We start from the raw sequence: 144179 nt of genomic DNA, 5'->3' as shown, positions 1-144179 counted from the left end.
CTTTCCTCCCTTTAAACTCAGGAAAATAATATAACCATCTTTCATTTCCTCAGACAAAGCAGTTTAATAAATTAATGATGTGTCCTCCATGACATCAAATTTAAAGTAGTTGGCAGTACCTAAAGATGTAATTTCAACCCGCCGTGACAAGGCTAATGGGTGATGCCTTGCTGGAGTTCAATAACTATATCTGTGATGCTTAGCTGGCCAGGGCATACCATGACTTTTATAATTATGCCCTTTGAAAGCAAATCAGACTATTGTTCAACTTAGAAAGTCTACAAAAAGCGTATCTTGCCACTGTAATAGTGATCACTGTGATAGTGATCAATGGCATCTTCGTAATAATTTCGTTTATTTATTTTTGGCTGTGCTGGGTCTTCCTTGCTGCCAGGGCTTTCTCCCTCATCTCAGTGAGTGGGGCGTCTCTCCAGTTGTGGTGCGCAGGCATCTCAGTGTGGTAGCTTCCCTTATTGCCCAGCTCAGGCACCAGGGCGCTCAGGCTTCAGCAGCTGTGGCACGGGGACTCAACAGCTGCAGCTCTGGGCTCTAGGGCCCAGGCTCAACAGGTGTGGGGCATGGACTTAGATGCTCCGAGGCATGAGGGATCTTTCCAGATCAAGGATCAAGCCCAGGTCTCCTGCACTGACATGTGGATTCTTTACCACCGAGCTGCCTGGGAAGCCCTGATCAACTGCATTTTAGAAACAATATCCAACAAACAAATTAAATGACCAACTTATGTGTTATTACTCTAAAAACTGGAGACCAGGCTTCAGGGCATGAATATGCATGTCTCTGCATCAATTTTTTTTTAATATTTAAAATCTTCCATGAAAAAGTCCTTAATGGAATTTTTTTCCTATTCTTTCATTTCAAATCCTCTCTATAATTCACGATTACCATTTAGATAATTGAGCTATATGCTAACTTCTAACACAGGACCACCTTCTTTCTGAGACAAATACAGATTTATACAAGATTTGGATATGTTTTAATTAAAGTCTTTTTATATGTTTATGATTTATTTAAAATTTTCAAACACTAATGGTAGTAAAGCTAACCATAAAAAAAAACAACCTTACATATATATTTTATAGTATTTCCCTTCAAATCTTATCTTGTCACTCTGTAAATATAGGATCTTTTCATGTGAATTCGTGGTCAAACCTCAGAAGGTCATGATCACTCTGAATATTTGGAGCAATGAGCACATTTTTCAACAAAAGAGTCCCTAATTTTTCGTCAGTTCAAACAATATCAGTGAACTAGAAATGTGAAGGTAACAATTTGGGGGTCAAAGGAGAGGGGGCTTTATTTTTATTTGTTCTATAGTGACATTTCTCTGACTGCCCAGAATTATAAATTTGTCCATTTTATAATTTTACTGTAATTCATATTCAAGGACAAACTGTGTAACCAGACTTTTGTGTACTCAGTAGCTTCCTATCATGTATGATAGTCTTTCAGATAAGATGACTTCGTGTTTTTACAACTCTTTCTTTATGAATGTAAAATTGTTTACTTATATTTATCTATATTTACACGAATGTTTCTAATTAACCAAGACTTTTGGTTATTACCATATTCAATACACATGAATTAGAATCATAGCATTTTACAAAGGCAAGAAGTTTAATAGATATTGGTTTTTATCTTCCAGGCAAAGGATGAATATTGCTCATATCACCCTTAAAAGATGATCAGTTTTCAGCCTCTATCTAGATGTTTCTAGTGACAAGGAACTCTCTACATGATAAGCTGATCCAATTCATTTTTGATAGCTCTAGTTATTAGGAAGTTACGAATCCACATTAAGGAATCTGAATTTCATCCTAAGACTGAAAGGAAACCACTAAAAGGATTTATGCTTTAAAGTATGCACTAAAGTGCAAAGAATAAAGTAGAGCTTTTTTTTAAAAAAAATCAGCTAAGAGGCTGTTACAGATACTCAGGTATAATTTTTTGATGGTGATCTAGACAAGGCTAGCATAGAAACAAAAAATTTACAGTTTTTTAGGTGATTAAAAAAACAACATTTAGTACTTGTCTGCATTTAGAGGGAAAGAGAGTTGAAAGAATGACAGGTTTCTAAATGGAGAGTGAAAATTTTAAAGAAATAAAATCTCAAAAAGATGAACAGTTTTGAAAATAATGTTGACTTTATGGTGGCTCGAAGGCACTATGAAGCTCATATAAGAAACCCAGACTCAAAACATACATTTTCAGAATCTTCAGAGTAAAAATGTAAATGAAGTCATAAAAGTGGATGAGATTGCAATTCAATAATAAAAGAACAAACAACCTAGCTCCTAAAAGGGCCAAAAATGTGAACAGACATTTCTCCAAAGATGAAATTTGTTGTTTAGTCGTCAAGTCACGTGCAACTCTTTTGCGACCCCATGGACTGCAGCCCACCAGGCTCCTCTGTCGATGGGATTTCCCAGACAAGAATACTAGGGTGGGTTTCCATTTCCTTCTCCAGGAGATCTTCCCAACCCAGGAATCAAACTCACATGTCTTCTGCACTGACAGGTGAATTGTTAACCACTGAGTCACTGCTGCTGCTGCTGCTAAGTCACTTCAGTCGTGCCCGACTCTGTGCAACCCCATGGACCGCAGCCCACCAGGCTCCCCTGTCCCTGGGATTCTCCAGGCAAGAGGACTAGAGTGGGGTGCCACTGCCTTCTCCGACTGAGTCACTAGGCAACCCCAAAGATGAAAGATGAAATACAAACAACCAATAAGCATGTGAAAAGATGTCCAATATCATTTGCCATCAGAGAAAAAACATTAAAATGACAAAGAGATACCATTTCACACTTACTAGCATGGCTATAGTGCTTCTTAGGTGGCGCAGTGGTAAAGAATACACAGGAGACTCAGAGATTTGGGTTCCATCTCTGGATCGAGAAGATCTCCTGGAGTAGGAAATGGCAACCCACTCCAGTATCTTTGCCTGGAAATTTCATGGACAAATGAGCCTGGGGGCTACAGTCCCTAGGGTCGCAAAGAGTCAGACACACTGAGTAACTGAACGCACAGCACAGCATGGTTATAGTAAAAAAAAAAAAGATAACAATTGTTGGCAAGAATATGGAGGCATCGAATCTCTTGTACACTGCAGGTGAGGCCATGTAACCTCTTTGGAAAACCATTTGGCAATTTCTCAAAAAGTCAAACATAGATTTGCTATATGGTCTAGTGATTCCACTCCTAGATATATATCCAAGAGGAAAAAAATATATGTCCACACAAAAACTTACACATAAAGGTTCATAGCAGCATTATTCATAACAGCCAAAAAGTAGAAAAAGCCTAATATCCATTAGTTGATGAATAAATAAGATGTGGCATCACAAGACAATAAAATATTATTCAGCATAAGAAAGGAATAAAGTACTGACACATGCTACAAATAGTTGAATGTTGAAAACACTATGCTGAGTGAACGGAGATCCAAAGGACCATATATTATATGGTTCCATTTACATGGAATGCCCAGAATTTGCAAATTTTTAGAAGTAGAAAGTAGCTTAATAGTTGGATATGGGGAGGAGTGGGGGAAATGAGGAGTGACCAACTGTCTATGGGTACTGAGTTTCTTTGGAAAATGATAAAATTGCTTTGAAATTAAAGATGGTGATGCTTTCTAACACCATACACAAAAATAAACTCAAAATGGATTAAAGATCTAAATGTAAGACCAGAAACTGTAAAACTCCTAGAGGAGAACATAGGCAAAACACTATCCAACATGAATCACAGCAGGATCCTCTATGACCCACCTCCCAGAATATTGGAAATAAAAGCAAAAATAAACAAATAGGACCTAATGAAACTTAAAAGCTTTTGCACAACAAAGGAAACTATAAGCAAGGTGAAAAGACAGCCCTCAGATTGGGAGAAAATAATAGCAAATGAAGCAACAGACAAAGGATTAGTCTCAAAAATATACAACCAACTCCTAAAGCTCAAGTCCAGAAAAATAAATGACCCAATCAAAAAATGGGCCAAAGAACTAAACAGACACTTCTCCAAAGAAGACATACAGATGGCTAACAATCACATGCAAAGATGCTCAACATCACTCATTATCAGAGAAATGCAAATCAAAACCACAATGAGGTACATTACACGCCAGTCAGGATGACTGCTATCCAAAAGTCTACAAGCAATAAATGCTGGAGAAGGTGTGGAGAAAAGGGAACTCTCTTACACTGCTGGTGGGAATGCAAACTAGTACAGCCACTATGGAGAACAGTGTGGAGATTTCTTAAAAAACTGAAAATAGAACTGCCATATGACCCAGAAATACCACTTCTGGGCATACACACTGAGGAAACCAGATCTGAAAGAGACACGTGCACCCCAACGTTCATCGCAGCACTGTTTATAATAGCCAGGATATGGAAGCCCATCAGCAGACGAATGGATAAGGAAGCTGTGGTACATATACACCATGGAATATTACTCAGCCATTAAAAAGAATTCATTTGAATCAGTTCTAATGAGATGGATGAAACTGGAGCCCATTATACATAGTGAAGTAAGCCAGAAAGATAAAGACCAATACAGCATACTAACACTTATATGGAATTTAGAAAGATGGTAATGATAACCCTATATGCAAAACAGAAAAAGAGACACAGAAGTACAGAACAGACTTTTGGACTCTGTGGGAGAAGGCAAGGGTGGGATGTTTCGAGAGAACAGCATGTATATTATCTAAAGTGAAACAGATCACCAGCCCAGGGGGGATGCATGAGTCAAGTGCTCGGGCCTGGTGGGCTGGGAAGACCCAGAGGAATTGGGTGGAGAGGGAGGTGGGAGGGGGGATCGGGATGGGGAATACATGTAACTCCATGGCTGATTCATGTCAATGTATGACAAAAACTCACTGCAATATTGTGAAGTAATTAGCCTCCAACTAATAAAAATAAATGAAAAAAAAAAAAACTACAACAAGGTATCACCTTCCACCAGTCAGAATGGCTATCATCAAAAATCTACAAACAATAAATGCAGGAGAGGGCATGGATAAAAAGCAACAGTCCTATGCATTGTTTTAGGGAGTAGAAATTGGTAACAGCCAAATGGAAAATAGTGTGGAGATTCCTTTAAAATAAAAACAAAAAACCTAAAAATAGAGCTACTACATGATGTTCCAATCCCACTCCTAGGCCTGTATGAGGAGAAAAGGTATAATGTGAAAAGACACATCCACCCCAAATTTCATGCACTATTGACAACAGCAAAAGATGAAAGCAAGAAAAATATCTATTGACAGTTGGATGAATAAAGAAGATGTCGTACATATTTGCAATGGAGTATTACTCAGCAACTTAAAAAGAATGAAATAACACCTTTTCCAGCAATGTGGATGAACCTGGACATGATCATACCAAGTGAAAAAAGTCAGACAGAAAAGGACAACTATCCAGTGATATCACTTATGCTTGGAGTAAAAAATGATGTAAATGAACTCATTTACAAAACAGAAACAAACTCACAGACTTAGAAAACAAACTTACAGTTTCCAGAGGGTTAAAGTGGGATGCAAGGAGGGATAAACTAGAGGTTGAGATGATCTTGTACTCTGTAATATATTTAAACTACATAGTCAACAAGAACCTACTCTATAGCACAGGGAACGCTACTCAATATTCTGTACTAAAGAATATGGGGAAAGAAGCTAAAAGAGAACAAACATACGTAACTGAGTCGCTCTGCTGCATACCCAGAACTGAAACAACACTGTGAGTCCGTCATGCAGGTGTGCTCAGTCGCTCGGTTGTGTCCGACTCTTCTCACCCACTTAGACTGTAGCCTGCTAGACGCCTCTGTCCATCGGATTCTCCAGGAAAGAATACCAGACTGGGATGCCATTTCCTCTTCTAGCAGATCTTCCCAACCCAGGAATTTAACCCGCACTGGCAAGCAGATTCTTTACCACTGAGCGACCTGGGAAGCCCCAAGTCAACTATACTCCAATATAAATTTTTAAAATTTAATTTTAAAAAATATACTGGTGTGATATTGTAAAAAAATAAAATAAAATAAAGATGGTGATGGCTACACCATGCTATGAATATACTAAAAACTAGTGAGCTCTGCACTTTCAGTGGATGAATTCTATAATCTGTGAATTATATATCAATTTTTTAAGTGGATGAAATTGATCATAGAAAAATGTACCAAGGAAAACAACAGGAAAGCCTAGACCGACCCCTGAAGAGCAAAGATGTGTCAGAAATGGGAGAAGAGGAGCCCACAGTGGAAACCAGGCAGAGGAAATTGAAACGTCAAGGGGAAAGGTTGCTGTCAGGAGTGTGCCGAAATCAACTCCTAGAGTGTGATAGTCACTGAATCATGCTGTACTCTTTGTGACCCCATGGACTGTAGCCCACCAGATGCCTCTGTCTGTGGAATTCTCCAGGCAAGAATACTGAAGTGGGCTGCCATTCCCTTCTCCAGGCGATCTTTCCAACCCAGGGATCGAACCTGGGTCTCCCACATGGCAGGCAGATTCTTACCATGTGAACCACTCCTGGGAAAGCAATTGCTAAACGCTAAAGAAAGGTAGGCATATTTAAGGCCACGGTGGAAGTATTTACAGCAAAGAAGCTCAACACTACAAATCAGGGCTTTCCTTTTCAAAAAGTCGGTTTATCAGCACACCATATGCTTTCACTTAAGGGTGCTTGCTGAAGTACCAAGTATAATTTCAAATCATTTTACACATGCTTTTACATGAGTCCTCACACCTACCCTAAGAGCTGGGTCCTGTTATTATTCTTAACTATGAGAAAACTGGGGCTTTCCAGGTGGCTCAGACAGTAAAGAATCTGCCTGCATTGCAGGAGACGTGGGTTCATTCCCTGGGTTGGAAAGATCCCCTGGAGAAGGGAATGGCTATCCACACTAGTATTCTTGCCTGGAGAATTCCATGGACAGAGGAACCTGGCGGGTTGCAGTCCATGGAGTGGGAAGGAGTTGGACACGACTGAGCAACTAAGGGTCATGAGGAAACTGAATCCCAAAGATGCTGAGTGGCTTCCCAAGGTCATGCAGCTAATCAGTGTCAGAACTGAGACCAGACAGCCTGTCTTCAGAAGCCTGAAACACACAGACAACAGTCTCCAGTGCCAAGGGATGACACCGCTTCCAGAAAAGGGTTATCATCAGCAGTGCCAAATGCTTCTGAAAGGTCAAATAATTAAATAAAAACTCAAAAGTGTTCACTGGACTTAGCAAAAAATGAGTCATCAGTGACCTTGGCGAGAACACGTTCAGTGGCCTGAAAAGATGTCTATTTCTGTGAAATGAGAAACAACAAAGGATTTTTAAAAATCATTTGGCCTCTTCATTGACGTCCTTCAGTAACTGCTGGAGCTGTTCATATTCTCTAGTTGGAGAGAAGACTTGGGACGAGAACAAGAGCAGCAGGAAGCCCATGGCAATACCAGGGAAATCACCATTACTGGAAAAAACCTGAAATGAATAGACACAAAAACAGTCTACAAACTTAGTTTTCATGACCAATGCACTTGTCATAAGGAACCAGCAAATATTAAAGACACAGGTAAGCAATTTGAACACACATTTAAACCCATAGTCATGTCTTGAAAGTGAAACAAATTACCATACATTTATGAAAACATTTTATCCACTATCTTTTAAAAAAACAGCTCTATGTGTGTCAGTAGATACACAGATAGATATGTTTAATTTACTCCTTCTTTAAAAGAAAAAAATTTATTAATTCTTGTTTTTAATGTGTCCCTGGCCCCTTGCATCATAACAGCAGTCCCCAACTTTTTGGGCACCAGGAATGGATTTCATGGAAGACAATTTTTCCACGAAGCAAGGAGTGAAGGGATGGTTTGGGAATGATCCAAGTGCATCACATTTATTGTGCACTTTATTTCTATTATTATTACATCAGATCCACCTCAGATCATCAGGCATTAGATCTCAGAAGTTGGGGACCCCTGTCATATACAGTTTTGTCCCAATTTAAATTAAAATTTCCATATATCAATAATATTAACCACTGATGAAAGAAAAACATGATGATATCTATGAAAATATATAAAATTAATTGCGTTGGAGTTATATATTTTGTATATATATAGTGATTTAGTTGCTAAGTCATGTCTAACTCTTAAGACCCCATGGACTGTAGCCCACCAGGCCCCTCTGTCCATGGGGTTTTTAAAGGCAAATATACTGGAATGAGTTGCCATTTCCTTCTCCATGGAATCTTCTTGACCCAGAAATTGAACCTGGGTCTCCTGCATTGCAGGTGGTCTCCTTCATTGCATACAGACTCTTTACTGACTAAGTCACCAGGGAAGCTATATAAATACATATATCTATGTTAACAGTGATGGTGAAACAGAGAAATCGTAGGCTTTTAGAACCATGATAGGCAAAACTTTAAATATTACTTATGTGGCACTTACAAGTCCATCAGCAGCCTTCAAAATTTTCATTCTCTTTGGGCCAGTAATACCACTGTTGAAAATATATTCAAGAGGAATTAATCTGATATACCAAAAATAAATTTTTGGCGTAAAAAAAAATTGTAAAAATTTTCAGAAACACAAATATGCTAGATATTCTCATTTGACCCACAAGAGATTGCCCCTTTCTTTCAAGCCTGCTTTATATAATGAGAGGCTGAGCTGTTTAGATTGCATTTGCTTTGGCCTTCAGTTAGATCTGGCCAGTGGCAGACGCAGGCAGGGGAATAATCAGGATCTGGGAAAAGAGTAAAAGTGAGATCTTTTCTACTGAGACACTCTGCTTTTTGGACCCCCAGGGTTAGTGGGTTTGCTGTGCCCCTCTACCCACAGCCCTGTCAGCAGAGAAGCAGCTCACTCCACACACGTGCTCTCTCCAGGTCCCTTTCCCTCCCATCTATATTGTGGCTGGCTTCCGGGTGTTACATCACTTGTACCACTGTACAAAAAAGGAGGCAAGTGCTGGTAATTATTTTGTGCAGAGAAAAAAGAATTTAAAATATTTGGCAAAGCAGCTTTATCTTTATTTCCAATAGATTTGCTCTGATTTTTCTTCTTTAGCCCATTAGATTTTAGAATATTCTTTGGCTAGAGACATAATATAAGACAATATGTTTTGTTGTTTTTTGTTTTAAGAAGACAGTCATTACATTGAACGATTTGTTTTCTTTTCTGTTGCATACCACTTCTGTGATTATACTGTTATTTCTTGGTTTTGATATCTTTGGACAGAAAAATAAATACACATTATTTTAAATTAATTTTTCCTTGTCTTTGAAGCTCAGTCTATAAATGTGTTATTAAAACAGAAATTACTTGTTTTTCATCACTTAAATACTTGAAAACTGAAATTAATAACATATAAGGTGAATTAAATTTTTCTGAACAGATTTCTTTTTTATGTGAAAGCTTTTCATATAGGAAATCTGAAGTTAGTATCATACTTAACAGTGAAATACTGAGTAATTTCTCCCTAAGATAGAAATATGACAAGAATGTTGACTCTTTCTACCTCCATTCAACATTATGCTGGTTGACATAACCCTTCCAGTAAGGCAAGAAAGAGACATAAATTCAAGAAAATGAGAAAAGAGGAAATAAAACTGTCTTTACTTTCAAATTGTTTATTGTTTGCATAAAAAGTTATAAAGAATATAAAAAATAACTATTAGAATTAATGTCCTAACACAGCAAAGCTACAAGGTTAATTTACAAAAGTCAGCAAAAATGTCCTGTTTCTGCATAAAGTGGTATCAATTTTACACTGAAGAAACTGTTATCAAGCCCCAAGCCTTATTATTGGGTGGCTATTATATTCATATTCACATCATTTCACATATGAACAATTATTCACATATAAACAATAATCCATTACCAATTAGGCTTGAGTTTTAAAATAAATGGAGAGGCAAGAAAAACTGAGAGATAAGGTTGCTGGGTCCAGACTGCAATTGTTTCTTGCAGAGATGTAATCAGACACCACCTCTCAGAAGTATTTACAAAATTTTTTCTTCTTCAGAGTTTTTAAAGTATACTTTAAGAAGCCTATGATATCTATTCCCAATTCTCACTTCTATACAACAAAGCAGGAAATAGAATTCTATTCTCCAAGAGATAAGCTATCCTACGCTACAGATCTTAATAAGTTGCACTTCATAATTTACCTTAGTATTGTTAACAGCACCTTTACATCTATCTTACCCACACACATCACATGGTTCTATTTTACTGGTCATGGTGTTGTATTTTGTACTCTATTTTGGCCCTATTTAGGTGAGGCACATTTCCAACTGATTTCTTATTGAGAGGAACTGCAGCTTCCCTTTGGAGTTTTCTGAACCATTTTATTTCCATTTTCTCATCCTGCAAATTGCTGTTCTTTTCAAGAGCTCATGGAAGTCTTAGCTCTTCTGGGAGCCTTGGATTTAAAGGTCAGAGATTTACCCCCTGGCTAAACTGAACAGGAAGTGAGGAGATAGAATTGACCCAGATAGGATCTGACCTGAATTTGATCCTCACAGGCTGGCAATTTATGTTTGTCCCCCCAACTTTGCTTTCTCCTGAGTTTTCCGTTTATCTAAAAACAACTTTCTGGGGCCTAAACTATTAAACACCAAATGGGCTTATGACTATGCTCAGAGGCATTTAGTAAATGTTCATAGAATACAGCCTATTCAGCAAATGATCATGGAAATTCCAACTTCTTATACCAATGGAAATTCTAACTCTTGACAAATAACTGCTTGAGAAATAACACCTGAGATTCTTTTTTTCTTTTTCCCAATTATTTTTATTAGTTGGAGGCTAATTACTTTAAAATATTGTAGTGGTTTTTGCCATACATTGACATGAATCAGCCATGGATCTACATGTGTTCCCCATCCCGATCCCCCCTCCCCCCTCCCTCCCCATCCCATCCCTCTGGGTCATCCCAGTGCACCAGCCCCGAGCACTTCTCTCATGCATCCAACCTGGGCTGGTGATCTGTTTCACACTTGATAGTATACATGTTTCGATGCTGTTCTCTCAGATCATCCCACCCTCGCCTTCTCCCACAGAGTCTAAAAGTCTGTTCTATACATCTGTGTCTCTTTTTCTGTCTTGCATATAGGGTTATCGTTACCATCTTTCTAAATTCCATGTATATGCGTTAGTATACTGTATTGAACACCTGAGATTCTAACCCTTGAGAAATAACTGTTTTAAAAGGAAACTCTTAAAAGCCAAGAAGAAATTAAATCTTGTATTAAATTTTAAATGTTTAATATTTAAAAATATTTCTTGTCCATTACAATGTCTATAATGCCTCCTCAACAAGAAATAGGTTGGGAACATAAGATGACCTGATGATCTCAGTTATCTTTTAGTCTCAAAGTTTTATGAATACATAATACTCATCATTTTAATTAAGCCTACATTATCACCTCTTTTGATTCTAATCATGAATAAACATATTTCACAGTGTACCATAGAATGTAGGACAAATTTTAATATGCTATTTATAAGTATACACATATATATATGAATTGCACTTTATTTCTCTACTTTTAAATTCTTTGGTGTTAACATTACTTCTTTTTCTAACTTAAGGACTGTTTGGTAACTGTCAACAAAACTCAGTGAATAAAGTTTAAGCAAAAGAAGAAATGTAAGAATGTCTCTTGGACTTCCCCAGTGGCTCAGTTATAAAGAATCTGCCTGCCAAAACAATTTTAAAAAAAGAATCTGCCTGCCAATGTAGGAGACATAGGTTCAGCCCCTGGTCCAGGAAGATCCCACACACCAAGGAGCCCTGAACCACAACTATTGAGCCTGTGAACCATAGCGACTGAGCCCAAGCACCGCGGCTGCTGAAAGCTGCACACCCTAGACCCCGGCTCTGCACCAAGAGAAGCCACGATGAGGAGCCTGTGCACTGCACCTGGAGAGTAGCCCCCACTCGCCGCAACTAAAGAAAAAGCCCTCACAGCAACAAAGGCTCAATACAGCCAAAAAAATAAATAATAAAATAAATAAATAAAATTTTTTTAAAAAAGAATGTCTTGTAAAATTCAAGGGTAAATTTCAACAGTCAAATCTCAAAAAGAACTGGAACTAGGGACTGAAAGTCAATAAATAAGGTTATCTGCACCTTCTCTTCTTTGAGTGAAGAAAGTGACCGAAAGTCGCTCAATCGTGTCTGACACTTTGCGACCCCATGGACTATACAGTCCATGGAATTCTCCAGGCCAGAATGCTGGAGTGGATAGCCTTTCCCTTCTCCAAGGTGGTAGAAATAAAAGGGAAAATGGGGTGGGGGGAAGATTGTGAAAAATAAGTCGAAAATTCCTTTTTATGCCAACTAAATGTTTATCCTCTAAACCAGCGTTTCTCAACCTCAGCAACACTGTCATTTTGAGTTCAGCAATCCTTTGTTGTAGGGTTTGTTCTGTACATCGTAAGATGCTTCATAACATCTTACATCCTGGGACTTTACAGTAGATGCCAGCAGTATCCTCACTCACCCATTCCTCCCCATCCACGTGATAACCAAAAATGTCTCAAGACACTACCAAGTGTCCCATTGGAGGAAAAATGCCCCTGCTTGAGAACCACTGCTCTAAAGTTACCCTAATAGCACTTTTAAGTAAATTATAAATAATTTAAATATAATCATATATATGTACATATGTAAGATTGCATATGGGGTTGGTTAAAGCATTAGTCACTCAGTCATGTCTGACGCTTTGCGACTGCATGGACTATAGTCCACCAGGCTCCTCTGTCCATGGAATTCTCCAGGCAAGAATAGTAGAGTGGGTAGCCATTCCCTTCTCCAGGGGAACTTCCCGATCCAGGGATCGAACCTGGGTCTCCTGCACTGCAGGTAGACTCTTTATCAGCTGAGCCACTAGGGAAGCCCCAAAGTTACCTTATTTAAATGTAATCATATATATGTGCTCATGTAAGCATGCATATATGTATTAGATTTATCTCAGAGAACATTAGGTCAGTAGATCTTAATTAACTAAAAGAGCAGTTGTCAAAATTTTCCCTCAAATTATATTCTATTTACTTGTTTGTTTGCTTATTATTTATTGGCATCTCTCCCTTCTATAATTAGATACCCAAATTCCGTGTCCTATAGAAAATCACAAAAAGAAATTCTATTACAATCAATAAACAGCTGAATTCTCACCTTGTCTAGATCAACTCTAATATGAAAGTAAATTACACATAAACAGACAAAATATTTTAACTGGTTTTGGTCAATAGCACCAGTTTTTTACCAGCACCTTAGTAAAAGTGTTTTAAAAATTACTAAAAGTTGAAAGATTTCACATCATGTACTATGAAACTTTGATTGTAATTGTTTCAGGTAGTGAATTGAAAGCTAAAGTATTTGTGAGTTGGGACATGGGGAGCCAAAGGCATGATTAATCAGCTGCTGAATCATACATACAAGTTTCTCTTTCCAGGAAAAGGCAATAAATAAAAGCTAAAGGAATAAAACAATGCCTTCATAAATATCGTGCATGTTCTCTCAGTTCTGTTCTCTTTCCCCATGAATCGTAAAAGTTGTTTTCAGATTGTGTGAACATAATCACACCCTTTAGACTAAGAGATGGATAAGAACACAGAAAAAATATTTCAGCAACTCTGGAGAAAAAAATCCAAAAATCTAGGGTTCTGCCCCCTGCCCAGGAGGCTGGCAAACCTCCAGGGGAAAAAAAAAAAAAAAGAGGTAGTAAATTGCAAGAAGCAATTGCTTTTATAAAATTTGTGCTGGAGTTGACCCTGTTCCATACCTCCCCCACATCTCTGCCCACTCTGTGTCTAACTCCAATTTGTGATTGAATCCTGCTGTTTATTTCAGCTTGGAAATTTCCAGCATCAATTTCTTGGTTGACCTGCTTCTCCAGTCTTCAGCCCATAACTTTGCCTCTGAGCTCTATTATCTCAAGCAATGAGACTACACTGAAATAGGGAAGAATGGCCTACCCTGGAAGGTGAACATTGAAAATTACAATACAGGGTGATGAGTCTTATTGAAAGAAAATTATAAGGGTCTTTTGAATTGAACTATGCCCCCTAAAAAGATATATTGAAGTTCTAACCCCTAGTCTCGTGAATGCCACTGTATTTGGAAATAGGGTCTTTGCAGATGTAATCAAATTAAGTTGAAGTCATTCAGGTGGGCCCTAATCCATTATAATAGGTATCCTTATACGAAACACTGTATGAATGCAGAGACACAGAGGGGAAGCCATGTGATGACAGAGGCAGAAGTTAGAGTGATGCAGTTATAAGCCAAGGAATGCCAACTATGCAGGCCACTTCCAGAAGCCAGAAAGAAACAAGAAAGGATTCTATCTAGTCTAGAGGGAGCGTGGCCCTGCTGACATCTTGACTTTATACCTCTAGCCTCCAGAACTGAAAAGAAAACAATTTCTGTTGTTTTAAGTCACCCAATTTGTGGTACATTTTTTATGGCAGCTCTAGGAAACTGATCATAGAGCAGTGGGAGTGAATCCAATCTGAAATTCAGGCAAAATTTGCAAAGAATTTGTATTTAAGCTAAAATCTGAAGGATGAGTAAGAATCTATTAGGAAAGAAGAGGAGGGGGGACACTTCAGACAAAGAGAATGGTAGGTACAAGATGGAAATAAATGGACAAGTTTAGAGAATTAAGACGTATTTAGAGAACTGAGTCAGTAGCAGTTGAGGATTAACCAGACATGTAAATGGAGAAAAGGGAAGAGGACTTACTGACAAGTCCAAACTTTCTGCTAAGACAGTGGGTGGTAGTGCATTCACTAAGAACCCAAAAGGGGCAGCGCGATGTCCTACTGCCTTTGAGGCGTCCATAAGGCTGTTAGCCAAACTGGGCTCTGGAAAGGGGGCTAGGTTGGACATGCAGACTTGGGATTCATTAGTCTATAGCTGAGAATTGATGCTATGGAATAGGATAAAGTAGACTAGAAAGAAGACATAAAATGAGTAGAAAAGATAGGAACATCCCTGGCAGTGCAGTGGTTAAGACTTGGCCTTTCAACGCAGGGAGTGTGGGTTCAATGCCTGGTCAGGGATGCAAGATCCCATATACCTTGTGGCCAAAAAGAGAGAGAAAAAAAAAAAAAAAAACCTGAAACAGAAGCAATATTATAACAAATTCAATAAAGGCTTTTTTAAAAAATGAGAAGAAAAGAAGACCAAGAATAGACTCAGAAAACACCAAATTTTAATGGCAATCAAATAAAGATGGACCTGTGAAAAAGAACTAATAGTGGATAGTCACAGGGTTAAGGGGAGAATAGGTTAGAAAGTGATGTCCTAGAAAACAAAAGAGCATTTCCATAATGATTCATAGCATCAAATAAGTAAGATCAAGATTGTCAAAGTCACTAAAACCATCAAACTGCCAGAGAGAGGCAGAGTGGAGGCTAAGATTCAGTGGATTAAGGAAAGAATAGGGAGGATAAATGAAATGCACTAATTCATTTTAAAAACTTGGGAGGGAAAAGAAGGCTACCGATGGAGCTGGGCTCAAGAGAGATGCAGATTGATGTACACTTTTTTTAAAAATTTTATTTTATTAGTTGGAGGCCAATTACTTCACAATGATGTACATTTTTAACATAAAAGAGACTGCAGAATCCCTGCTAGGAGGAAGGAGGGAACATTACTGATGGAGCTTCAGTGATGCAGGTGATAGAAGAGAAAAGTGATGGTTTGGGGAGGAAAGTTTCAGAGAAGAGAGAGTTTAGATTTTAGACCATATACAGTGGAGAATCATCACATCCTCTGAGATAAGAAGAGAGGAGATGAGGGGTAAGGGAGTTTTAAGTGAAGGTTTCTGATTTATAATAGGGAGAAAAGTTGACTGGGAGAGTTCTAGCTTGATGGCCTTAGTTTTCTCTGTTGAGAGTAGAAGGAACAGGGATTGGAAAGCTGAAAAGAGAGGTTAAAGTTGGTAATGACAGCTCTCTGTAGAATCAAAGAGGTCATCGAAGTTGACCTCTATACCTTTTTTTATTCATTTATTTTTATTAGTTGGAGGCTAATTGCTTTACAATATTGTAGTGGTTTTTGCCATACATTGACATGAATCAGCCATCTATAACTTTATTGAATTTATTTTTCATAAAAAATATGAGAATTTGAAAAAAAAATATGAGAATTTGAGAGCAAGTAGTTTTAAAAGCTACCCAATAAAAACCAATGAGAACCTACTGTGTGGCTCAGGGAATCAAACTCAGGGCTCTGTGGTAACCTAAATAGGAAGGAAATCCAAAGAGGGGGTGTGTGTATATGTACAGCTGTTTCACTTTGCTCTACAGTAGAAACTAACGGAGCACTGCAAAACAACTATGCACGAATAAAAATTAATTTAAAAATAGATTAATACACTATCTACTATGTTAATATGGTGGTTTAGTCGCTAAGTCAAGTCTGATTCTTGCGACCCCATGGACTATAGGCTGCCAGTCTCCTCTGTCCATGGATTCTCCAGGCAAGAATACTGGAGTGGGTTGCCATTTCCTTCTCCGGGGATCTTCCCGACCCAGGGATCGCATGCAGGTCTCCTGTGCTTCAGGCAGACTCTTCACTGACTGAGCCACCATGGAACCCCGCATACTGAGATTCTGTTTCCTCTTTTGTAAAATGGGAATAATAATTTAGTACCTGTCTCATTAGTGTGTTATAAGAATAGTGAGATAGTATAATGTCTAAAAACCTCTAAGTGTATAGTAGGTACATAGTAGGCATTAATTTGTTTTTTTTCCTCCTAGTAGTGTAGTATCTGGATATTTTATTATTGGTGGTGTTGGAGTAACTTTTATCTATCTATTTATTTATATTGCTATATTTATATTTTAAAAGTTACTCCAACACCACCAATAATAAAATATCCAAATATTACCCTACTAAGAAGAAAAACAAATCAATGACTACTGTGTACCTACTATGCACTTAGAGATTTTTATATACTGTATTAGCTCATTTAATTCTTATAACAACACTAATGAGATAGGTAGTAAGTTATTATTCCCATTATAAAAGAGGAAACAGAATTTCAGAGCCATTAATATCAGACCACAGCTGATCAGGTCAAAAAGCATTGCAGGCTGCAAAGTTGGTGACACTTGTTATTCTGTGCAAACAGCTGGTGAAACTGTCACCGACAGTGTTTTAGACATCATGCCCCTCATACCCATGCAAACCATGTGTTCTATGAGAAGAGGGTAGGAAAAGCCGGCAGGCCAGTGTGTGACTTGTTGCTTCTAGAAAGACACTGTGAAAGGGAGAAGAGCTCTGGCAAGAATTAACCAGTTTACGAGCAGATGTAGAAGGAAACGAAGCTATCCTAAGGACTGCTCTTGATAGGTGACCTGATAGTATAGTCAGTTTAGTGTCTTGCAGAGTTGGGAAATCCATCTGTATCTGGTCCCCAAATAACAGGAGATAAGATCACCACATGGTCAAGGGGGAGCTGATTTTGCTATGAAGATCAGACTGCTATAGGACTTCTTTGGTGATCCAGTGGTTAAGAACTTGCCCTCCAATGCAAAGGACTCAGGTTCGATCCCTGGTTGGGGAGCTAAGATCCCGCATGCTGCTGGGCAACTAAACCCACAGCGCACAACTAGAGAAGCCTGCACACCACAGCTACTGAGACTGGGCAATCTAGAGCCCGAGCTCTGAAACAAGAGGAGCCCGAGCACCACAGTGAAGATCCAGTGCAGCCAAAATACTTAGAAAAGAAAAAGGAAGACCAGATTATTGTCTTTGCACCCAAGCTTATTGGTTCAGATGCCCTCAAGGGGTGTGTGTGTGTGTGTGTGTGTGTGTGCGCGCGTGCGTGTGTGTGTGCATGTGTGTGTGTGTGTGCATGTTGGTTGCTCAGTAGTGTCTGACTCTTTGGGACTATAGCCCTCCAGGCTCCTCTGTCCTTGGAATTCTCTAGGCAAAAATACTGGAGTGGGTAGCCATTCCCTTCTCCAGGGGATCCCCCCAGCCCAGGGACTGAACCCGTGTCTCCTGCAATGCAGGAAGATTCTCTACCATCTAAGCCACCAGAAAAGCCCACCCTCAAGGTGGTCTCCACTTATTTGGGGGAAACAGAAATGATCTGAACAGAAGCCAGTAAATTTTTTAGAAAGATGAGGTTTAGAATATGTAAAATCTATGAACAGAAGGGAACTTTATATGCTATTTCTTTGACATGGAAATGACTGGAAGCAAATTGCCCATAAGATTATTAAATCTTACTGCAATTGTATTGTCAAGAAAACAGCAAGCTTGGCTAAAGAAAAACCTGAAACTATTTGACATTCACATAGTAAAGCTGCACACATCCCTAAATCTGCACCAGGGAAAGAAATGAACAGGCTACATAAGTTCTGTACCTCCTTTATAGGGCATATTCTCCAGCATCTTCATCAGATATGTGTGTGGAGGATGATAGAAAAATAAGAAACATGCAGGGGGAGAGCTGGGGAATGGGGGAAATACATATTGGTGTCCATCCAGAGAGAAGAACCAGTCAGTCTAACCCGAGAATTAACTCTACAGCCAGCTCAAGCCCTCTTCATCATGATTTCCTCTTACTGTGGATCGTTAACTACCGTGTGTTTCCTCTTCTTGCTTTTCTAAATGGTTGTTTTTCACCATAGTTTTTCTCTAAATGAGGAAAGAAGGATGCTGGGGGCAGAAACCCAAGGCGCCTGTCCTGTTCTGCCAGATATACCAGGAAAGCCATTTCATGGCCAGTCCTTCCCAGACCTGGGGTTGTATTTTCAGCAAGCAACCTGAAGGGATGAAGTAATCTCTCCCTCCAGAGGAGGAGCGGCTAGCTGTAAAAAGGGTGGATTCCCCAAACTCAGGGTTCCTCAACTGCGACAGAAATCCATTACATTTGCTTTCTGGCACCCTGGGGCCCACCTGGACCCTTCTGAGTCACTCTCTAGGACTTAGAGAGCCAGGGAACCAATGTAAACTTGCTGCTCCTGCTCTTCTATGAGTTATAAAATTCTTTATTTCACACCCAGCATCCATGAAACAGCAACAGGCTGACTGAAGTGTCTTCAGGAGGGTCAAACCAAACCCCAGAGCTGACAGCTATGTGGTGAGATCTTAATGGGATATGGGAAGAAGTGAGTGTAGTTTGAATGTGGGCAGAATGTGTAATATATATGACCACACAAAAATGTGAATGTACTTAATGTCACTGAATTGGACACTCAAAAATACTTAAAACAGTAAATTTTATGTTTTATTTTACTACAATAAACACACACACACAAAAACACAGCCAAAGAGCTGAATATAGTAGTTTTTAAAATATGATTATACATTTATTGACCATTTTCACTTCCAAAGGGAAAGCCAGATTCCCCTTCCTTTGAGTATGGGCTGGACTTAGTAACTTGTTTTAATGAACATAACATGGTGGATGTGATGGTGTACGACATTCAAGGCTAGGTCACTAAAGGTGTTAAACTTCCTCCTTGTTATCTCTTGGATCACTTATGCAGGGGGAGAAGCTGCCAGGTCATAAAGACACTCAGACAGCCTTGTGGGGATGCCCATGTGGCAAAAAAAGTTAGACCTACCAAGAACCAAATGAGCGAGTCATCTTGGAAGTCAATTCCTCAATCAGGCCTTCACATCAGTGCAACCCTGGCCAAGGTCTTGACAACTCAGGAGAGACTCTGACCCAGAACCTTCCATCAAAGCCCCTCCTGAATTCTTGGACCACAAAAATTGTGAGATAATAGATGTTTGGTGCTTTAAACTGCTATGTTTTCAAGCAATTTGTATGTAGTAATAGATGATGGTTACAGATGGGAGGCTGGATATGAATAACTCATGTATTACTCTTTAGATCACCAGAGCACAAAGACCCACATTTGAAACTAATGGAAAGTATTATGTACCACTTAGAGTTCCTAGACTCTGAGTTGGAAGAGGAAACTTGATGGAAACTTGGATTATTGCCCTAAGCAGGAGGTGTTGGTATTCTACAGTGAAAATAGTCGTGTGGATTAATGCTTAGGTAGTCAGAAGAGATACTCGTATCTATTTTATTCTTCTTCCTTTTAGTAATAGAAGGTGGTCATAGGTCTACCATCTTAAGATAATCCTCACTGTTCATTTTCCACATAACCAGGTTCAAATTGATGAGATGGGGGAGGAAGTGCTGTGTGCAACCTTAATTTAAAAACTTCTTGCTTTGAACCCTCTTTTTCCCCTTGCTGAGGTCAGAAGAATGTACAGAGAGGTGAATCAGCCTAAAATACTCAGACAAGGATAAGACGGTTGGATGACATCACTGACCCAGTGGACATGAGTTTGAGGAAACTCCAGGAGATAGTGAATGACAGGGAAGCCTGGTGTGCTGTAGTTCCTGGGGTAGCAAAGATTTGGATGCAACTTAGCTACTGAACAACAAAGGCTAAGCTATAGTGGATAGCAATAAGCCGAGAGAATGTTTCTAAAGAGCTTGGCTGTGAATGGATCTCTTCTGTTTTTCTTACTAAGATGGATACAGATGGAAGACATGGGTCAGTTCTACTTGGACATTTTTTAAAGCTCAAAGGAAAAGATCTCATGAACAAATAGCTGAGAAAGAAGATATTTTTGTGTAGGTTAGGGTTAGACTTACTGCTGTAACAAACAGATCCTGATATTCAGCATTTTACACAATAAGAGTTTATTTCCTGTTCCCCTAACAGTCTGATCTCTGGGTATTTCTGGTCAGGTAGATTTCCTCCCTGCAGAGTCAGGACAATGAGTCCTTTCCATCTTATTTTCTCTTCTTCAACACTAGATTTCCAAGGTCACCGTGGGGGTCATTTCCATTCCTGCCACCTGGAAGTGGAAAAAGCTTCCAGGTTGTGTTCAACACAACCTGAAAGAAGGTTGTGTTTCAGAAATTTCAGGGTCTCAGCCAGGACTCAGCACATCTAGCTTCTGTTCACTTTCCATTGACAGAATTGAGTCATGGGGCCACACAATTACAAGGAAAGCTGGGGAAATGTCCATTCAAAATGCCCGGGTGGGAGAAGATAAGCTTGGCAGCCTCTTCTACAAATTGAGCATGAAATAAAGAAACTTTATTAAAACCCAATAGACTTGTATCCTGGAATCTAGATCTTTTATTCTCTAGTATAAAGCATTTGCACTGCAATCATCAAAGCACAATCATTTATGCATTATTTTTCTAGGCTACATAACTAGGAGAGGAATTGAAGTGTTGTAGGATATATGAATTTCAGCAGATTATGCAGTATGATTTTCTAAACTGGTTTTACCAATTTATGCTCCCAGGTGCAATGTTTTAAGAATTCCTGTAGCTCCAAACCTTCCTCAATACTTATGGTTGTCAGACTTTTTCATGTTAACCTGGTAGATTCTTAAAATATCAAAATACACATGAGTTTTCAATTTCCTTATTACTAGTGAGAAAGTTGGAACATCTTTTTATATGTTACTGCTTATTTGGAGTTAGGTTCTCATAAAGGGGCTACTCAAGTCCTTTGCCAACTTCTCTACTAGGACATCTTTTTATCTTGTCAACTTATGAGTACTTTTATATATTCTGGATACTAATTCTTTGTCAGCTATATGTGTTGTATTTAGCTTAATCTATTCTACAGCTTGGTTTTTCTTTTTATAGAGATTTCTTATATGTATAGAAGTTCTGAATATTGCTTACTGCTGCTACTGCTGCTAAGTCGCTTCAGTCGTGTCCAACTCTGTGTGACCCCATAGACAGAAGCCCACCAGGCTCCCCTGTCCCTGGGATTCTCTAGGCAAGAACACTGGAGTGGGTTGCCATTTCCTTCTCCAATGCATGAAAGTGAAAAGTGAAAATGAAGTCACTCATTCATGTCCGACTCTTAGTAATCCCATGGACTGCAGCCTCCCAGATTCCTCCATCCATGGGATTTTCCAGGCAAGAGTACTGGAGTGGGGTGCCATTGCCTTCTCCAAATATTGCTTACTAGAATATATCAATAATTTCCTTTGTGGGTAATGATTTTTATATCATGTCTGAGAAAACTTTACCTACAGCAAGGTCACAAAGATATATTCTTATAATTTTTTCAAAAAAGCTTTATGGTTTTGCCATTTAGATTTAGGACTTTAAATGTAACCCCCATGGTCCTCTTCCCTGGAGTGGGTTGCTGGTGACCATGATCTTATTGGGAAGTGATTGCATAATTGTCCATTCACAGTTAAATTTAGGCATTGGAGTACCAAGAGATGCCACTATGGATCCCTTAAATCCGAGCACAATCAATCCTTTCTGCCCTTATCATGTAATAGCAATTATACCTTCTCATGATGGACTAAATCTCGATTGCCTGTTGATCTAACAGCGGGAGGGGCCCCAAGTACAACCAGGCCACCACCAGGGGTTTAGCCTTGGTCGCATTCTTCCTGAGTCTCCACTCTGGGAAGCAGACCTCTCCACCCACAGAACCTAAGTAAACCAGAAGCAGAAGCCAACCCCCCACCAATGGGGTCACAGAGAATGACGGCTGGTGGGGCCACCCAAGCTGCATACCAACCACCACTCGGTGATTTTGTTTCTTATCTTGGCAGTTTCAGGGCCATGAGGGGAAGGGTTCATTTTAAGAGCTTCCACTCAGACTTCTCCTATAATGATAGTTTTTATTTCATAAGTTGATAAATCAAAAATGAGAATTCTTCCAACTGCTAAGTACGTCTGTCTCATGGCTAGTCACCAGGGCCAGGAATGTGTCTATCAGCTGACCTCTACATGCCTCTGCTCGAATACAGCGGCCATGATGATAGTTTGGGTCCCTAGGTGTCAATGTTAGCTCAGACTCTGTATCCAAGCACCCTCAAAACAGCTAGTGTACTGTGCACCTAAGTGCACTTATATTAAGTGGCCTGATATTAAGTGGCCATAGATCCCTTTGGGGAGTCACCAGAGGAATGGCTACTGTACACATTTGCTGTGCTATTACAAAGTCCTTTCCCAAGAGCATGCACCATGAGCTTTGTGTCTAAGAACTGGCTCATTTATGAAAACCCCCTAGAGTGGCCAACATCTGACTTGACACTCATCTGTTCTGACATCTTCTGATTATATACAGTAAGTCATGCTCTCTTCAGATGCCCTTATGAATGTAATCTTGTATTAGTCATCAACATGCATCTCTATGTTCTTGGTTGCCATTCTGACCCTGCTCCCATTACTTATTTCCATTTTACCTCTGATGATTCAGTGCTATCATCTGACCTCTTCTGTTCTGAAATCCTGTCATTTCCATTACACTAGCAAGTCACATTCCAACACAGAAAATCTTACAAAAAGCCATTAGTATAGCCATTAATAAGGCTCTAAATGACACCAGTAATATAATGATACCACTTTAGTGAAGGCAGTGTCCTCTGGATCCTCCTAAAGAATATCATCTGGAGATTCTCAGATGTATCTTATTGAATAAATTCATTCAAAAATTCATATTTCTCTGAGCCATTCCTCAACATTTAATGTGGGCTATTTTTTATTCCAAAGTTAGGCGTCATTCTAGCAGTACAAGGATGGCTCCAGGAGCCCCTGCCTGAGCCTTATAATCTAAGCCATTCAGTTCAGTTCAGCTCATTCACTCAGTCGTGTCCGACTCTCTGTGACCCCATGAACAGCAGCACGCCAGGCCTCCCTGTCCATCACCAACTCCCAGAGCCCACCCAAACCCATGTCCATTGAGTTGGTGATGCCATCCAACCATCTCAACCTCTGTCATCCCCTTCTCCTCCTGCCCTCAATCTTTCCCAGCATCAGGGTCTTTTCAAATGAGTCAACTCTTTGTATCAGGTGGCCAAAGTATTGGAGTTTCAGCTTCAGCATCAGTCCTTCCAATGAATATTCAGCACTGATTTCCTTTAGGATGGACTGGTTGGATCTCATTGCAGTCCAAGGGACTCTCAAGAGTCTTTTCCAACACCACAGTTTAAAAACGTCAATTCTTTGGCACTCAGCTTTCTTTATAGTCCAACTCTCACATCCATACATGACCACTGGAAAAACCATAGCCTTGACTGGACGGACCTTTGTTGGCAAAGTAATGTCTCTGTTTTTCAATATGCTGTCTAGGTTGGTCATAACTTTCCTTCCAAGGAGTAAGTGCCTTTTAATTTCATGACTGCAATCACCATCTGCAGTGATTTTACAGCCCAGAAAAACAAAGTCAGCCACTGTTTGCACTATTTCCCCATCTATTTGCCATGAAGTGATGAGACCAGATGCCATGATCTTAGTTTTCTGAAAGTTGAGCTTTAAGTCAACTTTTTCATGCTCCTCTTTCACTTTCATCAAGAGGCTCTTTAGTTCTTCTTCGCTTTCTGCCATAAGGGTGGTGTCATCTGCATATCTGAGGTTATTGATATTTCTCCCAGCAATCTTGATTCCAGCTTGTGCTTCTTCCAGCCCAGCATTTCTCTTGATGTACTCTGCATATAAGTTAAATAAGCAAGGTGATAATATACAGCCTTGATGTAGTCCTTTTCCTATTTGGAACCAGTCTATTGTTCCATGTCCAGTTCTAATTGTTGCTTCCTGACCTGCATACAGGTTTCTCAAGAGGCAGGTCAGGTGGTCTGGTATTCCCATCTCTTTCAGAATTTTCCACAGTTTATTGTGATCCACACAGTCAAAGGCTTTGGCATAGTCAATAAAGCAGAAATAGATGTTTTTCTGGAACTCTCTTGCTTTTTTGATGACCTAGCAGATGTTGGCAATTTGATCTCTGGTTCCTCTGCCTTTTCTAAAACCAACTTGAACATTTGGAAGTTCACAGTTCACATATTGCTGAAGCCTGGCTTGGAGAATTTTGAACATTACTTTACTAGCGTGTGAGATGAGTGAAATTGTGCAGTAGTTTGAGCATTCTTTGGCATTGAATGTCTTTGGGATTGGAATGAAAATTGACCTTTTCCAGACCTTTTGGAATTGAACTTTTCCTGTGGCCCCTGCAGAGTTTTCCAAATTTGATGACATATTGAGTGCAGCACTTTCACAGCATCATCTTTCAGGACTTGAATCTTAGCCATTGGAGAATGACATATACCAATAAATTCATCCTTACCAGCCTTACCTTCTATCTCCACACCCTAGTCCAGCCCCCTCAACATCCATTTCCACACATTTGGGGGTTACTGTTCCCCAGCATATCTACCCTGACATTTCTTTCTGAATTTTGAGTCCAATTACTTCTCCATTAGGGTCTTGCTTTGGCTTAGAAGACTTGTCAAGGCTACAAATTCCATTCTTCTCTGATATTCAGGTCCTAGACCAACTTTTTTTTTTCTAGTTCTACCAGTTTATTGTTACCAACCTATCTCCCTCCACCCTCGTGCACACATGCTCAGTCATGTAATCCCATGGACTTCAGCCCGCCAGACTCCTCTGTCCATAGATTTTTCCAGGCAAGAATACTGCAGTGGGTTGCCATTTCCTTCTCCACTAGACCAACATTTATAGGAGACATAAGAACCAAATGCAATGAGCAGTTCTTGATTGGATTCTGAAGAAAACAGTTGTAAAAGACATTTTGGAATGAATTTAAAAATATAAACATGGAGCCTTTGTTAAACAGTGTATAATATAGGGTTCTTGCCAAGGAGAGGGGTTATTTGGTATGGTGATGGTGGTGATGGCAGTGGTGGTCTGAGTATGTAAAAAGAAGTCTTTGTTTTTGAAGACTCACACTGTGATATTTAGAGATAGAGTGTGGCAGTATACACAGTCTTCTTTGGGGATAAAAAAGAAGCAAGTATTGCAGAACACTAATAATTGTTATATCTGAGGGTTGTAGATATGGATGTTCATTATGATATTCTTTCTACTTTGCATGTTTGACATTTTTCACAATGATAAGTAATAAAAAATATCGATAGATGAAGGAAAAGTTTAGATAGGCATGCTGGGTCAAGATGAGGAAACAGCCAGGACTCTCACAAAAGAAACCTTTAGAATAGTATGGTCCCAGAAGTACTCCAGAGAGGATAAATGATGCTGAAACTATGTGTTGAGTTCTTGGAGAATGAAAGGCTGGGCAATTTGTAAACGGATGACACCACTTGTCTGCAGGGGGAGGAAAGATCCCCTACTCTACATGAGTCAATGCTCTGAAAATATGTTTCAAAAGGAAATCAAGAAAAAATTTTAAATAATATATCTGCTCCTAAAATAGAACATTTGCTCTCTCCCCTCCTCCCAAAATAGTTCATTTTAAACGAGCCATTAAGGCTACAGACTACAAAAACGCCACATAAACTCTTTCTGTAATTTTTCCTCAGATCTTAGAATACCTTTAATCCTTGAAAGGAAGTCCAAAACAGGATCACTTTATACTAAACTCAATTTTAGTACTAAGATTCTGATGTACAGAGGAAAAAGTATTGCTCACACTGCTCTTAAGAAACATAATTTGTTCCAGCATTATACCCAGATATATACATCTGCATATATACCCACAGGAAACAAAGTCATTATTATGAAGAGATGTCTGTACTTCTGTGTTCACTGCAGCATTATTCATAATACATGGAAATAGTCTAAGTATCCATTGACAGATGAATGAATGAAAAATGCTATGCATATATAAAATATATAGACAGTGTTTTACATATATATATATAAAATATTTTTCAGTTTTTTTAAAAAAATAGGAAATCCTGCCATCTATGATGGCATGGAAGAACCTGGAGGGGATTACACAAGGTGAAATAAGCCAGACAAAAAAAGATAAATACTGTGCATTATCACTTATGAAAGGGGAAAGGGTTAGTTGCTCAGTCATGTCCAATGCTTTGTGACCCCATGAACTGTAGCCCACCAGGCTTCTCTGTCCTTGGAATTCTCCAGGCAAGAATACTGGAGTGGGTAGCCATTCCCTTTTCCTGGGAATCTTCCTAACCCAGGGATCAAACCCATTTGTCTCCTGCATTGCAGGCAGATTCTCTACCGTCACCCTGGAGAAGGAAATGGCAACCCACTCCAGTACTCTTGCCTGGAGAATCCCATGGACAGAGGAGCCTGGCAGACTATAGTCCATGGGGTTGCAAGAGTCAGACACGACTTAGCAACTACACCACTCTTTACTATTAAAGCCACCAGTGAAGCCCATCACTTATGTGTGGAATCTAAAAAAAGAAAAGAGAAAAGAAAAAAAATTCAAATTCATAGAACCAGAGAGTAGAAGGGTGGTTTTCAGGAGCTTGGGGGTGGGGGAAAAATAGGGAAAACTTGATAAACGGGTACAAACTTTCAGGTTAAACATGAATAAGGTTTGAAGATCTAACATGCAACATGGTGGTTATAGTTGACAACACTGTATTGTGTAATTGAAATTTGCTAAAAGAGTAGAATTTAGATGTTCTTCACACACACACACACACACACACACAAAGGTAAATATGTGAGGTGATAGATGTGTTTATTAACTTGATGAAAAACCTTTCACAGTGTATATTTACATCAAATCATCAGATTGTGTACTTTAAATATATTACCATTTAATTTGTCAATTATATCTTAATAGAGCTGAAGGGGGTGAGGAAAAGGAACACAATTTCTTAGTCAGATTAAATCAATCAGGTAAATTATTTTTCTTTCCACAAATTACCTCTTTTTGAGGTAATTTTTGAGACTCAGATTCTCCTTCTAACTGCACCTTAATTACCATAAATGAATTTCTAGGGGCTTAGATCAGAAAACCACAGAATTCCTAAAATATTGAGTGGTAGTCTGTCTGTATTACTTAGTATCTTCATCTTGTAACAGTTTAAGCCAACACACTGGAAAAAGACCCTGGTGCTGGGAAAAACTGAAGGCAAAAGGAGAAGAGGGCATCAGAGGATGAGATGGTTGGATGGCATCACTGATTCAGTGGACATGACTTTGAGCAAACTCTGGGAGATAATGAAGGACAGGGAAGTCTGGCAGGCGGCAGTCCATGGGTTCCCAAAAAGTTGGATGTGACTTAGCAACTGAACAACAACAACAATTTAAGCATCCCTGTGAATATTCTATACTCTCAATCATTTTTCATCTCATAGAGAATAAGCCCACTTAAGCACACTTGCCAGTTCTTGAGGGAGTAGAATTTATACCTTCATTCTCTCACTGAAGTGTCAGAGCCTGAGTTTTCTCCACCATTTAAGTGGGTGAATAAAATTCTGTGGCGCACACACGGTGTGCAATGTCCAGCCAGACCTTGGACCAGACATCAGAACGCCATGCACGTTAGGCACAGCAGGTCCCTGCCCTCAGGAAGCTCACTGTCCTGCAGAGAAGATAAAGATTAACCAGACTTGCAAATAATTAATTAAATTAATTTAACTTAATTTAATTAACTAAATCATTACAAAGTGCTGCAACATGCTTTAAACAAGAACAAGAAAAAGGGAACTTCTTGGATTGTAAAATATGGAGGTAACAGGATCTTTGTGGCATCTTAAAGGTGAATGACCAGGGAGTCAAACATGGTTGGGAAGAAAAAGAAAATTGCGTATTTTTGGCAAAATGTAGAGTGTTAAAGAAAGTGAAAGTGTTAGTTGCTCTGTCGTGTCTGACTGGTTGAGACCCCATGAACCGTCACATGCCAGGCTCCTCTGTCCCTGGGATTTCCCAGGCAAGAATACTGGAGTGGGCAGCCATTTCCTCTTCCAGGAAATCTTCCTGACCTAGGAATTGAAATTGGTGTCTCCCTCTTTGCAAGCAGATTCTTGACTATCTGAGTCACCAGGGAAGCTGCTGCTAAGTCACTTCAGTTGTGTCCGACTCTGCGCGACCCCATAGACGGCAGCCCACCAGGCTCCCCCGTCCCTGGGATTCTCCAGGCAAGAACACTGGAGTGGATTGCCATTTTCTTCTCCAATGCATGAAAGTGAAAAATGAAATTGAAGTCACTCAGTCGTGTCCGACACTTCGTCATCCCATGGACTGCAGCCTCCCAGGTTCCTCCATCCGTGGGATTTTCCAGGCAAGAGTACTGGAGTGGGGTGCCATTGCCTTTTCCACCAGGGAAACTATAGAATATTAAAGCTGAGGGGAAATTCTTTAAAAGATAAAAAAACCATAAAACCCTTTCTACCAGTGGCCAAATGGAAGTTTAGCTAATATGGCATGCAACAGATGGTAAAAGGTAGACATTTTGCTTTGTTTTGATTTGATGTTCATTTTTCACTTTTATTTGGAGTATAATTGTTCTACACTGTTGTGTTGGTTTCTGCCACACATAACCATGAATCAGTCATAGGTATGCGTATGTTCCCTCTCTCTTGAACCTCCCTCCCACTCCCATCCCATCCCTCTAGGTTGTCACACAGTCCCAGGTTCAGCTTCCTGCATCACACAGCAAATTCCTACTGCTGTGTATTTTACATGTGAAAATGTATGTATTTTAATGCTACTGTCTCAATTCCTCCCACCCTCCCCTTCCCCCGCCTGTGTCCACAAGTGCATTCTCTGTGTCTGCATCTCTACTGCTGCCCTACAAATAGGTTCGTCAGTACCGTCTTTCTAGATTCCATACACCTGTTAATATTCAATATTTGTTTACTCACTTCACTCTGGATAACAGGGTCTAGGTGCATCCACCTCACTAGAACTGACTCAAATCCTTTGCTTTTGATGGCTGAGTAATATCCCGTTGTATATATGCACCACAACTCCTTTATCTGTTCATCTGCTGATGGACATCCAGAGTGCCTCCATGCCCTGGCTGTTGTAAATATACTGCAGTGAACACTGGGGTATATGTGTCTTTTAGAATTGTGGTTTGGTTTTCTCAGGGTACATGCCCAATAGTGGGATTGCTAGGTCACATGGTAACTTTATTCCTAGTTTTTAAAGAAATCTCCATACTGTTCTTCATAGCAGCTGTGTCAATTTACATTCCCACCAACACTGCAAGAGGGTTCCTTTTCTCCACATCCTCTCCAGCATTTACTGCTTGTAGATTTTTAAAATATTTTCTCCAGCACATTTTGTTTGTGATGTTTGCCAAATTAACTGGTGCTATCCCAGTGAAATTATTCCATTTTTATCAATAAACTGACATCACATAAAATAATGCTTCACAAATTCATTGAAGATTACATTACTCACAAATGTAACACAAATTATCAAATAAAGGTCTACTCTCAACTACAAATACTTCATTTTATTCCATAGTTCCTACTCTTCTGACAGAAAGGTTAAACATGCTCTTTCTCTCTGTTCCCAAACATAGCATACTGAGGATATAATTATGAAATAATTTCTCCTTTAGCACACACTTGATATATAATCTCTCTTACTTGCTCCAGATTCTAGAAAGCTTAGTTTTCATTCTTTCTCCCAACATACAGTGAAAAGTCTAACTCATTTCTACTTTTTCAAATATAGAGATTGAGACAAAGATCCCATTACCTTCTAAAGTATTGCTATTATTGTTATTATTCAGTCACTAAGTCATGTCCGCCTCTTTGTGACTCCATGACTGCAGCACACCAGGCTTCCCTGTCCTTCACTCTCTCCTAGAGTTTGCTCAAATTCATGTCTATTGAGTCAGTGATGTAATCTAACCATCTCATCCTCTGCCAACCTCTTCTCCATTTGCCTTCAATCCTTCCCAGCATCAGGGTCTTTTCCAAGGAGTTGGTTCTTCCCATCAGGTAGCCAAAGTACTGGAGGTTTGGCTTCAGCATCAGTCCTTCAAATGAATACTCAGAGTTGATTTTCTTTAGGATTGACTGGTTAGATCTCCTTGCAGTCCAAGGGACTCTCAAGAGTCTTCTCCAGCCCCACAACTTGAAAGCATCAATTCTTAACTATTAGCACTATCATTATAATATTTCCTCCTTTGGAGGAACTGAAATTCTTTATCTCCACTGAAGACTCAGAAATTTTTAATCACTCTTCAAAAATGTATTTCTGCATTTAAAAATCATAAAGATTGGACTATCACCAGCAGACTTTCTAAATCTGCGTAAAATTTCAGTGCCAGACACAAGTGACCCAGAGACAAATTCTCCCTATAATTCATCATCTAATGCCAATGTGTAAGCTGTATCTTCTGTTATCTCTGAAAGGACAAAGATGAAATATGGTAAGGGCAGCCCTTTACCAAATGTCTCATCCCAGGAATACAACATATCTCATGCCTCAAATCCACAGTTCAACATTCAATATTTAAAAACCCACCACAGATGTTGTCTATCTGTCGGGGAAGGGGAGGCTTAGGGAAGAGTCAGTTTGTTGAGGGAAGCCAAGGGTAACAGAGCAGTTCCCAACAGCCAGGTCAGGTCAGAGGTCAGGGAACAGTCCCAGAGGACAGAGGTCGCTGCGCAATGGAGAACATGGGTAAGGATACAGAAAACGGGGTTCTGGATCTGGTTGTCATTTATACCACAGAAGAGCTTTTGCATAGATGACTTTATCCAGACTTCATTGTGTCAAGGCAGGCATTATTAAGGGCTTCCCTGGTGGCTCAGATGGTAAACAATCCACCTACAATGTAGGACACCCAGGTTCAACCCCTGGGTCGGGAAGATCCCCTAGAGGAGGAAATGGCAACCCACACCAGTACTCTTGCCTGGAGAATCCCGTGGACACAGGAGCCTGGCGGGCTACAGTCAACAGGGCTACAGAGAGTCAGACACAACTGAGGGACTAGCACTTTCACTTTCAGGCATTATTAACTACAGACTGCCATCAGGAGGACAGAGACCCAGAAGCGGACAGTGATCTGTGGCACCTGCCTACGGGAACATCACTAACAAGCAGGGCCCAGATCTTCCCAGCACAAGTCCAGGGCTCCTTCCAGTAGCTCAGGTTTGGACCCAACTGTCATAACCCGAGGCACTACACTTTACTGTTGGTAACTGTCGCAGCTTCTCTTACTTACCATGAAAATTCTAGATGTTTCATGGGCTTGGGATCCTGTTTGTTTCTTTTTATGCGTGGAAAGAAATCTGTTTCAAACAGATACACAGTCGTAAATAACAGATTTTGAAGAGCTCCCATTGCAATTTCAGGAAAATTCCAATAAACAAAGATCGCAGGAAAGGCATTCTTCCAACAACTGCACAAAATTGAGATAAGCTAACTGCACATATTGTGGCCTTGATTGTCTCCAACAGCAAAGGTACAGAATTTAATGTGCCTGTTGCTTTTGTAACACAGTTTAAATAGTGTCTGTGGATACATACATACATATAGGTATATATGCATATACAGAGATGCATATAGAGATGTGTATGTGTGTGTGAGTGCTCAGTCCTTTAGTTGTATCCGACTCTGCGGCCTTATAGCCTGTGGCCAGCCAGTCTCCTCTACCCATGGGATTCTCCAGGCAAGAATACCGGAGTGGGTCGCCATTTCCCTATGCAAGGAATCTTCCAGACCCAGGGATCGAACACTTGTCTCCTGCATCTTCTGCTTTGGCAGGTGGATTCTTTACCACTGTGTCACCAGTGAAGCCCAAGCTACATATACACACAATGACAAAATCAGAATCAAGTATTTGGAAAACAAGGTATTATGCGAAGCCTATACCACTTCATGGCAAATAAGAGAGACGCATGATCAGAGCAGTAGTCGTGCAAGATGTTATAGACTTGGAAAATAATATCATACTCCAGGCATAAAGTGACAATATCTGAAGGAGGGTAGTTACAAGGGAAAGGGAAAGGCAGGTAACGATATGAGAAAATGAAGTAATAACTAGCCGAAAGTCTGAGTACACTCTATGCCCCTTGCAGGCCAGATGCATGCACGCATGCTTAGTTGCTTCAGTTGTGTCCAACTCTTTGACACTATGGACTGTGGCCCGCCAGGCTCCTCTGTCCATGGAATTCTCCAGTAAGTCCAGAAGGCAAGGGAGGGGAAAGATTTTACTCCCTTTTGAATGTGAGCCACTTAGAAGAGCAATGTCACTATTCGTTAAAATGGGAAAATCAGTGGTGAGAGAATTCTGATTGAAAAACTATAATGAAATTCCATGATGATGTAAACTTGGAATACTTCTGCTGTCCTATTCCCTTTAATAGGCTTCCCAGGTGGCGCTAGTCAGGTGACATAAGAGATGTGTGTTATCCCCTGGAGAAGGAAATGACAACCCTCTCCAGTTTTCTCGCCTGGACAATCCCACGGACTTAGAAGCCTGGACGGCTGCAGTGCAAGGGATCGCAGAGTCAGACACAACTGAGGTGACTTAGCACGCGTTCCTCTTAAACACACGTGATCTGTAATTGAGCTACGGAAGTATTCTTGGGTCCTGCTATCATTTCTGCAATAATATGAGTCAGTACTTTCTTCGCGGTCACTGTCTTCTTTCCTAATTTCCTAGCACCCTTTAAAAACTTCTGTGACTCTATGAAGAATTAAGGAGAGAAAGGGAAAAATGTATTGATCATGCTTTGCCTAAAACTACAGCACCCAAAAAGGCCCAATAGGTGGGAGTGCCGTCTGGTCCAATGTCTGCTAAACATTGGGAATAAAAGATAACCCTGGCAATGGTTTTACAGACCTCGGATTTCAAGGACCTGTAATTATGCCAAACATGAAATGTATCTAGCACATCTTGGATTGCATCACTGGTACAGAGAAATAGTTAAACTATTACTGAATTAAACTACCCATGAATTTAGCTATTTTAAAACCAAAACAAGATTTTTTATTCCAGAAAACAGATTGTTTAGTTGGAAGCATTCTCTCAGTTGTTCATCATTTTCTATTAATGCTCTTGTGGGCCTTTTTATATAAAAGGAAATTCTCTATTTCTACCAAGTCTGGAAATGTTATCCAACTTTTTCTCAAAAGCCCACAGTTTGCAAACTTAGCTCACAAATGCAAATAGCTGTGTAATTACCAACCACGTCTTTAATTTAGAGCATCTGATATTATAAGGCACACAAGTGAAAGTAATGTATCGAACACCATAAGTGTTTTGAGAGCAAGTAAACCAATAAAAACTTTATTCAAGATAATGTGTTCAGTAAGAAAACTCTAGAGAATTTATTCATATGCTTAGAGCATCTATTCAACATTTGCTTTTACAGTCACTTTAAAAGAATAATCAACATGTCACATTACTAAAAATAAACCCATTCAACAACAATAACAAAAGAAGCAGCTGGTACAGTGTGCTTCTCTTCCACTGCAGCTGCTTTATATTATTAAAATTTTACATTTTGCAACTGACACCAGAGCAATCTAGACTTTTCAAAATGTGATATTCATTTGCACTACTTTAACAAATTTCCCTTAGAACTCAAAAATGTAACTTTTTAAACTTGAAAACATAAATTGTAATTGTTCTGTTGCAGTGTTCATATTGCAGTGTCTACATGTTCAAATATATTAAATGGATGTGGTTGAAACTTAATGCAATTCGTATACTATATATTTCATCTGTTTATAAGATTTCTGTTTCAAAAAGTTCTGAGGAGGAAAATAGAAAAATAGAAACAATCTTCAAAATAGAAACCATATTTATTCTTCTGTGTATTATACAGAGAATAATGCCAAGCCTAGAAAAATCCACTTATAAAATATTGCATAATCATGTGACCCATGACAGTTGAACATAAATTTTGGAATAATTCAGCTTTTAAAACTCATATTGAAATCAGTATGTTGTACACCTATAACTTCTTTAACATTGTCCTATACTTCCACAATACTTCAAAGCCAATCCACTAACACCAGATTTTAGTGAGAGAAACACAGATAGAAAGTAGTGTGTTTATTGGAAGAAACCAAACATGGAGAATGGGCAGCTCAGGGCCAAAAGACCCAAACTCTTCAGTGGCTTTCGGGGAAGTGTTTTAAAGACAGTATGAGAGAGAGGGTCACAGGGTGCAAGATCAGCTGGTGCTCAACTCTCTGTTGATGGTGAGGTAACAGGCTATGTTCCAAGAATCTTATTCATCAACCTTCTAGTTCCAACAATCAATGTGTTGATGCTCAGCCCACAGTTGACTTCCTCCACCTGTCAGGGATTTTAGTATCTGCAAAACTCAAGCATATGGCTCAGGATATTATCTATAGACATTGAGAAAGAGCTAAAGGTCATTGACTTTGTTTTCTAGCTAAACTATTATTTTGTCTTTCTTGATTTTTTTCCCTTTGTTTACAGTTTCTCACTTCTTTGATTAACTTTGCTCTTTGGAACCCAGGGAAAATTTAGGAGGCCAAAGTTTTTCTACAAACAAGAGATGTCTGCTCCCTGGAAAGTCAGGGTTCTGCTCAGTTTCAGTTTTAGAATTTCACAGATGGAGAGGATTTTGCCCAGGATAAATCAGACCCCAAGCCTCGCCCATAACTGATTTAGATGATATTTGGATGTTTTGGACTTAGAGCTGATGGTGGATTGGGTTAAAGACTTTCAGAGATGGTGAAATGGGGTGACTGTATTTTGCATATGAAAAGGGACCAGAGCATAAATGTTCTGGGTTAAATTGTGCCAGATAACCATAGTACCTCAGAATGAGATCCTCTTTAGAGATGAGATTTTTACCCAGGTAATCAAGTTAAAGTGAGGTCATTAGAGTGGCCCTCAATCCAACACAACTGGTGCCCCAAGAAACGTGGAATCTGGGCACAGAGACTGTGAGGCTGTCACAGCTAACGCCATGGCAGGCAGCCTAGAGTAGGAGTAGGCCTGGTTTCCCGGGGTAACATAATTATCAGGCCTCCTGGAGCCAGCCAATCAACATATGCCTAGCCAGAAGAAAGGAAACCTATCAGGGGAAAGCTGAAAGCCCCACGTTGGGCCAACAAAAATTACCTTGCAACTGTGTAACCAGTCCGCTTAAGCCAACTACCCACTGTGTAACCAATCCAATTGTGCCAACTACCTGCTGCTTGTTTTGACCTAATAAATACTCGAGAGAACTGGGGCTCGGGGCCTTTCATCCTCACACACCTGGTGAGGGCGGGAGGCCTGGCTCGAGTCAGTAATAAATTCCCCTATTGCGAGTTGCATTGTTTCGAGGAGTCTTCTTTTCCGACCGGGGACTCAGACTACGGGCAGAACAGAGACGTGCACAGAGGGAAGATGACATAAAGAAACACAGGAAAGGGACTTCCCTGGTGGTCCAGGGGTTGAGACTCCATGTTCCCAATGCAGGGGTATTGGGTTTGACCCCTGATCAGAGACCTAGATCTGCATGCCACAACTGAGGCTCCTGCATGCCTGGCACAGTCAAATAAACTAAAAAAAAAAAAATAAAAGATACACACAGGGATGGAATGGCCATCTACAAGTCACAGAGAGAGGCCTACAACAGAGCCTTCCCTCGCAGCCCTTGGAAGGAATCAAGCTTGATTTCCAACCACACACCTCCAGAATTGTGAGACTACAAGCTCTGTTGTTTAAATCACCCAGTCTGTGGCACTGTGTTACAGCAGCCCAAAAAATACACACAACACCATTTAATTATAACAATTTAACATAGAAAACATATTGATATTAAAATCATAGAGTTTATGTGACATTTGAACATGTTTAACAATAATTGATAATTTATTGCAGTAAGTTAGTGCTACTTTTAATCTCCTTATAAAATATATTTAATAAAGGTATAATCATATCTTACTAGTTCTGTATTTCCTATGCATATTCCATACTTATCTTATTGATTAAAAGAAAAAAAGTCAAAATATAACACTCTGAAAGCATAAGCAAAAGAAAAAATGCTGAGAAGTAACGTGGCTTAACAACTAAACCACAGCAACAATAGTAACTATATGTAATTGATAAATACAGTAACGAATCATTTTTAGAATTTGGCTGAGCTGTAAATTTTGGAGTGGAAACCATAATTATAAAATGCAACAGATCAATTCTTAACAGAGAGAAATGTTGACACTAAAAATAAGTAATTCCGCATCACATAAAACTTGAAGACAAATAAACAGAACTGCTTAAAAGCCAGACTTTCTATTAAATCATTCAAATTCTGTTAATGGAAACCCAGGACAAAGAACAAAATATCGCCCTCTTTAAATTATTCTGACATCAGATTCTACTAAGATTTCTTAAAAAAAAAAACAAAACAGAAAACACTACTAATTAAATAGTATCACTCTTCCTCATCATGTGAACTTTGGCTTCTAAATCTTTGAAACTACTTTAAAGGAAATCACTGCTAAATGGACATGATATCAAAATATACAATCAAGGAACAAAGAATATCAGTTAGACTAGAAAATCACTCAATTATTTAGCTCTGATTATTTTTTTAACATGTATTTTTAGCACCTTCCTTTGAAGTGAAATATAGTTACTTCCTTAAGTGTTGTATGATTTAAAGTAAGATAATCAATTATCATATGGCAGATTAGAAGAACCCTTCTGGTCTTCCAGGATCTTATTTTCAAATAGGAATGAAAGCATTTGAATCAGTTCTTTGTCCTGATGCAAAATAGAAGAGTCCTTTTCTCACTCACCTCCATAAGCTCCCCTGCCCTTAACCCTTAGCCTTCAAGCATTTTCCCTGAGCAGCTACAATCTGCATAGGAGCCCTTTCTTTGGGAGATCATGAACCTGATCTCCCAAACAACCTGAAGGGCAGCTCTCTCTGGCATGTGAGAGCCAGAACCATCTGCTCTTTTCCAGACATTAGCTGGAATCTCAGAAGAGCAGGAAAATATATTCTCTTATATCCCCTCTTCTCTCTCCTTCCCCATACCATCCAGTTCCCAAATGTGCTGACTTCACATTAATAGCATAACTAGCACTATCAATATCAATAACTGGGAGAAATATCAATAACCTCAGATATGCAGATGACACCACCCTTATAGCAGAAAGCAAAGAGGAACTAAAGAGTCTCTTGATGATGGTGAAAGAGGAGAGTGAAAAAGCTGGCTTAAAACTCAACATTCAAAAATCAAAGATCATGGCATCTGGTCCTATCACTTCATGGCACATAGGTGAGGAAACAATGGAAACAGTGACAGACTTTATTTTCTTGGGCTCCAAAATCACTGCAGATGCTGACTACAGCTCCAAAATTAGAAGGTGATTGCTCTTTGAAAGAAAAGCTATGACAAACACTAGATAACATATTGAAAAGCAGAAACATTACTTAGCCAACAAGGTTCCATCTAGTCAAAGCTATGGTTTTTCCAGTAGTCATGTATGGATGTGAGAGTTGGACTATAAAGAAAGTTGAGCACTAAAGAATTGATGTTTTTGAACTGTGGTGTTGGAAAAGACTCTTAAGAGTCCCTTGGACTGCAAGGAGATCCAACCAGTCCATCCTAAAGGAAATCAGTCCTGAATATTCATTGGAAGGACTGATGCTGAAGCTGAAGCTCCAATATTTTGGCCACTTGATGCGAAGAGCTGACTCATTGGAAAAGACCCTGATGCTGAGAAAGATTGAAGGCAGGAGGAGAAGGGGGCGACAGAGGACGAGATGGTTGGATGGCATCACTGACTCAATAGACATGAGTTCAAACAAGCTCCAGGGAGATGGTGATGGACAGGGAAGCCTGGCGTGCTGCAGTCCATGGGGTCACAAACAATCGGACTTGACTGAGTGACTAAACAACAACAGCGGCAGTATTTATTGGGTGAGTTTAAGTGAATGAGTGCTGCATCATATCTCTGATACAAGCTGTGAGGCTACTGCCGTTGGGTAGCCCAACTGGGTGGAGCCTGCCTTTAAGAACACCCTGTAGTATACGGAGGTACAGGAAACAGTAGTGCCATCCTGCAAGGCAGGGAGACCCTTGTCCATCATGCAAAGGAAGACATGGTCCTGGGATACAGTCATTGAGGTGGAGCCGTGGCTGCTGCATTCTTCAGGTTGGGAGGGACCTATAGGAACATAGATGCCAATTAACTCCATGTGTAATGGGGGGCAAAGTTGGCTTGGCCAATGCCAGACTGTGTACTTAACCCCTCTTGAAGCTGTTGTCTTGGCAGATGACATAGGACCTACACAGCCAATGGAGGTCATTTTAAAGTTTTGGGGAGGAGGGGGTTATTTTTTTTAACCTGTTGCCTTACTAGAACATGTTCTTTAATGTCCAAGAATCCATTGTTGGCCTCAAGGTCGACTAGAGGAAAGCCTCTGGGTAGGTTTTACTGTGATGAGGCATTCATCTTGCAAAATTTAGGGTTTAGGCCCTTTTATTTCTCCAGTTAGTAGAGAAAAAGCAGCTTCAGCAAAGATCAGATTGAATAACTGGGCTCCGTTAGCCTTGAATGGGGAGCAGAGATACTGGTGTGGAACTTCCTAGTTCATGAGGCACAGCCTTCCACCTGGTCTCAGTCATTTCTCCTGAAGTTGGATGTGACTTTACCGGAAATGGACTGTCTCCCTGCCAAAGCACAAGCACAATATTTGCATATATAGTCTCTTTTCTGTGACCTATTAAATACCATTTACGAACTTCAGGCAGAGCCAATTATTAATGGAGTGGGCATGACGGAAAGTCTCCTGGGGTGACAGTGGCATGTGAGGACTCCTCTCTGTAGGACAACTTTTAGTGATAGTTGAATTAATTTACAAGGTAAAATTTTTCTACTTAACTCCTGTAAATCTCCATTTCTCATCTGTAATTGTAACTTCATTATTGAACACTGTGTGCCAGGTACTACTCAAAGCTTTTTCTGTGCAGTAATCTATTTAATGTTTATAACAGCTGCACGAGATGGGGTCTATCATTACATATAAATTAAAAGTAAGACACATAGCCACCTTGCAGGGTTCCAAAAGAATCCAATGACATAGGGCAAATGAAAACCACCAGCATAGCACACAGTCTGCAGTTCTTTGCTTTTCTGTTTCTTTATAATTGCTCTACAATGTTGTGTTGTGCTCGTTTCTGCAGTACAACAAAATAATTCAGCTGTATGAACAAATATGTCCCCTCCCTTTTGAGCCTCTCTCCACTCCCCCATCCCAGTCTTCTCAGGTCATCACTGAGCACTGAGCTGAGATCCCTGTGTTATACGGCAGCCTCCCACTAGCTATTGTACATGTGGTAGTGTATATATGTCAGTGTTACACTCTCCATTTGTCCCAATCTCTCCTTACCCCCCAACCCTGCCCCATGTCCACAAGTCCATTCCCTAGGTCAGCGTCTCTTCCTGCCCTGCAAATAGGTTCATCAGTACCATTTTTCTAGATTCTATATATATATACACACATATATGCTGTAGTTCTTTTCTTTCCCACTTAATATAGACTTGAAATGCAGCTCAGGTTTAAAAGAGAAATTTGGGAAGGGAAGAGATAAATGAAATACAATATGGATAACTGAAATTGCCCTGTGCAAAGAAAACTCTAATAAAATAAATAGTTGGTTAGAAATCAAATTTATGTCCTCTGAACAGAACAATCACCAGCCTCTAATAAACTGTCATAGTATGAAGCAGAAAGAAAGAAGTGATCCTACATTTGCACTGGGACACCTAACACCTTGACTTTATAGGATGTCAGTTACTAATTCTGAGACTTTCCTTCTTTCATTCATTCATTCAGTCAACAAATGGTTATCATGTACCTTCTACGTGGTGGGGGGCATAAGCGTTAGGTATCAGTTGTGAACAGAGCACACTCCCCCCTCTCATGGAGCTTAAAGTCTAGTGGAGAAGACAGATTTTAATCAAATGGTCTGTAAATGTATAACTGCAGAGACTTAATATGGCTTGGGGAGCCATATTAAAAAAATTAGGATTTGAGTGGAAAGGAAGAGGAAAATCAGAAAGGTATGGCAAATGGACAATACCAACCATGGTTATTGGATTTTTCCATCTAGATTACTAATGACCTTAGCAGGAGTTTTGTTGAAATGAAAGCATGCTAAGAGGGAGTTGGTAGGAGGTTGTGAAATGCAGCTAGTAAGCAAAAACAAACAAAACACTAGAAGAAAAAGTACCACCTTCAAGAAGCTTCATAGTGAAGAAGAAGAAAAGGAATGTTAGCTGGAGGGGGCAGATCCAAGGACAAAAACATCAACATAGTTTAACTGTCAGCTCAACTGCCCACCCCATCTCTGCCTATAATGATAATAGCACATGAACAAGATAGTTGCCCAGATTGAGGGATGCTTGAATGGGAATCAAAATTACACTCACACAAGAATATTCACTCGGTAAAATTTAATATATGAAGACAAATGAGAGTTTTATGATTTTTAAAAAATTTGGACAAGGTAGGAGCTTTATAAAATATAATGTCTCTTTCATTTACAGTGAAATTTGACCTGTGTTTCAATTTAAAATATTCTTAATAATACTTTCCAGACACATCAGAGTAGCTCTGTATAATTAGGCTAACGTATATTGTTTCAAATTTTACCATCTCTTAAAGTTCTGTTATATGAACAAATCTATGTGTTAAGTAGTATTCTACTTTGGTGGATTATATAGACCCATAGCATGTCACTGGTTGGTTAAATTAAATATTTAGGGAGAAAATTAACTATTTCAATCCACTAGCAGTTTATTCCTGCCCTGGGAGTCAGTCAGTTGTTGCTGCTGCTGCTCAAGTGAATAAAACAGGCTGTTTAGAAAAATTGTAAAAAAAAATCAAAATAATAATTTAAGGATGACATTATACAGATTTAAATTCCCCTTAAAGCCATTTTTATCAGTACAGTTTTAGATGCATCTATTTCTCCATCATCAATAGGTCTCTCTCGCATTTACATTAATTGCTTTCTAAAAATCACATTTTATTTATAGGAAGAAATTACTCCACACTGTGGCTAAATGGACACCTCTGATACTTAAAACATGAGCATGAAGCTAAGAACCTAACCCCACACCAGGGAGGGCAGGCATCCCTCATCTGAAAGCCAAATTCCATTACAGATGTTGAATAGGTTAATTCACAGAAATTGATCCAAGTGTTAAGTATTTTCTCTGTTACTGTTTCTCTTGACATCCTCCCCTCTGGCTACGATATATTTTTCTACAAAGAAAGTAATTAGGAAATAGCATATCTAATAAACTCACAGGCAGTCACTGTTGATCAGATATGGAAATCACGCTCTAAGAAAATAAAAGTCATCCGGTCCATCCAGTTGTGTGATACGTGAGACCCACTGACTGGAAACAAATTAAAAGCGGTTCACCAGTCAGATGCTGGTGCTCTGCCCCCCAAAACTGAGAAGAAGAAATGTCGGGGTTATTTTGTAAGCAAGGAATCACAGGATCCGAAATAAGCTACTTTATCAGGCAGACAGCTAGAAAATCCTATTTGCAAAATAGCTCCCACTAGCATCTTTTATGTCTGAAGTGAGACTCAGTTTTGGCTGGAAAATGCACTCTTGTCAGCGGTAAGGAAGAGGAATGGGCTTTCTCCCCACTCTCAGAAAGACCGTTGCCTGGATGAATGGACCGCGGGAGCGCAGTGTCTCACACAAGCAGAACTGACCCGGCGATGGTCACCGTCTCCGGTCCTGGAGGACAATCCAGGGAAGACGCCCGGGAAGGAGAGTATCCAGACCGACTGGTCGGAGGCTGGCAGCCCAGGGTTGCACGGTGGCCGGCCACCCCTCCAGGCTCGAAGGTCGATAAGACACCCTGGGTAAGGGTACCAAGGGGCAGAGGGGAGTGCTCCTGCACGCTCCTAGGTCTCCGAGCGCTGGGGCACTTCTGGACAACGCCTGGTGCCTGCAATGGACAGACTGGAGAGGGGGAGGAGCAGAGGAGGCTGCGCCCCTTCCCCCCACCCTCCCACCGGCACTCCCCATCCACCCCCCGCTGCTTTTACCTGCTGCAGCTGAAGCGCAGCCCCTTGAAGGCTCTTGTTGAGTCCGCTCACCCGCTCCAGAGTGGACAGCAGCCACCGTCTCCACCGCCTGCACCTGCTGCTGAACGGGCCACTCTGAAGACAGGATACCCTGCAGGCAGCCCAGCGCCAAGGTCCCATGGCTGGCACTTCTCCGCGCCCCGCTGGGACGCCCCGGCAGCTTGCCGCCGCGCTCGCCTACCTGCTCCTGAGCTGCCCTGCCCTGCAGGGACAGACACCCTCGCCTGAGGCTGAGCCCCCTCGGGCGCCCTCCCTGCCCACCTGGGGCGCCCTCGGTCGCAGTAGCCCCGACGGCCCCAGCATCCTGATCGCCAACCCCGGGCTCCGGGTGCCCGTGGGCCGCTCGCTTTGGCTCGACCCGCTCCGGGACCTGGTGCTTCGAGTGCAGCCGGGGGACCGCTGCGAGGTGACGGTGCTGGGCGCCCTGCCGCCGCGCCACGGCGCGCTCTCCCCGCGCCGCTTCCCCTGCGCCTTCGGGCCCCGCCAGGTCCGGTACACTCACTGGGGCGCCCGCAGCCCCGGACGCGCGCGGGTGAGGCTGCAGCTGCGCTACGACGCCGGGACTTCCACGCTCGCGCTGCCCTTCATGCTCGCGGTGGACGTGGTCTTCCACCGGCTGACGCTGGTGACGCGCAACCGGCCTTTGGCGGTGGAGAAGCGGCGCGGCTGGAGCCACGCCATTGACAGGAGAGTGCTGGCCTTTGCCTCCCCGGAGCCCGGGACCGCGGCCACCCGCAGGTGCCGGCTCACCCCTGTTCCCCCCGAGGGTGGCCCGCTGCCCAAGTATGGGCGTTTGGTGGATGCCACGGGGGCCCCTCTCCCCAGGGCCAAGGCCATAGACTGCGAGGCTTTTATCCGGGCTGGCGTGCGCTACCAGCACACCTCCACCACTCCCTCGCCCAACCGGGACTATGTGCCCATGCTGGCGGAGCTGCTAGGGCCAGGGGACCCAGGAGCTGAGTCAGGGGAGTTGCTGCTCCGAGAGCATTTCCAGCTGCTGGTGAGGATCCGCGAGGGATCCGAGAACACGGCGCCCAGGCCCAGCCTCGCAGCTCCGATGATGCTGGAGGTCCATCAGTTCCTGCTGACCTCCCTGACGCCCGACGCCCTGGCTGCGGAGGACAAGGAGTCTAATGCCGATGACCTGGTCTTCAACATTCTCAATGCTCCCATCACCCCGCCGGAACACCAGGGCTACGTGGTCAGCACTGACGACCCCCTGGGCCTTCCAGTGTCGTTCTTCAGCCAGCAGGAGCTGCGGGAACTGAAAATTGCTTATCAGCCTCCTAGGGAGAAATCGGATGCGGAGCATCTCTTCCAACTGGAGATGGAGGTGGTGGACACAGATGGTGCCACCTCGGACCCCTTTACCTTTATGGTGGTCGTAAAACCCCTGAACAGCCTGGCCCCGGTGGCTAACTATGACCGGGGACTACTACTTTTTGAAGGTCAGTCAAGGCCCCTCTCCAGCGCCCACAGCCTTCAGATCAGTGATAGTGATCACCTGGGAGAGGTGAAAGTGTCTGCCATCAGGGGCTTGCGACATGGGGAGCTGCTCGTGCGTGGGGCGTCAGCAGGGTGCAAGCATTTCACGCCAGCAGACCTGGCAGCAGGGCGAGTGGTGTACCAGCATGATGGCAGCGACACCTCCAGTGACAACATCGTCTTCCGGATGGAGAGTGGGCACCACCAGGTGGAATTCCTCTTCCCTCTCACCATCATCCCTGTTGATGATGAACCGCCAACGGTCACTGCCAACATCGGGCTCTCAGTGACCGAAGGGCAGGCGGTCCAGATCTCCCCCTTTGTCCTGAGTGCGACAGATGTTGACTCTGAGGACTCAACCATCCACTTTGTGCTAGAGGACCAGCCTCTGGAAGGAGAAGAGGAAGAAAGAGGGGGGGATCTGACTCCCGGTTCCTCCAGCTCAAGTCAGCACCTGGGGGAGATGCTGCTGCGGCAGTCGGAACCACCTCAGGCTCCTGAAGATGAAGGCTGGTATTACGTGGGAAAGGAAGGACTTTATGAGAAGGTGGTGACTGAATGGCTTCAACAAGACATAATGGAAGGGAGACTCTTCTACCGCCATCTTGGACCCCTTGGTCCTCAATCCATAACAGCCCAGATAACTTTCCACGTGCAGGATGACCATGACCCACCCAATCTATCCAAGCAACATTTCTTCACCATCAGAGTCCAACCAGTGGATCTGCAGAGTCCAGAGCTGTTTCCAGGAACTACCCTAGAAATGACCGTGCAGCAATACCAACTCACTCACTTCCAGAAGAAATTCCTCCAATATATTGACCGGGACTCAGATGACCAGCACCTGTGGTACTCCCTACTGATGCCCCCTACTGACACAGATGGCAACCACCAAGTCCGGGCTGGAGAAATTGTGCTCACTGCTTCACCAGACACACCCATTGTGCGCTTCACCCAGGCCCAGGTAAATCACCATGAAGTTGCCTACCAGCCCCCCCGGAAGAAGCTGGGTATTGTACCACGGATTGTGCAGTTCACCTACCAGGTGGAGGATGCTGCAGGAAATAGTGTACCTGGCACATTCACATTATTCCTGAAGCCTGTGGACAACCAGCCTCCCCAAGTCACCAACAGAGGCTTTACTGTCTTAGAAGGAGAGAGTTTCATCCTCAGCAGTAATGAGCTGGATGTTTCAGACCCTGACACAGACATCGACCAGATTGTCTTCATATTAGTTTGGGGTCCCCAACATGGACATTTGCAGTACTTAAAAAAAGGTATGGTCCCAGGGGAATATTTTACGCAAGCTGAAATTGTTAATGGGAGTATCTCTTATCAGAACCACAGAAACCAGGCCACCAGTGATACCTTCCATCTGGAGGTAAGTGACAAGGTACATCACATACCTATCACTGTCCAGATTTCTGTGCATCCCACAGCAGCTGACAAAAGTCCCAGGATCTCTATTATAGGTAGCTCATTATTAGATGTGTCCATAGATGCACTAGAAAATACAGCCACTGAGATCACCATGGACATCATCCATGGTCAAAAGGACACAGGCAACTTGATGCTCTCTTTCACTGTGGAAGACAGCCCCAAATTGGGCACTATTCTGGTGAATGGTTTACCCACAGAACGGTTCACCCGAGAGGACCTCATCAGTGGGACAGTAGTCTATGTCCACACAGGAGGGGAAGTTGGATTCCAGAAGCAGCATGATGCCTTCAGGCTTGCCCTCTCCAAGGATTCTGATCAGTGGATGATGGGAGGCAGCACAGTGGAAGAAGTGCAGGTTCAAGTGGTTGTGCTGCCCGTCAACAATGTGGCCCCCAAGGTCTTGATCAGGGAGCCTTACGTTGTCTATGAAGGTAGGAAGGGTGCCTTGACCTTACAACATCTCAGCGTCGAAGATGCAGACACTCCCCAAGATGAAATTCTCTGCACAGTAACTGGTCAGCCAGTCTCTGGCTACCTGGAAAATATGACACCAACTCCTGGATCAGAAGAGACCCGAGCTGGTTATCCCATCAGTGCTTTCTCCATCAGAGATGTCCAGCTAAGATATATCAACTATGTACAGAGTATCCACAAGGGGGTAGAACCACAAAAAGATCAATTCACCTTTTATTGCTCTGATGGCATCAACTTCTCCCCAAAGGTCCTCTTTCCTATAATGATCTTACCCACCAATGATGAGCAGCCTGAACTTTTTGCCCGTGAGTTTGTGGTATTAGAGGGAATGAGCATTGTCATAGACACCCTACTGCTCAATGGAGCCGATGCTGACCTGCCGCCAAACGAGCTTCACTTTCAGCTGACAGCACTCCCTCGGCATGGGCGATTTATACAGCAGCTGGCCACAGAGAGCCAGCCCGTCCGTAGCTTCACCTTACAGGAGATTCAGGAGGCCTCCTCCATTGTGTATGAGCACGATGACTCTGAGAGCGCAGAGGACAGTTTTGAGGTCTGGCTGAGTGACGGCAAGCACGCCACCCACAGGACGGTGCCCATTGTGGTGGTCCTGGTGGACGATGAAACCCCTCGGCTGACCATCAACAACGGGCTGGAAGTCGAGACTGGCCACACTGGGGTCATCACCAATCAGGTCCTCAAAGCCACAGATCTCGACTCAGATGATAAGAGCCTCAGTTTTATCCTCCGCTCTGGGCCTCAACAAGGGCTTCTACAGCGACTCAGAAAACCCAGAGGGGAGGTGAGGAACAACCTCACCCTGGGAATGAACTTCACCCAGGGTGAGATTGACCGAGGCCTCATCTGTTACACCCACACAGGCCAAGGGCTTCGTGACCTTATCAAGTTTGATGTGACTGATGGGATTAACCCTTTGCTAGACCGCTCTTTCAACATCACCATTGGCAGCTTAGACAGGGTCTTCTTCCCTGAGGTGATTAGCAAGGGGATCACCTTGACAGAAGGTGGCAGAGTGACCCTCACCACGGATCTGCTTAGCACCAATGACATCAACAGCTTTGATGAACAGCTGCACTTTAGCATCACACGGGCTCCTAGCCTGGGGCACTTGGAAGTCTCTGACCACCCTGGGGAGCCCATTACCTCTTTCACTCAGCGGCAGTTGGCTGGCAACAAGATAATCTATGTTCGCACTTCAAATGATGAGATAAAGATGGACAGCTTTGAGTTTCAAGAGACTGATGAACATAATCCCATGTTTCAAACCTTCAGGATCTTCATCATGGATGTGAATAATAAGAAACCTATCATGACCATCCACAAACTGATATTGCAAGAAGGGGAAAGAAAATGCATTACTCCCTTCGAGTTGACAGTGGAAGACAAGGACACCCCAGATGATCTCCTCCTCTTTACCATCACCCAGGTCCCCATCCATGGCAGGATTTTGTATAATGGCAGTCGTCCTGTGACCACCTTCACCCAACGGGACCTGAACAAGAACTTGGTTTGCTACTGGCATGATGGCAGTGAGACCACTGAAGACAGATTCTTCTTGACTGTGACAGATGGCACTCATGCTGATTTCTATGTCTTCCCAAACACTGCTGTGGAGACACACAGACCTCAGGTAATGTGGATTCACGTAAGAAACTCCCTCGACAACAGGTTCTCCCAGACTGCCTTCAACAGAGATGCCCTGGCCTTGAAACACCTTCACCCTGGGCATGTGGGCTTCCTGATCACCAGCAGGTCTCTGAAGACAGAGGATTGGGACAGTTCCCACAGGCTCCAGAAGTATGAAGTGACCAGAGGACCGGTGCACGGCTTCATTATCAACACTGCCCTTGGAGATGAGAGCACGCGAGTTTTTACACAAGGTTAGTACACCGTGTCCCCTGATGCCTTTGTCCTTCTCCTTAAGTAGATCAGATCTCCCAGCTCTGCATGAAATTGTCCTGACCTCAGCTTTAGCAGAAAGATTCTAATTCTAACGAAATACAATGGAATGAGAAATTAACAAACAATGAAAGGCAACAAACCCGTTATCAGCTCTTTCATCAGCATGCTTTTTACACTGGAACTCTCAGGCATTCAGTCAGTTTTGTAGTTACACATTAAACCTGCCAAATATAGGTGGACAGCTTCTGCTTCTGAAATATTATAAGATTACAATGATTTTGAAAAGATCAGTTTAAGTTTAAATTTTTAGTAAAGAATGACATACCTAGGAATCACTTGCATAGTTTACCAGTAAGTCTGGATTTCTGAAGATAGTGGTTTGGTGTCTTGATTTCAGATATAAAAATTATACTGCATATTTTATTGTACTATTCAAATTCAATTTCTGTATCTAGAAAATGCATAGAACGAAGTTTGCCAAGGGCCACTTGCAATGCAGGAGACACAGGAGACACAGGTTTGATCCCTGGGTAATGAAAATCCCCTGGAGAAGGAAATGGCAACCCAGTATTCTTGCCTGGGAAATCCCATGGGCAGAGAGGCTTGGCAGACTATAGTCCATAGCAAAGAGTCTGACAGGACTGAGCGACTTAAGACACACGCATGCACACAAGTTTGCCTAACTATGGGAGTATATGTTTTCATGATCATTTTTCTTTTATGTTTGTTGTTACCATTAATGGTGAACTAAAGGCAGGTCCCTCTGGCTTCCCAGGTGATAAGACACTGGTACCTTGGGCTGCTCTTCACATAGTCATAAAACTTTTTCATGTAGCTCTGTGCATGAGATGTGAAGAGATACATGGAATTTTACACATCCAATCCACATAAAGCTGGATGCAATTTTAGAGTAAAATGAAAGAAGGTTGTTTAAAAAACAGTTTCTTTACATTTTCAGAATTGCTTCCAAACCAAGAGAAATCATATGAGGTTCTATAAAAATTGTTCTTGCAAATGAATACCCCAAAATGCAAATTGTCTTGAAAATACTAGTTTTAGCAGTACAAAAACACAATTATAGACCCAACTGACACATTCTCAAATATCCAAGAGAATGGGCAATAGAAAAACATCATGATTTTATTCTTATTTCCTTTTTACTGAGGATGCAATAGTTGTTCTTGTTTAAATTCATTTCAACAAACAGTTCATGAGTATCCGAGTATTTCAACCTTGGATAGAAGACCTAACACCAGCTGGATTAAGCTGTCTATAGAGGACTGGGGTATTATGAAGTGTGCATAGGTAGAACCTGGGCATCCTTCTTGGATGCCCATCTCATCATCCCAGAGATCATAGACAGAGTAGCGCAGTTACAGAATTTAAAATTACAAGGTTCCATTTTTTGCTATTGCAACTTTAAGAAAAAGTTAAATTCTTATTAACCTCATTATTTTTTTAAAAGTTCGATTCGTGTTCATTTAATCATTTTTAAATTTACTAACTGTAGTATTTTCATGCCCTATAAAAAACACTGAAGTTTTCATATTCATTTTCTGTGTGCCGACATGGTATATGTATGATGCTTGCTCTTTTACTAGCTGACATTGATGAGATGAGGATCTACTACATCTTGAATGAAGGCAGCAAGTCTACTAAAGACATCTTCTACTTCTCTGCTGAAGACAATGGTAAGTCAGTACTGAGACCGTACCCAGAAGTCTTGGTAACTAAAGTCAATATGAGATGGAAAAGAATTAAATCATATACATAGTAATCACAGTCAGTAATGCCATAATATCACCAAATGAATTCTTTTGGTTTTTTTTTTTTTTAATGTTATTTTATTAGTTGGAGGCCAATTACTTCACAACATTTCAGTGGGTTTTGTCATACATTGACACGAATCAGCCATTGAGTTACACGTATTCCCCATCCCGATCCCCCCTCCCACCTCCCTCTCCACCCGACTCCTCTGGGTCCTCCCAGTGCACCAGGCCCGAGCACTCGTCTCATGCATCCCACCTGGGCTAGTGATCTGATTCACCATAGATAATATACATGCTGTTCTTTTGAAACATCCCACCCTCACCTTCTCCCACGGAGTTCAAAAGTCTGTTCTGTACTTCTGTGTTTCTTTTTCTGTTTTGCATATAGGGTTATCGTTACCATCTTTCTAAATTCCGTATATATGTGTTAGTATGCTGTAATGTTCTTTATCTTTCTGGCTTACTTCACTCTGTATAATGGGCTCCAGTTTCATCCATCTCATTAGAACTGATTCAAATGAATTCTTTTTAACGGCTGAGTAATATTGGTTTTATTTGTAGTCTTCTGCCAAAGCATCCTTGACAAATCACTTTTTAGTGCAAAGCAATGAAAGATTTCAGTAATCCACCTGACCAAGGTGATGCGTGACATCCTATAGGCAAGTAAATTTCCTCTTCAAGAGGATCTGAGAATGCAGCTGGTAGTGTGTCTTACTCTAAAACTAAAACAAACCTACAGAAGGGGAGGATGGGATGAATTGAAAGACTAGCACTGACATATATACACGACCATGTGTAAAATAGATAGCTGGTAGGAAGCTTCTGTGTAGCACGGGGAGCTCAGCTACATGTTCTGTGATGACCCAGATGGGTGGGATGGGGGTGGGGGGTGAGAAGGAAGTTCAAGAGGGAGCGGATATATGTATATGTGCAGCTGATTCACTTTGCTGTACCGCACAAACTAACCCAATATTGTAAAGCAACTATACACTAAATAAAAGAAAAGAAAGCATGAAAGTAAATAAATCTAAAAATTGATCATTAGATGTTGTTAGGCATTTTAGCCCTAGTACTGAATCTTAGTGACTCCTTGATCTTGCTGCTGCTAAGTCACTTCAGTCGTGTCCAACTCTATGTGACCCCATAGACGGCAGCCCACCAGGCTCCCCAGTCCTTGGGATTCTCCAGGCAAGGACACTGGAGTGGGTTGCCATTTCCTTCTCCAATGCGTGAAAGTGAAGTCGCTCAGTCGTGTCTGACTCTTAGCCACCCCATGGACCGCAGCCCACCAGGCTCCTCTGTCCATGGGATCCTCCAGGCAAGAGTACTGGAGTGGGGTACCATTGCTTCTCCTTGATCTTAGAAGTGTAGTATTCCTGGATGGGATGAATGACTGGTGCACAGGAAAACCTTCATTTAAACACATGCCTATTTATGCTGCGCCTCTGTGCATGCACTGTGTCTTCAAAGTAGCATACTGGGCAGCAACTAGTTAACATAAGGCACTTTTTTTACTCAGCCAGGGATGTACTGATTATGTGGTCAAGAACAATCATTTTGCAGTAAGACAGGATAATTGCAGAAATTATGCCCATGTACCGCTTGCCACTCTATAACTTCTTTCAGTATAAATCGTTACTCATTCTCAGTAAATAACATGAATTTTCTGCCTAAATCACGTGCAATCAGTCAGGACTATATTTACTGAAAAACAACCTTCAATGAGAGGCAATATGGTATACTGAGTTTGAATCCCAATTGGCCCCATGTGACTTTGAACGGGTTACCTTGTCCTTTTGGTGATTCATTTCCCTCGTCTATTAAATGATGGGTCTTCATACCTCTTCCAAAGGGTCACTAACAGAAATAAATGAGATAATGTATGTAAAGCACTTGACTCACATTGTTTAGTCGCTAAGTCATGTCCGACTCTTTGCAACCACGTGGACTGTAGTCCACCAGACCCCTCTGTCCATGGGATTTCCCAGGCAAAGATAATGGAGTGGGTTGCCATTTCCTTCTCCAAAGAATCTTCCCAACCCAGGGACTGAGCTTATATCTCCTTCTTGTCCGGCGGATTCTTTAGCACTGGGCCAGCTGGGAAGGCCATACTTGGCTCACAGCAGATGCGTAATAAGAGTTAGTTACCTTCTCTGTTTCTGATGAGACTGACTACAGGGGCAGCCACTGATCCCTCCTCTCCATCTTTTCACTTAGGGTTTACAGATCTTGCCTTCTTTCCCGAAGTTCTCAAAAATCAAAATTACTACAAAGATAAAGATGAATTTAAGCCTTCTCAACTGATTCACTAAAGTAAAACATTTGTAAGATTCAGATGGTTTATAATGAATTTTTTTTCTGTTTTTGAGGATGATATAAAAAGATGTACATCTAACTTGGACACTATGCTTTCTGGGCAACATCAGAGACAAGGGTCAATCAGTGATGGTAATAATGTGAATTTTATATAGCTACCATTGTTGATTGTTTTTGTGGGCCAGTCACTGCAAAATAAAAAGCAAATGTTACTAGGCCCATTTTTAAATGAAGACACTGAGGTTGAATAACTTGCCTGAAGTCATATGCGTAATAAGCAAGTGAACTGGAATTAAACCCAGATCTCACAGATTTCAAAGCCAGGGCTTTTAACCACTAATAGTAGGCTGCTTTTGTTTTGGGAAACTGAAATCATGAGCAGAAGTCAGAGAACAGGGCAGACAGCACTGCCTAACCTGGCAAAGAAGCACCTTATAAATTCAAGTGGTCAGAATGGCCAAACAGATTCTAGAACATTTGAGGACATGCTTGCTCACAGTTGGATCTTGAAAAGCATGCATATCCATAAGCGAATTAAATATTTTTAAATATTTATTTCTTTAACATTCATTTAATTCAGTGGATGCTTTTAATTGTTTTCTAAGTACTATACACAGAGCTAAAATCCATGTCTACCTATGTGGAGCATTCTTGGAATAGCTTACAAATCCTGATGAAAGACTCCCTTTAAACATTTTTGTATTTGCTATTCTCAAATTTTATGAATGTCTATCCTCACAATAGCCAACTTAATCTTTTTTTTTAAATATCCCCACTGTTTAAGGTATTTCCCAAATGGAATGTTTAATGAAACTTGCACTGTGATCTATTTTTTGTTTGTTTGTTCTATTTTATTGAAGTATAATTGATTTATAAGGTTGTATTAATTTCTACTGTACAGCAAAGTGATCCAGTTTCATATATATATATATGTATATGTATATATATATATACATACGTACATACATACATATACATGTGTATGTTCTTTTTTATATTCTTTTCCATTATGGTTTCTCCCAGGATATTGAGTATAGTCCACATGCTGTACAGAAGGCTCTTGTCCATCTTTTTTATATGTGGTGCTATATACTTGTTAATCCCAAGCTCCTCTTTTATTCCTCCCCTGCTCCCCCTTTGGTAAGTTTGTTTTCTATGTGTGTGAGTCTATTTCTGCTTTGTAGATAGGTTCATTTGTGTCATATTTTAGATTCCACCTAAAAATGATATCATGTGGTATTCGTCTTTCTCTTTATGACTCACTTCACTTAGTATGACAAACTCTAAATCCATCTATGTTGCTGCAAATGGCATTATTTAATTCATTTTTATAGCTGAGTAGTATTCCATTGTATATATATACACTATATCTTCTTTATCCATTCCTATGTTGATGGACACTCAGGTTGCTTCCATTTCTTGGCTACTGTAAATAGTGCTACAATGAACACAATGTGATCTATTAATAACTCTCTTTCCTAATAACATATAGCACTGGCAGGAAGTACTGCTTCCAGTTATTCGAGGAATTTGGATGGACACACTTCCAGGGCTGTATTTTTCACCACTGGGTTGGAAACAGACTCTGTCATCGTTATTTGCGGCACCAGTGTTGGAGCAATTAGAAGGCTGAGCCTTGCTTCCAGGACTGTGCAGCAGGCCTGTCCGTGCAAGGCCTTACACCAGAGCCTCACAGGTGGAAGCACTGGCAAGATGACTCTGGAGTGGCAACTTATTGAAACCCCAAGACTGAAAGCAGGAAGGCTTCCAGCTCATAGGCTCTGAAACCAGGCTACCTGGATTCAAATCCCAGCTTCACTGCTCAGTAACTGTGTATCTTTGAGAAACTCTGCTTTGGTTTCCTCATCTGTGAACCAGAGGTAATTGTAGCAATAGCCTCATAGGATAACTACGAGGGTATTATTTGTTTCCTATTGCTCAAACTTAGTGGCTTAAAGCAATGCAAATTTATCATCCTATAGTTCAGTAGGTCAGAAGTCCAATATGGCTTTTATTGGGCTAAAATCAAGGTTGGAACAAAGATGTATTTCTTTATGGAAACTCTAGGGGAGAACCCACTTCCTTGCCCTTTCTAGCTTCTAAAGGCTGTTCTCTTCCTCCAACTTTGAAGCTGGAAGCAGCTGGGTCTTTCTCAAGGAGCTTCACAGTGACATGTTTCTGTCTCCCTCTTTCACTTGTAAGAACGCTTGTGATTTACATTGGTTTCACTTGTGTAATTCAGTCGAATTTCCCTCATCTCAAAATTCTGAATTTAATCATATCCTCAAAATTCTTGTTACCATGTAGTATAACTTATTCACAAAGTCCAGAGATTAAGATATGGACATTTTTGTGCTAAGTTGCTTCAGTCGTGTCTGACGTTTTTTGACCCTATGGATTGTAGCATGCCAGGCTCCTCTGTTCATGTGATTCTCCAGGCAAGAATACTGGAGTGCGTTGCCATGCCCTCCTCCAGGGAATCTTCCCAACCCAGGGATGGAACCCATATCTAGTGTCTCCTACATTGGCAGATGGGTTCTTTGCCACTAGCGCCACCTGGGAAGCCCAGGTATCTTTAGTTCAGATAGTTCAGTCGCTCAGTTGTGTCCTACACTTTGCTACCCCGTGAATCACAGCACGCCAGGCCCTCACTGTCCATCACCAACTCCCGGAGTTTACTCAAACTCATGTCCTTTGAGTCGGTGATACCATCCAGACATCTCATCCTCTGTCGCCCCTTTCTCCTCCTGCCCCCAATCCCTCCCAGCATCAGGGTCTTTTCCAATGAGTCGACTCTTCGAATGAGGTGTCCAAAGTATTGGAGTTTCAGCTTCAGCATCAGTCCTTCCAATGAACACCCAGGGCTGATCTCCTTTAGGATGGACTGGTTCGATCTCATTGCAGTCCAAGGGACTCTCAAGAGTCTTCTCCAACACTACAGTTCAAAAGTATCAATTCTTCGGCGCTCAGCTTTCTTCATAGTCCAACTCTCACATCCACACATGACCACTGGAAAAACCATAGCCTTGACTAGACAGACCTTTGTTGGCAAAGCAATGTCTCTGTTTTTCAATATGCTATCTAGGTTGGTCATAACTTTCCTTCCAAGGAGGAAGCGTCTTTTAATTTCATGGCTGCAGTCACCATCTGCAGTGATTTTTGGAGCCCAAAAAAATAAAGTCAGCCACTGTTTGCACTGTTTCCCCATCTATTTCCCGTGAAGTGATGGGACCAGATGCCATGATCTTAGTTTTCTGAATGATGAGCTTTAAGCCAACTTTTTCACTCTCCTCTTTCACTTTCATCAAGAAGCTCTTTAGTTCCTCTTCACTCTCTGCCATAAGGGTGGTGTCATCTACATATCTGAGGTTACTGATATTTCTCCCAGCAATCTTGATTCCAACTTGTGCTTCTTCCAGCCCAGCGTTTCTCATGATGTACTCTACATATAAGTTAAATAAGCGGGGTGAGAATATACAGCCTTGACGTAGTCCTTTTCCTATTTGGAACCAGTCTGTTGTTCCATGTCCAGTTCTAACTGTTGCTTCCTGACGTGCATACAGGTTTCTCAAGAGGCAGGTCAGGTGGTCTGGTATTCCCATCTCTTTCAGAATTTTCCACAGTTTATTGTGATCCACACAGTCAAAGGCTTTGGCATAATCAATAAAGCAGAAATAGATGTTTTTCTGGAACTCTCTTGCTTTTTTGATGATCCAGTGGATGTTGGTAATTTGATCTCTGGTTCCTCTGCCTTTTCTAAAACCAACTTGAACATCTGGAAGTTCACGGTTCATGTATTGCTGAAGCCTGGCTTGGAGAATTTTAAGCATTACTTTACTAGCGTGTGAGATGAGTGTAACTGTGAAATAGTTTGAGCATTCTTTGGCATTGCCTTTCTTTGGGATTCACTTCACTTCACTTCTTTGGGATTGGAATGAAAACTGACCTTTTCCAGTCCTGTGGTCCCTGCGGAGTTTTCCAAATTTGCTGACATATGAGTGCAGCACTTTCACAGCATCATCTTTCAGGATTTGAAATAGCTCAACTGGAATTCCATCACCTCCACTAGCTTTGTTCATAGTGATGCTTCCTAAGGCCCACTTGACTTCACATTCCAGGATGTCTGGTTCTAGGTCAGTGATCACACCATTGTGATTATCTGGGTTATGAAGATCTTTTTTGTATAGTTCTTCTGTGTATTCTTGCCACCTCTTCTTAATATCTTCTGCTTCTGTTAGGTCCATACCATTTCTGTCCTTTATCGAACCCATCTTTGCATGAAATGTTCCCTTGGTATCTCTGATTTTCTTGAAGAGATCTCTAGTCTTTCTCATTCTGTTGTTTTCCTCTATTTCTTTGCATTGATCACTGAGGAAGTCTTTCTAATCTCTCCTGGCTATTCTTTGGAAATCTGCATTCAAAGGGGAATATCTTTTCTTTTCTCCTTTGCTTTTCGCTTCTCTTCTTTTCACAGCTATTTGTAAGGCCTCCTCAGACAGCCATTTTGCTTTTTTGCATTTCTTTTCCATGGGGATGGTCTTGATCCCTGTCTCCTGTACAATGTCATGAACCTCCGTCCATAGTTCATCAGGCTCTCTGTCTATCAGATCTAGTCCCTTAAATCTATTTCTCACTTCCACTGTATAGTCATAAGGGATTTGGCTTAGGTCATACATGAATGGTCTAGTGGTCTTTAGAAGACCATTATTCTGCCTACCACAGCATTCAGGGAATCAACACACATCAGATACTTAAGAACTCCTGGCACATAGCGAGCACTCAATAAATATTATTATCTCTAGAATTATCACTTGGCCTACCAAATTTTGTATTTTTCTTCTAGATAAAGAGAATTTTAATCATTTATTCCTGGAAATCTATAATTAGGTCACTTGATTATAAAAGGTCAAATTTTATACTATTAGGGTAAGTTTCTTTATTGGGGTGCTGCCTGGAAAATTTGATTTTTTATCTCTTTTTCTCTGCCCACTTCTAAACTGATTTCATATTTGGAAGTTCACCAAGGGGCCAAGGAAAAAGAGGAAGTAACTTAAATCCACTGTTCTTGTCTTTTCCACTACACACTAAGCTGCTTTTCACGGGAATGTCACGTCTGTTCTCACCTTGTTTTCCCTCTCAGTTGTGCCTTTTCCCTTCGGCTCTGCTCTAGTCACATGAAGTAACACATACCAAAAATATAATATGAGGCCTAGCATTATTATTCCCTAATAAATTTGAATTTTCTTTTTTTTCTTTGCTTTCACGTACTTATGAACATAACTATACTTGTGTATACAGATAAACTGGGAAGTCAAACAAAAAATTTTTACAATGTACCTAATTTGTAGATTCCATCAATTTCTGAAGTTTTGAATTATCCAACCTAAAGATTATTTCAGTATAAAATCACCATCTACTTTGTAACATTGATGGGAAATTTCATTATGTTCAAGGTTATCATGAAAGCCACTGGTAGACGGGAAATACATTTTAGATTTCTAAAGCTCTGAACTGTGCCAATTAAGCAAAGTGTCAAGTTCATTTATCATCCTCTCCCGAAGTTATTATACTCACAGATTTATGTTGAAGTTTTGCGTAACTCTGCTATACATAATGATGAATAGTCTTTTCCACTTACCATAGAATAATATTACCTTAAATTTATATATGACTTAATATTTCTACACTTACCAGGTGACTCAGTGGTAAAGAATTTGTCTTCCAAGCAGGAGATGCAGGTTTGATCCATGGGTCAGGAAGATCCCCTGGAAAAGGAAATGGCAACCCACTCTAGTATTCTTGCCTGAAGAATCCCATGAACAGAGGAGCCTAGTAGTCTATATTTCATGGGGTCACAAAAGAGTTGGACACTACTTAGTTGCTAAACCACAACAGTAATATTTCTACAGAGTGTTTCACAAATGTTATTCCATTTGATCCTCACCATAACCTGTGAGATGGGAATTGTTATTTCAAATTTTAAGATGAGGAAATGAGCTTGAGGAGTTAAAGGATTCAGAGAAGGAAACCATCAGAGGAACCAAGTCAATTCTTTCTAATAAGTCAAACTTAATAGCTATATGGCAGTGAGGCAATTTCAGTTTGAGGATGTACTATGGATATTTAATTGTGTTCATAAGACCAAAAACAGATTGTTTCATTTTTCTCTTAATTTAAATTATTCGGTTGATCAACACTATGCATTTTAGTATTTGAATTTGACCTGATACTTGTCTCATGATCCATGTGAGTACTAATTTTTTGTTTCAATGAGCTGACTTTTTCAAGCAAGTGTGAAAATAAAATACATAATAACAGATAAAAAGGGTTTTGGGGAACAATAATAGAACTAATCATAAATCCAGTGTGTCTGTCTAACATGCAATTAAGGTAATATCACATTTATTTAGAACTTTCACCTCTCTAAAATCCACTGAAAAATTCGAAAGCAAGGCAGAAATGTCACTGAGTACTCAAATTATCAAAATCTGTGGCCTGAAATTTTCACACCTGACTCAAAGAAGCCTTTACTTAGAGTCTGCTTACTCTTATTTCCCAAACAAGTGTAATTTTGTTTTAAATAAAAGCAGCAGGAAATAGTGAGTAGGAGTTAATAGCAGAAAAAGTCACAGAATGCAGAAGATATAGGTTAAAATAAGCAGATAAAGAACTCAAATCCATGAGAATTCAAAAGGCAATATAACAGCAGGATATATCTCAATGTATGTCTACAGTTACTTATAATACAAATAGCAGAAGTCAAAACTGCAGTAAGTCTAAAAAACATTTTGCAGGCCTTCAAGATGATGTCATAATAAATCTATATTTATCATTAAATGAAGAAAGCCCAGTGGGAAATAGTGTAAAGTCATAAAGGATGTTACATTTTCATATAAAATACATTTATGTACTACATAAACATGAAAATGTCTAAAGCATAGAAAGGTGTTAAAATTATTTACAATGGCAATGATGGGTTGTAAGTTGTTTTTATTTTCTTTTGATTTTTCCTTACATTTACTTGGGTAAATGCTTTTTCCATGACCAAGATTATTATCTGAAAAATTCAGTTTCCGTTTAAGAAAAATGTACTCTTGAATACATCAGAACCATCTGATTCAATAATATAGATTTAAGTGGCTAACCATGTGATATTGGCTTATAAATGATTCAAAAATGTCCCACTTAATAATGCAAAGAATTAAAAAATTCAAACAAAAGAGAATCAGGGCAGATGCTTCTCAGGCAGAAAGTAATCAACAGTTAGGCTTGCTGACACCTTCCTTCATGAGTCCTTCCTGGCTGTTTCTTTAATTCCTTCGCAAAAGGTGGCCAAAAATGAGTTGCCAGCCCTTGGGTGGTCTACAAGCAAGGTAGGCGCAGGAGGAATAGAGAAGACAGCTGGAGGGACAGAGGGAGCTCACCACCTTCAGTAGAGCCAATCTCTGGAAGAATTTGTTCAGAGCTGTGAAATATACAGCCACACAGGGCCAAGTTTGCTGATTTGGTGTAAATATAGTTTTGTATCAGCTATCACACTATCTATATGCTAGATAACATCTGTTTGTGTCATTCATGATTCAATTAGATTTTGTTCATTTTTGTTTTATACTGAAACCATTGATTTTTTACTGTAGTTTATTTACAATGTATTAATTTTAGGTGTACAGGAAAATAATTCATTTATATATATATTTTATGTGTATGTATATGTTTTAGATTCTTTTCCCTTATAGGTTAGAAACCATTGATTCTCTATAGAAAGATAGAAAAGGTACTTCCTATTTATCTTTAGATCACCTCGAAAGCTATTCAGAGTCCCCCCCTCAGCCTGACTTCCTTTTTCTGTTATGGAGGCCAGGGCTGGAGTCTGACGGTTGCTGCTGGTATTTTTTTGGTTTGTTTCTACTACAAATTAATCATTTTAGAAGTGGCAACACCTTTTTACAATTCCCAGGATTGAGTCATATTGGGGAGCCCATTCAATGAATGGGAGAATGATAAAGAACATATTGTTAACAACGTAATGCACACCCCAGCCTTGCTTTCAGCATGGTTAATTATACATACAGCTGAAAGCTTTAAGTCTAAAACTTTGCATTAAAATACATGAACGCAAAAGAAAAATAAAAATAAAATAAAATACATGAACGCATAAGCATTTGTAGTATAGCTAATCTAAAAACATGTAAGTGCTTATAATTCCCCAGATGTCTTATCAATATTTTTTAAAAAATAAATGCATGTACCTGGTTAAAGAATAATAATTAATAGGGAATTCCCTGGTAGTCCAATGGTTAGGACTCCAAGCTTTCACTGCCAAGGGCATGAGTTTAATCCCCACTCATGGAACTAAGATCTCCCACAAGCCAAAAATATTTTTTAATTTTAATAAGATTTTTAAAAAGAATAATAATAATTAAACTGTATTGATACCTAGTCCCTTTCCCCAAAGAGGAACTGTTCATTATATTTCCTTACAAAAAGAAAATTATTCATAGCAGAATATCCTTTTTATTTACACAGAAGAAATTATTTTCTATTCTCAGTTCTAAGCCTGGCCTGCTTTAACTTAAAATGTATGTATATGATATTTGATATATGTCCATATCAGTTATGAACTAGAACAAATAGATATACCTTAACAGCCTTATTCTTTTTAAACAGTTATATAATATTTCATTTTATGGCTGTATTTTGCTTAATTAACTGGTTATTGAGTAAAAGGCATTTTTTTCTTTTTCGGTTTCAATGCTACTACGAACTTTTTGTTAACTTACATTCAAATACAAATGTATACTTTTACTTAGCAGTGAAAATGCTGTTTTAACCTAGCTATTTGAATGTCTAAAACATTCTCACATTTACTTAAATGTCATACTTGCTTCAGACATTAGAAACTTTTTTACAAACATGCCCAGACAGACGTGAAACTGGGGCAGAAAATACAAGAGCAGTTTATTCCAAAATTAGTAGTTAAATTTACTTCCAATCTTTAGAAGTTAAAAAAAAAGTATGAGCAAGGGAAAAAAAACAAACAAAGGCATTTTTGCTGTTAGAGGCACCAAGAAACCTCTGGAATTGTAGACCGGTGGTAGTTCTTGCTTATCTGGCTCTGCCAGGGCTGGCCCTGGAAGAGTCTCTGGCTCCAGTGTTCTCAAGGTATGTCGTGTTGAACATGCAAGGATTTGAGTCTGCAATTTAGAATTAAGTCTGCAGTTACAGTGTGCCCCAAGACAGACCTCTTGTCTGAGTACAGATCAAAACAAGTTTTGGTAATTAATTTCTAGTCAGTGGGGTCGTGGGCAACAATGTGCAGGTACAGTGAGAGAGACAGGAGACCTTGTCCATTTACATGTCACATAGCAGAGTTGGGTGTAATCCCCACCCTCTATAAAATATTACACGTCCGTCCTGGATGCTTGACTCTTGTACCTTATTCATGATGTGAGAACAAATGGCTCTGAAGCCTTCTAATTTGAATCAATGTCTGTGCTTTATTTTATATGATGTAGCTTGCCAGCACTTGAAAAAAAAAAGCTGCTTTTCCCATGTCCTTATAACAATTAGAGTTCTTTAGACTTCATTTCCACATAGAAAATTAAGTGGGGATTTGAGATAAATGTTCTTCGTTCATTGAGGCAAATGTGAAGTGATTTCCAGAGAACTATCTTAGTTCTCTATTTGATGCTGCTAGTGCTAAACCCTCTGGGTTTTGCGGTATTTTTACGTGTAACTCCATGGCTGATTCATGTCAACGTATGACAAAACCCACTGAAATGTTGTGAAGTAATTAGCCTCCAACTAATAAAAAAAAATAAAAATAAAATAAAAATAAAAAAATAAAAAAATAAAAATATGTGCTCAAATAAAACAAGTTCAAATAACGCAGAAGAGTATAAGATGAAACGCAAAAGTTTTCTTTCCTGTTCCCATTTGTGCTCCTATTCCACGGGAAGCCAAAAACTCTCTCTGTGTGTGGGTGTGTGGGTGTGCATGCATGCACGCACACATACATAGCTCTGGCTGTAACTTAGTCTTCCATTAATTTTTAAAGTCCTGGAAGCCTGGAAGATAGTAGATAAACGACTTTACTTATTGGTGAAGTTTTAATCTTCCTGTAAGAGGAAACTGTTTAGAATCGTACCTTGGCCTATGTATACTTGGAAAAGAGGAAGAGAAGATAATCAGGCTAATTGATTCAAACAGTGAAATAATATAATACTAATCTGTGTTAGAATTGAAATGCCTCCCTGACAGTGCCTGACATATAATTGATGTGCAAACATGTTGGTTGATAGACGAATAAACACAAATTCATGCAAAAAATTCCAAAGATAAATTCATTTTATGACTGATAGAGGTTGAATGTTTAATTGTAGCTGAGTGCTCTTTTAAAAATTGTGAATCACTGTGTCATACACCTGGAACATATAATATTGTATATCAACCATACCTCAGTTAAATATTTTTAATTTTAAAAAATTAAATAACATTGATCATAATTGTGGATTATTTGTAAGGAGACTTTTTATAAATAAATAAACGTGTATTGTCTGATCAATAATAAGGAGCCTCAAAGGAAAATAGCTTTGGTCTCTTTGAGTATTGCATGAAAGCATTTTTGTTCAATGTTTTTCCCTATAATATAAAACACGAGTTTATTTTTCATCAGTTTATTTTTTTTTAAATGATGCAATTTCACACACATAAATAGAAAGCCAGTTTGAGCATGCAATAGCCTAAGAAAGTTTCAGCATGAGAAAATCATCACACTCTTCAAAAATGATTAATGAAAGGAGAAGCCATTTGTGAAGGAAATGAAGTGCTATGAATGATGGGTCTTTTAACATTCTCTACCAGTAAAGCAATGCTTGCTGTCCTCGGGTATCCATAGTGTGTAATTTGATCACGTTGTTGCACACCTCTTGCTTTTCCTTTTCCAGCTGCTAAATATCCTGATTTGCACTCAAATTGATTTAAGAAACATTTTATTGCTTGAAAAGAGAATTTATTGCTTGAAAGAATCACGGCTGATCTTGCCTTGCATTATCTGGGCCCTTGAGTAGTCACTTCAGGGATAAATGTAAAAGCTTACAACCTCAAGATTAAGTCTTAAATTCCACCTGCATGCATATGTAGCTTCCCAGGTGGCACTACTGGTAAACAGTTCACCTGGCGAGGCAGGAGACACAAGAGACACCGGCCCAGTCCCTGGGTCGGGAAGATCCGCTCGAGAAGGAATGAGGAAGTGGCAATCCGCTCCAATATTCTTGACTGGAGAATCCCATGGACAGAGGAGCCTGGTGGGCTATAGTCCAGGGGGTCACAAAGAGCGGAACATGATGTAGCAATTAAACAACTCTTGTCCCAGGTATCATGCTAGACATTTAAATACCTTAGTAAGGAAGGAAGGAAGTGTTAGTCGCTCAGCTATGTCCCACTCTTTGCAACCCCATAGACTGTAGCCCACCAGGCTCCTCTGTCCATAGGATTTCCTGGGCAAGAATATTGGATTGGGTTTCCATTCCCTTCTCCAGGGAATCTTCCTGACCCAGGGATTGAACTTGGATCACCTACATTGCAGGAGGATTCTTTACCATCTGAGCCACCAGGGAAGCCTTCTCATTTCATCTCCAAAAATCATGAGATAGATATTATTCCCCATTTTATGCATAAAGAAGGTAAACCTTGATGGCATTGAGTAAAATGATTTTTATTACTAAAGTTATTAGCACTTGAACATTCTAAGGGAGTCATGTGGAAAGATAAGAAAATCACAAAATCTTAATCCTTCTAAAACTAAGTCACTATAAAAATTATCCTTAATGCATTGATCTGGTTTTTGTTAAAAAATTACATGTTTCTCTGGAAGGCAGAAGACATTTAATTTATAAGAAAAATTACAGGCTAACATCTGGAGGCAGATGTTTATATACAACACAGGCATAAAACAGATCCTTTGTAAGGGGATGACAAGGGGCATGAATGCCTGAATGATGCCATTTCCACTTTCAGGAATCAGAAATCACAGCGGGTTGGATGACCCATCCATAGTTTTGAATGACTGGAGCCATTGAAGACAATATTTTTAAAAGAAAAATTATCTGCAGATTGTATTCTGACTAACCTTAAAATTAATCAAGCTGCTGGGCATTTTGCTTGTCTTTCTTCACCAGGATCCAGACACACTGGGCTGTCTCCCTGTATGACAGTGACTCAGGCTCTTCTAAAGTGATTTATAAAAAAATAGGAATGAATATGTATGTATCCATCTATACAGTTTATCTCAGCCTAAATTGATGAGACGCTGACAGAGAAACAAAATATATGTAAGAAGTGCAGAATGGCTATCAAACCCTGTACATGTAGTAAAACATTTAACATACAGTAAAACACGTAAAATAGGGCTGATATTTTAACCTGGCTGAATTTCCTAGAAATAGCACAAAACTAGAAGGTTGGGAGCAATACATATCAGCCCCTTGATAAAATCTCAAGCCAACATTAGAGGTAAGGAATAACTGATTAGGTGATCAAGCATCACAGTATTTTGTCGTTGACATTCAAGTCGAATGTTCTGTTTTTGCTTATGTTTCTTGCCAGTCTTTTGAGACAGTGAATACAGAAGTTATTGGCACATGGCGTGGCATAGCAGAGGGAGCGTTAGGGCTTCAGATCATGGTTAGTGACATCATCAGTATTCCAATTCTTGGCCCTTACTGTCATGGTTTTCCTGACTCTCCTGCTCTTCTCTATCCTCATTTTCTCTCTCATTTTTCATTTCTTCAGCCCAGTGTATGGAATGAGCTCTGGATGTACATTGTGTTTATCTTGTTCCACTGTTCTTGGTTCCCTTTCCAGCCCTGCTTATACTTCACCTGTGGTTTTGTTCACATTACTCAATCCTACTTACACCCAATTTTTCATTTGGCAAAATAGTTTTCAGGAGCTATAGCATTCTCTGATTAATTTATGAAAGAGTGCAGAAAGCTAACAATTCTGCTATTAAAATAATCCTGACATAACAACTCTCTGACCTGAGTCATATCTAATAAATATGCTGAGGAAGGTGTGCAGGGTATTTTTTTTACTATTCATTTATTTGGCTGTGAGGTGCTAGATGAAGCATGCAGGATCCTCTTTGCATCTTGCGGGATCTCTCCTGCGGCATGCAGACTCTCTAGTTGCCGGGCATGGGCTTCATTTCTCCGTGGCATGTGGATCTTGGTTCCCGGACCAGGGACCGAACTCGAGTCCCCGACAAATTAAAGTGGATTCTTAACCACCAGACCACCAGGAAGTCCCTAATTTACTATTTTTAGAAGTAAACATTCTCTGAAACAGAATGTGTTGTCATGATGTTTAAAAAAGCCAAGAACATTAGAAAGCTCTACTAGAAAATAAAGTCCTAGGGAAGAGAGGGAAGCTGAATTCGCTTTGAGATTGGTACATAAGATGTTTCACTCGTTCAGTGAGCTTCAAGGAGCTCCCATCTTCTGTTTAGCAATCAGAGAAGGCACTAAGCCATCCTTAGGGCGGAGCCTCTGGAGACTGGCAGTGTTGCATCTGGAAGCGTCTCTGGCTGGCAGTGACTCAGTTGAAGAAGTTTAGGTAGACTGAAAATGGCCTTTGATCTCTGCTTCCTGTGATGAAAGAAATGTGGGATATGCACTAGTTGGCAAGGAATTAGGAGAAAAGAAAATGGGTTTCTTGAGACAATGGCAATCTAGTTTTGTGGTTTTTGTTTTTTTTAAGTGACTGGATATAACTACTGGAGTTCAATGACTATTGGGGGAAAGACTTGTAATAGATTGACATTAGTATTCCACTGTACCTGCATATGCTATGTTTTATTTCTCCATCCTATTGGCCCAAGTATCCACTTGGGTTGTTTCTTCCTTTTAGCTGTTGTGAATAACGCTGTAATGAACACCGATGTACAAATGTCTATTCAAGCCCCTGCTTCCTGTTCCTTTTGGTATATACCTTAAAGTGGAATTGCTGGGTCTCATGCTTATTTTATGTTTCCTTTTTTTAAACAACTGTCAAACTGCTTCCCACAGCAGCTGTAGAAATTTCTCTTTTAATGTTCTGATAATTGTGTTAACAATATAATTGGTTTTTACATAATCCTATGCATTTTCAATAATCTATGCATTTACATGATCCTATGCGTTTAGAGATGTTGTTCTAAGAATGTAGACTGTGAAAGGGCTTCCGTGGCCCAAAAATGTCCAGAACCTCTGCACATTGCCTTCTCTTTCATCTAAGGCAAAATAATTTAAATCTGTAAAATCCTGTCAGTTGTTTGGTGTCAGGAACTAAAACGTTTGGTCATAACAAAAACAGTGATATTGCATTATCTTAGAAGTACAGTACAAGTGGGCTATGCTAATAACATTTTAAAAATGCTTTCAGAACCAAGTTTTCCTGATTGGTGACATAATAAGCATCTTTACCAATAAACATATTCTAAGAAAACAAAACATGCAATTCAATGAATAAGTAGAAGTTCAGGCCTTTAAATATACCAGAACCTAAGGGCCAGTTAGGTGAATACACTTTGAGAAGTGAGACAGTTCCTAAAATGTGGTTGATTTAATCATCGATTCTATTGGAGTTCTGAAAAGAGAGGATGAAATGGTTGGATGGCATCGTGACTCAAGGGACATGAGTTTGAACAAACTCTGGGAGATAGTGGAGAACAGGAAAGACTGGTATACTGCAGTCCATTAGTCACAACTTAGTGAATGAACAACAAAAAAGTGAAAAATACAGTGTTTCAACAATCTGCATCTCTTGTGTAGAGCTGTAGTCAGTGTAAAACATGAAGCACGTTCATTCACAATGTACAACCAACACCCTGTAACCATTACATAGTATCTTACTCTGCCATCGCTATGGGCTTCCTCTAACTTCTGTTTTAAATGAGAAAACTTCTTTAACCACTTAATTTCACTGCCCAGGATTCAGAATATGATTATCATCAAGTGTAGAAAGAGACACACAGCTCGAATTTTAGAATAGGCATGGTCCTGTTCTGACTTGACTGTAGCATCATTCATCCAATTAACAAATATTTATTGAGTACCTGCCCTACTTCAGACACATGGGATGTGACAGGAAATAAGAAAAGACAGTCTCTGTTTTCAAGGAACTTGCAGTTTAACTGGGGATAAGTTAAAAGGCTGTGTAAATGCTATATTATTGAATAAGAGTGAGCTTGGACTGTTTATAATAACCTAGACATGGAAAAAAACCCACATGCCCATCAACAGATGGTTGGTTTAACAAGATGTGATGTGTGTGTGTATGAGAGAGAGAGTGTGTTTGTATAGGAATATTACTCATTATACATAAACATACATACATAATATATATGTGTGTGTGTCTGTGTGTGTGTGTATTTATATATATCTGTGGTGTTGGAGAAGACTCTTGAGACTCCCTTGGACTGCAAGGAGATCCAACCAATCAATCCTCAAGGAGATCAGTCCTGAACATTCATTGGAAGGAAGGGCTGATGCTGAAGCTGAAACTCCAATACTTTGGCCACCTGATGCAAAGAACTGACTCATTGAAAAAGACCCTGATGCTGGGAAAGGTTGACGGCAGGAGGAAATGGGGATGACAGAGGATGAGCCACGAGGAAAGCCCTTTATTGGTCTTTAATAAAAGTTGTGTCCATGAGCAAGAGGGTGTGGGAAGACTCATTAAATCTGGCACAAATCCAGCAAGCAGAATTTTACTTTTCTTTGAATACAAGTGCTTATATTTCCTGATAGCTCAGTTGGTAAAGAAGCTGCCTGCGATGCAGGAAGCCCTGTTCAATTCCTGGGTCAGGAAGATCTGCTGGAGAAGGGATAGGCTACCCACTCCAGTATTCTGGTCTAGAGAATTCCGTGGACTGTATAGTCCATGGGTTTGCAAAGAGTTGGACACGACTGAGTGACTTTCACTTTCACATGTTATGAAGTGAAGTGAAGTGAAGTCGCTCAGTTGTGTCCGACTCTTTGCGACCCCATGGACTGTAGCCTACCAGGATCCTCAGTCCATGGGATTTTCCAGGCAAGGATACTAGAGTAGGTTGTCATTTCCTTCTGAAGCAGAGTACAAAATTTGTAGGGAATTTTTTAAAGTATCTCTGAGACTTCAAAGCTCACAACCTGTAGCTATGCCCCAGGTCCTGCTCCCTTCCCCTCCTCAGAACTGGTTCACTTTCATATGCCCCGAGAGTTATTCTGGTTTTGACACACCCTGATGGAATGAATCTATTTTCTTCAGGTAGTTAAAACTTCAAAGACTTCAAAATAATTTAAATGTTATTTACTGAATGGAGTCCTGTAGAACTAGTTGTTAAAAGGAGTTTGCATTAAAGGAAAAAAAAATCCTGTGTTTAAGTATATTTAAAAAATAATGGGTTTATCAAATGTACAGGTGTTTGCTTTTTTTTTTTTAATTTAAAACTTCTCAGATGGTGGAGAGAGTTCTCTTAGCTCTTGATCAAAATGAAAGACTAGAACCACCTGGTATGATCTTTAAACTGTGACCACTGTCAATGGCCCACAAATCTGTAGACGTTTCGCCAAAATTACCACTTTGCCTTTTGGGGGAGTGAGGATTAACATTAGGTAAGTTTTGTGTGTGCAGTATTATATTTCTGCTTCTGTATACACTACAGGGTTCTCACCACTAAAAGCTTATTTTCCATCCATCACCATATAGTTGATCCCCTTTACCTGTTTCACCCTCACCTACCATCCCACTCCACTCACTCCTCTGGTAATCACTACTCTGTTCTCTGTATTTATATCTTTGCTGTTGTTTGGTTTGATTTGTTCATTTTTTTAAGAATTTATTTTCTTATATTTCACATATGAGTGAAATCATATAGTATTTGTAATCTCTTTTTCTTTCTTTTTTTTCTTGGTTGTGCTGTGTGGCATGTGGGATTTAGTTCCTGACCAGGGATCAGACCCCTACCCCTCGTAGTAGAAGCACTGAGTATTAGCCATCATAGTCCTTGTTGTTGTTCAGTCACTAAGTCATGTCTGACTCTGCAACCCCGTGGACCGCAGCACACCAGGCTTCCCTGTCCTTCACCATCTCCTGGAGCTTGCTCAGACTCATGTTCACTGAGTCAGTGATGCCATCCACCCATCTCATCCACTGCATCACTCGCTTCTCCTCCTGCCCTCAATCTTTCCCAGCATCAGGGTCTTTTCCAATGAGTCAGCTCTTCGCATCAGGTGGCCAGAGTACTGGAGCTTCAGCTTCAGCATCAGCCCTTCCAATGAATATTTAGGACTGAGCTCCTTTAGGTTGACTGATTAGATCCCCTTGCAGTCCAAGGGACTCTCAAGAGTCTTCTCCAACACCACAGTTCCAAAGCATCAGTTCTTCAGCACTCAGCCTTTTTTGTTGTCCAACTCTCACATCCATATATGACTACTGGAAAAACCATAACTTTGACTAGATGGACCTTTGTGGGCAAAGTATTGTCTCTCCTTTTTAATACACTGTCTAGATTTGTCATAACTTTTCTTCCAAGGAGAAAGCATCTTTTAATTTCATGGCTACAGTCACTATCTGCAGTGATTTTGGAGCTTACTAAAAGAAAGTCTGTCACTATTTCCATTTTTCCCCATCTATTTGCCATGAAGTGATGGGACCAGATTCCAGCTCCTTTTCCCAGTTTTTTTTTTTTTAAATTAGATTGTTTCTCTTACTCTTGTTAAGTTGTATGAGTTTTTTAATATATTTTGGATATTAACACCTTATCAGATATATGATTTGCAAATCTCTTCTCCCATTTAGTAAGTTATTTTTAATTTATTGATAATTTCTTTGCTCTACAGAAGCTTTTTAGTTTAAGATGTAGTTCCATTTGTTTGTTTTTGCTCCCTGCCTGAGGAGACATCCAGAAAGATAGAAACAAACATACTGCCTGTGGCTTTTTTTCGGAGTTTTATGCTTTCAGGTCTTATATTCAAGCCTTTAATCTTTTTGAGTTGAATTCTGTGTATCGTATGAGACAGTGGTTTAGTTTCACTTTTTTACATGTGGTTGTCCAATTTTCCCAACACCATTTATTGAAGAGACTATCCTTTCTCCATTGCATGTTCTTTTCCCTTTTGTTGTAAATTAATTGTCCAGGTACATCTGGATTTATTTTAGGGCTGTCAGTTCTGGTCCATTTGTCTGTGTGTCTGTTTTTTTGGCCAAATACCATGCTGCTTTGATTACCATAGCTTTCTAATATACTGTGAATATATAACATTGTGAAACCTCTAACTTTGTTCTTTTTCCTCAGGATTGTTTTGGTTCAGGGTCTTCTGTAGTTCCATGTAAATTGGGGTTGTTTTTTTTTTTTGGTTCTATTTCTGTGAATAATGTCATTGAGATGTTGATGGAGCTTACGTTGAATCTGTAGATTGCTGTAGGTAATGTAGCTTGCTCTAGTTAACACAGACATTTTAACAATGTCAGTTCTTCCATTCATTCTTACAAGCACAGAATATCTTCCCATTTCTTTGGGTCATGTTCAGTTTCTTTCAACAGTGTCTTGCAGTTTCCAGCGTACAGGTCTTTTACCTTCTTGGTTAAATTTATTCCTAGGTATTTTCTTCTTTCTTCTTTTTTGCCATTGTAAATGGAGTTGTTTTCTGAGTTTACACCTTTGCTCTTCATTTCAAAAATTAAGTTGACTGGAACAGTTAATTAGAAATCATCCAAATGTTAATTTTGGTGCACTGAGAAGAGATTCATGAAAAAGTACTCTCTATATGTAAAACCCTCCAATTTTACGAAGCTCTGAACACAGTTTAGTTTGTCTGCAGTGTTTCTCTTCTGTCAACTTGTCACGTGTGACAGAGTTGGACTTGGTAATGCCCTTTCCTCTCACTGTTTCACCTGGGCTATTTTCTGATAAAATTGCTTCATGCTGGCAAACACATTTTCTTTGATTCATTAAGCATGAAGGGATGATATTTTTCTACATAATTTCATCTTTCATGCTTTAAATTGATTTTCCTTTGTAGCTTCGATTTTTCTCTCCCATGAATTCATTTGTTAGGAAAAAGAGTCCCAAGTAGGGGATTGCTGGTGCGTGAATGATAGGGTTATCTGGAGGGGATCTGTGACATTTCTACAGAGACTGTAGGTCCTAGCCACAGCCTCACAGTTCTAGGACTCACTGACCTGAAAGAACCACCTGATGTGGGAATGAAGAGAACAGCTCTACCACGACCATTCCCACCAGCCATTTGCTCCTTGTATTCTCTCTTTAGTTCCAACCCAGTTCCTTACCTGGTGCAGCATACTCTCTGCACAGTTTATCGCAAAGTAGCATGGCATAATGGAAAAAGCACAGGTTTGGAAATACTGTTTGACAAGTTACCACTGGGCAAGTTCAGGATGGTTGAGTCCTCCTTTTCTTTAAGGAGGAATTCCAAATGTCAAGGAAAATGAGGCCAGTCCAGATTAGTGGATGGCACTACCTTAGTCATAGTTGTTTAGGAAGAACACGGTATATACATCACATGCCAAAATCTATGAGCCACATTTGATAGGAAGCAAGTAAAGCCAGAAGACTGGAAAGAATTGGGTTCACTCTGATTATCTCTTCCTTTTACATCTACCAACAATCATTTTATTATTTTTCCATTGTGCTCCAAGTTGCTAATGCTAATTTGTAGACAAAAATGTGTCGTACTAAATATATTTAAACCAGTAGTCCTCCTAAGGATATTAGCCCACTGCTAGCCATTGTTTAGCTTGTATAAAAATTCTTACTGTATGTACCACCTACTGAAAAGAGCTTTTTTTTAAATTTTTGATGTTTTAATCATTCTGGCAAGCAACAGAGGAGGGTCCCCTACTTCCAGAATTACTTAATAGACATACATTATCCTTGTGACAATATTTTGTTTGTCTAATTAAATTACCTGGAACATTTTATAGAAACTTAAGTCTGTTCCCAGCCCTCCAAATACGCTTATTTAATTTGTCTGAAGTAAATCCTACACATCAATGTTTGTTAGCAACTCCACAGGCAAATGTGATGTGTAGTCAAGTTGGAAACTGTAGTAGGCAAAATTTTGAAATAACCCGAATGTGCACTTCCTATATAACTTTTCTCCCTTGAGTGTAGGTGGGATCCGTTTGTTTCTTGATGTGTGTGTGTGTGTATGTGTGTGTGTGCACTCATGGGCTCAGTCGCTCAGCTGTGTCCGACTCTTTGCGACCCCATGGACTGCAGCCCGCCAGGCTCCTCTGTCCAAGGAATTCTCCAGGCAAGAACACTGGAATGGGTTGCCATTACCTCCTCCAGGGGATCTTCCTGATCTAGGGATCAACCCCATGTATCCTGGATCTCCTGCTTTGGCAGGCAGATTCTTTACCACTGAGCCACCCGGGAAGCCTATATATATATATATATGTATGTATGTATGTATGTATATATATATATATATGTATGTATGTATGTATATATATATATGCAATCTCCACCTTACTAGCACATGCTGGAGAGATTCTCCACTGGCCTTGAAAAAACAAACTGCCATGTTGCAGGTAAGCTACCTGCTGAAAGATCCATATGACAGGGGACTTTTGGAGGCCTCTAGGAACTAAGAGCAGCCTCCAACCAATAAACAGTAAGAAGTTGGGGCTCTCAGTCCTACAGCCAGAAGAAAATGAATTCTGCCAGAAACTAGAGAGAGCTTGGAAGCAGATTCTTCCTAGTCAAGAATTTGGATGAGAACGCAGTACTGCTGCTCACATTCTGATTGCTATTTTGTGAGACCCTGAGCAGAGGACTCATCGAAGCCTTGTCCGGACTACTGACCCACAGAAGCTATGAGATAATGAATATGTGTTTGATTCAACTCCTTAGCTTGTGGCAATTTTTACACGGCAGTAGAGGGCCAACTGGGCTTCCCTGGTGGATCAGACAGTAAAGAATCTGCCTGCAGTGCAGGAGATGTGGGCTCGATCCCTGGTTGGAAAGGTGCCCTGGAGAAGGGAATGGCTACCCACTCCAGTATTCTTGCCTGGGAAACCCCACAGACAGTGGAGCCTGTGTCCACGGGGTCGCAAAGAGTCGGATGTGACTGAGTGACTAACACACATAGAGAGCCAACCATGTGATTACAGGGCTGGAACCTTCAGAACCACCCTCCTGACTTCCCCAGAAGGGAGAGGGACTGGGTCCGTCAGCAGTGGTCAGTGACTGGGCCATCCATGCCTGTGGAATGAAGCTTCCATAAAGCCCTAAGGACAGAGTTTGAAGAGCTTCCAGGTTGGTGAACACAGAGATCTGGGGAGAATGGCACATCCAGAGATCACAATCTCCTGCCCTTTCCCATATATGTTGCCCACACGTCTCTTCCGTCTGATTGTCCTGGGTTACCTTCTTTTGTTACAAACTGATGATCTAGGAAAATGTTTCTCTGAGTTCTGTGGGCCTCTCCATCAAGTTAATTGAAGACGAGGAGAGGGGTTCATCGGGACCTTCAGTCTACAGTCACTGATCAGATGCAGAGGTGACAACACATACTTGTGACTGACTTCTAAAGACGGCAGAGGTGGGAGGGGCTGCAGTGTTGTAGGACTGAGCCCCTAACCTAAGCGCTCTGGTGCTATTTCCAAGTAGACAGTGTCAGAACTGGGCCTCCCAGGTAGGGTGAGTGGTCGAGAACCCACCTGCCAGTGCAGGAGACGTAAGAGACACGGGTTCGATCCTAGGTCAAGAAGATCCCCTGGAGGAAGGCATGGCCGCCTGCTCCAGTAGCCTCACCTGGAGAATCCCATGGACAGAGGAGCCCATCGGGCTCGAGTCCACAGGGCTGCAAAGAGTCAGACACGACTGAAGTGACTTAGCACACAGCTCAGCAGTTATCAGAGCTGTGTTAAACGGTTGGACACCCAGCTAGGGTCGAAGAACTGTTGGATGGTGTTGGGAAGAACACACACTGGAGTTGGTGTCAGAATCATAACAAGCATGGTCTTTGCCTCAGTCTACCCACCTCACAAGATCCAAGATCCAAAGGGACTGAGGGACTGAATGGGCTTTTTTTCTATATTCCATTTCATCTGCCAGCTTCATTTTCTATTGTTCATCATGGCTTTTAGAACTCTCATGTTTTATTATTTTCTCTTCAAGGCCGAAAAAAGCACTTTTGAATGAATCGCTTAATTATTTTTAGAACTATGTCTTTATGTAACACCAGAAAAAAAAAAGAATAAACAAGGAAGAAATTGACAACAGTTAAAATTAAGCACAAAATGGTGAGATGCTATTCACAGCTGTAGACTTACGTAGAAATATAAAACATGGAAAAAATGTAAATTGTTTGTTTCTCAGAGACTGAAAAAAAGGTAGCTCCAAGAACTGGCTCATTGAAATGAAAATATTAATACTATTAAATCAAAATACAGTTTCATTCGGCCCTCAATTGATTCTTCTGTATAAAAGCAAACGTATGCTGTCTTTACCTCCCTCGTCCCCTTCATTCTCCAAGAGGTACAAAGAGAAACTGCTTTCTCACGGGTCAGAATACTTTCTGATGTTCTCCTTGAGCGCACACAGTTCTAATTATGTAGAAGCTAGATCTTTTCTAGGGTCTGACCAACTTGTTAATAAAGAAACAGATTTATAGCATCTTATTTGACCACTTTACTAATCAATAACCCCTGAAATGAAAGCCAAATTACCCTCTGGCGGCAAATGAGTTCCAAGCCCTTTCCCACCCCCAGAGCATCCTGCTCTGTGCCACTGCGTGTCTCCACATCCCCATCAAGGGCGATGGGATTGTTCGCCCATCATCACTGAGTATTTGAGAACTGAAATGTTGGTCTCTTGTCGGGTACTTCCACCCATCCTCTGAGCGCCCATTGAATTCATTGGAAATCAAAGGTGTGTGTCTTGCTTGATTCATGTACAGCAAGCCAAATGCTTAAAGAGATGTAGCAAAGCAGTAATTACAGAAGCCATCTACGCGGTGAGCATTAACTATTGGGTCCTAGAGTCTGTGACAATTTAGAGTAAAACAAGTGACAGTTCAGAACAGGGAAATGGGATGTGTTTTTTAAACCCCTCAAGGCTCCGTTGTTTCTCAAGTCCAGGTTTAACACTGTGGACTTACCTTATTAGTGCTTCTGGCAAAAACCAAAGAGCATTATCTCCTGTTTAATAGTGAGTAATAGGAAAGCATACAAATATTAGTAAAAGAAGTGTTCAGACCACTGCAGGAATCAAAACAACAGCACAACAGTGAGCACTGAGTTCACTGACTTGCCAAGAAAGGAAATGAAGAGGTTCAGAGAGGTTCACTGAGAGGAGATGACGGGGCCCGTGTACCCCAGAATGAGGCAGCTCATTGTGATGGTGCTATTTAAGGATGGGACACAGGAGCTGGTGCAATGATTCCATAGCATGGATATCATAGATGAAACAAATACCATTGTTCAACAACCAGAAAGACTCTTCAGTTGGGTCTGGTGACGGTCTAGCATACCAAAGTCATCGGTGGTCTTCAGCTGCTGGGAGGTTTAAGTTCATAGTCATTTATTTTCTCTGGCTAGCTAGAAAAAACTGTGAGTGGTACAGTATCCAATTCTGATATCTCTTAGGCAAGAGCTGCTGCAACTGGGAAATTCTTCTGCAGGCCCTTCTCCTGGTTTTCATCTCTGGCAAAACCAAGTGACTAAAGGATAGGAAAATCATCCAATTTTCAAGTCTAAAACCCTATGCTGATGGGATGCTGGTGGTTTAATTGCTAAGTCGTGGCTGACTCTTGCAACTGCCTAGATTTTAGCCCACAAGGCTCTTCTGTCCATGGGATTCTCCAGGCAAGAACACTAGAGCTGGCAGTCATTTCCTTCTCCAGGGATTCTGATGGGGGGTAGGGGCTAAATTCATGCAATATAATTGTCTTTATCAGCATAACTCCAGATTTCCTTTATTGTAGATTCATTAGTTGTATTAATGGATGGAATAGTGACTGCCCTATGGCATTTGTGACTTTGTTAGCAACTGACCTGACCAATGAAACTATGAGCCATGCCATGTAGGACCACCCAAGATGGAGGAGTCATGGTGTAGAGGTCTGACAAAACGTAGTCCACTGGAGACGGCAATGGCAAACCACTTCAGTGTTCTTGCCTTGAGAATCCCATGAACAGCATGAAAAGGCAAAAAGATAAGACACTGAAAGATGAACTCCCCAGGTCGGTAGGTGCCCAATATGCTACTGGAGAAGAGTAGAGAAATAACTCCAGAAAGAATGAAGACATGGAGCCAAACCAAAAACAACGCTCAGTCATGATTGTGACTGGCGATGGAAGTAAAGTCTGATGCTGTAAGGAACAATACTGCATAGGAACCTGGAATGTTAGGTCCAAGAATCAAGGTAAATTGAAAGTAATCAAATAGGAAATAGCAAGAGTAAACATTGACATTTTAAGAATCAGTGAACTAAAATGGACCAGAATGGGCAAATTTAATTCAGACGACCATTATATCTAATACTGTGGGCAAGAATCCCTTGGTAGATGAGCAGCCATCATAGTCAGCAGAAGAGTTCAAAATGCACTACTTGGGTGCAACCTCAGAAATGACAGAATGATATCTGTTTGTTTCCAAGGCAAACCATTCAATATCACAGTAATCCAAGTCTATGCCCAAACCATTAATGCCAAAGGAGCTGAAGTTGAACGGTTCTATGAAGACCTACAAGACCTTCTAGAACTAACACCGAAAAAAGATGTCCTTTTCATCATAAGGAACTGGAATGCAAAAGTAGGAAGTCAAGAGATACATGGAGTAACAGGCAAATTTGGCTTTGGAGTACAAAACAAAACAGAACAAAGGCTAACAGAGTATTGCCAAGAGAACGCACTGGGCGAAGCAAACACCCTCTTCCAACAACACAAGAGAAGACGCTACACATGACATCACCAGATGGTCAATACCGAAATCAGATGGATTATATCCTTTGCAGCTGAAGATGAAGCTCTATACAGTCAGCAAAACAAGACCAGGAGCTGACTTTGGCTCAGATCATGAACTCCTTATTGCCAAATTCAGACTTAAATTGAAGAAAGTGGGGAAAACCACTAGACCATTCAGGTATGACCTAAATCAAATCCCTTTTGATTATACAGTGGAAGTGACATATAGATTCAAGAGATTAGGTCGGATAGAGTACCTGAATAACTATAGATGGAGGTTTATGACATCATACAGGAAACAGTGATCACGACCATCCCCAAGAAAAAGAAATGCACAAAGTCAAAATGATTGTCGTAGGAGGCCTTACAAATAGCTGAGAGAAGAAAAGAAGTGAAAAGCAAAGGAGAAAAGGAAAGACATAACCATTTGAACACAGAGTTCCAAAGAATAGCAAGGAGAGATAAGAAAGCCTTCCTCAGTGATCAATGCAAAGAGATGGAGGATAACAATAGAATGGGAAAGACTAGAGATCTCGTCAAGGAAATTAATGATACCAAGGGAACATTTCATTCAAACATGAGCACAAAAAAGGACAGAAATGGTATGGACCTAACAACAGAAGCAGAAGATATTAAGAAAAGGTGACAAGAATACACAGAAGAGCTATACAAAAAATGATCTTAATGACCCAGATAACCATGATGGTGTGATCACTCACCTAGAGTCAGATATCCTGGAAAGTGAAGGCAAGTGGACCTTAGGAAGCATCACTATGAGCAAAGCTAGTGGAGATGATGGAATTCCAGCTGAACTATTTCAAATCCTAAAAGATGATGCTGTGAAAGTGCTGCACTTAATATGCCAGCAAATTTGGAAAATTCAGCAGTGCCCACAGGACTGGAAAACGTCAGTTTTCATTCCAATCCCAAAGAAGACAATGCCAAGGAATGCTCAAACTCCTGCACAATTGCACTCATCTCACATGCTAATAAAGTAATGCTCAAAATTCTCCAAGTTAGGCTTCAACAGTACATGAACTGAGAACTTCCAGATGTTCAAGATGGATTTAGAAAAGGCAGAGGAACCAGAGATCAAATTGCTAACATCCATTGTATCATAGAAAAAGCAAGAGAATTCCAGAAAAACATCAATTTCCACTTTATTGACTACACCAAAGCCTTTGACTGTGTGAAAGTGAAAGTTTAGTCGCTCAGTCATGTCCGACTCTTTTCAACCCCATGGACTATAGCCTACCAGGCTCCTCAGTCCACAGGATTTTCCAGGCAAGAGTACTGGAGTGAACTGCCATTTCCTTCTCCAGAGGATCTTCCTGACCCAGGGATTGAACCCAGGTCTGCCACATTGTAGGCAAACACTTTACCTGAGCCACCAGGGAAGTCCTGGTGGGGAAGACTGTGTGGATCACAATGAACTGTGGAAAATTTTTCAAGAGATGGGAATACCAGACCACCTTACTTGCTTCCTGAGAAATCTGTATACAGGTCAAGAAGCAACAGTTAGAGCCGGACATGGAACAATGGACTGGTTCCAAATTGGGAAAGAAGTACATCAAGGCTGTATGTTGTCACCCTGCTTATTTAACATATATGCAGAGTATATCATGCAAAATGCCAGGCTGGATGAAGCACAAGTCAGAATCAAGATTGCTGGGAGAAATATCAATAACCTCAGATAGGCAGGTGACACCACCCTTGTGGCAGAAAGCAAAAAAGAACTAAAGAGCCTCTTGAAAGTGAAAGAGGAAAGTGAAAAGCTGGCTTAACATTCAACATTCAAAAAACTAAAATCATGGCATCTGGTCCCATCGCTTCATGGAAAATAGGGAAACAATGGAAACAGTGACAGACTTTATTTTGGGGGGCTCTAAAATCACTGCAAATGGTGACTGCAGCCATGAAATTAAAAGATGCTTGCTCCTTGGAAGAAAAGTTATGACAAATTAGACAGCATATTAAAATGCAGAGACAAGGGCTTTGATTGATTGCCGGGTGTGCTCCGTTCTTCTCTTTCTGCTACTAGAATGATGGCTCTATCTGTCTTCCTTCTCTAGTCCGGCCCTTTCAGCTACTGGCTCTGGATGGGGATCAGATCGGTAACCCAGAAATGGCCAGCAAAAGCTCTGACGTGTTTAGAGGATCGGAAGTAGGCAAATGTCTCTGAACACCGTTAAGTGCAGCTGGCTGTCTCCCTTTCCAGATAAAGACAGCAGCTCCCACTGTCAGTGCCGGCCTTCCTCCTGTAAGGGGATCTGCCGGACCCTTGCTAATTCAGTTTTTCTTCCCCATTCCGGGCCCTTCCCTATTGTTGCCCCCTTCACCTTGGATCATGTTCAAGAAATTTGATGAAAACGAAAATGTGTCCAATTGCATCCAGTTGAAAACCTCAATTATAAAGGGTATTAAGAATCAATTGATAGAACAATTTCCAGGTATTGAACCATGGCTTAATCAAATCATGCCTAAGAAAGATCCTATCAAAATAGTGCAATGCCATGAACATATAGAAATCCTTACAGTAAATGGAGAGTTACTATTTTTTAGACAAAGAGAAGGGCCTTGTTATCCAACCCTAAGATTACTTCACAAATATCCTTTTATCCTGCCACATCAGCAGGTTGACAAAAAAGCCATCAAATTTGTACTCAGTGGAGCAAATATGTGTCCAGGCTTAACTTCTCCTGGAGTTAAACCTTACCCTGCTGCAGTAGATACGATTGTTGCAATCATGGCAGAAGGAAAACAGCATGCTCTGTGTGTTGGAGTCATGAAGATGTCTGCAGAAGATATTGAGAAAGTCAACAAAGGAATTGGCATTGAAAACATCCATTATTAAATGATGGGCTGTGGCATATGAAGACATATAAATGAGCCTCAGAAGAAATGCACTTGGGCTAAAAATGGATATTGTGCTGTATCTGTGTTTGTGTCTATGTGTGACAGCATGAATACAATACCTCTGTGGTTATGCTGAATAAATTCAACAGATGCTAAAATTCAAAAAAATAAAAAGCAGAGACAATACTTTGCCCACAAAGGTCCATCTAGTCAAAGCTATGGTTTTTCCAGTAGTCATATATGGATGTGAGAGTTGGACAACAAAAAAGGCTGAGCGCTGAATAATTGATGCTTTTGAACTGTGGTGTTGGAGAAGACTCTTGAGAGTCCCCTGGACTGCAAGGCAATCAAACCAGTCAATCCTAAAGGAAATCAGTCCTGAATATTTTCAGTCCTGAATATTCAATGGAAGGACTAATGCTGAAGCTGAAGTTCCAATACTTTGGCCACCTGCTGTGAAGAACTGACTCATTGGAAAAGACCCTTATGTTGGAAAAGATTGAAGGCAGGAGGAGTAGGGGACAACAGAGGGTGAGATGGTTAGATGGCATCACCAACTTGATAGACATGAATCTGAGCAAGCTACGGGAGTTGGTGATGGACAGGGAAGCCTGGTGTCCATAGGGTAGCAAAGAGTTGAACACAACTGAGTAATTGAACTGAACTGACCTAACCTGACCATAACAATAATGAGGAACAGGAATAGAAGCTGTGTAATTCATCTGGATAGAATACTCCCAATTAACTTCCTGATGTGCCAAGTCCAAGCCATGAATGTAGATGTCATGGATTGGTTTTGTCAACTTAAAAAAAAATAATAATAATCACAACCTAAAAGTTGAGAGTCATGTTTTATTCCGTGGACAAAACTGGCCGCTTAAGTCTAGCACGTAGCCTTTCATATACCTCGAAGGGACTGCACCAAAGAAGTAAGGGAGGAGCCAGGGTATACATAAAGAAGTTTTTGCAGCAAAGACCAGATTGTCAGAACATCAAAGAGTACTTTTAATTAAAGAAAACCAGGCATCTCAAGTTAAAGAATTTAGTGCTTTTCCATGCATGGGAAGATGCAAGAATCTGGGCTTACTGAAGTTATTCCTTTGATATACACCTCAGCTACGTGAGGCAAGTATCCTCTGCCTTCTCATCCAGACTCTCCTCAGGGTACATCACTGAGGGTGTCTGCAGTGTGATGAACTGATGGATGCAACAGCCTTTATTTACTAATATGGCAGACAACATGTTTTCATTGATAATTCGCTCAATTTGAACAATCAATTGGTTTGTTCTTAAATTTTAAATTTTATGCAAATTCCCCTCAACTGGTCCTGAAACATTCATCCAGAAGCAACAGAAGCTATTAACCAGCATGGAAGCAGAGCCTTGACTTGCCAGTAAATTGTATGGAGCAATTCTGTTGCCTGGTACATTATAGCAAGAGTATGAAGGCGCCTTGGTCACTTCTGGACTGCAAATAGGGTTCCATTTGACAGGCAAGGTGAGAGGTTGGTGTGTACACAGCTTTCTAACTCAACTACCCAAAGCCAAGGAAGAAAGCCTCATTCCAAGTGTCGAATGTCGAACTCTTCCAGGAAGGTTTAAAGTAAAATGAGTAAATTGTGATCAGCATGAATTATTGGTACCTCAAGGCAATGGGAAATTTAAATCTTATGAAAGGGCTTATTAACATTTTCAGGCTGACATTCCTTATTTCTAGGTTGGCATGAATACACAGCTGACCTTTGAACAACATTGGTTTGAATTATGCAGTTCCACTTGTATTGATTACACTCAACTTCCATAAAGCTATTGCTGCTTCTTTGTTATCAATGCATGAACTGTTATACCTGTAAATAAATGTGAACTTCTTTTTCACATTATCTTTTCATTTTGGTATCTGGTGTTAAAAATACATATAACATCTACGGTGTTTTGTATAAGATAATATTGACGTAGATCCCAACAGATGATTCATCTTGTAAATGGATGACAAACTTGTGATGTTGAGACTTCCCGGTGGTCCAGCAGTTAAGACTCCATACTCCCAGTGCAGCGGGCCCATATTTGATCCCTGGTCAGGGAACTAGATCCCACATGCCCTCAGATTTTACATGTCTCAACTAAAGATCCCTCATGCCACAACTAAGACCTGGTGCAGCCAAAGAAATAAATAATTAAAAAATTTTTTTTAACTTATGATATTGATATAGTACAGTATACAAATGTACTTTCTCTTCCTTATGGTTTTCTTAGTAATATTTTTTCTTTATTTTGTTGTAAGAATACAGTATATAATACATATAATGTATAAAATGTGTGTTGATTGACTATGTTACTGATAAGGCTTTCAGTCAACAGTGTAGGCTTAGTCAATCAGCTGCATCCGATTCTTTGCAAACCCATGGACTGTAGCCCACAGACTCGTCTCTCTGTGGAATTGTCAAGGCAAGAATACTGGAGTGGGTAGCCATCCCCTTCTCCAGGGGATCTTCCCAACCCAGGGATCGAACCTGGGTCTGCAGATTCTTTACCATCTGAGCCACCAGGGAAGTCCTCAGTCAACAATAGGCGATTAATGATTATATTTTGAGGGAGTCAAAAGTTTTACATGGGTTTTTGACTGAACAAAGGTCGGCACTCCTAACCTCCATATCAAGGGTCAACTGTATTTAATTTTACAAAGAAAAATAAACAAGAGTCTATACAGCCATGTATGGTGTCAGGAGAAAGGCAGAGGTTTCCAGAAGACTGAAGTGCTGATCAGAAGGTTGCCTGAGGGACAAGATGAGCAGAGGATCATAGGATGTGAAACACGGGGTGACTAGAGAGAATCTAGTTATCATGAGGAGTTGGTGGCTGTGTGAAACCCGGTGCCGTCTCTGGGGAGACAGTGTCAGAACTGAGTTGGACTTTTGCACACCTTGGTGTTATGTGGAAAGTCCTCCCACACACGTGTTACAATTGCAGCCAGGGACCTAATTTAACTATCCTTATTAAGATCATAAGCCCCAGAATTTAAGTTTATAAAAAACCAATCCTTAGCTCCAGAAAATACACTGGGACATATCCCCACACAACACTTTAAATAAAATTGTTAATGCATCACTTTCACAACTCAAGTTTTCCTCTGTAGGATCTTTGAAGGGATATTAGATGTATTTTGTATATATTAGGTGTATTTTATATAAAAACACTCTTAAGCCTTTGTGTTATATTTTTAATCTTTCATGGTATTTTCAAGCCATACTAAATGTTCACTGGTTTTAGAAACATAGATTTCTTTTCCTTTCCACCAATTATGTTTTCTTTTATGATTGATCTGGGTTTAAAGCATCTTGATAGCTCATGGCTAACTGAGTAGCATTAAAGTGTTTTATCTCTCTCATTGGGGAAGGGCAAGAATTCTCCCTACAGAGCATTTCTGCAACAAAGCCTATATGCTAAATACTTCTGACTGGATTAAAATAAGCAAATAAAACAAGAAGACAGGGTCTGAACGTGTAAATATGATGAAAATTAACTAGGGCAAGACATGTCGGGAGGTGTTTGCATCTAGAAAAGTTCCAGAAAAGTGTAATGTATCAGAAAAAAAGAGCTGGAAGAGAATATTGTGGTGACTGTATTACTCAGGGTTCTCCAGAGAAACAGAACGGTAAGAGGGGTGTGTGTGTGTGACAGAGACACAGGTTTATTGACTCACATACCTGTGAGACTGGTGAATCTGAAATTTCCAGCAGGCAAGAAACTCCAGCAGGCTTTCTGTGTTGCAGTCTTGAAGCAGAATTCCTTCTTTTTTTCTTTTTAAATTTATTTACTTATTTTAATCGGAGGCTAATTACTTTACAATATTGTATTGGTTTTGCCATATATTGACATGAATCCGCCATAGGTGTACATGTGTTCCCCATCCTGAACCCCCCTCCCACCTCCCTCCCCATCCCATCCCTCAGGGTCATCCCAGTGCACCAGCCCTGAGCACCCTGTCTCATGCATCGAACATGGACTGGTGATCTATTTCACATATGATAATATATAAGTTTCAATGCTGTTCTCTCAAATCATCCCGCCCTCACCTTCTCCCGCAGAGTCCAAAAGACTGTTCTATACATCTGTATCTCTTTTGCTGTCTCACATATAGGGTCATTGTTACCATCTTTCTAAATTCTATACATATGCATTAGTATACTGTATTGGTGTTTTTCTTTCTGACTTACTTCACTCTGTAAAATAGGCTCCCATATATGCTGTCTACAAGAGACCCACCTCAAAATAAGGGACACATACAGAATGAAAGTGGAGAAATGGAAAAAGATATTTCATGCAAATAGAGACCAAAAGAAAGCAGGATTAGCAATACTCATATCAGATAAAATAGACTTTGAAATAAAGGCTGTGAAAAGAGACAAAGAAGGACACTATATAATGATCAAAGGATCAATCCAATAAGAAAATATAACAATTATAAATATATATGCACCCAACATAGGGTGCGGTGGCAAAATGTAAGGCAAATGCTAGCAAGTATGAAAAGGGAAATTAACAGTAACACAATAATAGTGGGAGACTTTAATACCCCACTCACACCTATGGATAGATCAACTAAACAGAAAATTAGTAAAGAAACACAAACTTTAAATGATACAATGGACCAGTCAGACCTAATTGATATCTATAGGACATTTCTCCCCAAAACAATGAATTTCACCTTTTTCTCAAGTGCACACGGAACCTTCTCCAGGATAGATCACATCCTGGGCCATAAATCTAGTTTTGGTAAATTCAAAAAAAATGAAATCATTCCAAGCATCTTTTCTGACCACAATGCAGTAAGATTAGATGTCAACTACAGGTCTGTTTTCATTCCAATCCCTAAGAAAGGCAATCCCAAAGAATGCTCAAACTACCACACAATTGGACTCATCTCACACGCTAGTAAAGTAATGCTCAAAATTCTCCAAGCCAGGCTTCAGCAACACGTGAACCAAGAACTTCCAGATGTTCAAGCTGGTTTTAGAAAAGGCAGAGGAACCAGAGATCAAATTGCCAACATCTGCTGGATCATCGAAAAAGCAAGAGAGTTCCAGAAAAACATCCATTTCTGCTTTATTGACTATGCCAAAGTCTTTGACTGTGTGGATCACAATAAACTGTGGAAAATTCTGATCACAATAAACTGTGGAAAATTCTGAAGGAGACGGGAATACCAGACCACCTGACCTGCCTCTTGAGAAACCTGTATGCAGGTCAGGAAGCAACAGTTAGAACTGGACATGGAACAACAGACTGGTCCAAATAGGAAAAGGAGTACGTCAAGGCTGCATATTGTCACCCTGCTTATTTAACTTCTATGCAGAGTACATCATGAGAAACGCTGGGCTGGAAGAAGCACAAGCTGGAATCAAAATTGCCGGGAAAAATATCAATTACCTCAGATATGCAGATGACACCACCCTTATGGCCGAAAGTGAAGATGAACTAAAAAGCCTCTTGATGAAAGTGAAAGAGGAAAGTGGAAAAGCTGGCTTAAAGCTTAACATTCAGAAAACTAAGATCATGGCATCTGGTCACATCGTTTCATGGGAAATAGATGGGGAGACAGTGGAAACAGTGTCAGACTTTACTTTTTTGGGCTCCAAAATCACTGCAGATGGTGACTGCAGTCATGAAATTAAAAGACGCTTACTCCTTGGAAGGAAAGTGATGACCAACCTAGATAACATATTAAAAAGCAGAGACATTACTTTGCCAACAAAGGTTCATCTGGTCAAGGCTATGGTTTTTCCAGTGGTCATGTATGGATCTGAGAGTTGGACTGTGAAGAAAGCTGAGCGCCAAAAAATTGATGCTTTTGAACTGTGGTATTGGAGAAGACTTTTGAGAGTCCCTTGGACTGCAAGGAGATCCAACCAGTCCATCCTGAAGGAGATAAGTCCTGGGTGTTCATTGGAAGGACTGATGTTGAAGTTGAAACTCCAATATTTTGGCCACCTCATGCAAAGAGTTGATTCATTGGAAAAGACCCTGATGCTTGGAGGAATTGGGAGCAGGAGGAGGAGGGGACGACAGAGGATGAGATGGCTGGATGGCATCACTGACTCGATGGGCATGAGTTTGAGTGGACTCCGAGAGTTTGTGATGGACAGGGAGGCCTGGCGTGCTGTGATTCATGGGGTCACAAAGAGTCGGACAGGACTGAGTGACTGAACTGAACTGAACTGAACAGGAAAAAAAAAAAAACTATTAAAAATACAAACATATGGAGGCTAAACAACACACTTCTGAATAACCAACAAATCACTGAAGAAATCAAAAAGGAAATCAAATATACATAGAAATGAATGAAAATGAAAACACAACAACCCCAAACCTATGGGACTCAGTAAAAGCAGTGCTAAGGGAAAGGTTCATAGCAATACAAGCTTACCTCAAGAAACAAGAGAAAAATCAAATAAATAACCTAACTCTACACCTAAAGCAACTAGAAAAGGAAGAAATGAAGAACTCCAGGGTTAGCAGAAGGAAAGAAATCATAAAAATTAGGGCAGAAATAAATGAAAAAGAAACAAAGGAGACCATAGCAAAAATCAACAAAGCTAAAAGCTGGTTCTTTGAGAAGATAAATAAAATAGACAAACCATTAGCCAGACTCATCAAGAAAAAAAGGGAGAAGAATCAAATCAGCAAAATTAGAAATGAAAATGGAGAAATCACAACAGACAACACAGAAATACAAAGGGTCATAAGAGACTACTATCAACAACTACATGCCAATAAAATGGACAACTTGGAAGAAATGGACAAATTCTTAGAAAAGTATAATGTTCCAAAACTGAACCAGGAAGAAATAGAAAATCTTAACAGACCCATCACAAGCATGGAGATTGAAACTGTAACGAGAAATCTTCCAGCAAACAAAACCCCAGGACCAGACGGCTTCACAGCTGAATTCTACCAAAAATTTAGAGAAGAGTTAACACCTATCCTACTCAAACTCTTCCAGAATTGCTTCTTGAGGAAACCTCAGTCCGTCCTTTTTTGGCCATCAACTAATTGGATGAAATCCACCCACACTGTGCTTTACTTAAGGTCAACTCAATAGCAGCGCTATTTACAATGACCAAGACGTGGAAGCAACTTAAGTGTCTATCAGTTTATTATACCTCTTATGCCTTCTTTATCACTCATCTGTTGATAGACACTTACCTACATATAGGAGAAGGAAATGGCTACCCACTACAATATTCTTGCCTGGAGAATTCTCCCATGGACAGAGGAGCCTGGTGGGCTACAGTCCATGGGTCACAAAGAGACATGATTGAGTGATATATATATATATACACGTGTGTGTGTATACACACACACATACACAGGAATATTACCCAGTCATAAAATAAAACAAAATAATATATTTTCCAGCAACATGTTTAGAGCTAGAAATGATTGTATTAAGTAAGTCAGACAAAGACAAACATCATATCATTTTTATGTGGAATCTAAAAAAATGATACAAATGAACTTCTTTACAAAACAGAAACAGACTCACAGACATAGGAAATAAACTTATGGTTACTGAAAGGGAAGGGGGGAGGGATAAATAAGGAGTTTGGGATTAACAGATACATACTACTATATATAAAAATAGATTGCCAACAAGGACCCACTGTATAGCACAAGGAACTATATTCAATATCTTGTAATAGCCCATAATGGAAAAGAACTTGAGAAGGATATATAAATGTATGTATATGTATAACTGAATCACTTTGCTATTCATTAGAAACTAGCACTACATTTTAAATCAACTATACTTCAATCAATAACTAAATAACTTTTTTTTAAAGTCAACTTCTGTGTTAATCACATCTACAAAATCACAGTAACATCTAGACTAGTGCTTAACCAAACACCTGGGCACAATAGCCTCACCAGGTTAACACGAAATTAACCATCACAGTGACGATTCTGTCAAAAAGTTCTAACCATTTCTGAAGCAAATAGAAGTACCTTCACTTGATGAAAAGACAATCAGGGCCAATCAGTGTTTCTTCTTCTCAAGCTTCACTGCTAGGGGAGTTCAAAAGAACTGATAAGCAAGTTCAGAAACCGCTGAACTCTTCACTCACCCCAGCAAAATCCCAGTGCTTTCCCTGATCATCTCACCATCCGCCCAAAGCGGTGTTTCCCTGATCTCAAGTCAGGTGACACGTCACCTGTCAGCCCAGCTGGAATCCGACGCTCACAGGCTGCTTGAGAAAAGCAGCCCCATATGGACAGAGGAGTCTGACGGGCTGAGGTCCATGGGGTCGAAAAGAGTCAGACACAACTGAGCGACTTAGCACCCATGCACATGGCTCATGCCCCCATGGCGGAGTCATGTCAATGTATGGCAAAACCAATACAACATTGTAAAGCAAATAAATAAACAAAACTGAAAAAAAAAGAAGAAGTATTTCTCCTCTTTTCCCGAGAGATACTTATTCCCAGCTTGTCATGTCACCCATTACTGATATGAAGGGAGTGGGCTAGTCTCTGGGCAGTGATGAAAATAATCATTGTAGGAAGGGTAGTCTTGACAGAAATAGCACATTTTAATTCTTATTTTTAAGATTTTTTGATGTGGACCATTTTTAAAGTTCTTTATTCAATTTGTCACAATATTGTTTCTGTCTCAAGTTTTTTGTTTGTTTGGTTGGTTGGTTGTTTTGTTTTTGTTTTTGTTTTTTGGTGGCAAGGCATGTGGCTCCTCAACCAGGGATAAATATAGACAAGTATTTGGAAGGTGAAGTCTTAACCACTGGACCACCAGGGAAGTCCCCATTATATTTTAACTCTTGATTCATGAGTTCTTCATGGGCTTGCCTGGAGAAACCCAAAATCTACCTACTGTGTATAACCATAGAACTACTCTACTATAACAATGGAAGCTCCATGCTGGGCAAAGAAATGACATTGGCTTAAGGGGCAGTCATATGATAAAAAGTCATACACTTTTAGTGGAAAAATGTTTCTTTTCCTTACAAACTCCAAGACATACTTTCCCAAAGAAATCATGTGCTTTTCTGAGTTTTCATTTTTTATTTAAAAAAGAGCAAAATTATAGAAACTATTATTGTTATTATTATGTTCACTTAAAATCATAGACCTAAAGACTGGAAATGACATCACAGGTCACACCCATTTCTGTTTCTTTGTTCAACGAAAGATAAGGGAGATTTACCTTGAGATCTTATCACAAGCTTCAAGGGAAATACTAAGTTTGATTCCAGTGGTAGGATAAAGGCAAAAAATAAAGTAAGAGACTTCTTTGCAGACGCTGCTTATTAAATAATTTCTTATGTTTTAAATTTTAAAAAGAGAGTGTATTCTAGAGTGTTCTAGAATACTAACCTGTGTTCTAGAGCTGAGAAGAGTTCATGTTTACACAAAGAAATAAAACTATAGAAGGAGAGGCAGATACATGTGAGCAGGGTAAGATAAAAGAGACAGGAGAAGGGGCTTTGGCAAAAAAAAATTTTTTTTAAATACATGTCACACACACATAGTCACAACCACACACAATCAGAAAGGGAACAAGAGAGAAAGAAAGACACAGAAGACAGAAAACCTAGACTATTCTATGTGTGTTTGGCCCCAGTTACAACATTTCTTTCCATTTTAAGTGTCCCCTGATCATTATATAATTGTATCCCCATATCCAATTACACAGCAACATAATTCAAACAATAATACATATAATCCATAGTCATCAAAATAATTTTTCCCTGGTGGCTCAGATGGTAAAGAATCCTCTTGCCATGTGAAAGACCTCTTTCCCTGGGTCGGGAAAAGCACCTGGAGAAGGGAATGGCAACCCACTCCAGTATTCTTGCCTGGAGAATCACATGGACAGAGGAGCCTGGAGGAGCCCATGGAGGGTGGCAAGGAGTCAGACATGACTGAGCAATTAACACTTCCACTTTCAGAATATGCTGTAAATGATTTTTTAAACTGAATTTTCCTTTACCATTAATATAGACAAGTATCAGGGATTCAGTCTGGATTGTCACAGACCTATGAGCTATGACCCATTCTGCTATCTTTTATTCTTGCTAGTCATTTCCTTTCTATTTTCCTTAAGGGTCCACAAGATTTATGGATTTGACATTTGATCGCTTTAGTGGAAACCACGGGGATTGTTTATAGCTTGTGCTATTTTAAAAAGGACTTTTACTTTCTAGAAAATGAATATTCTACCCAAGAGTTTGTAAGTTGAGTGGAAGCTTTTCATTTATCTAGCAATCGTTGATTGGTGGTCTGGCAAAAAGGATTTGCTGACAAATGGAAGACTTCCCTTGGAAGGAAAAGTTCAGCTTATATTCTTCGCCTGATAAGTGCTTGCCAAGAATGAGGCTAATGACATCTGTTGGCTCTCTGGCTTGACCATTTCTGTAAAGAGCTGACTAACAATGGAGATGACTGCTACAGAGTTGCATCTGTGGTTTACTTTAAGTCTCAATCTTTCCTCCCTAATTATTGCTTTGTCAAACCTCAAGAAGGGCAAAAAAAAAAAAAAAGAAGAGCTCTCATCCAGAGGTCATCCTCCATTCATTTAGAGATTTGTTGGAGGGTTCTAAGTTTTGACCAAACCCACTTACAATAGCATGTCCATGCACTTGGCTCTAAAGTCTGGTCTGTGAACAGTAGAAGTTTATTTTTACACCTCCGTGAGGCTTCCTTTTGATCTCCTTTTTCTTCATGTGAAACTTCATGTGGTTTCTCCTTTCCTGTGATAATATGTATGAATCAAATTGCTCTTGGAACAGTCTTGTATCTCTTTGGAGCATACAATGTTCATAAGCTGGGTTGGGATGTGAAAATGATCTCTTTCTTCTTAGGAGAATAGGTGATTCTGGGTGCTATGTCCACTATTTGAGTCACTTGTCACTGACCTTAGCATAGTCACACTGGTGCCTGTGTGTGTCATTGGACACTTATAAGGAGCTGAACGACTTGGTTTAGTAAGGGATTACATCTTCCTAAAGCATATAGTGCATTAGGGCTTTTCAGAAAATGGTCTTTTTCTTTCTTTTCTTCATTCCTCCCTTCCTTCCTTCCCTCCTTCTTTCCTTATGCTATCTCATTTCTAATGCCAGTCAAGGACAAATTTATGTGACCAGTGTCATGGGATCAATTTCTAGAACATGAGAAGAATTCTGACTATGAGAAGTTTAAATAATAGGTACTCTGGAAATGTAAAGCATTTTTTTAAATCATTTTAAAGATTTCTGTAGAACAATCAAACTTATAGAACAATCAAACTTAAAGATTATTTCATACTCTATGTCCATAGTATTTTGTAGAAAAAAAAAAAGCTCAAAGTTAAGAATCTAAAAGCCTGGCATGCAGGCATGCAGAATAAAACTACAGTTTTATACTATGATAGTAATAGATTTTTTAAATCATTATCTACATTCTCACAAAGCAAGGCAATAGAGTAATACATTCACAGATTGTACACAGGTTAAATTATTAGCAGTTCTCATCCTATTCTTCAAATCTACATTTATGTCAGTTTTCCTCCAGGAGGCGTTTCAGTTCAGCTCAGTTCAATTGCTCAGTCATGTCTGACACTTTGTGACCCCATGGACTCCAGCACGCCAGGCTTCACTGTCCTTCACCAACTCACAAAACTTGCTCAAACTCATGTCCATTGAGTCAGTGATGCCACCAATCACCTCTGTCGGCCCCTTCTTCTCCTGCCTTCAATCTCACCAATGATCAGGGTCTTTTCCAATGAGTCAGTTCTTCACATCAAGTGGCCAAAGTATTGACCTTTCAACTTGAGCATCAATCCTTCCAATGAATATTCAGGACTGATTTCCTTCAACATTGACTGGGGTTTGATCTCCTTGCAGTCCAAAGGACTCTCAAGAGTCTTCTCCAACACCACAGTTCAAAAGCATCAATTCTTCGGGGCTCAGCTTTCTTTATAGTCCAACTCTCACTTCCATACATAACTACTGGAAAAACCATAGCTTTGATTAGATGGACCCTTGTGGGCAAAGTAACGTCTCTGCTTTTTAATATGCTGACTAGGTTGGACATAGTTTTTCCCTCAAGGAGCAAGTGTCTTTTAATTTCATGGCTGCAGTCACAATCTACAGTGATTTTGGAGCCCCCAAAAATAAAGTCTGTCACTGTTTCCACTGTTTCCCCATCTATTTCCAATGAAGGGCTGGGACTGGATCTTCATTTTTTGAATGTTGAGTTTTAAGGTAACTTTTTCACTCTCCTCTTTCACTTTCATCAGGAGGCTCTTTAGTTCTTCTTCACTTTCTGCCATAAGGGTGGTGTCATCTGCGTATCTGAGGTTATTGATATTTCTCCTGGCAATCTTGATTCCAACTGTGCTTCATCCAGTCCAGTATTTCACATAATATACTCTGCATATAAGTTAAATAAGCAGGGTGACAATATATAACCTTCACATCCTCCTTTCCCTATTTGGAACCAGTCTGTTGTTCCATGTCCAGTTCCATGTCTGTTGCTTCTTGACCTACATGCAGATATCTCAAGAGGCTGGTAAAGTGATCTGGTATTCCCGTCTCTCAAAGAATTTTCCACAGTTTGTTGTGATCTACACAGTCAAAGGCTTTGGTGCAGTCAATAAAGCAGAAGTAGATTTTTTTTTTCAACTCTTGCTTTTTCTATGATCCAGCAGAAGTTGGCAATTTGATCTCTGGTTCCTCTGCCTTTTCTAAATCCATCTTGAACATCTGGAAGCTCTCAGTTCATGTGTTGAAGCCTAGCTTGGAGAATTTTGAGCATTACTTTGCTACTGTGTGAGATGAGTGCAATTGTGCAGTAGTTTGAACATTCTTTGGCATTGCCTTTCTTTGGGATTGGAATTTCAGTCCTGTGGGCACTGCTGAACTTTCCAAATTTGCTGGCATATTGAGTGCAGCACTTTCACAGCATCATCTTTTAGGATTTGAAATAGTTCAGCTGGAATTTCATCACCTCCAGTAGCTTTGTTTATAGTGATGCTTCCTATCACCCTCTTGACTTTGCATTCCAGGATGTCTGGCTCTAGGTGAGTGATCACACCATCATGATTATCTGGGTCGTGAAGAGGTTTTTTGTACAGTTCTTCTGTGTATCCTTGCCACCTCTTAATATCTTCTGCTTCTGTTGTTAGGTCCATACCATATCTGTCCTTTGTTGTCCCATCTTTGCATGAAATGTTCCCTTGGTGTCACTAATTTCCTTGACAAGATCTCTAGTCTTTCCCATTCTATTGTTTTCCTCTGTCTCTTTGCATTTATCACTCAGGAAGGCTTTCTTATCTCTCCTTGCTATTCTTTGGAACTCTGCATTCAAGTGGTTATATAGTTCCTTTTCTCCTTTGCCTTTCACTTCTCTTCGTCTCTCAGCTATTTGTAAAACCTCCTCAGACAACCATTTTGCCTTTTTGCATCTCTTTTTCTTGGGGATGGTCTTGATCGCTGCCTCCTATATGATGTCATAAACCTCCATCCATAGTTCTTCAGGCACTCTGTCTGTCAAATCTAATCTCTTGAATCTTTATGTCACTTCCACTGTATAATTGTAAGGGATTTGACTTAGGTCATACCTGAATGGTCTAGCGGTTTCCCCTACTTTCTTCAATTTAAGTCTGAATTTGGCAATAAGGAGTTCATGGTCTGAGCCACAGTCAGCTCCCAGTCTTGTTTTTGCTACTGTATAGAGCTTCTCCATCTTCAGCTGCAAAGAATAAAATCAATCTGATTTCAGTATTGACTGTCTGGTGATGTCCATGTGTAGCATCTTCTCTTGTGTTGTTAGAAGAGGGTGTTTGCTATGATCAGTGCGTTCTCCTGGCAAAGCTCTGTTAGCATTTGCCCTGCTTCATTTGGTATTCCAAGGCCAAATTTGCCTGTTACTCTGGGTATCTCTTGACTTCCTACTTTTGCATTCCAGTTCCCTATAATGAAAAGGACATCTTTTTCTGGGTGTTAGTTGTAGAAGGTCTTGTAGGTCTTCACAGAACCGTTCAACTTCAGCTTCTTCAGCATTACTGGTTGGGGCACAGACTTGGATTACTGTGATATTGAATGGTTTGCTTTGGAAATAAACAGAGATCATTCTGTCATTTTTGAGGTTGCTCCCAAGTACTGCATTTCAAACTCTTTTGCCAACTATGATGGCTACTCCATTTCTTCTAAGGGTTTCTTTGCCCACAGTAGTAGATATAATGGTCATCTGAATTAAATTTGTCCATTCCAGTCCATTTTAGTTCACTGATTCTTAAAATGTTGATGTTCACTCTTGCCATCTCCTGTTTGACCACTTCCAATTTACCTTGATTCATGGACCTAACATTCCAGGTTCCAGTGCAATATTGTTCTTAACAGCATCAGACTTTATTTCCATACCAGTCACATCCACAACTGGGCATTGTTTTCACTTTGGCTCCATGTCTTCATTCTTTCTGGAGTTATTTCTCTACTCTTCTACAGTAGCATATTGGGCACCTACTGACCTGGGGAGTTCATCTTTCAGTGTCCTCTTTTTGCCTTTTCATACTGTTCATGAGGTTTTCAAGGCAGGAATACTGAAGTGGTTTGCCATTCCCTTCTCCAGTGGACCTCATTTTGTCAGAACTCTCCACCATGAACTTTCCATTTTGGGTGGTCCTACATGGCATGGCTCATAGTTTCATTGAGTTAGACAAGGCTATGGCCCATGTGATCCTTTTGATTAGTTTGGTCATTTAGTCATTCAATAAATATTTATTAAGTCCCAATTAATTGCTGGGAACTATGCTAGGTACTATGTGCTTGGAGAAGGAAATGGCAACCCACTCCAGTATTCTAGCCTAGAGAATCCCATGGACAGAGGAGCCTGGCAGGCTACAGTTCATGGGGTCACAAGAGTCGGACACAGCTTAGTGACTAAACCTCCAAACCACCATGCTCTGTGGTAGAGACTGCATTATGAAAAGCCACAAGCAGTCAACTCCAAACATACAATAGAAAGAGAATCGGACATGGAGACAATTAACTGCAGTACCACGAGAGGCACTACCAAGGAAGTATGTATATAAGGGGCAGAGAAGAGAGATCGCCCAGGGAAGTTTCATCAAGAAGTAATGCCCAATCTGGGCTTTGAAGGATGAATAAGAGTTTTCAGAGCTGAACTCAGAAACAGCACCATGAGTTTGGCAAACTGCACATAGCTTAGTATAGTTGGCTTATACATTCCAAGGCAGCAAGAGAGTAGGAGATAATGGAGAGGTGGAGAGGATCCAGACTGCAGAGAACTTTTCATATATTTTAGTTTATTGACTTGCTCTGTGACCTCGAGTGAGGCATAGTTACTGAACCATAAGTACTTCATTTGTCAAGCAGGTGATATCATTTGTATAATGTCAAGTGGGCTTGCTCCTCAAGGTTGCTGTGCTGATTGGATTTTCATGTGAGGTAATGGATATGAAAGGATCAGGTTATAGTATGCAGCTGGGGTGACGATCATGCCTCTAGATAAGCCAGTGCACTTCTGTGCCCAGAGAGTTTGTGTGCCTTCAGAGGTTTCCTTCTCCTTGACTGTGCTTAGGGCTCAGGAGAGCTCACCACTCACTTTTAATGTATCAAGTTACACCAGCTTCCTGCTGCTGCTGCTAAGCCGATTCAGTCGTGTCCGACTCTGTGCGACCCCACAGACGGCAGCCCACCAGGCTCCCCTGTCCCTGGGATTCTCCAGGCAAGAACACTGGAGTGGGTTGCCATTTCCTTCTCCAATGCATGAAAGTGAAAAGTGAAAATGAAGTAGCTCAGTCGTGTCCGACTCTTAGCGACCCCATAGACCGCAGCCCACCAAGCTCCTCCGTCCATGGGATTTTCCAGGCAAGAGTCCTGGAGTGGGGTGCCATTGCCTTCTCCGTACACCAGCTTAGACTAGTAATATTATTGTTCGTCCAAACTGGGACAGAATAAGTGAATATGTTCTCTATAGCTGTGATGGTACCAGCTAACAAGGTAAAGCAGAAAAATCATGAAACATTAACACTGGACAGGAAAGATTCTAATTCCACATGCTCATTTGAGAGAAGGAAAAATGAGGTCTTGAGAAGGAAGCATCTCCTCCAGGCCTACCCCTCTAGTTCGTGGTGCCCCTAAGACCACAGCCTCTGCCACCTTCCCCTGAGTCCAGCTGTCTTCCTACTGCATCCTGACACCTCGCTATGTGTCAAGTTGAGCTACACAAAATTGCTGACATTTTTGATCTGAGGAAAACAAGCATTTCCTGTGGTTTCATCTAATAGGACCACCTGCCCAGCTGGCCAGCTTACTGCCTGAATTCCTCTTCCTCCGTGACCTCTGCCCATGGAGGAGGCTCTCTGCCCTCTCAGACTCCTGCCAGGCTGCGTTGAGGGAAGTTCAAACTTTTCCAAAGCTTCCGAAGCCATTATCACATTTGATCTTCATAACAGTCTCAACACAGAGGGAAGAATCTCTGAAAGAAAAGTTGTGCTAAGATATTGCCAAATAAACATTTTAGAAAGAAGAGTAAATTGCTTGTTTCACACAATGTTTCAGTAATCAGAAACATGAAAATGAAGTGTGATACACAGATGATGTGCCTGGATGTGGCACTTACCTAGGCACCGACTAGCTCTCCAGGATACTGACTAGCTCTCCAGGATACTGAGGGCCATGACCCCTCTTGCTGCCTCCACACCCCCATTAGGCTGGTGGGTGGAACTGGAATTTGTCACATGTGTCTCCTTGATAATGATAAATAAGAACTCTGGCGAGGGCAACTTATTTAAATTGCTAGATTGTTGAGGGAACAAAGACCCCTAACATCCCTGACTTAAAGCATAGTAATCAAATATAGTGTTCACCTCCAACGGGGAGGGAAAAGAAAATAGCATGAGATTAATTTAGAAGAAAAGATTTTTTAGTTCAATACAGGAGGTTAGCCTGACACTTTGTATGGATCTATCTAGATTGTATCCAAATATGAGAATGATTACTCTGATCACCAAATAGGAAGTTGCTATATTACATTACATTGTATTACATTACATTACACTAGACTACTATACTATACTATACTACACTATACTACATTACATTACATTCTCTGGAATGAACAATATGTTTCCCATCTTCCTTGAATCCTGTACACTCTAGAGAAGGAAGGCACAATGTTTTCTTCCAGTTAAGCCATATGGAAGCCCAAATCCCAGACAGAAATGGCTTGCAACTGGTCATGCAATCAGTGTATTTCTACTTTCCTACTATTAATAGTTGGAAAATAAGAAATTGATGTTGATATATTGGGTCTGTATCTTTTTATCACATATGTAGATTTGTGTAATCATATTATTAACAAACAGAAACTTTTTAAACTTTACTACTATTATTATCTAAAGTCTTGCTGTGAGAATTTGGGGGGTGATTTAATTTTGTGCCAAAAGCAGCATATGGTGATGCCCCTACTGAGGCACACAAAAGAATCTAAGAAAAGCTCGTGGCCTATTTTTTTCACCCTGCTTCCACGGAGTTTATATTGAAAAACTCTAAGAAGGACGCTAAGGGCACAGAAAACTTGTATTGTTATCCATAGCAGTAACATGTTGAGTTCATAGTCTTTGAAATGGAGAGCCAAATATATCATCAAAACAGTTTGGGGATATCTCCAAAAAGAATATACCAAATACCTCTTTTTAAAACACATTAAACCTGCCACCCTCTGTGGCTCACACCTGCCCAGTAGGTGACCACAAAGATCTCTCCCTCCACCACCTGCCCCCAGATTTCCAAAGACTGAAGAAGGGGATTTAGAAGCATTGCACAGAAGGAAGCTTGCTGTACCTTAGGAGAACCCAGCGAGAGCCGTGGCCGCTGGTAGTTTATCTGTCTGCTCTGGATTACCCCTGCCAACTCTTTTCTGAAAAACCTGATGTGAGCATACACAAAACAGCCAGTCATTTCTCAAAAAGAGAATGGGCATGACCCTTTGCAGCTGGAAATTTCAAGAGGAGACAGTTATCCTTCCCAGTCCCGGAACATGAGTATTTGCACCCACTAAAGGGAGAAAAGCAGGCAGGCCAAGGAATCACCAAATAGAAGTGAATTACACAAAAGAAATAGGAATGGAATAATCAATATTCTTGTGCAGGAAGGGGACGTGGCATATTTCAGCTAACAAAGCACATTTCTTAAATTACCACCTACAGCTCCAAGATCAAAGGGAGACAGACAGGGGTTGAAAATGGTGATCTGTCTGATATGCAGTCTGACTTTTCCTCTTACCCTATTTTCTAATTCTTTTATCTCAAGTTACTTTCTTTTCCCTGAGTGTATATCTCTGTTTTTAAAACCCACTCTATTTATAATCTGTGGACATGCAGCCGGAGTTGTATATATCAAGTCACAATCCATGGGAACATGTTTCCCCCCAAGGAGGCCCCACAAAGCGTTTTCCAAATGACTAATGACATAAACTGACACTTTGCGACAATCGTTAGTTATAGGTTTTATTTCCAAATGCATGACGAATAGGTGCTTATGGAGTTCAAATACATTATCAAGTTATATTATGCAGGTAGCCATAGAAGCTAAATGCTTATGACAATGAAGTTATTTGAAAATGGCATGGAGTAATAGAAACAAAAGTATATGCAACATTACATTTTTATTGGGTAATTATTAAATATTTAAGATCAAATATCCTATTCAGTTAAATCTTTTTCCAAGTTCAGGGTCATAAACCACTAACATTTGACAATGGCTGCTACTTTATCCTTCAGTATTTGATTTTGCCTATTTGAGCATCTGCTTTCATTAAATTCATTGTCACAGTTGTCTTCAGGCATGTATAATCTCTTCTTTGGGGTTTTAAAACTTAATTTTTAAATCATTGCATTTTTGAAAGAATTAATAAATCATTTATATCAAAATGAAATATTCCTGAATACAGTATTTAAATAAAATACTTTTTGTATGATTCCTTTTTTTAACCTAATAGGATATAATTGTGAAACATAAATGCATTATGCCTTTCAAACTCAGCAAACTATAAATTCCACATTTGGTTGTTTTTCTCCATTATTATTTTAATTGTTGCTTTTTAAATCATTCCTTTCCCAAAGTTCACCTTTTGTTCACTCAGGCGCTTTCCTTGTCCTAGTGGGTCTGGTCAGTGCCTGCTCACTGACTCCTGTCTCCTTCATCTTGTTTGCCTCTGCCTTTTCTTTTTTGTTTGCAAACTATACTGCCTAGCTCAGTGCCTGGCACATGGAGGGTGCATGTTGCTCCCTCTTTACTCCCATCGCCTATTATGAGCTTACATTCTCTTTTTAGAACATTCAGTTCAGTTCAGTTCAGTTCAGTTGCTCAGTAATGTCCAACTCTTTGCAACCCCATGGACTGCAGCACACCAGGCTTCCCTGTCCATCACCAGTTCCCAGAGGTTGCTCAAACTCATGTCCATGTAGTCAGTGTTGCCATCCAACAGTCTCATCCTCTGTTGTCCCCTTCTCCTCCCTCCTTCAATCTGTCCCAGCATCAGAGTCTTTTCAAATGAGTCAGTTCTTCGCATCAGGTGGCCAAAGTATTGAACTTTCAGCTTCAGCATCAGTCCTTCCAATGAATATTCAGGACTGATTTCCTTTAGGATGGACTGGTTGAATCTCCTTGAGGTTCGAGGGACTCTCAAGATTCTTCTCCAACACCACAATTCAAAAGCATTGATTTTTTGTCACTCAACCTTCTTTATGGTCCAACTCTCACATCCATACATGACTACTGGAAAAACCATAACTTTGACTAATATGGGCCTTTGTCAGCAAAGTGATGTCTCTACTTTTTAAAATGCTGTCTAGGTTTGTCATAACTTTTCTTCCGAGGGACAAGTATCTTCTTATTTCATGGCTGCAGTCACCGTCTGCAGTGATTTTGGAGCCCAAGAAAATAAAGCAACTGTTTCCATTGTTTTCCCATCTATTTGCCATGAAGTGATGGGACCATGATCTTAGTTTTTTTGAATGTTGTATAATGTACACATTGCACATCGCCAATAAGGCTGACCATCAACAGAGACCTGTGACCTAGTGTGGGTGAGATAAAATCAGATAGAGACCTTATAGCCTTGTCTCCTGCCCTCTACTTGCAGAATTTTTAGACTTTTACACATCTGAGTTCAAGACACATTACTAGGTTTCTATAGTGATAGAATAAGAAAATATATAGTGGGCACTGTCTTCAAGGAACCTCTAGACCAGTGTGGGAGCAAATGGATACACAAATAATACAAAGTATTAAATCAGAGGGCAGAGGAAGAAAGCCAAGCAAAGAGGCATGGAGAAAGGAAGCAAACAAGGGAGGCAGCAAGGGAAGGATGGAGACCAAGGGAAGGATGGAGATGTTAAATGAACTGAATTTTAAACAACCAAGCTTGGGACTTCCCTGGCAGTCCAGTGGTTAAAACTTTACCTTCCAATGCAGGAGGCACAGGTACAATCCTTGGTCAGGGAGCTATGATCCCACATGCCTCACAGCCAAAATGCCAAGACATAAAACAGAGGCAATATTGTAACAAATTCAATGAAGACTTTAAAAATGGTCCACACCAAAAAAATCTTTTGAAAATTAAAATTAAGCTGCCGAGTTTTAGTAGTAGTTTAGTCACTAAGTCGTGTCAGACTCCTGTGACCACATAGACTGTAGCCCGCCAGGATCCTCTGTCCTTGGGATTCTCCAGGCAAGAGTACTGGAGTGGGTTGCCATTCCCTTCTCCAGGGGATCTTCCCAACCCAGGGATTGAACCCAGGTCTCCTGCACTGCAGGCAGATTCTTTACAAATTGAGCCAACAGGGAAGCCCTTTAGAAATCTGGTGCCTTAGGCCTTTCAGGAACAGACCCACAGTAATAATCCCACACCAAGCAGGGGAAATAGGGCTCTAAATGGTGCTCATTGCACTATAAAAAAAGCAAAACCCTTTTCCTCTCTATATAAAAGTGAGCACTTATTTTTAAAAACTCGACATCAGAAGCAAAATGCAAACTTCGGTCATTCATATTTTTTCATCCAATAGTTCATCTAACATCTCTTTGACCCCTGTCAATTACAGGAGGAAATAAACTAACAAATCAGCCTTTCCAGCTTTCCTGGGCTTGCATTGCATTAGAGAAAGAGTATTACATTGTGGATGAAGACTCCATGTTCTTAGAAGTGACCCTGACACGCAGAGGATCCCTTGGAGAAACATCCTTTATCAGTAAGTAACTTTGAGTTGCTTGTTGGCCAAAGGTAACAGAAACATGAAAGTAAGGCTTAAAACTAAGTATAAGAGAATAGATTGGAAGAGAATCAGTAACAGATCTGGGGGAACCTCTAAAAAATTAATGTGTGAAATTATGCCATGGTTTTCACTCCATGTGAGTTACAGGTTTATATATGGCAATTTTTTCTTCTTCTATTTCCCCCCTTTCTCTTTCAAGTCGAAGGACTCTAGGAAAATTAAGACATTTCATAACCGTATACCACAATCCCCAAATCACTCAGTTTATTTCAAAATTATTTTTAAGCATAGAATACATTATTATGCTCAGTTCTAGCTATTTCTTTTAAAAAATTACTTATGGGTACATGACACATTATTATGTTTAGTTGTAGCTATTTTTTTTTGATTATGTATAATTGTTTCCACTCTGCTATCAGGTTATAAATTCCTCCAATATGTGTACAGTGTGAAATTTTTCTGTGTTCTACAAAGATCTATGCCTCTTTGGGGTAAATGGATATATAATGCCTACATAATACATCCCATTATCATCACTAATAATTAGCAGTAATTGCTCTAAAGATGCATTACGTTTTTATACCATCTCTATCTGCCAGAAGTTTCGGAGATCATTTTATCTTTTTCACAATCTGTTGTGAAGACAAATAGAAGACAATAAAATGCCTTCATTTTAACAAGTGTACGTTGCGAATTTCCAAGACCTTTGGGGTCTAATTAGAGTCCTGCCAAAACCACTGGAGAGAAGCCAGGAGGGAGATGGCTGGGAACAGGCAATCAAGGAAAGGCAAGCTTTTCCCAGATCTATTCTCCAGGCTCAGGGTGTCTCAGTTAGGACCGTTCTCCTAGGAGATGAGGTCAACCAGAGAGCACCGTGATTTCTGCATGGCCCTTGGTCTCAGTTACTTCCCAGAGGTTACTTCATCAACACACAGGGGAACTTTCTGCCAAGAACTTCAGCTGAAACACACTTCCCTTCTCTTGTAGGGTTCTGTCTCCACAATTCTTTATTTTGGGGATGTCTCATAGGCAAAGATTTGGGTTTTTATGTCAAGAGGAATTTTTACATCCTGTCTAACTCAGGGGGAAAAACTGTCCATCTTCCCAGAGTCATTTGAATATTTGTAGAGGAACTAAACTCCTCAGTTCAGTTCAGTTGCTCAATCGTGTCCGACTCTTTGAGACCCCATGAATCGCAGCACGCCAGGCCTCCATGTCCATCACCAACACCCAGAGTTCACCCAAACCCATGTCCATCGAGTCAGTGATGCCATCCACCATCTCATCCTCTGTCATCCCCTTCTCCTCCTGCCCTCAATCTTTCCCAGCATCAGGGGCTTTTTCAGTGCGTCAATTCTTTGAATCAGGTGGCCAAAGTATTGGAGTTTCAGCTTTAGCATCAGTCCTTCCAAAGAACACCCAGGACTGATTTCCTTTAGGATGGACTGGTTGGATCTCCTTGCAGTCTGAAGGACTCTCAAGAGTCTTCTCCAACACCACAGTTCAAAAGCATCAATTCTTTGATGCTCGGCTTTCTTCACTGTCCAACTGTCACTAAACTCTTCAGAGAAGTGCAAAGGTCTTCCTATCTGATTCAGCATCTCCTTATACACTATCTCCATGCCCTGCTTCTTTGCTTCTTCAGAGCACTAACCATCCCTGACAGGCATCTCAGGTCCAACTGTCCACTGTTTCCCTCAGCAGATTTCCAGCTCCAAAAGGGCAGGAACTACATCTTGGATGATGGTCAACCCTCAAAACAGCCTGGGACATATGGCAGTCACCCAATATTTGTTGCTATGTGAACTACAGTCAGCTCTTTTGTTCTCTAAAATGCCACTTAAAAAGGCATCAGGGTCTTCCCTGGTGCTCCAGTGGCTTAGATTTCACACTCCCAAGGTAGGGGACCTGGGTTTGATGCCTGGTCAAGTAACTAGAGTCCACATGTATCTAAGACCTGTTGCAGCCAAAAAAATACATAAATAAATATTAAAAAACAAACAAACATGTCAAACCACAGAAGAGAATCTATACCTTACTCAGGGCTCTAGGAAGCCCTCCTAAGCCCCTCAGCCTACCTGATGCTGGGGTTAGTAGTCTAAATGTTAGCAGAGTGCCAAAATCTGTTACTGAACACAGGGTCTGGCTGCTCACCACTCAAAAGTCCATAAAGAAGCCAGGTGAGTGTAAAGGAAGGTTCGCTTTATTTTCGATGCCAGCAATAGAGGAGGTGGGAGGAGGTGCTGATGCCTGTCCAAAGGCCAACTGCCCCCTGACAATCTGGGGACAAGAGCTTTTATAGATAGAGGGAGGGAACAGCCCAGTCGGCTCTGATAGTCTTCTTGAAATTGGCCATCAGTGGTCTGACCAGCATCATCTTGATTGTTTTAGGAACAGTTAATCATCAGATCCAGAGTGGATTTGTTCCCATTTCTTGAGGCCAATTCTCAGAATTGTGGCAGCTTATGCCATGGCTACTGTCTGGTCATCTTGTAGTTAACTTCTTCCAGCAGCATCTATAAGGCAGCTCCCAGGATATGGCTTAGAATATTATCTATAGCCCTTGAGAAGGAACTAAGGGTCCTTGACTTTGCATGGTCCCTAGCACACATGGAATACTCAGTAATATTACCTTCCGTTATTCTTTCATGGCTTTCATACATCAGAATTGATATCACCTCTTTATCTCCCCCACAGACTTGCAAACCCCTTCGTGGTAGTGGTGGCCGGACCTGATTCAACGTTATATCCTTAGCACCTGGTAGCCAGTACCAACCAAAAATTAAGTAAGCAGCCACCTGTCCACACAATTTATATAGCAGTGCTCACTAGCTCTGTTTAAACTCTGGCTGAACACTGAAGAAAACAGTATGGAAGTTTCTCAGAAAACTAAAAATACAGCTATCATATGACCTAGCAATTCCACTTTTGAGTATGTACCCAGAAAAAACAAAAACTCTAATTCAAAAAGATACATGCACCCCAATGTTCTTAGCAGCATTATTTACAATTGTCAAGTCATGGAAGCAAGCAAAGTGTCCACCAAAAGATGAATGGATAAAGACGTGTTGTGTGTACATGTGTGTGTGTGTGTGTAGATATATATAAAGGAGATTAGTCCTGGGTGTTCATTGGAAGGACTGATGCTGAAGCCGAAACTCCAATATTTTGGCCACCTGATGTGAAGAGTTGACTCATTTGAAAAGACGCTGATGCTGGGAGGGATTGGGGGCAGGAGGAGAAGGGGACGACAGAGGATGAGATGACTGGATGGCATCACCGACTCGATGCACATGAGTCTGAGTAAACTCCGGGAGTTAGTGATGGACAGGGAGGCCTGGCGTGCTGCGATTCACGGGGTCGCAAAGAGTCGGACACAACTGAGTGACTGAACTGAACTGATATCTATATAGACACTATATATATAGACAAGCTAGTGAATATAACAAAAGATAAACCATTCAGATACAGAGAACAAATTAGTAGGTTATCTGTAGTGGTTGGAGCAGTATAGGGATAGAGGAGTAAGAGATATGAACTATTACATGTAAAATAAGCTAAAAGGATATGCTGTACAACATGGGGAATATAGCAAATATTTTATAACAACTATAAATGGAGAATTACCTTTAAAAATTGTGGCTATTTTGTACATGTACATCACAGTACATCTTTAACCTATATAATATTGTACAACTGTCCTCCAATTTTTAAAAATGAGTAAAAATAAAGTGTAGCTGAGGATACACCCCTCTTCCATATCTTCTTCACCTCAACATGGGACCAAAGGAGGCGCTTCAAAACTGGACATCCATTCTCAGTTACCAAACCAGGATTAATGCAGACTTTCTTCAACACTTTTGAAAAGTCGTCTCCAGCTCTTCTATCCTGGAAATTATTTTCACACATTAGAGCTTTGGGTATCTTTTATATGAGATCAGATTCTCTGAGAATGAGACAGAGAGAATGGCAAAGGGGTTATGAAGCTCATTTTATGTAAAGCTTTTTTTGTGATAACTGGTGTCAGGTCATGATATCTGATTTCACACATTCAAACAACTGCAGAATCTAAACCTTATAATGAGGCCTGCCGTGATGAGACATGGATGTTTGTGCTCCATTGGGTATTCACTGGGGTGTCAAATCAAAGCCAAATGATATTAGAATACCTCTTGAACATTCTGTGGGGCAGGGAGGATCAATTCAGGCTTGAGGGGCTACCATCTGCCACCCTTGTATCTCACACTGAGTATTTTTCTTGATTTTTAAATAACTACTTATTTTTGGCTGTGTTGGGTCTTCATTGCTGCTCGGGCCTTTCTTTAGCTGTAGCGAGGGAGGGCTACTTTCTAGCTGCTGTATGCCAGCTTCTCTTTTTGTGGGGCACAGACTCAAGGGTGCTGGGCTTCTGTAGATGCAGCACACGGCCTCAGTATTTGGGTTTGATAGGCTCTAGAGCACAGGCTCAATAGTCATGACGCACTAACTACCCTGGCTGCTCTGCGTCATGGGGCATCTTCCCAGACCAGGGATCGAACCCACGTCTCCTGCATCCGCACGCAGATTCTTTACCACTGAGCCACCGGGGAAGCCCCTTGATTTTTTTTAATGTATTTATTTATTTTTGGCTGCCTCATGCTGCATGTTGGATCTTAATTCCCTAAACAGGGATCGAACCCATGTTCTCTGCATTGAAAGGTGGAGTCTTAACCACTCACCGTGGTCATTTTAAAACTACTGTGTTGTTGTTCATTCGCTTCAGTAATTTGTTAGTTCCTATTTCCTAACACTGCTGAAATCTATTCCCAGCTCTCCATCTCCACCAACGGTGCCCTAATTGTCTAGAAAATTACTAACAATTTTCTCACCATCAAAAATCAGTAAGCACACAACACTGTAAAGTAACTATGCTTCAATTTTTTAAGTGGTTAAAAAAATCACACATATGGGAAATCCTTGGCAGTCTAGTGAGTGTGATAGGGGCTCTGCTCTTCCTCTGCAGGGACATGAGTTCAACCCCTGGTCAGGGAACTAAGATCCCAAATAAATAAATAAGTAAAAATGAAGTTTTTCTTTAAAAAAATATGACTACAAAGGTTTGTTGTTTTTTTTTATCACACACAAAAGAAACACATCAGTAGATTAAGACAAAAAAATCAGTAAATGCATGAAAGATTAAGCCACCATGACTAAATGTCTGTCTGAGAAAATAACCTGTAGTTATCCTCCCAGAAAGGCTTCCCAAGTGGCTCAGTGGTAAAGAATCTGCCTGCAATGCAGGAGATATACATTCAATCCCTGGGTCAGAAGATCCCCTACAGAAGGAAATGGCAACCCACTCCAGTATTCTTGCCTGGGAAATCCCATGGACAGAGGTGTCTGGCGGGATATGGTCCATGGAGTCACAGTTAGACTCGACTTAGAGACTAAACAATAAATACTCTCAGAGATTGAAGAAATGATCGGATACAAAATATTAACTCAAAAATGCCCAGCACTGTTGTAGTCACTAGGAGTCCTCCAGTGAAACAACCAGCCCAAGGTCTGAACTCCATGGGGTTCACATTCTAGAGTACAGATGTTGTAGCCACGCGTTTCGGGAAACAACTCACTCAGAAGGACAATGCAGATAGTAGAATGCAGTTTATTACACCGGCGGGCCCAAGGCAGAGTCTCCTCTTAGCCAAGGACCCCGACCAACTTATGTGAAAACCTTACATACCTTAAGTGTACTGCTCAAGCCCACATCCCAGATTTCTTAAACCGAGCCTGGAAAGTGTTAAAGGGAGACACAATCAGGTTACAGCCGTGATTCACAATCAGAAGGGTCAGGTGGTTATGTATTCATTGTAGCCTACACCATGAAGATTACAAAGCTGATTGACTGCACAGGGGGTTATTACATTCTTTTTTTTTCACATTTATTTATCTTTATTAGTTGGAGGCTAATTACTTTACAATATTGTAGTGGTTTTTGCCATACATTGACATGAATCAGCCATGGATTTACATGTGTTCCCCATCCCAATCCCCCCTCCCACCTCCCTCTTTTTGGCAATGGGAAACCTGGGTATGGAATCTGGTGTTTATCAGTCTGGGAGGCCAGTTCGGCTGTACGTATGTTATCCGCATGGCTACCAGGCATATAGTCCAAAGCTCACTGAAAGGGCAAGATCGGGTTTCCTTCTTTTTCAAGATGGAGTGAGCTCAGCCTGTTCCTCTCCTCGCTCACAGAGACTCTGAGCTTTCTGGAGCTGGGGCATTTTCATCCTCGTTTCTGAATCCCAAGCATCCAGCAGAGTGTGGCACATCAGATGCTCTCAGGAGACATTTCATAAAATATCCTTATTTTATGAATGCCTGTTCCCTTTTTCTGTCAGTCCTCTTTTTGTCTGCCTCTCTGCTTAGACACACTCTCTTAGCCAAAAGTAGTTCATAACTCTAATTCGATAAGATACAGGTACCCCAGTGTTCCTAGCAGCACCATTTACAATAGCCAAGATTGTGGAAACAGCCCAAGTGCCTATCAAAAGACAACTGGATTAAGAGGATGTAGTACATATACTACATATAGTATATATATATGTGAGTACATGTATATACAATATTGCTGCTGCTAAGTCACTTCAGTCGTGTCCGACTCTGTGCGACCCCATAGACGGCAGCCCACCAGGCTCTGCTGTCCCTGGGATTTTCCAGGCAAGAACACTGGAGTGGGTTGCCATTTCCTTCTCCAATGCATGAATTACTCAGCCACTAAAAAAGAATGAAACAATGTCATTTTCAGCCACGTGAATGAACCTAGAGAATATTGTACTTGGTTGAGTAAGTCAGACAGAGAAAGACAAATACTGTGTTATATCATTTATGTATAGAATCTAAAAAATAATGAAATACATCTATAAGTAGTAAATAATAAATCTAAAAAATAATGAAACGATATATAAAATAGAAGCAGGCTCACAGACACAGAAAGTAACTTTATAGTTACCAAAGGAGGAAGGAAGTGAGGAGGGATAAGTTAGGAGTATGGGATTAACAAACAGCTATACATAAACTAGATTAGCAACAAGAAGTTACTGTATATCACAGGAAATTATATTCCATATCTCATGGTAACATATAATCAGAAATAATCTGAAATATATATTATAGATATATATAACTGAACCACTTTGCTATACATGGGAAACTAACACAATATTGTAAATCAACTATATTTCAATCCAAAAAAAATCACAAAAGTGATAACTTCTGGTGGCTTCGTGGTTAGGATTCCAGACTTTCACTGCTGTGACCTGGGTTCGGTCCCTGGTTAGGGATCTGGGATTTCACATGCCACACAGCCAAAATATATATTTAGCTTATAAGTGTCTGCTGAGAACATTGAAAGAAGCAATTTCTGTGCTGTTAGCATTTCATCAACAGTAGAACCCACTGTGAAAACCTCCCTTCAGTTGGCTTTATATTCATAGTTTCCTGATTTTTGTTCAGGCATTGTAACGAAAGATGAAACTGCAAAAAAAGATAAAGATTTTAAAGGAAAGGCCCAGAAAGAAGTCCAGTTCAATCCCGGACAGACTACAGCCACGTGGAAAGTGAGAATTCTATCAGACAATGAATACGAGGCTTCAGAGACCTTCCAGATCATTCTGACAAACCCTGTCAGGGCTGTACTGGAGTTTCCAGAAATGGCAATTGTTGAAATTGTGGACCCTGAAGACGGTATGTGATTCCTATTGGTACAATCTATTAATGGGTTCCTGGGTTCATTTCAGGTATTTATACCTCCACCAAGCTCCATAAGCCACTGGACACATTCATATCACTTAGGATTTCAAATTAAGTAACGCACCTCAATGCAGTCATTTTTCTTTGTTTTTAGGATCTTTGAATAGGGATGTAGGAGAGTGAAACAGACAAGACTTGGCCAAACTTACTGTAACAAATGCCCAATCCTCCCTCCCAGTTTTCCGCACACGCAGTATGACACAGCTTTGACCCCAAATGGCTAAGCCTCAGGGCTTGCTCCATCTTCTCACAATTTTTCTGGGAGCTCCCCACCAGATCAGGTGGGGACCTCACATATCCCTCACCCTAGATTCGGCTGCTGGGAACCAGCCAACTGATTCACTTTAGAATGCGTTCCACAAAGTTCTGTTATAGCTCTACATAACTCTTGAATTCATCAGTTCATTATTGGTTCATTCATTCAGTAAATACCTCCCCAGAGAAATTAAAAAAGAAAAGTAATTAGCCAGTGATTGTGACTTTTTTCCTGCTCCTTTTTGTGAAAGTAGAAGAATAGGTCCTAAAAGAGAATTTCAGTATTCACATCTGAATGTTAGACATATCGATTATCATGAGAACTGAAAGAATTTGCATACCCCCCAGAAGTGGGTGATTTAACTATCAGAAAGGAAGTCTTAGTTAAATGACTTAAGAATCGTTGAAGAATCCCCCGTATCTGCATGCCCCAAACTGCAGAGCAGAAAATATAATACAATTTATACAGTATGGTCAGTAAACTTTCCATGGACCAAAGAAGTCTAGGAAACTTTTCAAATATCTCCTTTGAAGCTTCATAATTCACACTTGCTTATTAGGTTCCTGAGAAAACTCTTCTACAAAGAAACCTGTTTAAACTAAGGCAACATTGTAAATCAATTATATCTCAATTAAAAAAAAAAGAAATCTGTTTGACTTTGTTTAACCAGTTTTCTCAAATTAGAATGTAGATTTTTTTTTTTAATTTGCCGTACCCAAGGAATATCTTTTAAAATCTTTAAGTTCTAGTTTTCTTGGAACACAATTTGAGAAACACTGTTTTTCACATGCTTGGCACTCCAGTAGACAAAAATAGAAATCATGGCCCTCACCACCCAATGAAGGTATTTCATTAGTTTTGTTGATAACAATGTTTAAACACATTAATCAATTAAGAAAGTTACATGTGAGGGTACATGGCAAAAACAGTGTTATGAGCTAAGAAACTGGAAAGATCACCATCATTTCAAACTATTAAGCTTTTTGTAGTAGGCAGGATTCCAGCTGAGTCTTGAAGAATAAAATGGGATTTGGATTTATAGATGGATAGGAGCAGGCTTTTCAGAATGGGAAAATAGAGAACGTGACTGGATAACTGAGTCCCAACGTATCGGTTTTTTTCACTTAACATTAACATTACTTTTAGCTTCTTCCATGGTGACAATCCTTTGAATCTAGAGATGTCCAGACAGTAGAATACCACAGGGGGGTAAAATGGCAGAATGAAAATGATCACCGGTCTTTTCCCTCTGTAATCAGGACCAGTGTTTTCTAAAGACTGATACCAACATCTGTTGAGATCATTTTAGGCAGGAAAATAAAGGAGAAAAAAATTAACATATGAATAACTAGATAATTCCACATTGAATTCTGGGTAAACTTGTAGTGAAGCAAAATGAAAGTCACCCAGTTGTGTCTGACTCTGCAACCCCATGGACTATACAGTCCATGGAATTCTCCAGGCCAGAGTACTCGAGTGGGTAGCCTTTCCCTTCTCCAAACGGTCTTCCCAACCCAGGGACTGAACTCAGGTCTCCCACATTGCAGGCAGATTCTTTACCAACTGAGCCACAGGGAAGCCCAAACTCAGTTCCAAAAGAAGAACAGATGGTGTACTACAGTATTTTTCCTTCATGCTTCCATTGTCAAGAGGAAGAATTTGTGTATGTGCATATGGCGCAGTGGTAAAGAATCTGTCTGCCAAGAGACGCAGGTTCTATCCCTGAGTCAGGAAGATCCCCTGGAGGAGGTCATGGCAACCCCCTCCAGTATTCTTGCCTGGAGAATCCTATGGACAGAGGTGCCTCGTGGGCTACAGTCCATGGGGTCGCTAAGAGTCGGAGATGACTGAGCAGACTGGGCACTGTGTGTGTGTGTGTGTATATATATATATACACATATATATATATAAAATATAAATAAATATATGTATATATACAGAGGAGATATTTCAGTCTATTAAATGTGGTTTGACTCAGAAAGTCACTCAGTTCGCCACTTGATTCTATGAGTAGAAACAATCCACTTCAAATTTTTATTTTTTTAAAAACAAACACAGGTATTTCAACTATGCATTGCATTCTTAATGTAAAGCCTTGGAAAACATTGAAAACCCCCAAGAAAAATAGTACACATCAAGAAATGACCAGTATTCATACTCATATTGCAGCAACTGTTCTGATGATGCCTATGTGTATGTTTTTACATCCCAAACTGCATGACAGAGAACAGTAATGTAACAGGTGTTCACACACACACATCCAGCTCAGAAAATTTCAATGGGAATATTATCTTAAGAATTAAGAGCAGAATGAGTAGCTTATTTTTCTCAGCCCTGTGTCTTATCCATGGTGTCTGCTTGATAAGTGTTGAATCAAATGTGTGTTGAATAAAGCAGAAAACATTTCTTTATACTCATGAATAGATGACTTGATTGTTCAAAAGCATTTGAAAAAATAAACATTAAAAGTAAAACACAGAAATCTGTGATCTTTATTTAGAAAACCTAAAATGTGACCTCCAAAAAAGAAACCAAATTGCTGATATTCCTTCCCATTTCAGTGCTGGATAACCCTTTTAACATTTCAAAGGGAACCTCCTAAACTTAATTTCACTACCTCTCCAGTTCCACTTAATGACAGATATTTCCTATTCTTACTATATTCCATAGAGTTGGAATATATAGAGGTCAAGATTATGCACATTTCCACTCAGGTTGAAATATCACCAATATCACCAATCAAACTTAAGTCTTGCTAAAAAGTTATCTATCCTCTTTTCTAGAATCAACAGTTTATATTCCAGAGGCAGAATACAAAATAGAGGAGGATGCTGGGGAGCTTCTGATTCCTGTAAGACGGTCTGGAGACATAAGCCAGGAACTCACGGTCATTTGCTCTACACATCAAGGTATGAGACTTTGCTGGTGCTGATATCCAGGAATAGGGTCCCGGCGGTGATGCTGGGGATGGCTGGGTGTGAGTCAGATGCTGGGGAGGACAGGGAAGCCTGGACCATTCACGGTAACTCCCATGCAACCCCGTGAAGGTATCCTAAGATACCTGGTCTCCGAGATCAGGGATAAAATCGTATTCAAAATCAGAATTACATTACATTACCATAGGTGAAATAGATAGCCACTGGAAATATGATGTAGGATGCAGGGCACCCAAAGCAGGTGCTCTGTGACAACCTGGAGGGATTGGGTGAAGAGGGAGATGAGAAGGGAGGGATTCAAGATGTGGGTAACGCATGTGTGCCTATGGTCAATCCATATTGATGTATGGCAAAAACCATCACAATATTGCAAAGCAAAATAATTTAAAATATAAGCCCCTCTGTTGTGAGAGTTCCATGGTGGTCTAGTCGTTAAGACTCTGAGCTTGTAATGCCAGGGATGCAGGTTCGATTCCTGGTCAGGGAACTATTAATAAGATCCCACGTGCTGTAGAGCAACTAAGCCCGTGGACCACACGTATAGAAGCCCGCTTATCACAGCAAAGACCCAGTGCAGCCAGTAATAATAACAGTAATAAAAAAAACTTCAATTGTGAATACCCACAAAATTTTGTGAGGGTCAAATGAGACATTTTATGTAAACTAGTTTATATATGCTGGTGGAAAATATAATAAGGATTCTTATTTTTAATAATCATGTTTGCATCTTGGAAACAATGTGAAATAGTCTCTATATACTCAGTCTCTTTCTTCTCCTCCCTCCAGCCCCCCAACAACTAAAAATGCCCCCAATTATAGGCCACAACACCCTGTTCTTTCTGACCTCACCACTACTCTACAGTCAGAATTTAGCTATTCTGTGTCCACTCCCTAAAGGTCATGTTTTCTAGCTCATTAGAATTATGTGATGGGCAAAAATGATGGAACCACATGCAAATTCTGTAAAAGTTAGCTACACTTTCCTGTACTCATTTCAGTTCTGACACCAGATGTGTGCAGGTTTTTCCCACATCAAGTAGTTCTCCAGTTCATGCAGACTCCAAGTGGGTATCCTAAAATTCTATTCAATTCTGACACTATCTCCCCAGAGACAATAGAGAACCCACAGTTTAAAGACTCAGTCCCACAAGACTGCTCCCACTTCAGATGCCAAAAGCAAGTCCAAGTTTTCACCTGTGCTTCTAATTGATGGGGTATAAATTGGAGGTTCCCAGCACCTCTTCTTTGGGTCCAGTGATTTTCTAGAACAGCTAACATAATCTGGGAAAACAGATCACTTATTAGATTACAGGTTTATCAGAAAGCTTGGGCTTCCCTGGTGGCTCAGACAGTAAAGAATCCGCCGACAGTTCAGGAAACCTGGGTTTGGGTCCTGGGTCAGGAAGATCCCCTGGAGAAGGGAATGGCTATCCACTCCAGTATTCTTGCCTAGAGAATCCCATGAAGAGAGGAGCCTCAGTATTGGCAGAAGGAAGAGATACATAAGCTAAGGTGGGTGGAAGGGACACAGAACTTTCAGGCCCTCTGAGTAAGTCACCCTCCCAACAACCTAGAAGCTCTCTGAACTCCTTGACTAGGACTATTTTATGGAGGCTTCGTTACTTAGGCACGATTGGTGATTAACTCAACCTCCAGCCCTTCCTCTCCCTGGAGGTCAGGGAGCGGGACTGAAAGTTACAATGATCACCTGGTCGGTTTCCCTGGCAACCAGTCCCCATCCAATGGCTCCCTGAGAGTGCCAGCTAGCAGTCATTTCATTGTTTGTTTTCAGTCGCCAAGTCGTGACTCTTTTGCCACTCCATGGACTGTAGCCTGCTAGGCTCCTCTGTCCACGGGATTTCCTAGGCCAGAATATGCTAGAGCGAGTTGATATTTCCTTCTCCAGGGGATCTTCCTGACCCAGGGATTGAACTAATGTCACCTTCATTGGCAGGCAGATTCTTTACTCCTAAGTCACAAGGTAAGCCCATCATTTCATTAGCATACAAAAGGTACCTGGCTTCAAAGACTTATGAACTCTGTGTCAGGAAATGGGGACAAAACCCAAAACTTTATTACATCACAGGCTAATTTATTCAGAGTTCACTATAGCAAGAGGGTCAACCACCATCACTGCACTTGGCAGAGACTCAAAGGCAGGCATCACTTCATGCAAACAGACCGGGAAAAGTGGAAACAGTGACAGATTTCATTTTCTTGAATTTCAAAATCAATGCAGACAGTGACCACAGCCATCAAATTAAAAGACACTTGCTCCTTGCAAGAAAAGCTATGACAAGCCTAGACAACATATTAAAAAGCAGAGACATCACTTTGCCAACAAAGTCCATACAGTGAAAGCTACAGTTTTTCCAGTAGTCATGCACGGATGTGAGTTGGACCATAAAGAAGACTGACTGCTGAAGAACTGATGCTTTTGAATTGTGGTGCTCGAGAAGACTCTTGATTGTCTCCTGGACAGCAAGGAGATCAAACCAGAGAATCCTAAAGGAAATCAACTCTGAATATTCATTGGAAGGACTGATGCTGAAGCTGAAGCTCAAATACTTTGACCACCTGTTGGGAAGAGCTGACTCATTCGGAAAGGCCCTAATGCTGGGAAAGACTGAGGGCAGGAGGAGAAGCGGGTGACAGAGGATGAGATGGTGGGATGGAATCACCGACTCAATGGACATGAGTTTGAACACGTTCCGGGAGATAGTGAAGGACAGAGGAGCCTTAGTGGTTGAACGACAATAATGACAAAGTCGGGCAGAGGAGTGGGAAGCTTCGTGGTGAAGAAAGGGTATGCCCTGATTAGATGTTGTCATTGTGGGTAAACTGGAGGCAGCCTGTGGATGGACAGGGGAGCACATTTGGCTTTCTCTGGTTGCTCCCAAATTGGAAGCCAGGCATGAATCAGGAAAGCTGGGGGTTATTGATTAAGTTCTGACAACTCGGGGCAGATGATTCATAGAGGTTGTGGTTTGACGTCCTATGCTAGCTGCTGCAGGTTGTGTGTCAGAGTCCTATTTTTATACATGGTCTGACCTTCCATGTGTCCAGTCTGCCAGAATCTATGCTTACGCTCGCTAAACATTTGACAACACACAGCATAGCCACAGCAATAAACAATTATCTGTCTAAAATACAGGGACTTCCTGGTAGCTCATACTGTAAAGAATCTGCCTGCAATGCAGGAGACCCGGGTTCGACCCCTGGGTTGGGAAGATCCCCTGGAGAAGAGAAAGGCTACCCACTCCAGTATTCTGGCCTGGAGAATCCCATGGACAGAGGAGCCTGATGGGCTACAGTCCATGGAGTCACAAAGAGTCGGACACAACTGAGAAACTAACACGACTACAGTCTAAAATATCAGTAGTGCCCAAGGTGAGCAGAGAAATAGGAATGAATTCTCCTCTGCCCCAGGGGGCAGGGGATTTGGCAGTAAGTCAGGAATTTATTTTTGAAATATCAGCAATTACTGAAAGAGTGAGGTGCGGTCCTGCTGCTTGCCACTCAAAAGCTACGAGACAAGTCAGGTTGGTGGAAAAGAAAGTTTGCTTTATTTCAGACGCCGGCAACTGGGGTGGGTGGGTGGCAGACATCTGTCCAAAGGCCTACTCTCCCCCTACTGGCGTCCAGAGTGGCAAGAGCTTTTATAGACAGAGGGAGGGGGCTACCTGCAGAAATAGCACAGTTAGCTCTGACAGTCATCTTCAAATTGGTTGTCGGTGGTCTGACCAGCATCGTCTTGATTGTTTGAGGCACAGTTAATCTTCAGTTCCAGGATCTGTTTGTTCCCATTTCTTTGAGGCCAGTTCTCAGAATTGTTGCAGCTTATGCCGTGGGTATGGTCTGGTCAGCATGTATTAGCTTCTTCACCCTGGCGTTCTAATATGCATAAGACCACTGATAGGATATGACTCGAAGTATTATCTATAGCCCTTGAGAAAGAACCAAAGGTCCCTGACTTTGCTTCATGACTACATTATTCTTATTTTGTCTCCTTTGACTGTTTTCCTTTGTTTCTGCATTTCTCACTTCTCTGATTAAATTTATTATTTTTGACTAAAGGTTTTCACAGACAAAAGGCAGGTAAGGGACACAGTGGGGAGGTAAGGACCATAGGGTCCTGCACTGTTTCATGACCATTACATTATTACATAGGACATAACCAAATACAAGGACAAGGACAAGATCTTCAGGATCTTCATGTTTGTGTTTGGCTATGTTTAGAGGGGTAGCCCTATAGTCTGCTCCCCTCACCAAGGCACCAGATATGCCAACTACCTGTAACTTCAGCAACTCAAGTTTTGCTGCTGTTGTTCAGTTGCTAAGTTTTGTCCAACTCTCTGCAACCCCATGGACTGCAGTATGCCAGGCTTCCCTGTCCTTCACTATCTCCCAGAGCTTGCTCAAATGCACGTCCATTGAGTCAGTGATGCCATCTAACCATCTCATCCTCTGCCACCACTTTTCCTCTTGTCCTCAATCTTTCCCAGCACCCAGAGTCTTTTTCAGTGAGTTGGCTTTTCACATCAGGCGGCTAAAGTATTGGAGCTTTAGCTTCAGTCCTTCCAATGAGTATTCAGGGTTGCTTTATTTTAGGATTTACTGGTTTGATCTCCTTGCTATCCAAGGGACTCTCAAGAGTCTTCTCTAGCACCACAGTTCAAAAGCATCAATTCTTTGGTGCTCAGCTTTCTTTATGGTTCAATTCTCACATCCATACATGACTACTGGAAAACCCATAGCTTGACTATACGGATCTTTATTGGCCAAGTAATGTCTCTACTTTTTAATATGATGTTTAGGTTTGTCATAGCTTTCCTTGCAAAAAGCAAGTGTCTTTTAATTTTATGGCTGCAATCACAATCCACAGTGATTTTGGAGCCCAAGAAAATGAAATCTGTCACTGTTACCATTGTTTCCCCCATCTATTTGCCCCCATGAATTGATGGGATTGGATGCCATGATCTTAGTTTTTTTAAGTTGAGTTTTTAGGCAGCTTTTACATTCTTCTCTTTCACCCTCATCAGGAGACTCTTTAGTTTTTCTTCACTTTCTGCCATTAAAGTGTTATCATCTGCATATCTGAGATTGTTGATAAATCTCCTAGCAGTCTTGATTCCAGCTTGTGAATCATGCAGCCTGGCATTTCTCATGATGTACTCTGCACAGAAGTTAAAAAAGCAGGTTGACACTATACAGCCTTGTCATACTACTTTCCCAATTTGGAACCAGTCAATTGTTCCATGTCCTGTTCTAACTGTTCTTTCTTGGCCTCCATACAGGTTTCTCAAGAGATAGTAAGGTGGTCTGGTACTCCCATCTCTCTAAGAATTTTCCAGTTTGTTGTGATCCACACTGTCAAAGCTTTAGTGTAATCAATGAAGCAGAAGTAGGTGTTTTTCTGCAACTCCCTTGCTTTCTCCACGATCCAACGAATGCTGGCAATTTCATCTCTGGTTCCTCTGCCTCTTTGAAACCCAGCTTGTACATCGGGAAGTTCTCAGTTGTGCACTGTTAAAGCCTATCCTGAAGAATTTTGAGCATAACCTTGCTAGCATGTGAAATGAGTGCCATTGCGCAGTAGTTTGAACATTGCTTGGCATGTTCCTTGGCATTCCTTTAAGACTTGAATGAGAACTGACCTTTTCCAGTCCTGTAGCTACTGCTGAGTTTTCCAAATTTGCTGATGCATTGAATGCAGCACTTTAACAGCATCATCGTTTAGGATTTTAAATAACTCAGCTGAAATTCCATTACTTCCACTAGCTTTGTTTGTAGTAATGCTTCCTAAGGCCCACTTGACTTCACACTCCAGGATGACTCAACTTTTTCCCTGGAATTACCCCATGTGGGAAAGGCAGCAAGAAAAACAAGGTGAGGTAGTCTTTGAGGACTTCTTGGCTAGTTGATCCTCAGAAGGATGTGCCAGCCCTCTCTCCCAAGTCCACACCGAGCTTCAGTCGGAATCTTTGCAGAGGAACAAGAGCCTGGGTCTTTGGGGCAGTGGCCGCAGGTGGGTGGAGCCGTTGATGGAGGAAGTGCCCTCATCCTCTGCTCAGGATTCCCACTGGGCTACTTCCGGTACCAGTGGCATATTTTGCGTCCGCAAGCAGAGTGTCTGGAGGACAGTGATTCTATGCATGGGAGAAATAAAGTGATAAACAATCCAATTTGGAAGATTGTATATAATTGCTAAAATGGGAGAGGCCACCCCTCTGCCTCTGGAAAGAGCTACCCTGTGGGATGACAAACAGAGGAAATAAAGAGCTCAGAGGGTCTGACAGTGTGATATGGAGATGTCTCCACCTCAAGTGGGAAAAGTTACACCCAAAATCGCCTCCTGCAAGGGCATTAGGTTTGAAAGAGCTGGTGTTCCCAGAAAACTCCCTGCATAGCTGACACACAACTCAGACCGCTTGGCACCGGAGCTTTACCCTTTGACTCCTCACACTAGGGACTGTTCTCATGCTTGCAGCAAAAAGTTTAAAGAGAGACAGTATAACAGAGCCAGGGTCCTTACCTAGAGTGCGAAACCAGGACGTGCACAGTCACATTCTGATTCTTCTACCCCTCTGTGAGATTATAAGACAGCAAGAACTTGTACAGTTTGCATGCACATTCAAGTAGCATTGTGGTAGTCATCGTCACCTACTCTCCATAGATACTTAAATATCTCAGTACATAAAAGTTTAATTTGGCTATTTAAACCTTTCTGAAAGTCTTGCTAAAATAAATGCTTACCAATTACTTATTTTCATGACTAAAATAAGCATGAGCTGATGTATAAACAGTTGAATGGGAAGCAGATTTATTCTTTGTACATTAATAATAATTTACAGATGCTAAACATGTATTATACTTACAAGAGGTGAAAGAAGTAACTAGTCTTATGCTGTGATTTCATGGGAGCCTCAAGGTCCCAAAATGTTATCAGTGTTCTCAGACAGTGATGTAGACGTATTGCAAAAAAAAAAAAAAAAAAAAACTGTTTGGGAGAGGAAAAGAGCTAGAGGAATAAATTCTCCCTCATTGGCTATGTTGGAAAAGGACATGCAAATTAGACACTTCTTAGCCCTGTCTTATTCTCAAGATAAATGTCATCTGTCTGTTTCTTCTCATTACTCACTTTCTCATTAGGAAATTGCTCTTATTGGAAAGGCACCAGTGAAGAGCAAACCACAGGATGTAAAACCAAGAGAACAGGAACAGTGTTGAATCATCCTGTGGTTTTGGTCAACCCCAAGTCAAACATGCTGAGGCTTTTAAATAATCAACTTTATCCAGCTGAAAGGGATGGTGTGGTCAGCCACAGTCATGTGTCACCCCACTTCTCTGATTGGCTGTTTCTCTGTTGGCTGTGTCTCTGGGTAAAGTTAAGGAGGAAGTGAACAGCAGTTTCCAAGCACATTCGGCAAAAGACTTTCTTTTTTCTTTCCTTTAAAAAAAAATCTGTTTATTTATTTGGTCATAGTTGTGTATATTAAGTTATAGAAGTTATACCTTGCACCTCAGAGGAGTTCTTTGGATGATTTAAAAGCTCCTTGACTCTAGGTCTACTGAGGATAAATGCTCTTGCATATCAAAGCATGTCTTTGTTTCAACCTCAGTCTTGAAACTCTAGATTGACAGTTACTATCTCAAACCACTTTGAAGTTATTATTCCATTGTCTTCCAGCTTCCATTGTCTTGTCAAGAAGTCTGCTCTTAGTCTAAAAGTCATCCTTGTAATGAATTATCTTTTATATGCATTTAAGATATTTCTCACATGATTTGATCTGAATCTGTGAAAGATCTGGGGGCTTTCCTTGAGGAAGTTTTTCTCCAACGAGGATTTGCATTGCTTCACCTGGCATCTGAGAACAATGCTGACCCAGAAACACTCCTGCTCCCCTGCATCCCGGACCAGATCCCAGAGTTTCAGGCTCAGTTCCCTGATGGGCCACAGCACAATCTCCCTTCAGTGTCGACTCTGAATTCCAGCTAGAGTGGGATTTGCTTCTCTAGCTATAGAGGGGTTAGGACTCGGTGGTTTTAGGGTATTGTTTTTGTTTTGTTTTGCCCCCTTGATAATTTCTCTTACTTCCTAAGAGAAAGAAAAGGTGGAATAATTAGTTCTTCTAGATATTTTGTAATGGAAGAGCATCTCAGCATACCTAGCCAAGTCAAACTGCTGGGAACAGAAGTCTAAATGACTCCTCCAGATAGACAGTCCCATGCTTCTCCAACCCTGCCCCCCGTCTCCCCCAAGTCATGGACTTTTCTAGACATGAAATGAACTGTTCCGGGGGCTTCTGACATTGTCTGATTTAATCAGGAATTAGATGCTGTGCTTTAAAAGAAAGGTGATTTCTTGTTTCACTGCCCTATTAAAAATACATATTAAAGGAACTTTGTGTGCTTAAAAGAATGTATAATGTATAGTCAAGATTGTATAATCAAGTAATACAGTAAGACAAAGTGGGGAAGTTAAAAAATACTCTAATCAAAAGATGAAGCTTTGACTCCTGGACAAGACACTGGGGTGTTCTCTGCCTCAGTTTCTTCATTGATAAAATACCCTGCATGCTTAGTCGCTCAGTCATGTCCAACTCTTTAGGACCCTTCAGACTATAGCCCACCAGGCTTCCCTGTCCGTGAGATTCTCCAGGCAAGGATACTGGAGTGTGTTGCCATTTCCTCCTCCAGGGGATCTTCCTGACCCAGGGACTGAACCCATGTCTCCTACATGTTCTGCATTGGCAGGTGGATTCTTTACCACCAGCGCCACCTGAGAAGCTTCCCTCACAGCTTGAGACCCAGCTGCTAACGTATCTTTATGAAAACAGCCTGGAAATGACACACCAGCACTCCTTGGAGACTGTTAAATAAGGGATTTGTCCAGATCATAACCAGAGACCTCAGTTTATATCTCAAGTTACATTTGATATTTTGGGAACAAAACTTTCTCTTCTAGCTCTTGGGGATTCTTAACTTGCTATCCATAAAATAGAGCCTTTTTTATAACTAAAATAAATACCAGGATTCCATGTTCCTGACTGTTCCATATAACTGATCAAATGGTTTCCCAAAGTAAAATTTCCAGAATCCTAGGAAGAATGGGCCATTTAGGCAAACTGAATATTTTGATTACCTGAGACATAATTGAACTATCTTTTTTCCCCTGTCATCTCTCATTGTTAAAAGCTTGTATGGATTGTTTTGCTTTCTGTTTTAGCAGAATTCCTCAAGTCATGATTTTCAATAAGAGTTATATTTTAGTCTTATTATTTAACCCAGAAACCTACCTACTTAAATGCATTTGTATTTCAACCAGTGGAGCTGTCAGCTGAAAGAAAGTTAAACAGGAAGGGGAAAAATACCAATCACTTTTGTTTCATGAATTGTGATAAATCAATACTTGACTATTCGTTAGGTGAAATATATTGAGAAATATATTTAATAAAGATTTATAGAGATAGTATTGGGTACTTACTCTGCAAGTCTAGTGTGTATCTGCTTTTAATATTTATTCAAAATGGCTAAATGTGTAGTTTCTGACAGAGATTTTTTTTACACCGCCTTTCTTACCAACATTCTGGATTCTAGATGCCTAGGGGAAAATAAAAAAGTATACTCTCCAATGTATGTGTCTTTTTAAATTTCAGGCTTGTAAAAAACATATCAACCATTGCTTGTCACTTAATCAGATTGTTATAAAAAGTTATGACTTTTTTCCTTTTTGTGTGTATACCTTTGAACATAAAAAGTCTCCTTGACAGAGCCTCTCATCACTTCCTATGGACTTTCCAGATTGCCAGCCACTTTCTTATTTACTTGGGGACTGCCTGTCTCTAGTACTTGATAGCTCTTGCCTGTGACATCCTAAGAACCAGCTTCTCCTTCCTTACGTGAGCTTAGAGAGTGCTTTCATAAGTAGATATCCCAGGACTGAGCAGGGTGGAAATGTCATACAGGAATAAAATTTCAGAGCACAGGCTGGCCCTGGAAAGTGGCTGATTTCCTCACCGCGAGATAATCCCCCTTGTAAGCTGTCCAGTTCTAACAGTTTCTCTCTCTGCCCTAGCCAATGTGTTTTACGCTCATTGATTTTTCCAGCGCTAGTCTTTTCTAGGTTCCTGGGATGACAAAACAGTTAATTTGTTGTTTCCTGTTAATTCTTAAACTTGTTCCATCGAAAAACCATCCTGAGACCCTCTGTGAGTCCGTGCCCTTCTGGGCACGTCTTCTGAGGTCAATTTGGAAACAATTCTTATTTTTTAACAAGCCATATTTATATGTGTAGTGCACAGTCACAGACGTCAACTTGTACGTGTGTTGATTCATATTAGCAAGAAGGTGGATATTGGTGTCAGCATGCATATATGCACTTACCTTAGCTATAAGCAAGACAGACCCTTGCAGGACCTAGAATGTCCCATCTAGAAGCTCACTGTCATAGCCCCATTGCTTCTTGTTAAGAAGTGTGGTGGGAAATAACTGTGCTTTACAAAAATCGCTTATTTGATATATTGGGGTTTTTTTTTCTTAAATGGGTGTTTCCAGTTTTGATATCTGATTGTAGAAGTTCATTGTATATTCTGGAGTCAGAATCTCCCCCATCACCCGCCTCCCCACACACAGCAGGTGGGATCTTAATTTCCCAGCCAGAATTCAAAACTGTGTCCCCTGCAGTGGAAGTATGGAGTCTTAACCACTGGACTGCCAAAGAAGTCCCTGTGGAGTTATTTTAAACAGTCTTTGTCTCCTAAAACTGTTGTAAAACATTTCAATTACTGTGACTACTCTCTACTCTTTTAGCTCTACACTTGTGTGTTACTATGTTTTTAACACCGAAAAAAATGCATTAAATTGCACTGTTGGTGGGATTGTAACATGGTATCTAATTGCTATGGAAAACAGTACAAAGGGGCCTCAAAAAATTAAACATAGACCTACCATATGGCTTCCCTGATAGCTCAGTAGGTAAAAAATCTGCCTGCAATTTAGGAGACCCCAGTTCGATTCCTGGGTCAGGAAGATCTGCTGGAGAAGGGATAGACTACCCACTCCAGTATTCCTGGGCTTCCCTTGTGGCTCAGCTGGTAAAGAAATCCACCTGCAATGCAGGAGACTGGGGTTTGATCCCTGGGTTGAGGAGATACCCTGGAGAAGGGAAAGGCTACCCACTCCAGTATTCTGGCCTGGAGAATCCATGGACTGTGTAATCCATGGGGTCCCAAAGAGTCAGACACGATTGAGCGACTTTCACTTTCATGGTCCAGCAATTCTACATCTAGGTGAGTGAAAATTGCTCAGTCATGTCTGACTCTTTGCAACCCCATGGACTATACTATACAGTCCATGGAGTTCTTCAGGCCAGAATACTGGAGGGAATAGCTGTTCCCTCCTCCAGGCGATCTTCCCAATCCAGGATTGAACCCAGGTCTCCCACACTGCAGGAAGATTCTTTACCAGCTGAGCCACCATGGAAGCCCAATATATATACCTATACATCTAGGTATATATCCAGAAAAATTAAAAGCAAGGTCTCAATATATTTGCCCACCTGTGTTTGTAGCAACATTATTCGTAATAACCAAGAGGTGAAACCACCCAAGTATCCATGACCAGATGAACAGATAAACAAAATGTGGTATATCCATACAATGAAACATTGTGCAACCTTAAGAAAGAAGGAAAATTCTTGCAACATGGGTGAAACTTGAGGATGTTACACTAAGTGAGATAAGCCAGTAACACAAAGACAAGCACTGTAAGATTCCACTTAACTGAAGTACCCAGAGTAGACAAATTCACAGAGACAAAAAGTAGAAAGGTGGCTGCCAGAGATGGCAGCAGGAGGGAGTGGCAAGGTGTTTAATGGGTATGCACTTTCAGTATTTTTGTAAGATGAAAAAAGATATGAAGATCTGTTAAATAACATGAACAGACAACCCTACAGAACTATATGCTTAAAAATAGCCAAGATGGTACATTTAGGGTATGTTTATTTTATCACAAGGAAAATAATGCACTAGATCCCAGAAATCCCACTCCTAAGTATTTACTCAAGAGAAATAAAAATGACATACTGACTCAAAGACCTGAACTTGAATATCTGTGGCATTATATCTTAGCTATTATTCAGAATAGCTAAAAAAAAAAAACTGGGAACAACCTAAATTATCAACTGATAAATGGAAAAACAAATTGTGATGTAACCACACAATGGAGAACCCTATTCAAGAGTAAGAAGGAATAAAATCCTGACACATTGATGAATCTTAAATGCATTATGCTAAATGAAACAAATCAGATGCAAAAGACTAAAAAATGCATGATTTTATTTACACGGAATTCTCATCAAGCAAATAAATCTATAGTGACAGAAAAAAATCTATAGCACCAGAAAAAATTAGGGTTAGGGTTGGGGTTAGGGTTAAAGAGAAAGAAAATGGATGAGTGGTTTCCAGGGCTTGGAGATAGGGAAGAAGATGGATTACAAGGGGTACATGTGTTGGTGGATAAAAAATATTCTATACTATGCTTGTGGTAATGGGTGCATGATTATATGTATTTATTAAAACTCATCAAATAGTGCAGTTAAATTAGGGACTCTTGATGTATGTAAATTACTATAATAAAATTTTCAATGCACTGTCTCTAAACTGAAAGTCAGTCAATCTTGTATTCTTTATAAAATAAAGTCAATCTTGTATTCTTTATAAAATAACAAATAATTCCATGGAATTATTATATAATTATTATAGTGTGATACTATGTTATAGTATCACACAAAGAACTCCATCAGGGCGTGAGAGTCAGATTACTGAGATGCAACACATTGGAAAAGACCCTGATGCTGGGAAAAATTGAGGGCAAGAGAAGAGGGAGGCAACAGAGGATGAGATGGTTGGATGGCATCTCTGACTCAATGGATACGAGTTTGAGCAAACTCAGGGAGATAGTGAAGGGCAGGGTAGCCTGGCATGCTACAGCTCATGGAGTCGCAAAGTCAGACACAACTTAGAGACTGAACAAGAATGACAGCTTACAGCCCTGCTGCCGTGGGAAGGGCAGGGGCGGGAGCAAATCTACACATTATCATGGTATAGAGTCTCTGGTCATAATTTATCTGTACTTCAGTTTTCCAGTCTATAATATGAACAAATTAAGCTAAACCACCCTCTGATCCTTCAGTTTATTTAGCCCCTAATCTAAACAAAACTTATTCAGTATATACCCTATTCAATGATCCTGATGCTGGGAAAGACTGAGGGCAGGAGGAGAAAGGAGAGACAAAGGATGAGATGGTTGGATGGGATCACCGACTCAATGGACACGAGTTTGAGCAAACTCCGGGAGATGGTGAAGGACAGGGAGGCCTGACGTGCTGCAGTCCATGGGGTCGCAAAGAGTCAGACAAGACTGAGCGACTGAATAACAACAGTTCAAAGACCACTGTGAATTGTGCCAAAATAGCCAGGTCTGTTTGAAAAGTCTTCTAATTACCATATTAATATTCGTGACTGTAAGGGATAAGTGTGCCTTATAATTCAGAGAGCTGTTATTTTAAAAATGCCATTTCCTAGTGGCTCAGACAATAAAGAATCTGCAATCTGCGTGCAATGCAGGAGTCCTGGATTCGATCCCTGGGTCAGGAAGATCCCCTGGAGAAGGGAATGGCAACCCATCCCAGTATTCTCGTCTAGAGAATTCCATGGACGAAGGAGTCTGGCAGCTACAGTTGAACACGAGTCAAACACGATTGTGCAACTATTCTCATTCTCTATTATCTAAAAATAGTCTGAAAACCCCATGGGGAACAGGTTTCCTGTTCAGAATTGTTTCTTCATACTTCCTCTGCTCTATCTCCTGTCTCCATAGGTTCTGCCATAGGCACCATTTCTTCTGCAGGGTTATCTTTCTCTGACTACATCTCACGTCCAAAAGACCACACCAGCATCCTCCACTTTGACAAGGATGAGGCTGAGAACACCTGCCGGGTCCTGATCATCAATGACTCTCTTTATGAAGAGGAGGAATCCTTCAGCGTTTCACTGAGCCTGCCAATGGGAGGGCAACTGGGGGCCCAATTCCCCACCGCCAAGGTGATTATCCTGGCTGATCATGATGATGGTAAGCCTATTTCCTGTTTTCCACTCTTGGTAATAGCTGCTTTCTTCTCATGCTTTCCCTCAACAGTTGAGAGATAAATCAAGCTTAACTGACCTATGAAAGGAATCGTTGATGTTGCTCCTTCTCTAACATCTCTGAGTGGCTTGTCAGATACATAGTTTTCACCAATACCGAGGACAATGCAGCGATGCAGAAAGATTAAATATTTGTGCGTGAGTGTGTTAAATTATTTTTAAAAAGAACATCCCAAGGAAGTGACCTAAGCCTTTAAGGAAGCCAAGAAGAGGACCTAGGTTAAATGTCTGATCACTCAACCAGGACTGCCCCACAGGACACTCATCCTAGCCGTTCAAGGACCCTCCCTCCAACAACAGGAACAGGAGTCTACAAGTGGTACAGGGTCCATGAAGCTCCCATGTGCAGGCATCCAGATCTCTTTTCCTAGCCCTACCCGGCTGGGAGTTTGGCTCTAGTCCCAGCTGAAGCACAGAACCAGAAAAGAATAGGATGCTCTTCACACCTCGAAACCAACCCCTCCCAACCCCTGACTCCCAATACTAAGCCCAGGATTACTTTCTTATTAATTGCCCTTTCTATAAGAGGCACTTTTAAGAGAAAATATTGATAAAGACAAGACCAGGATCTGACTATTTTATTATGAGTCTCAAATTCGATTGACCACTTCATCTCTCAGATATACTTCTGTCAGGATTTGAGTGGCTGTGAGTTGCTGTGTTCAGATCTAGATATGATCAGACTGGGCGGCTATCACAGACCCAAAATTTGTGTGAATGCGTAGATACAGTGCAGAGTTTCCATGAAACTGAGAGCCATGTCAAGAGATAAACCAGATGGAGCAGAGGTTGAAAAGTGTATGTGCTTTTTAGTTGGGGATGAAAATTTATCATGTATTATATCATTCTGGGGCTTCCCTGGTGACTCAGATGGTCAAGAATCTGCCTGCAAAGCAGGAGACCCAGGTTTGATCCCTGGGTCAGGAAGATCCCCTAGAAAAGGAAATGGCAGCCCACTACAGTATTTTTGCCTGGGAAATCCCACAGACAGTGGAGCCTGGAGGGCTACAGTCCAAGGGTCCTATTGTTCTAGGACAAAGGAAAATATGAGTGAAATTAAAGTTGGTTTGGTTTTTGTTTGTTTGGTCTCCTAAATTTTGTTTGTTGATATTACATCCTGTGGACAAGATCTCAGAATGCTGTGAAAGGCCAATTTTGCTCTATTTTTTAAAAAAAATTGCCAGGGACTAAGTTCAGTTCCCAAATATATTTTCACAAGTCTCAAGAGCTAAGAGTAAGTATAGACTCTGATGTCTATGCATTCTTCATTATGTAATTTCTTTTTAAAAATTGCCCCCTTAGAATTAAGATAACTGTCGTTTTTCTTAAAATAATGCATATGACAGTTCAATATAAAAGATGCTAACAACTCAATAAAAAAAAAAAGCAGAAGATCTAAATAGATATTTCTCCAAAGAAGACATGGAGAAGGAAGTAGCAGCTCACTCCAGTATTCTTGCCTAGAGAATCCTGTGGACAGAGGAGCCTGGTGGGCTGCGGTCCGTTGGGTCGCACAGAGTCAGACACAACTGAATGACTTAGCAGCAGCAGCTGCAGCCAAAGAAGACATACAGATGGCCAATAAGTACATGAAAAATTGCTCAACATCGCTAACTACTAGAAATGGCAAGTCAAAACTACAATGAGACATCACCTCACTCCAGTCAGAAGTGACCATCATCAAAAAGCCTACAACTAACAAATGCTGGAGAAGGTGTGGAGAAAAAGAAGCCCCCTACACTGTTGGTGGGAATGCAAATCGGTGTAGCCGCTACGGAGAACAGTACGGCGGTCCCTGAAGAAATCAAAAACACAGTTGTCATAGGATCCTGCATTCCTATTTCTGGCTATGTATCCGGAGAAAATTGTAATTCGAAAAGATACATGCTTCCCAGTGTTGAATGCAGCACTGATTACAATAGCCGAGACATGGAAGCAACCTGAACGTCCATCAGTCAATGCATGGATAAAGATGTGGTGTGTATACACATACCACGGAATATTGCTCAGTGTACTCAGTATTCAATATACTCAACAGAAATTTAGAATTTCTATTATATTCTCTGTGAAACCAAAGAGATATTAGGGGCTGACTACTAAGAACAAATTTCGCCATTCATGACACTAATGGTTCCTTTGAATGGTGCCATTATATTTTGGCCTTGAGGAAACAACCACAGTGGTTACTAGCACAACTACTACATGATTATCATCTTTTGGACTACTTTTGTGAAATGAAAAGTTCCCTAATTCAGCATTTAAGCAAAAACATTGATCAAATTCTATCACAGCTCAGGTAGTTCCATTGCCCTTTCAGCCAGGAATGAAAACATGTGTCCTACAAAACCGACTATTTGAAAGAAATTGGGAAAAGTCCGCACTCATTTTCTGGCTAAGTATTTGTGTCTAGAAGGTCAGTCTGAGCACACGTTGAATACCAGTAATGCTTCCTTTATTCAGAAGTATTAAGTCCATCAGCTTATAGCAAAAGCTTGTTTTCCTTTAGGCCAAGTGATGACATGCTTATCTAGCAACATAAAGATGTAGCCAAGCAGCTCAAGAGTTAGAACTGGGACGAAATGTTTTTATTCTCTTTAGCTAGACTCTGGGAAACGTTTAGCTTCCTTAAACAGAGATCAACTATCCCCTCGTCAAATGGGTCACCTGCAGGAATGTATTTGTAAAGGCAACTACTGTGGAGTGATGCTAAGCAAAGAAACTGCTCAGGAGCAGAGATGATCTAACAGCTCAAGACCCTGGCCCGGCACTGACAGGAAAGTCATGATACATCAACTCCAAGAAGACAGAGGCCACAGAATATGGCCAGTAAGTGTTAACTGAACGAATGCATAGTGAGCTTCCTGTGCATTCACCTACTAAAGACCTTAGCTTCCACTTGCACTTCACAAGGTCAAGATGAAACTAAAGACCCTGGTTAATTAGCACAATGTGTCTGTTCTGTTTGTGAACACGCTATAGCAGGTCTCCACCTAGCTGCTGAAGACGTTGCACTTTTAACGTGCAATTTGAAAATTCTGTATCTGCCACAAAAAAGAATTGATGTCCAATTTCAGATGGCTCTTAGTTTTGTCCTGAGGTAATAAGATTTGTATAAACATGCATAAAATTTGCCTATATGGGAGGGGAGTTTGGCGAAGAATAGATACATGTATATATATGGCTGAGTTCCTTTGCTCTTCACCTGAAACTATCACAACATTGTTAACTGGCTATACCCCAATACAAAAAAAATAAGTTTAAATTTGTCTGTAAAGATTGTCAGCTAGATTAGTGTCTTTGTCAGTAATGGGCATTTAACAGAATAATGACAGATATAAGAAAACACTGCAAGGAAAACTTGCACAGAAACAAAGTGTTATATTGGTGAAATTACATCCAGTTTTGTTTTTTTTTTTTTTCGGTGTGGTTAATACTATTGCTATGTGCCAAGATAAACTTCAACACAAAATGTTTTTAAAACTAGAAAGACAGATTGCTGTACTGTAAAACCCAGAAAACTGTTTGGAAGAAAAAGTAACACTATGCTTTAGAAGGTTAGTCATATTATAAGACAGTTGTTAAAGGTTTTATTTTTTTTTTCATTTATTTTTATTAGTTGGAGGCTAATTACTTTACAATATTGTAGTGGGTTTTGTCATACATTGACATGAATCAGCCATGGATTTACATGTATTCTCCTCCCTTCCACCTCCCTCTCTACCCATGTTAAAGGTTTTAAATGCAGAAAAAAAAATTTATTTCATTTCTTATTTTTAAATTTAGGCATTATAGTTCAGCTGACACAGTTTTAAGTTTAATAAGGTGTATTTTGGTTGTTGTGCCACTGATTACCACTGTTGGCTTACACACATCTTTCTGCCTATACTTGCTGAATTTAACATTGTGGTCACTTATAATTCTCAACTTTTCCTACTCTCTCAATTTTCTTGGATCCACTCTTGTCTCCATCACTCTTCCTCTGTCTCTTTTTTTGAGTTCCTTCCCCTCTGCCAGTCTCCCCAGTGGTTGACACCCCTCCAACCGTTCTCTTTACTCATTCACATTGGATGATCATACCCTCTAAAACAGTACAAGATTGTCCACAACTGTATACTGGTGACTCCTATATCTCCAGCCCTGACTTGATTCTCGAACTCCAGATTCACACATTAAAGCCTTCCCACCCCTAACCAAGACTGTTTCCCCGCCTATCTTCCCAACTGAGTTTATGATGATCCCATCCGCACACCGGCGGGGCATCCTAGAAGCCACCTACATCCAATCACTGGATGCTGCTCAGGACACTAACTACATCCATCTCTCCCACTCCATCACTAGCATACACACCAGTGAACACTTCAAACCATCCTCATGTCTCACCTGGATAATTGCAATAGCTACCTAATCAGTAGCCCTAGCTCTTCCTTAAATCTGTGACCCAAACCAAAGTTGGACAGATGTACAGAAAACAAAAAAACCAACCACTTTCCACTACTTCAAATTGGCCCCTATATTCTAAGGAGAGTCTAGAAAGTGAAGTCCTATCTACTTAAAGTGGATCCAAGTTTCTGTAGGATCTGATTTCTCCCTTCCTCTCAAAACTCATCCCCTCATTCATCCACTGTCACCTTAAACATTTCCAAGAAACGCCCTCTTTTATTCCTTCCCAAACACTAGGCTTTGTCATGCTTCTGGGCTTTTCTTTTTCATATGTGCCATTCTGTTGGGAACATTCTTCCAACCTTTCTCCTGGATCAATTCTCATTCATTTTCTGAGTCTAGCACAGTTATTTTCTTCCAAGACTCCTCCTTCTGAGCCTTGAGGTGGTTGCTTCTTTTGTCAGAGCACTCAGGGTTAGCTGATGGGCTTCAGTGTGGCTGCCCTGTTATACCAGAAACACTTTAACAGGAAGAACACACATCTCTTTACATCCCCATAGTTAGAACACATAGAGGATGCTCAAAAGGTGTCTGTTTAGCTGAATTAAAAAACACTAAACTTAACTTCATGAAACCAGATGTTAAAAAACCGATACTGACTCATCGGCATTACCTCTTCCGTTTCTAAAGATCCAGAAACTGTTGAAATAAACTTCCAGAATTTTTCTAGTGATTAAGCTTACCTTCTTGTTTCCAGAATCTATTTTGTCTTCCGAGGTAACTTAAAAAACGTTTTCCAATCTTCCATCTCTCAGCATCTATCCTGTTCAGGGTGGTTTGTCAAAGTTTAATAGCAGCATGTCTGTGCCTTCACCTGTAAGTCCTCTTTGGATCTTGGTATGAAATTTCTCTGAATCTGCACAGTGAGCTCATTTTAAAATGATGGTCATATCTCTTTTGAAAGTTTCCCTTTCCACTTGGTCATATTTCTTTTTCTTATTTCCACTTAAGGGACATTTTCTTTTAAAGGAGAGAAAAACACCGTTATGGCTTAGGAATCCATTTAACATAAGTGGTCAAAACATTCTACTCTCATAACTGCCCACCCATAAGAATCATTGCCAGCATCTCGGATTTTTAAACAGACCTTGAGTGACAACTACTTAGAGATGCCGCGGGCTGCACAGAGCATCTCTTTCCTCTGTTTGAACAAATCTCCTTATGCTCAGTATACAGGGCATCTCAGAAGAATTCCATGATTTCTCTTCTAAGTCACGTTGTCCTCCTCTTACATTCTGTATCTTAAGGTATTCAGAGAGGCTTGATTCTTACTTTTTTTTTCCTGAACAGTGACAAAACTCAATTTTTTTTTATCTTTCTTACCTTTCTTCCTTCCCTAATACCACACACAGTAAATTCTCTGCTAAATAAGCAGATCCATTAGTCTCAACTTTAAAAAATATTATTTGTAATAAGTTCAAAGTATATCAGAAATGAGTTAAAATTAGCCACTCAACAAATTCTTTAATACATAACACAGCAACCGAACTGTTTCTAAGGGGATGTGGAATGTGGTCCCTGGTCTTGAGGTATTGGTAAGGCTCTGATAACACAGAACAGTGTGTGAGAATGGCGGCTTTAACATTTTAACTTTTTAAAGAGGTACTGAGTCGTGAGACGGTGATAAGGGTGATGTGTGTCACTTGCAGTGTGGAGGAAACTGGCTCCATCTGGAAAATCTCAGTGTAGGAGATATGCTGATTAGCTGCTCTTATATATGAGCAAACAAGAGATGCATTAAGATGAGGCAGTATCCCTAGGGTGTATCAAGCAAAGGATGCAGGAAGCTTGTCCTGGACCAGCCGTGAGCCACGCTCGCAGCAGAGATCCAGAATGGACCCGTCTTAGGCATTGTCCAACAGCGCCATCTAGAGGGATGAACAATCCCCACAGAAGCACCGCCAAATCCTAATATATGAGGAAGGTTTAGTGATCAGCCAGGACAGGGATGCAGACTGAATGGGATTAGCACGCACACATCCTTATCAAGGGGATGGCAGATGAGAAATACTCAACCATGGGAATGAGAGATCTCCAAAGAACACACCAAAGTGCCCATGAGAAACAGAATCTGCTTTCTTCCATCTTCTAAGACCCAAGAGTGTGGTCACCATAAAAAAAACCCACCAAGATCTTGTCTGTTTCTCTTGCTTCTCCATCCTGTTTCCTGTCCAAGCTTAGAAGTCTCCAAAACATCCACCAGCAACAATGGGGAGGTGGATGAAACTTTTGAGTCAAAAAGAGAGGATGGGGACTTCGCTGGTGACCCAGAGGCTAAGACTTGGCGTGTTTCCAATGCTGGGGGTCTGGCTTCCATCCCTGGTCAGGGAACTAGACCCCACTTACAGCAACTGAAGATCCTGCATGCCGCAACCAAGACCCAGTACAGCCAAAAAAAGAAACAAAAAGTTTTAAGAGAGAATGACCTCGCCACACCCTTTTCTGAGTGCAGACCCCCACCTGCGATGCAGCTGAGGACACCAAATAGCCAGAGTGACCCATCACTGCAACTAGCGAGCTGTGCAAAGTGTCAGAGGAGCACGGGATAAGGAACAACTCCCCCCTTAACGGCATATACGGCCTCCCAGGGGCTTCCCAGGTGACACTAGGGGTAAAGAACCTGATTGCCAACACAGGAGACACAAGAGACACGGGTTCGATCCCTGGGTCAGGAAGAGAGCATGGCAACCCAATCCAGTATTCTTGCTTGGAGAATCCCATGGATTGAGGAGCCTGGCAGGCTACACAGTCCATAGGATCGCAAAGAGTCGGACACAACTGAGCGACTTAGCATGCATGCACGCACGCACATGACCTCCCAGAGCAGGTTATTCAGTCAAAGTCTTACAAAGAGAGTGTGTGAAATTAACATGTTGAGAAGGGTGTTTCAGCTCAGAGGACATCACCAGTGAAGATGGAGGCCCTGACCGCATGCAGTGCTGGCTGCCTGGAGGGCGATTCTGTGTAACAGGGTCAGGAATGTTACATGAAGGTCTAGTCTGTTCATTCATTCATTCTCCAGAAAGAACAGACGCTAGTCAGATTATGAGAGCTCTTGCGCACGACCATCAAACGTTTGGTAAAACTCTCTGCAGCAGGAAGAGATCTGCTAAAATGTATCCTGGGCAAATACTGCTTGTAACAGTGGGTTTCTACCTTCCAAAATCCAAATTCCATTCTGATTTGCTTCTGTGTTGTATCGTGCTTGCCGAGGTTTCGTCTCTGTCGTGCTGATTTTCCATTTATCATCTCAGTGGTCCTGCCTCTGTGGTGAAGCTGCTGCCTGGTGTTGATAACTTTTTGCCTCTGAATTTCACAGTCTGAGGAAAAGCATTCGCTTCTGACCTTTATCATGTCAAATGTAGCAGCTGGACCTTGTATAAGCTTTGAAGAGTCAGCTAAGCTCATAGGCTGCGTTTTAGAACCGAGAGAGCTGGCAGTGGATGAGTACATCTGCTTGGCCAAGTCTTGGCTTGTCAAACTTTCCCCCCCATTAGATGTTTTCCTCTCTTCCACCTACTCTTGGGCTTCCCTGGTGCCTCAGATGGTAAAGCGGCTGCCTGCAATGCAGGAGACCCGGGTTCGATCCCTGGGTGGGGAAGATCCCCTGGAGACAGCAATGGCTACCCACTCCAGTATTCTTGCCTGGAGAATTCCCACGGACAGAGAAGCCTGGTGGGCTACAGACCATGGGTCACACAGAGCCGGACGTGACTCAGCAACTAACACATTCACTTTCACCTGCTCTCATAGCATAATGCCCACCCTGGTTGCCCTCAGCCTTCTATTCTAGGGGACCCCTTCCCTGCCTCTGGGGGTAGCAGTTCAGGAATAGAATTTCCGTCTGTCTTTGTGATAAACAAACATATGGGATAAGGTGCAGCAGCAGACGCCGAGTTCAGACCCCTGGCTGGACTGTGCCTCAACATGAAGGGCCCTTCTCCCTTGAGAAAAAAAGCCTCGCTAATTCCCCACCATCTCTTCCCAAACGATAGCCGGCTTGCCGGAGTTACAGCTAGTTGACCAGTCTCCCCCAACGGGGAAACTTCTTTGCACGACAGATCTCTCTTAAAGCAGGAAAATGAATAGAATTGTGATTTTCTCTCACTGCACTTCCTTGGAATCTAAGCCATCATGGCACGAGATTCCTTGATGTGGTCTTTTGTCTGTTTCCTCTCGAGCCTGTGGGACCTGTCAGGTCTGGTGATTGTGAGAAACGCCCAGGCTCCCGCGGGGCCGGAGGAGACGAGGGTCCTGGGAGGCTGCAGCATTCTTACTCGTCCCTTCATGTCTCCCCAGAGCCTGCCTTGCACTTTGGGGACGCTGAATATCACGTTGATGAAAGCGCTGGCTCCGTGGAGGTTTGCGTCCGGAGGACAGGCACGGACCTTTCCCAAGCGTCCTCTGTCACCGTGCGCTCCAAGAGAACAGAGCCGGCCTCAGCAGAAGGTGAGCAGCCCATTTTTAAAATGTGTCATCATCCTGACATTCATATAGGGTGAGGTCTAGTCTGTTCATGCCAAGTCTAGTCTGTTCTGTAGCATGCCAAGTCTTTGTGGAGAGGCTCTGATTTAAATTTTCTCTTCCCTGGGCATATAGAATGACTTCTGCTGTTTATGGAGGAAACAGAATATTCAAGTAGCAGCCTTATGACTTGCTGATTCATTCATTAACTACTTAGGAAAGTGAAGTCGCTCAGCCGTGTCTGACTCTTTGCGACCCCATGGACTGTAGCCCACCAGGCTCCTCTGTCCTGTGGGATTTTGGGATTTTCCAGACAAGAATACTGGAGTGGGTTGCCATTTCCTTCTCCAGGAGATCTTCCCGACCCAGGGATTGAACGCAGGTCTCCTGCATTGTAGGCAGACGCTTTACGGTCTGAGCCACCAGGGGAGTCCCATTAACTACTTGCTTGGGTCCAAATTAACCTTCTGAAGTTAAGAATATTCTCTGTGACAACCTAGAGGGGTAGGTAGAATGGGGTGGGACGTGGAGGGAGACTCAAGAGTGGGGGGGACATAAGTATTTATTGGCATAAAACAACACAATATTCTGAAGCAATTACACTCCAATTAAAAATAAATAAATTAAAAATAAATAAAAATAAATAAAATTTTGAAAAAGGAATATTTGTAGGACTTCTCTGGTGACCCAGCAGGTAAGACTGCACCTGCCAAAGCAGGGGAGATGGGTCCCTCGCTGGGCCGGGGGGATTGCATGCACCGCGGGGCAGCTGAGCCCGCGCACCACGACCGCTGAGACCACGTGCCCTGGAGCCTGTGTCCCCAGCGAGAGAAGCCACACAGCGAGGAGCCCGTTCTCCGCAACTAGGGAATGCACGCGCGGAGGAACAAGGACCAGCACAGCCCAAAATTAACTAATTTTAAAAAGAGTACTTGTAGATACTAGAAGCTGCTCAGAAACACTATGTCATACCAAGGTGTGATGACTGAGCAGGTATGCCAGCTCCTGGGAGTCTCCAGGCACCTATTGGCCCCCCGGGAGGGTAGGAGGCTCTCACGTCTGACTCTCCAGCATTTTCCTTGGCTTCAAGCAGCATGTTCTCACACCCCACTCCCCTTTGCCTCCCCTGATGTGGACAGTCAATAGAGTCTGGCTGGCAATAGAGTTAAATGGTTCTGAACATCACTTTCCCTGTGTTGAAGCTGCTTTACCAACCAAAACAAATAAACAAAGACAAAAAAAAAAAAACCACAGTAGGATTCAGGAAGAGAAAGGGAAATTTCCATCTGCGTTGAAATCCACATTTTTTTCATTGCTACCAGGGACCTTAATCTCCTGGGATGTGACAGGCAGCATAGGATTAGTATTGCACAGTCCAAGACACATGAGGATATGTTAAGATAAAAACTAAGTCAAAGCACAAATCTTGCAAATAAAACCTAGCAATCTAAAAACCTGCAGGAACAGGACATGAAGAGAAAATGTGCCTACGAAAATGTTCGCCCAGTTTCAACATGTACCCAAGAAATAGTTAAGGGAACAGAAGACAACTTGCTCTTGGGAGAATTACCATATTATAACACGCCAGTGAATATGTCACATCATACTGTACATGACGCCAGCGATGGGCCTTCTGTTGAGTTCTTTTGTTATTGTCTTGCCTTTTTTTTTTTTTTTTTGGCTTTTCTTTCTTCCTTCCTTCTTTGCTTAATTTTTAGGCCAGGCTCTTTCTCACTCTATATATTTGTGAAACCAAAAGTGAATAGATCAGTGGGCTCCTTGGACTATTTTTATGGTTGGAAAAAAAATTAAAATTTATTTAGGTGAATTCCTTTTTATACCAGTAATGACCCTCTGCTAGCCCTCAGAAAGGGACAGACAGACATAAGTGATCTATGCTTGAGGTTATGACTCATGGGTTTGAACCGGAGCTATGCAGAGGTAACAGTTTAGGCTTGATAATCTCTAGAGTCTAGAAAATGACATCTGCTCAGGCTGGTGAATTAGCAATAATAATGATGCATACATATACCATCATTATTTATGACATAAATAATAATTATAATTTCTATGTACTGAATGCTTGCTATTTGTCAGACTCTGTGCTAGCATCCTTGCTATATTATCTCTAATCTTCACAACAACTTTGGAAAATAGCAATAATCTTCCCCATTTTGATGTTAAAGAAATTGAGACTCAATGAAATAGCTTACACAAGTAAACAGCAGAATTAACATGTGAACCAAAACTCATAAGATCCCAAATCCCCTTTCCTTTACTCTTCTGCCTTGGTGCTTTTCACCATCATCTTGTCTTATTTTTTTCTTATCTCAAACTTACAGAAAAGAAATAAGTACAGTAAAAAAAAAAAAAAAACAACTTTGTTTTTCTTGAACCATTGAGAGCAGGTTGCCAATAAATTGGAACCATCTCTTCAAAAATGTGGAGGTCAACTCCTATAGAGACATTCTCCTGTGTACCCACAATACAAGCTTAAAATCAGGATACTGATACAAGACTACACTCTCATCTTCAGACCTCATTCAAATTCTACCAGTTGTCCCCCAAATCATCCGTAAAGCAAAAAAGTTCAGTTCAAAATCACATTGTATTTAGTACCATGTCGTTTAGTTTTGTATACCATCTGGACAGTTTCGTGGCTTTCTTTGACTTTCATGACTTTTACATTTTTCGAGGTTATAAACCAGGGGGGAGGGATAAATTAGGAGTTTGGGATTAACAGATGGACACTACTATATATAAAAACAGATGATTGACAAGGACCTACTGTATAGCACAAAGAATTGCACTTAATAGTCTTGTAATGACCTAAGTGGGAAAAAGACTTTGGTAGAGAATAGATACGCATGTATGTGTAACTGAAATGCCCTGCTATACACAAGAAACTAACAGCATTGTGAATCAACCACGGGGCTTCCCTGGGGGCTCAGATGGTAAGGAGTCTGCCTGCATTGTGGGAGACCTGGGTTCGATGCTTGGGTCAGGAAGATCCCCTGGCGTAAGGAATGGCGACCACTCCAGTATTCTTGCCTGGAAATCCCATGGACAGAGGAAGCTGGTGGGCTGCTGTAAGCCACCCGGCTCCTCTGTGCATGGGGTCACAGAGTCAGACACAACTGTACTATACTCTAATATAAAATAAAAATCTAAAAGAAATATTACAAATTGGTTTTGTAAAATACCCAGCAGGTTGGGCATGTCTGATTTTCCTCATCATTAGATTCAGGCTCTGCATCTTCAGAAGGAATATCACAGAAATGGTACTGCCTTTTCACTGCCTTCTAGCCAGTGGGACACAATTGCCATTTATCCCGCCATTGGTGACATTAACTTTGATCACTTGGCTAAGGTGGTTAAGGTGGTATGTGCCAGGTTTCTTTACTATGAAGTTACTTTTCTTCCTTTGTAATTGAGAAGTCTTCTTGTGTTAGTCGCTCAGTCGCATACGACTCTTAGCAGCCCCATGGACCTGCCAGGCTCCTCTGTCTATGGGGATTCTCTGGGCAAGAATACTGGAGTGGGTTGCCATTCCCTTCTCCAGGGGATCTTCCCAACCCAGGTATCAAACCCAGGTCTCCCACATTGCAGGCAGATTCTTTACCAACTGAGCCACAAGGGCAGTCCCCAAGAAGTCTTTTATGGGGAGATAATTTGAGACAAGGTAAATATTCTATTCTTCCATTTATTTATGTATATTACTCAGGGTTTCTTATTCGATTCTCTTTGACTATAATTTGTCATGACATTGGATGACTTTTTAAATAAATAGCAAATAAGTGATACAATGAGGTGAGCCAGCTTACAAAATGATTAATAATTGAGAAAATGGCAGGAACTTCATGGCCCAATAAAACTGAGCAGAATATTGTTAAGTTTAAACTAGATGTCTGGGAAAGGTGAATGAGTGAAACCTGGTCAAAACCAAAGTCACAATCGTGATCTTAACAGTTCCAAATAGAAAATGGAAATGCCTTCATTAAAACCGAAGTTGCCTTGAGAGCCTTCAGTGTATCGGTGGGATTTTTGTGGAAGTGCTTGGAAGCTGATGGAGACCATTGGTGGGGATCGCACATGGTGACGGATGTGTGGATGTTGTGGCATTTTGTAGAATGTGGAGATTGCCCCTTTCTGAGGATCAAGCCAAAAAATATGAGTTTGAAGGTGCCATATACATAGGACAATGCTAAGGATCACCCATCTTTCTCTGAAGGAAAACGTCGGGCGGTGACTCCTGCATCTTACTCTTGGCTTTTCCTTTCCCACTAGCTGGATTCGATTATATTGGCGTCAGCCAAAAACTGAACTTCGCTCCAGGAGTGCGTGTTCAGATGTTCCGAGTGACAATCCTTGCTGACCTGGGACAGCCCATCTTTGAGGGTTCAGAGCGGTTTGAATTACTTCTTCAGATGCCGCTGGGTGCAGCGCTTGGAGAACCCAGTAAAACCACCATTTTCATCAATGACACCATCGCTGACTGTAAGCAGAGTGCTTGTCCTCCTTTTGGTTGAAAGACTTTAAAGGAGAGTAAGCAGCAGAACAGTTCTCCTAACAACAGTTTCCGGATCACTGCAACCCTGGGATATCACTGGTATTGTACTGTCCTTGGTGTTACATATATTCTGGTGATGTGTGCAAGTGTAGTTTATGCGACTGTATGAAAACATAAAGAGGAAGAATAAGCCTACAAAGCATTATTAGACTGGGCTCTGTTTTTTCCATTTTTCTTTTGTCACCAAGGCCAGGGAAACCCATTGTCGTCAATTAAATCAACAGTTAAGAACAAAAGGCTGAACCTTTCTTTGTCCACTGATGCTGGACAAAAAGCACATTTCAACTACAGTGACGCCCTCAGCCTCGTCCAGCTTTTCAGGTTATAGTGCTGAGAGTGACCTCAGCACTCGATCCTGACTCTCTCCAGATACAGGAGCTGATAAAAACAAGGGCACTGTACTCAGCATATCACCCTGAACCACTCTAAAAAAGCCAGACTTCCTTCCAGACTGGTTCCCAGGTGGCGTGGCTCATCAGCAAACAGGAATGGAAGCTGTAGGTTGGGATCCTTCCGGCAGCACCATGTCCATTTGTGGGGTGCATCTGGGCTCCTGCTCTTGAGCTGCCTCGTGTCACCGGCCTCCCTTCTCCTCAGACCTAAGGCTGATGCCACAGATGAGGAAAATGACCTATCTGTAAGCTGCTTTAACAGCAACCAGACAGTAACTCCGCTTGTAGGTTACGGTGACTCCCCAGAAGTCAGCGCACACTCTGTGCTGCAGGGTGAAAGGTCTTCTCTCCAAGTTGACCTTGACCATCCCTAGAAGGAGATATTGTCTGCGCATCAACATGGAGACATGTTTCTGACTTCAGACCAGATCACTCATATCTCCAAAGTGACAATACACAGGGAAAACATGCTGAGAATGGTAAAAATGGTAAAAAAAAAAAAAAAAAGAAAAAAAAAGGTCCTTTCTGTGAAAGATGACACAATCAACCAAAAGCATTCTGTCACCAAGTCCAGTTGACCACTGTCTATCCATCACATCATCCCTATAAAGAGGTGCTTATCGCTCTACCAATGAACATCTCATCTTCGCTATAAAAATGAGATGACTCAGCTATCATTTATTTAATGACCCACACACTCAGCATGCTGCCTTTTATAGTTTCATAACTGGATTTACAAAATTGAGTAGAAAAAAGCAAGTCACAATCCAAAGTTATGTAACATTTGTCCCACGTAAAGGAAAGGGAAACCAAGTGTAGCGAGAGGTGCTAACTCGGTGCATCTCCAACTTCAGTAAGCATCACCGGGAGGGCTTGAGACAGAAATGCAAAGCCTCTCCACCAGATTTCAGTTCAGCAAAATGGAGGACGATCTGGGTGAGCATCTGTAATTTTAACAAGCCCCCAGGTGCTGTTCCTCCAACCACGTAACCGTCCCAAGGTAACTGAGAGGTAATGACTTTGATGCTAGTACCATTACAACTCACCAGAAAAATCTCTTCTAAAACTATCTGCAGATCCAAAATTCAACATCAAAGCATTTTCGGGTTTCCCAGGTGGTGCTAAAGAACCCACCCCGCCATTGCAGGAGACATAAAGAGATGCAGGTTCTATCCCTGGGTCAGGAAGATCCCCTGAAGAAGGGCATGGCAACCCACTCCAGTATTCATGCCTAGAGAATCCCAGACAGAGGAGCCTGGGAAGCTACAGTTCAGAGCGTGGCAGGGTCAAACATGACTGAAGGACTTAGCACACTGAAATAAAACTGGATCTTCCTCACCTAAACTAAAAAATGTTACCCTGTTGTTATATGTTAATCTTCACGTTAGTATGAGGACACTTATCAAACAGCTATTAAGGCTTCATTATTTTGCTTTGGTAAAATGAGTTTAAAGCAGTACTTTTCAAATTTTCCTGTGCATGAGTCACCTTTGAGCATCTTATTAAAATGCAGATTCTAGTGCAGCAGGTCTGACATGAGGCCTTAGACTCTACATTTCTAACAAGCTCCCATGTGAAGGTTTTAGTCTATCACTGCAAGTACAAAGATGACCATGTTCTTCGTTTTCAAAATACATCAGATTCAGGGTGATACATTTTTCCAAGTGAAACTTGCAGTACTGAGTGATACCTGAGACACAAGCAGAAAAGCGGCTTCAGAGAGAGGTGAGGATAGCAGAAAGCTACCCTGATGGCTTCTGCTGTCAAGTTCCGCCAATGTTCAGTGAGTGACTGCCTAAACATATGCAGCAACGTTAAACGTGCACAAATCCACGTGTGAGGGCTATGCTGTATTCTGGCTTCAGACAGACAGAGATAGGTTATGCTATTATTTTTACAAAGAGCTGCACCTGCCTTTAAAATGGCTACAGGAACCAGGATAACTGTTCTATGCCTGAAACAAGTGCATTATTTTGGACTTGATTGTCTCTTCCTACTTTTCCCAATTTGAACCTGCCTGTCCAGAGTTAATTCCCCCAGGGAAACTGACAGGAACAGTGTCCAGTGTTAAGGACTGGTGGTTTCTCAGAAATGAGATTTATGTATGTTCCTTAAAATGTCACTACAACTGAACTTATCCACAACACTAAGACGTCTTTAACCATTTTTTTAAAATCACATGTTCACAGAGTCAAATACTATAAAGCGTAATCACATTTGAAATAATTACTTAAAACCAACAAATTGGTATTAGCTGGTTTAATATTAACATATTGACCCTTTTTACTGTCTATCATGTATCTGTCACACTTGACACTGAATGTTCTACAAAGACCAACATTTAGGTATCCATAAATGCCACTTACCGTATATTAGGGTATTGAGTTCAGATTAACACATTACAATGAGCATATGTAAGCCCTGCAATAAAATTAAAGCACATACTTAAGTCTACTATATGAATTTGAAATACCCTAAATTAAAAAGTTTGCTACTGGAAATTTTTCCATTTTTTCCTCCAAGGTTACTTTAATATTTAAAATACTGAAGTTGAAATGATAACATTAATTTTACTAGATACCTTCCCAATAAGATATAATCTTGCCAACAGAGCAATACATAATTATTTATTAAATGAATTAGTCTAACAACTGACTGTGACCCTGTGGTCACCTAGGTAAACACCTAGCCTCTTCTAAGCTGGCTTTAGGACCATTCATTTCACCCATTTAAACTTCCTATTCCTCAACTGTAAACTGAGGAAATCAAATGGGTTCCAATTTTGAGTCTCCTCTACCATCAATTCCTCTTTTAAAATAGTTGGTTTAGCTTAGCCATCATTTTTCCTTAACTAGCAATATAAATAAAAACTTGGCTTTATTCTAGATAAACGTGCAACAGTGATACCCTAACTGACCTGTGAACCACAATGCTAAACTTTGATAAGTTGTTTCTTTTCATGCTTTTATCAAGTGTTTCAATTTACTCATGTACATCCCAGTGTCCCTGAGCTCTGAAGGGCTGGCACTAGCTTCCTTTTACATTTCCATTCTCTACATCCCTCCCATCTGCACCAGCACCACACACACACACACACACACACACACACACACACACACACACACACACACACACGCTTCCTTTTACATTTCCACTCTACATCCCTCCCATCTCCACCAGCACCACACACACACACACACACACACACACACACGCTTCCTTTTACATTTCCACTCTACATCCCTCCCATCTCCACCAGCACCACACACACACACACACACACACACACGCTTCCTTTTACATTTCCACTCTCTACATCCCTCCCATCTCCACCAGCACCACACACACACACGCTTCCTTTTACATTTCCACTCTCTACATCCCTCCCATCTCCACCAGCACCACACACACACACACACACACACGCTTCCTTTTACATTTCCACTCTCTACATCCCTCCCATCTCCACCACCACACACACACCCCACCCCACCCAACTCCCGCATTAGGCTGTTTTTGTCTTGAAAACACTTTTCCTACACTTTTCCTGTGATCTCTGTAAAGTTTTCTTCAACCTTGTTTTTCCCAATTATTTCTTCCAAAATAAAGCCACCACTCTTAGTAGTTTTTTCCATGGAAAGAGTAACCATTCCTCAATTTTCCATACATTAGATCTGTAATTGTTGTTTTACGAATCCAAGGTGAGAAGTCAATGGGGGGTTGGGCGGGGGGGACAGAAAACACACGCAGATCACTCCACAAATTGTTATAAACACTGCATTCTGCTTGACA

At 40.9% G+C, this 144179-nt stretch overlaps 1 protein-coding gene and 1 pseudogene across 1 annotated transcript; both read left to right on the top strand.

Annotated features, from left to right (window-relative positions):
- The first annotated feature begins 42937 nt into the window (after window positions 1-42937).
- FREM3 (FRAS1 related extracellular matrix 3) lies at window positions 42938-139954 on the top strand. Its single transcript, XM_065903802.1, has 8 exons — window positions 42938-48119; window positions 49743-49832; window positions 101161-101307; window positions 108826-109056; window positions 112162-112287; window positions 126196-126447; window positions 135261-135410; window positions 139713-139954. The coding sequence occupies exons 1-8, from the start codon at window positions 42938-42940 to the stop codon at window positions 139952-139954; spliced, it is 6420 nt and encodes a 2139-aa protein (XP_065759874.1).
- On the top strand, window positions 79523-80186 carry LOC136145889 (malignant T-cell-amplified sequence 1 pseudogene; annotated as a pseudogene).
- Window positions 139955-144179: the final 4225 nt, after the last annotated feature.

The sequence above is a fragment of the Muntiacus reevesi genome, chromosome 13, assembly GCF_963930625.1.
Source record: "Muntiacus reevesi chromosome 13, mMunRee1.1, whole genome shotgun sequence".
In the NCBI taxonomy this organism is placed as follows: domain Eukaryota; kingdom Metazoa; phylum Chordata; class Mammalia; order Artiodactyla; family Cervidae; genus Muntiacus; species Muntiacus reevesi.
This window is presented reverse-complemented; position numbering and strand designations above follow the sequence as displayed.

Coding starts and splice junctions, on each gene's coding strand:
- FREM3 (XM_065903802.1), top strand. CDS start 42,938: ATGGCTGGCACTTCTCCGCGCCCCGCTGGGACGCCCCGGCAGCTTGCC. Junction 49,833..101,160: donor CTTCTCTGCTGAAGACAATG/GTAAGTCAGTAC, acceptor TGTCAATTACAG/GAGGAAATAAACTAACAAAT. Junction 101,308..108,825: donor TGGAGAAACATCCTTTATCA/GTAAGTAACTTT, acceptor ATTTTTGTTCAG/GCATTGTAACGAAAGATGAA.